Source organism: Zonotrichia leucophrys, chromosome 2, assembly GCF_028769735.1.
Source record: "Zonotrichia leucophrys gambelii isolate GWCS_2022_RI chromosome 2, RI_Zleu_2.0, whole genome shotgun sequence".
Lineage (NCBI taxonomy): Eukaryota > Metazoa > Chordata > Aves > Passeriformes > Passerellidae > Zonotrichia > Zonotrichia leucophrys.
The window spans coordinates 46403776-46511796 of NC_088171.1; the positions used below are offsets into that span (position 1 = coordinate 46403776).

The 108021-nt window shown below is 43.9% G+C and overlaps 4 protein-coding genes across 7 annotated transcripts; 3 read left to right on the forward strand and 1 right to left on the reverse strand.

Moving 5' to 3' along the window:
- The first annotated feature begins 9865 nt into the window (after positions 1 to 9865).
- Positions 9866 to 22927, forward strand: TGM4 (transglutaminase 4). The gene is made up of 14 exons (XM_064703364.1): positions 9866 to 10054; positions 13437 to 13616; positions 13751 to 13854; positions 14175 to 14304; positions 14927 to 15045; positions 16186 to 16293; positions 16846 to 17020; positions 17509 to 17647; positions 17915 to 18018; positions 19238 to 19489; positions 20141 to 20488; positions 21425 to 21594; positions 21947 to 22083; positions 22580 to 22927. The coding sequence occupies exons 1-14, from the start codon at positions 10039 to 10041 to the stop codon at positions 22719 to 22721; spliced, it is 2124 nt and encodes a 707-aa protein (XP_064559434.1). The 5' UTR covers positions 9866 to 10038; the 3' UTR covers positions 22722 to 22927.
- A 727-nt stretch (positions 22928 to 23654) lies between these two features.
- On the reverse strand, positions 23655 to 60518 carry ZDHHC3 (zinc finger DHHC-type palmitoyltransferase 3). Of its 4 annotated transcripts, none has more exons than XM_064704846.1 (7): positions 60221 to 60518; positions 45761 to 46090; positions 42928 to 43052; positions 39666 to 39762; positions 37687 to 37768; positions 35786 to 35916; positions 23655 to 27536 (listed from the first exon to the last, which is right to left on the reverse strand). In XM_064704846.1, the coding sequence occupies exons 2-7, from the start codon at positions 46064 to 46066 to the stop codon at positions 27303 to 27305; spliced, it is 975 nt and encodes a 324-aa protein (XP_064560916.1). In that variant the 5' UTR covers positions 46067 to 46090; positions 60221 to 60518; the 3' UTR covers positions 23655 to 27302. The 4 variants fall into 4 exon arrangements, with proteins under 4 accessions (XP_064560916.1, XP_064560914.1, XP_064560915.1 ...); XM_064704844.1 differs by lacking the exon at positions 60221 to 60518 and adding an exon at positions 57393 to 57509; XM_064704845.1 differs by lacking the exon at positions 60221 to 60518 and adding an exon at positions 57389 to 57466.
- EXOSC7 (exosome component 7) lies at positions 60508 to 81372 on the forward strand. The gene is made up of 8 exons (XM_064704848.1): positions 60508 to 60630; positions 61983 to 62084; positions 62757 to 62851; positions 67649 to 67811; positions 72305 to 72375; positions 76956 to 77079; positions 78006 to 78161; positions 80785 to 81372. Exons 1-8 carry the CDS (start codon positions 60574 to 60576, stop codon positions 80887 to 80889), a joined length of 873 nt encoding a protein of 290 aa, XP_064560918.1. The 5' UTR covers positions 60508 to 60573; the 3' UTR covers positions 80890 to 81372.
- An 8914-nt stretch (positions 81373 to 90286) lies between these two features.
- CLEC3B (C-type lectin domain family 3 member B) lies at positions 90287 to 98656 on the forward strand. Its single transcript, XM_064704849.1, has 3 exons — positions 90287 to 90690; positions 95289 to 95387; positions 96719 to 98656. Exons 1-3 carry the CDS (start codon positions 90576 to 90578, stop codon positions 97117 to 97119), a joined length of 615 nt encoding a protein of 204 aa, XP_064560919.1. The 5' UTR covers positions 90287 to 90575; the 3' UTR covers positions 97120 to 98656.
- The last annotated feature ends 9365 nt before the right edge of the window (positions 98657 to 108021 follow it).

Here is a 108021-nt window from a genome sequence, read left to right on the forward strand (position 1 = left end):
GGTAAGGAAAGATTGCCAAGCAGGGTTCATTTTATGGCAGAGTCCCACCCCTCTTGTGTACGCAAGAGTTTGGCCATGTCTGCCAGTGGGGCCAGGGCTGCAAGAAAAATTGTAATCAGTGTTTTTCAAAGCAGTGTACTTCTGGTAAACCATTCCTGTGGGATCATCCAAAATGTGGCTGAAGGTAATTACAAAAAAACAGAGGGGGATTTCCAATATAAAACTGTGTCCAAAGCTCAATGGCTGATTTTTTTTATTCTTAGGTATTTTAGACCCCCCCACACACACACACCCCCACCCCAAAATAAAGCAATGTGAGAATAACAAATGAGCTGTGTTTGACAAGTCAGTGGTTCAGATGTGGTGGACCTTGTAAGGTGGCTGAAGATCATGGCCAGCTCCAGGACCTTGGTTTACCAGGGTGGGAGGTGAGTTACCTTATGTGGGAAGTACAGCAGTGTGCATGCGTGAAGTTTTTGCTCAGTTGAGGTGAGGTATTATTAGAGAGAGTCTTGGGCACATGTTTCCAGTCAAATTCCGGCAAAATCTCACAGAAACACAATGCTGTATCTACAGCACTGGTGGATAAGAGCAAAGCCATGGATGTTGTCTGCCTGGGCTTGTGCAAAGCATTAGACACTGTCCTGCACAACATCCTTGTCTCTAAATTGGAGACATGGATTTGATCCCAGGCACACCTACAAGCTGGGCTGAGACATGACTGACAGCAGACTTGTGGCAAAGGACTTTAGGGTGGTGGCTGACCAGAAACTCAACATGAGCCAGCAGTGTGGGCTCGCAGCCCAGAAAGCCAAACAAATCCTGGGCTGCATCTAAAGGAGTGTTGCCAGCAGGTGGAGGGAGGTGATTCTGTCCCTCTGCTCTGCTCTCGTGAGACCCCACCTGTCGTGCTGCATCCTGCTCTGGTGCCCCTGATGTAGGAGGAACATCCAACTGTTGGAGCAAGTCCAGGAGGCCACAAAATTGAGGAGACTGGAGCATCTGCCCGAGGAAGACAGGCTGATTAAGTTGGGGCTGTTCAGCCTGGAGAAGAGAAGGTTGTGTGGAGACCTCATAGCAACCTTCCAGCAACTGCAGGGGGCCTACAGGGGAGTCAGAGAGGTACTCTTCATCAGGAACTGCAGTGATAGAACAGGGAGTAATGGGGACAAACTGTAAGAAGGAAGATTAAGGTTGGATAAAAGGAAAGAAATCTTACTGGAAGAGGTTGCCCAGAGAAGCTGTGGATGCCCCATCCCTGGCACTATTCAAGGCCAGGTTGGATGGAGCTCTGAGCATCCTGGTCTAGTGGAAGGTGTCCCTGGTCCTGCAGGGTGTTTGGAGCTAGATTATCTTTAAAGTCCCTTTCAACACAAACCATTCCATGATTCTCTCACTTCCCAAGTGTTGGTTGTAATGAGTCTTTCCTGCACCTACCTCTCATTCCCAAACACAACACTTTGTTTTTCAGCATCTTATTCATCATCAGGCATGGCCATACCATGTCATACTTTTAAAGAGTAGAAGAAGCATGTGCATGGTTAACAGAAAGGCTCACAATGACGCTCAGGAAGATTCAAATAAGAATATTTGAATTAATGGTGGGAAGCAGAAACAGAAGAACAAGAAAAAATGTTGTATAAACAAGGTCCAGGAGTATTGTATTCTAAGGTAAACAGTCTCTCATATAACTTTACAAGGAACAAAGCCAAATAAAAATACAGTTTCAGTTGAACCATAAACCATAATTTGACTGATTAGATAAGGAAATATAGATAAAAACTTCTAAATGTCCCTGTTGTCATTGACAAGGAGTCACTGAAAGTTTGTACAGCATCTCAGTCACAGCATATATTGAAATCACTTGAAGGACAGTATGTTTGCATAGGTGATAATTATTTGAAGTAGATGCAATAAGTAAGTTTGGTAGCTTGTTCTGCCAAGTTTGTTATATTCAAAATTTTCAAGGAATTTGACTCAGTGCCCTCTGCTGACCCTTCAGAGACATTAAATTATCACATTGCAAGAATGTCCCACATGCACACATAATTACATGATCTTGCAAGCAGTGGGGTGTTTTTGAAGAAGGAAGTTCTGTGACACAACATGCCAGAAGAGTGGCTCTGACCTTGTCTGGCACAGGAAAAAACATGAAATTAGGAATAAATGGGTACTAATTCTGACGTGTTCAGGGTGCTCTTCTGCAGAAGAGCAGCAGCAAATCTTCATTTTGGGGATCTGAGAGGTGCAGAGGGAAGTTGCACAATATAGGCACTTATCTGCAGCAAGTGGTGTGGTGCCTGCAGCTCACTTGATCTTGGAGAAAAATCTGGGGTGAGCTCAGATCAGTAGTAAAAGCCTTTCCAGGAGAACCAGGACTTTGCCCATAAGAATCAAGTGTGTGGAGTGTTGTGCCCTGTGACTTTTTAATGGAAAGAATTGAAGAAGACAACATTCCCAAGAATATTGTCCTTCCTGAGGACAGAACAAAGTACTTTAGACTGTAAAATAACACCTTCTTCCTTTATGCTGTTGGGCTGTGTGTTTCAGCACCCTTTCTAAGTCAGGTCTCTTTCCAGGTATTGAATACCAAAAAAAGGTCAGCAACTTGCTTGTAAAATCTGAGATGGGGTCCTGGGCCATGGGCAGGGAGCAGGGAGAAGCCCTGTGGGTTGGGCAGGGGCAGCCAGTCCTAGTGGGGCTCTCAGAGTCCTAATGTAGTCAGTGGTTCTACCTGGAGGGTTTTATCCAGTGCTGGACCCCCAAATTCAGGAGGGGTGTAGGAAACTGATCTGGCTCAAGGATTCCAAGATGGCATGGGCCTAGGAGGAGAGACTGAGGGATGTGGGCTGGTTGGAGACAAGGAAGGCTCAGGCTGACCCAATTAGCCTTTGAAAGGAGTTCCAGAGGCAGCACAGAAATGGCCAGTACCAAACAAGGTAACGGACACAGGTTGTCTCTTAGGACTTTCAAGCTGGCCGTCAGGGGAAAAAATGTCACTAGGAGGTTAGTTGCCTATGCAGGCAGCTGGGTCTCTGCCCATGGAGGTTTTCAAGACTCAGCTAGACAGAACCTCAAGTGACTCAATCTAGTGTTGGTGACCATCCGGTCTGGGCAGACAGATGGATTTCCTGTGACCTAGGGGCCAATTTCATGATTACCACCATCTATAACTGGAAACTGGTTTGACCTTCTGCCTCCATGTTTAGTAGTTCCCATTAAATCCTGCTGTGCCACAGAAAGGAGGTTCCCCCTTGAGGCACCATGCAGACCTGGGCTGCCAGAGGCTTGTACTCTTGCAGTGTTAGTCATGGCTCCCAGGGCTGGGCAGGGCTGACCAGCTGCAGCTCCCCAGCGTGGGATGCCCAGAGGGATGACCGGGAAGCTGTGTTACTCCATCCCCTGGCTGTGTGCAGCACCACAGTGACCCATGGCCAGCAGCAGCACTTGGTACACACAGGAGACTGTTTGCCCTGGGAGCAGCCAACCAGCCAGCCAGCCAGCCATGCTATTCACTCTCCAACCAAGTTTTTTGGTTTCTGACTGTTTATTAACATTATTCATTGTTTCAATTTTCCCCTTGAGGTTTAAGGAAGGGTGTCTTTGAGTGGCGGTACTAATTGCCAAGATTTCCTAAGCAGCTCCCTTCATGCCCTTGAAGTCCTGAGGGATTGCTGGGTTAAAGCCTGAGGAACTCCTGGGTGGGGTCTCCCACTCCTATTTTGCTGAGGGGAGATGATGCACACCCTGCTTAGCCCCTGCACAGGTTTTGCAGAACACAGAGGCTCCACTGCACCCTGAGGGGATAAATCCATGGCAATGGAAATAAGCAAGAGGGAAGGGCTGCAAGGAGTGGTAGTAGGTGGGGTGCTATAGATGGTGCCACCACTTTTTGTACATTTTGAACCTGTTGCTCAGTTTTCCTCATTTTCCTCACTGTGAGCCTGTGAAAGGGGGCGCTGCCTGTGGGACTCGGGGCTGGGGCTCGGCCGTGTGAGCAGCTCGGGGCCTCCCTTGGCACAAGCAGAGCATCTCTGGTTTTGCAGCGAGAGGTGAGAGTTGGACAGCTCTGCTTGGCACTGGGACCTGCAGTGTGCAATGTCTGAACAGCAGCCAGGGCTTCGACCCTAACTGCTGTCAGTAAATTAAGGCAACACTTAGGGAGAAATGAGCAGTGCCCCCGGGAAGGATGAGTCATTACAAATATATTTTCTGATGCCAGTTGACTGTTTCCTCATCCAGATAGGAGGTGAGTTAAGTGACTTTTTCCCTTCAGGACACTCCAGTGTTAGGCAATCACAGGCATGATTCTGCTAGGAACCAGTGTTGCATGAATATGCTTCCTAGAAAACCCTGGTAGTCATGGAGAGGAGCATCATGAGCTGCTGTGAAGGACAATAGCCTGGATGCTGTGACAAGGGGTGGATGGGAATACTCTGGCTTGGTCGTTTTCCAGGGCAAATAGCCACAGATCCCTTGGCTCAGTCAGTCCTGCCATTCCTGGAGACTGCCACTTGATGGATGCATTCAGGGATGGGAGAAAACATTTGGACCTGCTGTGGTTTTCGTCTGCTCTGGTGCAGCACTGTGCAGGACCATCTCCTCCCTGCAAACTTTGGTCTAGGAAGTTTCTCCCCACCACGTGACAATTTCAGTTGCCATGCTGGCTTTTGGGAATGCAGCATGGCTCAGTGTGACCTGTAGTCTGCAGACCATGTACATCTTGATGTGTGTAGACACACACCCACACAGACAGGTGGGAGAAGCTGTTACACCTCCCCTGCAGAAAGAAATGTTACTCGAAGACACTGGCATGCAAGTTTCTGTTTTCTCACTTAAACATTTGCAACCTAACACATATCCTGTAGGTGGGAAGGTATTCTTTCAGTATTTTCCTTGTTCGCTGGAGCTGTTTTTAATACATGGATAAACTATTTTATCCCTGATTCAATATTTGCATTGTTAATTTCCTTGCCCTTACCATTTATTTTTTGCAGCCCTCTTTTGCTTTATTTTTCCTCGTACCTTTTCATATTGTTTGCTTTAGGTGTAGGCTGTGGGTATGTGTTCACACTGCAATCAGTCAGTGTGGTCATACATGCAAGCAAGTTCATGGGTCAGTGGCAGTAGGGTGGATACAGCCCTGGAATAACTACACCCACCCATTAGTTGGACCCTTTTCAAACACACACTGTAGGTTATGGGATGGCATGGTGAGGGCGGTCCTTCTCCCCATTTCAGGTCTCTGGATGGGATGAAGGTGTGAGGAGGGAGTTAGCAGGCTAGGGCCATTCAGACTGCAAAACAGACCATGGTGCTCAGCCAGGGGCTGAGAAGACCATAAGTTGCATGGAGAAAGTAAGCTAGAATAATGGAGAAGGTGAGCTGTCAATTGTCTCCTCTGAGGACGGGCCACAAGGGAAGCCAGCAAGCGTCAAAGCCAAAGGAGCTTCCTCTTCTTGCAGTGTGTCATTTGGATGAGGAACTCCTGCCTGCAGGAAGCAGCAGAGGCTAGCTGGCTCATCAGGTTCAAAAAGTGGGCAAATATTTTTAAAACATGACATGATGGAGATCTTTCCTTGTAATTTATTGCTCAAAATTATACAGTATTTTGCAGAGAAGCAGAAGTACCTTATGTTGAGTTGTTTTAGACTAATACATAATATCTCAGCACTGGAGCACGCATATTTCAGTGTTTCCAGTGCAACAGTTGTACTGGAACTGAGGGTCAAGAAGTCATAATACTGAAATTCCAGGTTCAGCCTTCACAGGTTGTTGCTCCATATATCTGGACTGATATTGCAATTTTGCCTTTTGCACCTTTGCCAGGAAAGGGATCTTAAAAAATATTTTAACATCGTAGAATTCTGGCTTGCTCTTAAAGCAGCTCTCTCTTTTGCCAGTGGTCTAAAACCTCCGGTTTTGGGCCCACAGAACGTCTCTTTCAGGGCAGGGAGAGTATTTTGCCTGAGTAGCTGTAAGTCTACGTTTGATATATGTGGAGGAATCCGTCTTTGCCTTCTTCAGGAGCAGAGCCCATGGGTGGTGCTGGGTTGGGCACAGGGTGATAACAGTTTTCATTCCTTCTGCAGGTAAATGCCCAAAGCCAGTCACCTATATCCCTAACTTAGGTCCAAAAATCCTCTTTCAGCATTCAGTTGGAAGGAAGGAGTAGGGCTTCCATGACTCTTGTGTGTCCCTTACAACTCAGGGTAGTCTATGACTTCACGATGCTGTGAAACAGTGGAATTTCCATAATAATTATACTGGCATCAATCACTTCTCTGGTATTTGCCTGTGAGAAACTCATTACCAGATACCTGGGGCCGGATGACCTGGAATCAGTTAAGATCTGGGCTTGGCCATCTTTCATCAACCCCTGACGTCCGAATGCCTACCACAAGCTGGCTCATGTTGGATTAGAAGTGAATCTGCCTGCTGGATACATGGGATGCCCTGTGGGCACAGACCACTGTCATGGTCCATGGTCAAAGTGTGTGAGTGAGAAGTGATCAAATCAATGCTCCTTTCAGAGTAACTGGCACGCCAGGATCATTGTGTGGATGTGATGTGTCTCAATACTAGGACATTCCTAAAGACTGAGGTACATCTTAATGAAATTGTGAGAGCAGGACCTACGTAGCACCTCAAATCCAGTTCCAATCACATGGACCAGATCCTCAGCTGTTCTTCTGTGCTTTTTTTGTCTTTGACACCCCCAAGATTTCTCATTACTTATCACTCCCTAGGCTGTGATTCAGGCAGGACTCAACACCTACTAGGTGGTGCACGTGGGAGCAGTCCTGCTGTGGTCAGTGGAGGACATCTCCTCACCATGGTGCCATCAGGACCCAGACAGGGGCTGTGTCCATGTGTTCCATGCCAGATGCACTGCTCACCCTCTGACACCTCAGAGCAACCCCGTGGGAAGGCTGAGATGATGAGTTCACCTTTTCAGACCGCCGAAAAGGAAGCCTTTTCATTTCTTATTTATTTTGAGTATTACTCTGACTAGACATAGAAAAAAAACCCGACAAAACAAAATCAACTTGAAGCCTCGGGTGTTTATAAAAAATGTGGCTCAGTAAATTGCTGTTATAAAGGGCAGCTTCTCATGGGGTTGCAAATGAATGAAAACATTAAGCTAAGGATTTGTCTTTCGTATTTGGCATCAATACCTGTGGTCATGCTCTGGAAGTTTGACTTGTTTTGTCATTTTTGATACACAAAATAAACAAAACCTGAGACAAAAGACAAGCTTGCAAATAGGGGAGCAGCCACTGGGGAATTTTATTTTATTTGTTTGCCAGCTAATTTTATTTCTTGTGCCAGCTAATAAGGTGACCTTGTAACAGACAGATGTAGATAAGGCTGACCGCCTCTGTTGTCTTATTTTGCAAGCTGGGAAGTAAGTTGCTGAAATTATTGGGAATAGGGAGATTGCCTGTGGGGAAAAAAAAAATCTTCTCCTACTGTTAATTAAAAGAGTATAGTTTTATGAGAAAGATTGAAGTGATTAATGGTTAAAACTGTTTGGGGGTAAAAAATTGAAATTAAAATGGGCTTTTTCATTGCTTCACCAAGAAGAAAAAAGCCATGGAGCTGAACCATAGCCAGCCACTCTGATCAGCAAAGACAGGAGGTTTACCTGTAAAAAGATAGAGATCATCTGCTGACAACGTGAAAAAACTTGAAACCACATCTTTTAAAAACATTCCTGTAGTTCAAGCTGAAATTCCTCTTCTCAGACCTTGCCAACAACTCCTGGAGAGTATTAGAGTTCAATGGCCTTTCCTGGCAGGGCAGGCTGGTACGAGCCAGGGGCGGGAGGTTGTGTTGGGAGCGTGGTACCATGCGCCAGGTTTAGTTTTGTTGAATTGAGATACTACCAGTGTGTAGAGAAAGATAATGGGAGTAGGCTAGATCAGCAGCTGCACAAAGCAAAAGGAGAACTGAAACCATGCCCCAATGGCCAAACCTCCCCCCCAAAAAAGGTCAGCCACCTTCCAAGATGGAGTAAGTTCAAAGGTGGCAGGGCAGGACCCACATCCATGTAATTTTTACAATCTTTCCTTGAACTCTGAGGTTTAAAGTGAGGGTCAGGACAAGCACACTGTTGTAATCAAAGTTTTGCAAAACTCCACAGGACTGGAAGAATGACTTCTGGTAAATACATGCCCTGCTTCACTTGCTCACCCTCCAGCACAAATATAGAACATGTTTTCAGAAGCAAAGTGTTACCAATATAAATCTGTTCCTGTTTACAAAAATCTGTAATTTTGCTGTAGGACTATTGTGTCATTTAAGATTTAAGATGCCTCCAACCAAGCATAGAATGATGTATAAAACAGGTTGAGACTGGATTAGGAAACTACTGTCAGTGACTTCAGCTGATGTGGATTACTCTTTCTGCAGTTAAGTAAAAACCAATAAGATATATCATAAATGTTCAGATTACACGCATTACTGGTTATGTTGTTGTACTGACATTCCGTGTATACTTCACTTCATCCCATACTGCTCCTAAACAAAAATGTCTTTCACCCCCTAGGAGGAAGGAAATGCAGAATAAAAAGGACACGGAAAGGTAAATCAGGGCTGCAGTGTTTTTGTCAATAGTGAAATACGCACTTGCCAGCGCATTGTCTGGTGCTGAATGCTGAGTGATGCTCCGTCTGCTGAGAACATTGGTGGTTCCAATGTTCTTGTTCATCTACAGATGTCCAGTGAGATTAGGGATGTGTGCTGAACCCTCAGTGCCCTGTGGTGCCCTAGTCATGCTCTCAAGCAAGGACACCCAACATACACCTGCCAGCAAGCAGCGACATGCTCGGAGGGTGGTATCTGCTAACTCAGCTCCACATTTGCACCAAGGGAAACTGTCCTCCCAAAAAGAAATACCTGCTTACCCAAACCAGCGGAGAAAAGTCGGTGCCTTTGAAGGCTTCCAAAGAGAGATCTTATTTAGGAAGAACCCACATTTAGACAGGGCAGCCTTGCAAATAGAATTCTACCTTGCTGAATCTTGGGCAACTCCCATTGAGGGGGGGCATCAGGAGGCTGAGGCTGCTCCCACAGCTGAGCCACCTCTAAGTTTCTGGGTGCCTGGGGACATTTGTGTCTCTTTCTGGACACTGTGCCCATGTCACTGGTGGCCTGTATACCACCAGCTCTCCTCTCTGTGGTGTAGGCTCATCTCTCCATTTTTGGTCGCCCTGAGGACCAGGGTGGCAGTGGGGCATGTGGGGTTCAACCATGTCCTGGCAGAGACCTTTGTCAGAGCTGCCAGCAAAGAGCAGCCAGCAAACAGCTCCTGTTCCATCACATTTCTTTCTCCTCCTGGACATAGCCTGATTCTCTTCTTTCCCACTCAGTGCTCCCACTGGGCTGTGTCCCTTGAGGTCCACCTCATCCTGTGGGGAGGGGGCCAGTGCTAGGATCCTTCAGCTTTTCAACCCAATGTAATGGGTTGAACCCAATGTGTAAATGCTGGATTTTAGCCCATGGCTCCAAGTATTTCTGTCCCAAATGTGATGACAGAAACCTCATTAACTTATAAGCATGTTAGACTGGTCCTAATGGGGAATTCTGTTCTCCTAAGGATTAAATGTTTGTGTGCCTCCTTGTAAAGTTAGCCCTGGAGTTGCAGTCCTGGTGACCTGGATATTAGGGCATAGGTGAATTCTTGTTACTCACCTAGCCCATGATTTTACTGTTTGTCAGTGAAGGGTCTGTCCACTTGTCATCTGATTATGCAAATTCACCTTCCATGTGAGTCGGGATTTAAGTTTCGCTGTTTTTCAGGGTCTGACTATGTGCAGAGGGAGTTGTAGTCTTTTTTTTTTTTTTCCACGGGAACTTCCTTTCTCGAAACACCACCCCTTGGCAGTGGACCTGCTGACACCTCAGAGCAACACACAGATAAAAAGGGCAGCCTGTCTTCCTTCTCCACACTCAGAAGCAAGTGGCAGAGACTGCTCAGGTGTTTGGAAGCTGCTGGCACTGCAAGCATCTCGGGTAGAAACTCTGACAAGAACCATGTTCAGCAACACTGGTGAGTTCTTAATGCTTGATGTATGTTAGGTGTGAAGTTTGGCAAGTCTCCTGCAGGGAGAATTGCAGCTCCAGAGGTTTTCAGCTCTCTGATTGCTATGGGTGACACCTTGAGGAAAGAAGTTTTGATGCCAACGCTGCTCACAGGGGATCAGTTTGCTCTAGCTGTGCAAATTCTGTTTTTGACAGATTGGTAAACTAACTGCAAGACACAGCTCATTTTTCATCACTGTTCTTCAACCTGTAGACATCTGGTTGTGTCAGTGATAAAGGAAAAGAAATGCAGCTCTTTTAAACGTGTTCAACATCAATGTTAAAATAATTTCTTTCTTTCAGGCTACTTTATCATGTAGATTATTGCTCTTTAGTGATGGCTGATAGCATCTGAAGGAAGTTTCAAAATAACCAAAGGGAGGATTTATTTGGGCTTGAGCTCTGTCCCATGGCTGTCCTGCCTGCCCTGTTGTCAGGAGTTCCTGCACCTGCCTAGAAAGGTGCCTGGGTCACTCCTGCAGCAGCTGCTGAACCAGCACCACTGCCCAGCCCAGCCCCAAAATGCCCAGAACCCCTGGGGTTTGGGATGCAGCTGAGCAGATGCCCATGTGGGCTGGGTGGAGCCCCAGCAGAGTTGGGAGCCAGGTCTCCATGGCTCTCAGGAGGGGAGGGATGTTTTAACACTGCTCTGAGTCCCTCAGTCTCAAACCTCTGTGCTCTGAGTGCGTATGAGTTGAAATTTTCCAAGAAGTCTTGGACTGCAGCATCTTTGGGATGTGATCTCACATCTCTGGGATGTGCATGAGTGTTTGCCTGGAGGCTGGGCAAAAATCAGGAGTAAGCGCAGGTATCCAAATTATGCTCTCTCTTGAGAAACTGCTATTTTCATCCCAATTCCCTTCTGTCATTCTGAGCAGCCCTTGTTCCCACTGAAGCCAGACATACTATAAGTACCCTGCTCCATGTTGATAGGTTTTTTTAAACCCCATCACCTACTCATCATAAGGGAAAGAAGGCCCCACATACTTACCAGTGACAAGGTACCCATCTTTGATCACTCTTCTCTTGAAGCTCTGAACATCTCTCCAGGCAGGCAGTGATGCAATGGGGCTTGTGGGTTAATGTAGAAAGGAGATTATAAAGGATAAATCATAGAAATAGGCAACAAAATACTGCCTTGTTTTTTTTTTTTCTATTAAGAAAAGAAAAGAAATCTGACAGGATTTGAGGTTTGGGCTTGCTTCTGTCCTGGCCCAGGAACGAGCACAAGCAGGACTGCCTCTCACAGCCTGAGCCTCTGTCCTGCATGTTCTAGGTATATTCAGCTCTTCTGTAAATCCTGAATTTCCGTGTTGGCACACAAAGGTGCCTGCAGGCAGCCAGACTCAGGGTGTGTGGGGGCCCAGCTCCATGCCCAGGGCAGGAAGCAGGGCAGGAAGACAAAAGCAGCAGGTGAGGGCTGCCCAGGGAAGGCAAGCTGTGGCCAAGCCCCCTGGGATGTGGTGATGGGTGCGCCACTGGCTCACTCTGAGGCATTCCTTGGCACAGGACACCGTGCCAGTCAGGTCACAGGGTATCGCAGGTGTGTTTGCACAGGAATAAACACTGCACAACTGACGGGCAGCTGAGTGGAGACAGGTCTTTGGCACAGTGCTCAGCACGGTCAGGCCGTGTTCTAGGGCAGCTGTTGTCAGTGATTCTTCCCTGTGCATCCTCAACAGCACTGCTGATGTCCAGAAATGGGGTGGATATGCAGTCCCTAAGTTAAGAAATGCTGTATAGATGGATTTCCTTGGGCCCTTTCCTACAGTTATCCTCTGTGTTCAACTCTCATGTCCCTTTGCATCCCTCTCCCAGGACCAAGGCTTTCTGGTGTCTTCTCAGCCCAGCGCCAGGGTTTTCCATAAAGAACAAGGTTGAGCAACTTTAATGTTTGGAGCTTTCTTAATGCTGAGGAAGATGCACTTCCTCTTTGTCCTCAAGAGGGTTAAGTAGCTACCTCCAGCTGAAATTTTTTGACACAAATGCACACACACCCCATTGCGCAAAATGTCAGCCCAAGGCTGGCTACTGGCATGCTGCAAGCAAACAAAAAAGCACTCAAATATGAAGCTGGTTAACAAAAGATGCTGGTCAATTTTAAGTCTATTTGTTGTGCCAATTATATCTGGTATGTAATGAAGATAAATATGGTATATATATTTACAAAGAAGAAATACACAGAGATATGGTGGGGATCCATGGGTGGTTGGTTCTGTTTACTCAGGGCTGCAGTCGCTGCACAGGTTGCAGTAAGAAGTGTGCTGCTGATTTCAGCCTGCCCTGGGACTAGTCCTGCATGTGGCATCTCTCACGCCACACTAGCTACCAGCAGATTCCAGCCTCTTCTGTGTTAGGGATGGTTCTTGTTGATAATAACATTGTTGCCAGGTACCATGCAAATCTGTCAAGACATTTGGTGAAATAATCTCTTCAACCATTATGCTTTTGACTTGCTAATATCAAAGTTACCGTAACCCGTTTTTGCCTCTCCCATGTCTTCATCTGAATCACTCATGAGAAGAGTGCTTATGAGGTATTGTTACTCCCTGCTGTTCACACAGAATTCATCCTTTGAGGATATTTGATGGGCAGGTACAAGACATAAACGCTCCTGAAGAAATACAGCTCAGCCACATTCCAGCATGCTCTGGCTTTTCTTGTCACAACTGGGCAGCCTGCCAAAGCCTGATGCAGTGACCCCCAAATCTCCATCATTGTTCAAAGCTGAGGGCTTTCTTTTTGCTCAGGTGTAGCACTAGGTTGTGCCTCTCGGAGTTCCACTCCTATGCTACAGCCCTGAACCACTGGGCACAGAGATGCTGAGGCTTTTCCTTGCCCTGATCCCATCCAGAGTTGCAGGAGAGGAGGCAGTCATTTTAAATATTGTGTCTTAAAAATCAGCTGCTGTGTTGGGAATGAATGGGAGCAAGGCATTTGCAAGGGATTCTTGCTGGGGAGTGAATATCTGCTGAAGCCAAATGGGAAAAGCAGCCCCCCTGAAGGGGAGCAGTGCTCTGTGGTGAGTGTTCTACAGCAACCCATCCAGATCAGGGACAAGTTCCTGCCTTGCCCTCTGACTGTCTGGCCCTGAGCTGCTGTAACATGGTTCTGCCTCCTCCTTCTCCCTCCATGTCTGCCCAGGGGGTCTGAGGTTCACCTCTGGGTAGTTTCTGTAAATTGTTTAAATTTTTTTTTAATATTTGATTTGATTTTATATTGTATTTTGCTAGATCTCTTGTTACTCTAGATATTTTGATGACTCACCGAGCTGCATTAAGAAAAAGAAAACTGTTTTTACTGAGAAAATCACCAACTCTTCTTTCTCCTTTCTCCTGATGTTTTTCCAGAGAGCAGTCTGAAGGTCACTGGGGTTGACTTTCTGAAGAGCCAGAACACGCGGCAGCACCACACGGATGGGTACAACATCCAGAGCCTGGTGGTGCGGCGCGGGCAGCCCTTCCAGGTGCAGGTCAGCCTCAGCAGGGAGCTCAGGGCTGCCGACAAGCTGACCCTGCGCTTTGGCATCGGTAAGCAGGGTCCCTCTGCGGCCACCAGGCAAAGCCAGAGAGCCCCAGGAGCATCCAGCTGCCTCTTCCTGGCACTGCACAGGCATTGCAGACCTGTGCAACCCTCACACATATTGTCTTGGGTTTGTTTCCAGGTGAAAGTCCAATGAAAAACAGGGGGAGCCTGCTGTCGCTGAAACCAGAGAAGGAGAATTTCAATGGGTGGAAAATCTCCATGGTTGAGAGGAAAGGCAAAGAGGTAAAGCTTGTGGGCAAGGGGCCCAATGCCCAGTACCAAGCCCATCAGAAGCTACAGAGCAAAGCATCCTCATACCCCCATCCTGCTTTCCTTTAGTTCTGTGATTTTAGATGAGCAGCAGCCTTGTCCTGCTTATTTCATTGATCCCCCCATGCACAGGCAGGCTTTGCTCTATCCCATTGCCTTCCCCTCTTTCCCCACAGGGATCTGCATGGCCCCCAGCTTTGCCACTTGTGCCAGCTCTGTGGCACCATGTTTGTGCCGTGCATGTAGCCATGGTGGGGTGTCCCTCATGCTGTCTCTCCTTGTTGTCTCCTCAGTGCCTGCTGTCCGTCACCAGCGCGCCCAATGCCCCTGTGGGAATATACAACCTGCAAGTGAAGACTGGCAGTAACATTTACAAGCCTGAAAAAGGTGTTGTCTACCTTTTGTTCAATCCTTGGTGTGAAGGTGAGTGGTCTTGCAACTGGGAGTGATAATTACTCCTAGTAGGGATTGTCCCAGATGGAATTTTGCCTCATATTTTCCCTATTCTCTTTCTTACATACATTGCTTTTTCCCCATAAAACACTGTAAGCAGCATCCTCATGGAGACAGTGGGAAGCTGGGCAATAGCAACGAGCCAGCTCCTCATTGGATATTCTCCAGTGCTGGGACATCTATCTGTCACATCTGTTTGCACCTCTGTATCATCCCTCTCTGTTTCCCTGATTAACTGAGAGAATTGTGTTGGCTTAAGATCCAGAAAAAATAACCAGAATAATAAATTGTGTGGTTGGTGGGCATCAGTTCCCCAGTTCTCTCTGCTGCTTTCCTAGTACTCCACAGTGTTCACTAGTAAGATTTTTGCAATAATAGAAGAGTGGTCACATAGCAATGGACCTACAGGGGGAAATTAAAGATTAGTCTTATTGGAAATCCTTTCATGATAGGAGCAAAAAAATGGGGATGCTGTATGGTCTTCTGTTGGCGTGAATGTTGCAGATCCTTGGTTATCCCAGTTTAGCTTTCCATGGAAGATTTCATACAGGGTGTGCAAACCACCTGACATCTGAGGGATTTTTTTCTGCAGATGATGTTGTCTACATGTCCGATGATGCAGAGAAGGAGGAATACGTTCTCAACGACACTGGCACCATCTATGTTGGGTCTGCATACAGCATCTACGACAGGCCCTGGAATTTCGGGCAGGTAAAACACAGCTGTCGTGTCAGCCCTATTGTCCTTCTTCATCCCTTCAGCATGGAGCCCATGAATAGCTCAAAGTGCTGGAATGACCCTGCCAGCTTCACTGGGAGGGCTCACCTGCTTAGAATAACCTGTGTGCCTATGTGTGTTCCCCACCCACAGCTGGAGAGTGGGGTTAAGTGGCACATTTATAATCAGATGATCCAACTCCCCTGGTAAAGGATGTGGAAACTGGGAACAGGATATTTCTGACTGAAAAAATTCCCATAAGGGAATTCCTGCTCTCATGCAACTGTAGGTGCTGTTAGTCAGCTAATGAGACATGGAGAGGGCTGATGGGGAAAAAAAAATCTGATTTACCTGTTGCATCATAGTCGGGAATAAAGAGGGTAAAATTACTGGCAGACATTATCACCTTTCAAGTGGTGCCTTCACTGACAACTGTGTGCTATCCAGACAGAAATCTCCAGCAAAAACCATTCAAACCTGGGGTTTTTTCTGTTTTGTTTTGTTTTGTTTTATAAATCCACAATTTTTGCAGGCTATCTGCAGAGTATGTATCTGCAGGGCATACAAAGCCCAAAGGTGCTCACACTGATGCCTTTACACTAAAGGGGCCAAAGGGCATCATCTGCAGGGCTGTTCCTATCCTAATATTTATCCTGCTGTTAAGCAATGAGAATTGATATTGATTCTGACAAGCTGCATTGGATCATATGTTTGACATCTTTGTGAACTGGACCTCAGGGAGCTTTATCAGCAATTGCTAATTATGAATCTTTGTTGTAATAATTAGCATTTACGTACCTTTCTTTTTTCCGAGGTTCATTTTGTGCCTATGTCAATAGACTAAATATCAGTAGAGATCTTAAAATTTCATTACTCTTGTGAGTAATTTGCAGAGTTGCAGGGAGTTGACGTTGGTGACTTTTGTGCACAGGAGTAAAGATTGCTGGGTCAGGTTCCAACTGTGTTTGCAAGACACTCGAGACAGCCTTTTGTCTTTCAAGGCTGGGTTTCATTTTAGCCCTTGTTTGGAGAGAACAACTTTGGGAAGGCCCACAGCCTTGGAAATTCAATATAACAAGCAAATTCTGTTTTAGAGCAGCATATAAAAATATCTCTGTTTTCTCCCCAAAACAGTTTGAGGAATTTGTCTTGGATGCCTGCATGTATCTGCTGGACAAAAGCAAGCTCAGCCTGGATCAGAGAAGGGATCCTGCACATGTGTCCAGAGCCATGTCTGCTTTGGTAAGCCTCTCTCAGTGAAGTGCTTTGCCCCTTCATATCTTCCCTTGTCCTTACTTGCTCTTCTTTCCCTGGGACCATGAATACCATTTCAGGAGGCATCTGAAAGGGATTCCTTTGGGAAACTGCAAGCAAAGAGACATAGGCGCTTTAGGGTGGAGGGAAAAGGCAAACAAAAATATAGCATGTTCCCATCTCCAAAGCTTGCAGCTGCCCCAGTGGTTGTCCTTCCTCATCAGCTGTGTTGGTGGGGCCAACACAAGGGTTGTGTTTTGGGTGGGTAGCCACTCTCTGTGCTGGGACCATTTTGGAGCCCTGTGGCCTAAGACACAGGATGCAGAGTTAATCTTTACTGCCCTGAGCAGAGCTGCCACCTCCCTCTAGATATCCAGGTGGAGTTTCTAACCAGGGGAGCCCCCAGCCAGGACCAGCAGCCTTGAGGGGTCCCACATGCCTGTGGAGCACCAGGGAAGCCACAGGGCAGGCAGAGACTGTGGAGTTTAAGCCTCATTCAGCCTCATCCCTTAATTTTTCTGCGTGTGTGTGTGGCCACAGGTTAATGCCAACGATGACAGCGGAGTCCTGCTGGGGAACTGGTCAGGGAACTACGTCAGTGGAACATCCCCTATGGATTGGATTGGGAGTGTGTCAATTTTGCAGAAGTACTACAAAACCAAGAAGCCGGTGCGTTATGGCCAGTGCTGGGTCTTTGCAGGAGTCCTCAACACAGGTGAGCAGTGAACATGGCCTGCCTCCCTTCTCTGACACCCCAATTACTGTGCTAGTAAGCCAAATCACTGTGCCTGTGAGCCACAGAGGTGCCAGGGTCTGTCTGTAAGGAGAGGCTGAGGGAGCCAGGACTGCTCAGACAGAAGAGAAGCCTTTGGGGGTGTGATCCTTGTGTGTAAATACCTGACAGGAAGGAGTGGGGCACAGACAGGCCCTTCTCATTGACACCCAACGTGGTGATAGGCACAGCCTGAAACATGGGAGGTTCTGTCTGAACCTGAGAAAACAGCTTTTGTCACTGTGAGGGTGACCAAGCACTGGCACAGAGAGGTTGTGGAATCTACATCCTTGGAGATGTTCAAAAGCCATCTGGATAGAGTCCTGAGCACCTGCTCTAGAGGAGCCTGGGTGGGCAGAGGGGTCAGGTGAGTGGATGCCTGCCAGGCTGAGGGATTTTGTGACCCTGTGTTTTGTCTGTCTGTGCTGCAGTCATGCGTTGCCTGGGGGTGCCATGCCGCTGTGTGAGCACCTTCGACTCGGCCCACGACACGGAGGAGAACCTGAGGGTTGATGTTTACCTGAACGAAAAAGGAGAAAAGCTGAACTCGTTGTCCTTCGACTCTGTCTGGTACTGCCAAGTGGGGCTAACAATTCCTATGCCCTGTGCTGCCTTGCAGTGCCCCATTTCCCAGCCCCAGCAATTCCTTTGAGAATTTCACTACTGCTTGGGGTTTGCTGCCCAGGAGGGAGAGAGAGAGAGAGAAAGCCAGGGGTTTCACAGGGTTACCTGCAAGTACCCATTAAATCTGCCCTTACTAAAGGATTAAGGGAGGAGACCGTGACTCTTCAGGCTGTAACAACTCACTCCTCCTCTTTCCAACCCAAATGTACTCAGGAACTTCCATGTGTGGAATGATGCCTGGATGAAGAGAACAGACATACCAGATGGGTTTAGTGGCTGGCAGGCAATTGATTCAACCCCTCAGGAGCAAAGTCAAGGTAAGATTTGCCTAGAAAGGCTCTTCTGCAACTCCTGGGGGAGACAGGGACATTTTGTGTGTAAAACATGCTTCCCAGTCAGCAAACCAGGTACTCCCCACACACAGCTCATGCACCAGGGCAGTGACACTGTGAAACAGTGCTCCTGCCCCCTCAGCCCAGGATGGAAGGAGCAGCATTTCTTGGCAGGCACAAAACCAACCATGTGGGAATGTGAATTTTGTTTCAGGGGTTAGAGGACATCTAAATCATTAATGTCATGAGCCTTTTCATTGGTAGATGAGAGGAGTGACCACCGAAACTCCCTGCACAGGTTCAGGGAATTTGAAGGTGGGAAAAACCCAAAAGGATAATCCTCAGGGAAGTGCAAAAAGTGGAATATTGCCTAGAGATCAAACACAGGTGTCTGGATGCAGCTGACTTAATAATCTCATACTGAAATTGGCTAAGGAAGAAACTTTCTAACACAATTTCGAAGTATTAGCTTCAAATTCATTATTACAGCACACTGAAATACCTGGAGGGTATTTCCTCTGATTGGGTGTATCATGAAATTTTACAACAAGGTATTTATTCCATTATGACCGTACATATTCATTAGAGTGAACTTTATGGCTAGTACATAAACATTGCTTCTTCTAGAACAAATTTGCTTGCATCTGCCTCTTACTGGAAGGCCTTTTATGGTCCTGGGGAGTTATCTGAAGGGGTCCCTGGTGGTCGTACTCACCAAGTACCCCCAGCGTTACAGATGACCTTCCTGGAACTTCTCTTAGGGCACGTGCTGTTGTTTCTTGTCACATAACATTTACACAAAAGCCACCATATTCATCATTATCTGTTTATGCACTGGTTCCAGCTATGTTTAGCATCCTGTGGGCCTACTTTTACACTATTTTATCTACTTTAAAACACATTGCTCGTGTTTGGTCAAGGCATTGTTATGTTCCGTTCCTTTTATCAAACTTAGCTCTGGCTTTCTAACCTTAAAATTATCTAAGTGAGGGGAAACATTCAAAAGCTCCTACCAGACCTTGGTCATCTATAAAAAATTCCTAAGCAGCTCTGGGATAAATGAGAGAGTTTGGAGTTCATTACTGAGTTGGAGGGCTGTTTACTGCTAAGCATCAACTGCCATGGCCACAGATTCTTGGTGGAGCAAAAACTGGAGCCACAGCAGGTGTTTGTGAAGGCAGCTGGTATCGAATGCCCTTTGCAGGTCGTTTCCAGTGTGGGCCCTGCCCGGTGAAGGCTGTGCGGGAAGGAGATGTGTACCTGCCCTACGACGCCAAGTTCGTGTACGCGGAGGTGAACGCTGACAGGGTCTACTGGGTGGTCAAGAAGGTGAACGGCAAGGATAAATACTTCAAGGTCGGCACGGAGACCCAAGCCATCGGCAAGAACATCAGCACAAAAGCCGTGGGGCAGAACAGGCGGGTAGACATCACCAAGGAGTACAAGTACCCCGAAGGTAACTCTCCCCATCCTCTGACACAGTGCCAAAGAGGAGACCCCCAGCTTGCAGGTCACCCCACAGCAGGTTTCCAGGAGAAAACTGCAGGAGCAGTTGCAGTGGCAAACTCGGCCTAAAGCCTGGAGACTCTCGGGAAGTAGCACTGCTCCCAGGCATCCTCATACCCGCAGTGACACCTATAGGCTGTTCCTCAGGGACACAAGCAAGTTTCCAGACAGTGAAAGAAATGGGCTGAGTGATGGACCTTGTGTCACACTGGCCTTGGCTTTATTTTTCATTTCTTCATTTTGTCTTTACATTCCCCCAAACCATTTTGGAAAACAGAAATCCCACATGTCCTTCTCACAGTTCTCAAGATCCAGCCATGTTGTCCTAGATTGTTAAAACCTTCTCAGTGAGGAGGGCAAAACTATCAGGCTGAAATATTTAAGAGTATCCATCCTCTAAATTGTCTCTTCCGGGAAATTCTTCCAGGCCAGAATGCTGCAGCTAGATTTGGTGGTAGCATAGACCAAGAAATTGTCCTAAGCAGAGGCTGGAGGTGCTCTGACATCCTCTCTGCTTATCAGTAAAAGCATAAATAAAGGGAAGATAGCTCTGGGTGAGGAGACTGAGATACAGCTGTCACCCATATTTCTCTTCATCCAGGCTCCAAACAGGAAAGGATGTCCATGCAAAGAGCTTACAGCTTCCTACGCCCTTCGGGGTTGATGCCTCGTTCAGGCTACGCTTCGACTGTGCAGGGAATAGGTGCCAACACCGAGCCTTTGGTCCCGAAGGAGCCAGTCACCAAGACTGGGCTCCACCTGGAGATAACCAATACAGAACCTTTGCATCCTGGCAATCCCCTGGAAATGGCCATCACAGTGAAGATCTCTGCTCCTGGGAACTGGACCGTTGACCTTATTGGCTCCTGCCAGCTGCAGTACTATACTGGAGACGTTCAGGCCAATCTTGGAACTGTCAAGGAGATCATCACTCTTGAAGGCCCATCTGGTAAGCACAGAAAGCTTGCTGTGTTCTGTAGTCTAATTCACTGTGGCAGTCTGGGGTTTGTACTGGCTCCACTCTAGACCAGTGTAGGCCCTGTACTCTGTGAAGAGCAGAAACTGCCTGCCTAGAACCTACCTCCCTCTTCACTGCATTTGAAGTCTCAGTTACAGACTGGGATCCCTCTGTAGCAGGGACCAAAATATGAAGACCCTGCTGCAGCTTCAAGGAAGTGATTGGGAGTACATCAGTGTGGGCAGACAGAGGTTTTCATGGCATGAGCGAGGTGTGCTGAAGCATCTCCCTCCTGTCCTCACTGTCTAAACATCAAAGATGTCACCACAGGCTTTGTGTGCATCCATGTGGATCATATCCTTCACAGGATTTAGATGGCTGGAAGTTTCAGCCTTTTTTAGTTGTTCTGTTTGCCACTGTAATTTGGGTGGTGGTGATGCTGGTGAATGTTATTTTCTGAATTCTTTGCCCAAGCAAATTCCCACTTCACGACTGCCTGCCTGGCTGATCCCTGGAGCTGTTGGCTGCTGTGCTGTGCACATCTTTGAGTAACCTGGGTTGTATTTTTGATCCCAAGCCATGTAACTGAAATTACCTAAACAAGAGATTAACGAGTGATAAATAATTAACAATCCTTGCTGATTCCTAGCATGAATCACTCTCAAAAAAAAAAAATCTTTGCTGTTGATGAGCACTGAGTGTTTTCACTCATATGCTGTTGCTGTCAGCAGGGCAGGACACAAAGGTAGCTCCTTCCATGGGCTGCATGTGCCAGGTGCCACCCCCTCAGCCAGGGCTTCCCCCTGCAGGGACTGAAGGGAAAGCAGGAAGGTCTCAGCAAATACGGCTCATGCCACATCCTGCCGACTTTGCCACCCAATTCCTGGGCATGGGATGAAACACCAAGCTGTGTTTTCTTTCCTGCAGAGATGCAGATCCCCCTGAAAATAGCACCCGATGCATACATGAAGACACTGTCCTCCGTGGAAGATGAAGTGCTCATCCTTGTCACTGCCATTGCCGAGGTCAAGGAAACCAACGACAAACTCACCAAGGAGACCTCAATGAGATTCCAGTATCCTCCCATCACTGTCCAGGTGAGGCAGCTGCCAGCTGGGCTCTGGGAGGACAAGGGTTAAAGCTCTGCTCACTGCAGCACCACAGTGGTGCTAGCATTCCCGGGGGATCTCCCAGACAGCTGCCTCCTAGGATGTTCAGTTCTTGGCATCTTATTTGGCTATTCAGCATTCATTTGAAGGTTGAAAGCAGTCATGAAATCAAAGTTTTATTACTGCCCCATCTAACACAGTGCTTCGGGTGGGTGGAAAGGATATGAAGGGGTTGTCCCCTACCATGCTGGTGGTGAGCAAACCTGCAGCAGCTCTGGCATCTTTATTACCCCTCTAATCCCAAGTCTTTGGATTGTTTCTCTCTTTCCTCCTCTGCCAGATGCCAGAAACAGCCACTCTGTACAATGACTTCAACTGTGCATTCATCTTCAAGAACAAGCTGAATGTGACCCTGGAGAACTGCAAGCTGCTGGTGGAGGGCTTGGGCATATTTAAGATGACAACATTTGAGCTGGGGTAAGGAGATAAGCCAATGAAATTACCATGGCAGGACTCTGTTTGTTTTGTTTATTTTATTTTTTTTTAAATATCCTTGAAGAAGCAGTTAGGGGATTTGCAGTAAGAGGGACCTTTGCCAGCTGTGTTTGAAACTGCACCACATTTGGCCAGAAAGACCCACACAGCAGTTGACAGGCTCAGGGCAGATGGGCATGGCAGGGACTCCCCACATGATCCTGCTGTGCTGCCCAACATGTGTGAGCACAGCTGCTTCATTCAGAGCTGAATTTGGTGTTTCAGCAGTACAGGGAACTCCAGGAAAGGTCCCCAGGATCACTGGGACCACCAGGCATTACCACCATGCCAGGCCCCACTTGCTGCAAATTGGTCATGGGGGAAGGGGTATACTCACCCTAAACACATGCAGTGACTATTTCTTTAAGACAAATTATTCAAAAGTGGCAAAAAACCCGAATTAATGCTGAGACTATTTTGGTTGTTCCTTTGTCCTCAGGGACATAATGCCTGGCAGGATCATGAAGTCTGAAATAGTATGCACTCCGACAAGACTAGGAGAGAAGAAAATTGTAGCCAAGCTGATCTCCAACCAGATCAAAGGCATCTCTACAGAGAAGGGCATCTTCATCACTGAGTAGGATCAGTGCCTTGGCAGCGTGCAAATGTTGGCCTTGCTAAATGCATCTCATCACTGGGCACTTCTTGCCTTCTTGATTGCTTCACAGTTCTAAAGTAAAGAGCAAAAATGCCATAAAAGCTAAGGGAATTAAACTGCCTTAAGGGCACAGCTGCATTGATTGCAGTTAATTGTGTGATTCAATAAAGATGGTGAAAATTGACTGTGTGATTTGGTTTGGTGATGTTGTCACATTGGGATGGCTCTGGACCCATTGGGATGTTCCCATCTTCGACCAGGGATTGGAGCTTGTGTTGGTACCAGCTTCAGCCAGAGATGGGTGTGAGCTTGGGAGGGGCAGCAGTGCTGTGGTCCCACACAGAAGGACACACAGGGACCTCACTGCACCAAGGGCTGCTGTGCAGCTCAAGGAACATTTCAGGCAAATCCCTCCAGGGTAATTCCCTCTCCTTCCAGCTGACCATCTGGGGAATGTACCAGCACGTGCCTTTCCTTGACTTTAGAGCTCAGAAAGAGCAAACCCAGCACAGTCTCCCCAAACACCATTTTTTATAAATCTTCCTATCCCATTGCTTTTGGGGTTTTCAGGCATTTTTGGAAGAGGTGCCATCTCCAGCAGCATTCATTATTAGTGCTTCCCTAGAAATGCACAACCTCTATTCTTCCCCTTCCACCCTGAATGCTGCTGGACCACAGGAAGAACCTCAATGGCAGTGTACACCAGGAGCTCTTTCAGCCATAGTCACAATGGAGAAGACAACAGCTGTGCACAGCTGGAGCCCACCACTGCACACTCCAGCACCTCCTGAGCCCACCTTTAGCAAGGGATCTCCCTGTCCCACAGCATGGCCAGCAGCAGAGTGGCACTGGGTTTGCCAGCACTTCCACAAGTAAAGAGGAAATCAGGTCACACAGTAGTACAGGGAGTAATTTATGTGTTTATTTAAAAGGCAAATGCTCAAGCATTAAGGCAGTGGAGCAGAAAAAAGAAACGGTGACTACATCTGGTTATGTGCCAGCCTGTAAAAAGGGAAGAGGAAAAAAAAGGACATAAAAAGGCCAAAAGGTTTTAACCACTCTTCTGCGTTTCAAAGATCTGGGGAACTCCCGGACGAGCACGCAGGAGGCTGCCAGGCCACAGGAGGGGGCCAAGGCTGCCCTGACCCCTGCTGCCCTTCTGCCCACAGTGTTGTGTCACTCCACAGCAGCACAGGGTCCCCAAAAGGCCACCTCCCGTGGTGGCTCAGTGGCAGGGAGTGGCAGCTCCTCTCCAGAGCCAGAGCGGGTGCAGGGTCCATGCACATCCCATCCGCAGAGCAGGGAGGAGCAGGCAGTGCTTGGCAGATGAAGTATTAGCTCTTTAAAAAGTACAGCAGTGACCAAAGGCACAAAAGGAGTTACAAACAGCAAAAAATGCATTTTTTCACGAGACGTAAATTCCCTATTTGCATAGAAAACCTGTTGTGGAAGACACCAGGTGAGAAGTATGAGAACACTTTCCACATATGCCACGGCTCTGTCCATCACATATTAACACCTCGCACCAGAGCAGTGATGGGATCTTCAGCAGACCATGTCCCACTGAGCAGTGCAGGGGGAGCACCCTCCCTAGCCCCATAAATTTAGGGCACTACAAGCAGGCTCTCCAGGATGTCTTTCCTGGGAGTCAGCCAGGACCACAGCAGCATGGTGTGAACATGAAGGCATGCCCTAACAAAGGGCAAGAAGAGTACAGAGGGAAGGAAGGGAAGGTAAACAGTGAGCTTAGCTTCAATCTCATGTAAATCACGTTTGATCTCAAGCTACCAGTCAATCCTTAAAGAAGAAGGTTTATATACAAAAGCTGTTGATAAAAGAGATTTTTCCAACTTGTGAAGACTTGTGATTTCTGACAGCTGTCATACTACACTGAGACAGAAAGGAGATACACCAACGGGTACTAGGACTTTGGGAGAGGCCAAGGGAGACTGACAGCCAAGAAACACCAGAACTGATTTCCTGGGCATAGGAAGTCACCCTGCCCTGTCTTGAGGGCACCACAGCTGGAGCTGGCTGTCCATGCTCTGTGTAAGGCCCAGGGACACATCCCTGTTTCATTCAGACTGTAACTGGAGGAGAGGAGATGACTGCTCTGGCTCTTACCCTCCTCTTCACACTACTTTTCTGTTTTCCCTATTAAAAAAAAAAAACAAACCCAGAAATGCCAGCACCTGAGGAATAGGAGAGCTGGGAAACAGAACAAATGACAAATGTTCTCATGATGAAGAGAACCAGGTTTGAGAGTGGAGGAGAAATTTGGCTGCCTCCATCCATGCCTACCCAAAGCCATGTCCCAGAGTAGGGTCTCTGTCCTGAGAAGCACCCCTGGAACGCAGCACATGGGTTCTCTCCCAAGCTGACATCCCCATATGCCTGCCTCAAGGTGATTTTCAGCCGTGGGTTAGTTCCTCCCTGTAGCACCATTCCCACTGCAGACACAGCACCAGAGGCAGGGGAGTTACCTGGATGCAGAAGTGGAGCAGCAGGGCAAAATTAGAAAACATGACCTGAAAAGGGCACTGTTACTCTTCCTCTTTCAACATGCCCATTCCTGCCTAAGGAAATCCCTACAGGCCCGTGTATGTCCCTGACATCCCGCTCCTGTGGGATGCTGACAGGGAGGAACATAGGTTAGAGCAGAGGAGGAGCCCCTTCCCTCAGCACCCTGCTGCACAGGACAGACATCCAAGGCCTCATGACTAAATGACATGAGAGGAAATCTCATTTCCCCTCAAATGGGGGTGTTTCCCTTTAACCCAAAGGTTATAATGTATGTAATTCCTAATGATGTTGTCTAGATCTGGTTTTCACTGACAAAGAGACATCCAGAGGGAACAGGGAATGGGACAACTATTCAGAAATACCTCCTGGATTTTGGTGAAGCTGTGCTCTTAACAGCCAAGGCACTCTATTTGTTCCCACTACTTTGCCAGATAAAAGGACTGCTGTGGCAGAGGACAAGTCCAGGAGATAATCTCATCCCACCACAGTAGCCCTGAATGTCACACAATCAATGCACACAAAGATGCTTTCTGAGGGGTTAAAAATAAACATTAAAAAAATCTTGCACAAATTCCATTTGATATTACTCCTATAAATAATAAAAACTTCCTATAGGTCTTCCACAGTACCATGCTTTCATCCCAAAAACGCCTTTCTCTTCCATTTGAGAGGAAGCAGTTATCTTTGGTACAGGTTAAGGGGAGGGGGAGACAAAAGCAAGCATGTTCTGTGGGGGGAAACCAGTAGCATATTTCTAGTCCCCTGCAAATTCAATGACAATTAATCTAAGGGATATGACAGAAGAGGAAGAAAAACACAAATGAAGAACAGTCTAAATTAAAACTAGCCTGACATCTGGAGGATGCCAAGTGCTTGCAGTGCATCTGAATGCAGCAGCTGGCAACATCTCTGCAGGACTTTGCTGCAACCACTGCCTCCTGCAGTGGTGCCCTCTTTGAGTGATGGGTGTTCCTTCTACAGGGTCACCAGCATTCCCCAGGGATTGGCTGCAAAATCAGTGAGAGGAAACCTGGAGCAATGGCACGTACAATGTTAGACCCAGTTAGATTAGGAGGCTGTATTAAATTCTCCACCAACTCTAGCTACCAAGGAAAGACAAACATCTAAATTAGACAAGTCAGACAGAGAGAGGTAGTACCTCCATCACAGGGTGCTCACATCACCCTCTTTCGCTGCAAAAAGAGCCCTGGGACCTGGCTTTGACTGCTTCCCTGCTCCCTGGGCTGCAGAGCTCGGCCAAGCAGCTCCCACTCCACACATCTTACATGCCAAGGAACCACAGCCCCAGGGAAAAGCTTCCCCCCAGCAGGACCAGCAGCTCAGCATCCCAGCCAACACTTGCTCCTTCTTGGCTGCACTGGCCATGGGTTGATGCTCCCACCAGCACCATCACAAGCCCACCACCACCTCTGACAAGCACCACCAGTCCTGGGCACTCTCACACGCACAGAAGGTAAAAATTAACCGCTGGAGATATTTCAGAGCCCAAAGAAATCACACCCAGGGTGAGCTCATCCATAGCCCTGCATCCCACCTCTGCTAAGACCAGTGCATTAGCAACACTCATAACCCACAAGCAGGAGCCAAGGGATGGCATGGGCTAAAGAGGATGCATTTTCCAGAAAACCTTCAGAGCTTGCTAATCTTGCCATCACACATTTAGTCTTCCAAAGGGCTGTAAGAACAAAAGATTAGCCAGACTCCCTAGGATGGCACATTTCTGGGAACTGGAGCCAATCTATCTGACAATTACAAACTGTCCTTAAATGCCATGTAAGAAAAGACCAATAAAGCAGCTGACACAGGTCTGAAAGGAGCTTATGAACCCCATCTCTTATGAAGCTCTCTCTGGAGATTTGCATTGCTTCTGCTAGTGCTGTCGTGTCTGTTCCAGACCAATACTCCTGAATTTTTTAATGCACCAGAAAGTATGTTAACAAACAACCCTTAAATCTCCAGCACAAGCAATTATTTTTTAAAAAGAACACCTGAAAGTTTCTCCCGGAGAAGGATGTTTTGCTTATTCACGCAACATTTGGATGGCAACATCTTGAGCCAGAAACTGCTCAATTTCTTCTTGGGTCATTATTTCAGATGCAGGAGCTGCTTCAGCAGGCACTGGGCTCTCGCAGTTCAGGTTTGAGAAAGGGTTGAACCAACCCAGGGAGAAGGCACCTCCAAACGCCAGCTTCATTCCTTCCCAGCCGCTGATCTTCTCCCACGTTGGCTTTTGGTTTTTGAGCCGCTCAATACCCTGCAAGAAGAGAAGAGTTTATGGTCATGTCATGCTCACAGCAGGTGTTTGAGCACCAAGCACTGTAGCACATGCAGAACTGCCTGCCTATAGCTAGGTTGATGCTATTCCAGTTTGAGTGAACTATGAAGACAGACACTCTGCATTACTGAGAGTTTCATCGCCACATTTAACAGCAAAACCCTCACACCAGATCTAATTCATGGGCAGTCTGAATCTTGCTGATGTATTTTGGAATCAGATGATTTTTAGGGTACAGGGATGACTTCTGAAAAGCCAGTCTTTTGGGAAACATGGACCTCTTCTCACACAGCTTTTCAAATCCTCCCAAGGAGTGACAAAATGCAGTTACAACTTAAGAGTTTCACCTTGTTTGGGCATTTTTTTGCAATAGTTCAGACATAGCCAAAATACTGCACCTTTTCCCAGCAATCAGGAATTTACCACTGCCACACCTAGGCTAGTCACTAGAAGTTCACTCTGTGCCAGTTAAGAGCAAATATTTAAGAACACAACTTCCATTTACCAAATTGTCAAAGACAAATCACAATGCAAGCCAGACAACCTGCTGGCAGTTGAGAAAATCTGTACAGCATATTGTGGAGGCTTCAAAATGGGACTGGAGCCTTGGTCAGTCAATATTCTGATTAATTCTCCCTCCAAGAATGTCACTTTTAGTAAAGCAAACATTTTGATTGCACTTAAAGAACAAATCCATCAAATTTGGGCAGGGACATGTTTTTCCCGATAGTCTTCTCCACATAGAAATAGGGAACTAAAATTTATTTTCTTAATGATTTTTTTAAGTCTATCACTGTGCGAAATAGGGCACGATTTTTTATGCCCATCTTCTGTATCAGGTAAGAGAGGAGTCAGATCTGCAGCTTCGTATGATCCACTCGTGATGATATACAAGTGACCACACAGAAAGTCTATTCTTAGAGAAGCAAGAATACTGGGATCCAAGTTTTGAGAAACTCAAGGGAAGGGAAAAAAAAGTGCAAATGGGGTTAAAACTGTAAGAAAGAACAGTTTTAGAAGAGCTGGAAGAACAGTATGCTTCTCACATTCTAATTCTACAGATTTTTCTTGACAACACACAAAACATTCAAAGCTTTGCAGCGAGGGGAAAGGACACACACAGCAGCTCAGCAGCACCACAGCTGCACCAGTTGCCAGCCTCGCAAATCAGACAGCAGCAACAGCAGCAGCTCAGTTTGCAGGAACACTGAGTCAGCAGAGCAGACCCAGGAGAAAGCACACCATAAACCAAAGCACTGCGTGCAAAGCTTTTATGAACTCCATTCCTTCATTCATGCCCCATTTCTGACGCTGACTGAGGAGAAATCCGGCAGTCAACGTGCAGAAAGGAACGACGCGATACCAAATCAGAATTCCTCAGGGATGTAATTTGGGAAAAAATCGGGCCCTGAAGGACTTTGAATGCTAAACACAGGCCTGTGGCACCTCACCCTGCTCCCAGGCTTGCAATGTACTATTCCAAGTGCTCCAGGGAGAATCCCCTGCAGCCTCTGGTGCCTTGGGATGGCACAATTTGTGTGCCACAACCAGGGCCTGACCTTACCTCCCTGCTGGGCAGGTGGAGAGGAGCAGAGTTTGCGCACAGCAGACCCTTGGCAAAGTGCTCTAGCACTACCATGAGCTCTTCCTGCAGGATACTGCATTTCCAGCACCCAGCGGCTGTGCAGGCAGGGGGCAGAAGCTCTGGCAGCCTAAAGCAGGAGAGCACCTTTGGCTGTGCGCTGCTCCTCAGCCAACTGCAGAGGTTTCCCGTGTGTTAGTAACAAACTGTCTGGAGCATGGCTGGAGCACTTACTGCGTGAGCATCTGGAGAGAAGGAAAACAAGTAGCACAGAGCAGGAGGAGAGACAGACATCAGGCATTTAAACCCTTCCCTGAGAGCACAAGCTTCAACCCTGCCCTCAGTCGTTTCTGTAATCCACTTCAATTCCTGCTGCCATCTAGACTGGGAATACAAATTTGGAACATTTCTGGGCAGCAACCCCTTATTCCCTTCCCCCAAAAAACACTGCTCACCTGCTCCTATCAGCATCTGCTAACCAAGGCAAGGTCAGGTTGAGGTTATGCTAATGCCAATTAGGGAGTAGTTCATCAGAACAGCCAGGGGCATACTTTCTCTCTCCCAGCCTGACCTCACTAATCCCTTCACAGCATGTATTCAAAATAAACAGAAGTTTTATAATTGTATCTTGATCTAATTTTGGCTGCTGGCCACATGGTCAGTAGGGCATGAGGTTATGCCTTAAAAAGAATCTAAGGGAGAGGGAAGGAATGCACAGTTGTTGAAGACATTTAACTACTATTTAATTAAACTTTTTAATAAGAAATATACTTACATAAATCTCTCACCATTATTTTACAAAGTGAGAATTTTGTGCATTGAATTAAACCAACATCTCTTTCTCTTTCCCATCATGCAGCTATTCCACTTAATAAAAAAAAAAAAAGCTTAGAAGGCATCATCTTTCTCCCTGTTTCAAATTACATAATTTTGAACCAACACTGAAAAGACATACACTGAGAAATATAAGATACTGGACATTCCTCTTTAAGTAAAAGGCACAACATTGCAAACATGGGGACAGTTAGACAAGTTGACCTGTGACCACTGTGATGCTGTAGAATAACACCCATTTCTTCAATTACTGCCCTTGGTATCTGCTCCTGCCCAGTGCCAGAGGAGGATGGTGGGCTGCATGGTCTGACCCAGAAGCAATCTGCAGGACAGCTCTTGAATGTTAGAAGAAATGCATTAACTTCTTTCAATGCACTTTTAAGATGTGAAAGGAAAGAGCAAACAAAAAAGACAAGCACTGAGACAAATTGATGGTTAAGGAGAAGACACAGGAAGCATTGCCATTAGAAAATCATGATTAAGGCAGAAATTCTCTTACAGCAGTTCCTTCACATACTTCTGCATGGAGCACTACTTAGTTTTTTTAAACAGAAGTACTCTGATTTTGTCCTTCAATTTCTCTTGGCCACACTAAAACAGAACCAGCACCTGAAATCATAGTCCTGACCAAGAAAATACTTTCCATCAGCAAACCAGTAAGTCTGCCTTTCTCATACTAATACTGCCTTACTTTTAGTACCATTCCAATTGCATCAAGCAAAGTCATACAGCACAAGAAAATCTTAAGGCCCAGGTTATCACCACACACAGGACAGGCACCAGTGGCATTTCTGCGATGGTGCCTCATTTAAAAGACAAAACACAGAGTTTGACTGAAAATCTAAGTACTACAGAATGCTGTTTAACAATCTGCATCAGGTTTGAAACAAGAAAAACTCAGTAGTTACATGTTTTTCCACAATGGTCAAAAGGCCAGAACAATGTAATTAATCTTCCTCTAGAACACATAGCTAATAAGGGTAATTAAAATAAGTCCAAACTGGAATGTAGAATTTGTAATCAAAAGAATTTTTGAAGCAGTGAACTACAGAGAGATGCATTCATTAGTTAATTGCCTAGGTGACTAAAGCCTCTCCCTTCAATATATTCTGATTTTGCATCAAGGCAGCTTTAGGGCCAGATTCTCTGCCAGTTCAAATTATCACCTGCACATGTCTCACTGGCTGGACTGACCACGGCCCAAGCCCCAGCTTAAGGATTAAGGGAGCGTTCTCTGAGAAACAGCATCACAAACCAGAGTTACAGCCTCTCCCAGCTGCTGAAATAAACCACTGATTAACAGATCAGTATATTACCAATTAACTCACTTTTCAACTTAGAAGTTGTACACATGTTAATTAAATTTTATATGCTTCTGCCTGCTTGCATACAGAAGTGAAAGTTCAGAAAACCATTACAGATTTTTCCCAAGATTTGGAACAAAGAAAGAAAGAAAGAACAGCAAACAAGTTTTTGGAAAAGTTTTATTGCATTTGTTTTCCATATGGAAGCATTAACAGATTGAAAAGATGCAGCATTCACATTACTTCCAAAATGAGACATCCATTAAATTTCTCCTTCCCTGATCTCCCTCCCTTCCCCCGTGGCTTTGAAGCAGTCTAAGCAGGTCAGTTTTCAAAAAATATTTTAAACCAAGGAAAGAAAAGATTCCTTGGAAGTCACAGATGCAGCTGATTTGTGTATTTCCTCTGTTTGCAATTCATTTAATGAGCCCATGGGAGTTGTGAATCAAAAATATAAATAAAATTCCTGCCTGAACACAAGATGTTGTAATTAACATTAACAGTTGGGATTATTAATGGTTTAATAACTCTACCCGTTTTTGGAATGCACTCTGTCCCTCCCACTTTTCATCACCACACAGTTCATAACAGCATGCATGCTCCTTACCATAAGTATTTCCCAATTTCAAACCCTTACACATATATGTGTGTGTGCTTACACACATCCACATGTATGCATAAACAGGAGAAAAGATTTACAAAGCTCTAAACCAGGGCAAAGCTAACAATATAGATCAACCACCCTGGAACATTTACACATCCCATCAATATTAGTCTTTATAGTAATCTGGGCATTCATGTCAGTTTTTCACGTTAACACTGTTTAGCAGGCATTGCTCTAACAAGTCATTTACCAAGACAAACACACATCAAAAAACATGATTCTGCTATTCTAAACACTTGAAAATTAGCTTTCTTTCTTTCCTGGAAGTGTAAGGCATGTAATAATCCAAAGAGTCTTCTAAATCTGCCACAGTTATCCTACAGGGGCAACAATTTCCTGCACACAAGGGAGGGAACAGATAAAATAATGCCAGAAAGATGGAATCAGTTCTGTGGCTGGAAGGAAAAAGGAGGGTGGAGTGAGAATTGGTTTGGCAACTTTGAAGTACTTTAACTGTTTGTGATCTCCAGGTCAACTGGCTCACTTGCTGTGCTGCCTTCTGGTCTTGCACCTTTTGGTACGTGAAGTATCTGCTTCCCTGTTCAAGTTCACTTATGAAAGAGCAATGTGCTCCTTCAGGAAGTCCAAAGGTGTCTGTGTAGGGCTGTTGGCACTCACAGGTCATCCACAGAGCTCATCACAGTCAGGAGACAGCATGAGAATTTACTCAGAAGAGGTGGGCCATAACAGAGAAGAGAGGATTCCCTTCACATTAGTTATGCCATACAGAAAGCAAAGAGAAACAAATGCCAGTAAAGTTAATTTGATAAAAAAGAAAGGAAAAAAAAGAAAAGAGAAAAAAAAAAAAAAGCAGCAGTTTCAGCCAGAGATATAGAATTATCTAAAATGGTGGAACACAGGGCTTTTTTTTTCCTCTGCAATTATCAGCCACTTAATAGACATAAAAAAGTTCATTTTGCTTTTTGTTTTAAACATTCATGGAAAATTTGTAACAGTAGTGCTGTAATATGTTTCTATTTTAGTGGAAATGCTGGTCAGGAATTCCTCAGACCACATATTGGTATGGGTCTGCTTTTCCTTGGTCTGGTGTTGCGAATGGGCTAAGCCATGCTATAGAGAACGGATGGCCAAATACTGCTTTCATGTTCATCCATTTTGTTTTTTTAGCCCATCTTCTCTCTTCCTTTTTCAACTGTTCTATTCCCTGAAAACAGAAATATGACATTTTCAGTCAAATACTCAGGTTTTGTAGCTCTGGATTCGGGGAAAGGTCTCCTCTCAGTTACCCCTCATCCGAGAGACAGAGTAAGAAAATACAAATGCATCTGTACTGCCTTTCCTTTTCTTCTCTCTGTTTTATATTAAAAAATACTAAAGCTAGAAACTGCTCCTTGGAAATAAAATTGCTTCCATTCTCTTCAGACCTACATACTTCAGAACCATTTTAAGATCTGCCATCCAATTGCCTCTGATGTCAATAAAAAAACCCCACCACTTAAAAGCAAACAAAAAGTATGTGCTTTAATGGCTGAATGCATTATGTGCTAACCAGATGGAAAAGTTTTAGAAGAAACCATTACAAGCTTGCAGATAAAACAAAAAAAAGGGCCCAAAAACCCCACAAACCCAAAGATAATCTCTGTAATGCTCTCAGATTCACCAAGCAAGTTCAGGAAGTGCCCATGGCTCAGTGTAGCTGAGTCTACCTGGTGCCTCTTCATGTGTCATTAGAATCACTGCTAAAACATGCATGGGCTGACAGCAGGGAGAGAGGGTTAAATAAGATACTGATTTGAAGAAATCATTGGCATTGTTTAGTAAAGGTTAGAGGCAGAACAAAAATAAGCCATCAAGCAATCAGCTGAAACATTCACTAGTTAAACATTAAAAAGAAAATTAAAACCCATATTGTGTCTGAAGCCCAGGAAATGAATTTGGTCTTTCAGGAAAGCCATTTACACTTGCTATAGAAGCCCAATAAGTTAGAGCAGTCACTGGACAGCATCACTCTCCCATGGGCAGCAGCAGCAGCTGGCAGATCACCCAGCTCCTTGACTCTGCATCGTCTGCAAGGCAAGGTTCCTCCTGACCTGCATGTGTCTGCCACGCTACGCAGTAATCACTGCCATCCATCTGTGTGCCTCAAATCACTGACGCTGGGAGCTCTGGTGACACAACATGGGCAGCTGCAGGAGCTGTGCTGATCCCTGGGAATGTCACCTCCAGAGACAAGAGCAAAATGCCAGGGTTCTGGGTCCCTTCAGGCAGAGAGGAACCATCCTGGCAGGACAGCATAGTCAAATTGAGGAATGAAATCTCCCAGTGACTGGAATAGAAAGGTGAAAAAAGGGCAACATACGGCCCTGTCTCTAAAATGCAAATTAGAACACTGCAAGAGAGCACACCAAGAGCACTTCACCTGGAAATATTCCTCTGCTCCAAACAGATTGCTTGCATACAGCTAGCTCAATGCTAGCAAACAAACAATGAGACATTCCATAGAGCAGAATCCTTACTGGTACATATTAAAAAAACACCCAAAAGTAAAAACCCACAACCCAATGGGGGAGACCATACTTCATTCCTTTATTTTAGAATGTGGCATTGTTCCTTTAACATCTACGAGTCCCCAGAACTGCACTGGAAGGGAAAATCTGGAGGCTTATCTGGGTGCCCAGCTGTAGGAAGCAGTTTCTAAAAATTCTTGACAGGTTCCAAAGATAGAGAAATTCAAACGATGATTTCACAGGCAGCATTGCTAATTCACACACTTACTGCTGAACACAAGCTCAGCAGGATCTGTCCCACTCTGTACTTCTTCCTGGGGCTCTCCCCATCAGAAAGCACAGTGAAGTCTTCCTCTGAACACACACAGGTGGAACATCAGCCTCTTGCAGAAGCCAAGCATTAAGGAAAGCACTGCAAACAAAGGCTCAGAACAATGGGCTTGTACAGCATATAATGCCAGTCACAGCTCTCTGACAGCAGCAAAAACATCTACTCCAGCTTCAACTGGCCATGGGCAAACAAGGGGAAAGAAACCTAAAGAAGGCAGGGGAGGAAAGAAGAGCTGCCCCTCTTTTAAGACTATCACTTCTCTCCAGCCACTCTGGTTAATTCAAATACCTGAGCATGCTTGGTGAAGAGTGCAAGTATTCACAAGTGTGGGAACACCCCCAGGAGTCACCAGCTCCATCTTTCCAGAAGTGGGCCAATACATGGATTTAGGACTGGAATATTACTATATAATCTTTACTATGCCATCTTCAAATCAGAGATGGCTTGGTGGATTTGCAGCAGACTGTATCCAGCAGTTTCCATGAGCCTACTCCACTCTCTTTTCTTTTTCCTTCTGGTTTCTGGCAGGAGTTTTTGAACTGCTGAACAGGTAGCTAAGGCTGGAAAATCTTCTAGCCTAAAAGGTGTGTGTGCGTGTGGGTGTGTGTGTGTGGGTGTGTGTGTTCCTCCCCCAGCTTCTCATCTTGGCTTTCCAGCCTTTCCAGCACATAAATCTGTGAACAGTGACAACCAGGACACACAGCTGAATTTCAGACAATACTGATGTAAAAGCACTTCATTAAAGGAGAAAGGTTCTGCAATCCACAGGGACAAACACTCTCTACAGAGTAACCCCAGCTACCTATGCCTACCTCATGGGAGCTATGGCAACACAGCACCCCAGCCAATACACAGGATACTGTGTCCCACAGGAACCCTCAGAGAGCACCATCCAGCACTGTGCTAGCTCAGCTTTATTACACTGGATCTCTCCTCAGAGGGTACATGGGTCTCCCTGTGCCATGAAGCAAAACCTTGTAGCCCTGTAGTCACTGTTTCTTCAAATGTGAGAGAGACAGGGCAAAGGAGAGAGTCAGACACCCACCGTTTCATCAGTGCAGATGGAGTGTACTTGGGTCCCAAACATAACTGAGGTGAAGATGAGAAATAGGAGAGCTTCAAAACACAAGAGGATGAGTAGAATCACTGTAGTTGGTGGAGAGAAGGAACTACATTCTGTGAAGACAAAACAATGGAGTTGGAAGGGTAGACACCAAGTAATGCAGCTGCTGCAAAACTCCCACTAAGCCACAAATTTCCCATACCCAAACTATCAATTAATTATATGAACAACATTCCCAGAAAGATGAACAGGGAAGCTCTGACATTCAACCATAAAATGATCACTCCCACAAATTTCAAAAAAAGTGAAAAAGCCCACCAAAACCCCTGCAACACTTCAAGATTGCGATTTTCTTTTCCACTTTGGTGTTTCCCCAGCACACCAACTAGGATGCCATTCTCCTCCATTTTGCATGGAGGTTCTCTCTTAAATCTTAGCCTTAACAGATTCTCCACAGTGATAAGTCCATTAAAAATCTCAAGTTGGCAGTCAGGACATGAGCATATGTAGCACCAACACAAAACCAGGGGTGCGCTTCCTTTCGTAACTGTTCTAAGCCATAACTAAAAGAAGGTCAGATTAAACCAAGTTCCTATTCTTCCTCATACTCAATAGTGCAATCTCAAGCAAGAGCTGAAAAAAGAAACCCAAGAAGGTAATTAGAAAGGAGGAGCAGAAGAAAGTAATGTTATAGGGCCAAAGTCATAGTTGAGTGCTGCAAAGTTACAGCTGAGTGCTGTAAGTGCCAGAACATCTCCACATTTTTCCAAAATCTAAGACTCTCACCAAAAGCTTGTATTTTTCTAATGAGATCTTAGGCTTAAACAGATAATCAGGAACTAACACAATCTGCACAAACACAAGGCAGCTGGAACAGCACATCCATCTCTCCTAACAGCTTTGTTCTGCCACCTAAACCTGGGACAGGTAGGAAAGTATTTTCCCCACAGGAACAGGCTCTGAGAAAGGACATAAGGGAAATCTCTTTTCATGTATCCTTCCTTTATTGCCCTGGCCACTGCAGTCAAATGCAGATGTTCTCAGTGACTGCTGGCAGCTGTTTTACAAAGTTCTGAAGTGCAGAACAACCTTTTCAAATTCAATTCACATGTGTATCCTCTGCAGTACTATGATCTAAAACCAGTCATGATATTGAGACTACTACTGAAATTCCAAGGGAAAAAACCCTCCTCCTTTTCCAAAAAAACTCACAGGCAGTACATACATGTGCAAACACATTCTTTGATACCTTGCTGTTCAACTCAGCATTACATTGAGGGTTTCCCATATCCATTTGTGGTTTTAGGAACCTACATAAACCAACTTTGTGAAAATGTACTCACTGACTACTTCAGAGTGAATGCTGAAGTTTTTGGTTTCACTTTTTTGAGCTGTCTGGGCTCTGGTTTTGGTTTGCAGGGTTTATGTTTTTCTGAGGAAAAGAATTGTTTGTTCTTGTAAGGGTGGATTTTTGGATAACAGCAGCATGTTTTCCTGGCAGTCTTGCAAGAATGATTCACAGTACCCTTTTAAAAAAAGCATACACATTCTTCTTATCTTTTGCTAGCATTCAGGAAATTAGTGCTGTGTTCATGTCAACAGTAGGTTATTGCACACATACCCCTTAGGTGTCTTTACATATCAGTTTTTTCCTAGGCACTATCAGGTGTAAGTTAAAAGAGGACTTTTCAGGACAGAGATTCCAGCAGCTCAAAAAGAATTATGAAGTCCCAGGAATGATCATTAAAAAGACCAAAAAAAAAAAAAATAGAGATAGCATAGCAGAATGCTGATAGCATTCTTCTGAAATAAGCCAACTGCATTCTAAGTTCCTATTCAAAGGATAATCTGTTATTTTAATAAGGTATTTTGTTTATACTCACTTGTCCAGTCTTCTTCAAAGCAGTACAAGAAGTGAAATCCCACCATGATTAGGGCATGCAGGGAAATCAGTGCTATATACATCTGAAAAATAAAGGATGTAATACAGGGACCAAGTGAGTTCAAAGACCAAAATGCCTTATCTTCCCAACACTTTATTTAAAAGCATAGTGCTAAGAGCTCAAAATAAGACCAAACCACAAAACAACTCCAAAAACTATCAAGCTCTCCCACCTCCCCTGAAAAAGCACTGTGAAGCTGGCAAATGCCACAATTACAGACTCCTTCTCTCCTTATGAACAGCTCTAAGCAATCGAGGCAGATGCTGAATCCAAGAGCAGCTGGATCCAAAACAACCCAGCCTCCTGTGTCCCAGAGTGGCCTTCCACACAGCTCACTGCCCCTACCTCACCTCAGCACTGCACAACTTTCAGAGAACAGTAACACTGATCAAGGCACCCTGTTGTCAAAGCCTACATCCTTGCTCTTGACAGCACTACAGTTTCCCAGAGAAACAACAGCCATTTTCTTTTAACCAGAAAACGCACTTTGTTTTCCAGTATGAGGTTCAGGAAAATTTTTTTTAAAAGTACTTTCTCTGAGGCAGACAGTGGCATAGAAAGTTTCTTTCAGGCTTTAATACTTCATACTTATTAATTTTTGGCTTAAACCAGGTCTTAGCTTTGTAATAAAAACTGTATGTAACAAAAAGTTAGAATAAAAGCTACATGCAATGTTACACCTAGACTACAATTTACTAAGACAGGGGTAAAAAAATTACTCTTCTGAACCTACAAATTCTGACAAAGATAAGCATACAGCAGAAGTGAGAAAGGTTTTGTAACAAGAAACACCTCTAGAAGCAGTAAAAGGCAATAGGGGAGAATTCTGGTTTTCCTTGCAAGTTGAGCATGCTGCTGTTCTTTCACTTGCTCATGTGTCAAATAGAATATCCAAGAATAAAACCAGCAACCCTTATTTTGTTTCTCTCAACAAGATTAAGTCTTAAATACAGTCTGCTAGAAAGTGGATATCAAGTTCTAATAGTAACTGAAATCCTTTTGAGAGGACTAGAACACCTAGCTCACTTCTCAAGGTTTAAAAAAAAACCCTGTTTGCTCATAGGAAAGAAATAGGATTCATTTTGTTCTGTAATTCACATCCTTGCAAACCCCACCATAGAACATTAGGCCTGTCATTTAACTGAAAATCTCCTCCTTTCTGCTTGGTAATATGAAAACATACTTCCTCAAACCTACAGATGTCTCAGAAGATTTATTAATAAAACAGAGCATCACTGAGACTCAGCCTTGTAATGTTCACACTACTCCCACGGGATATTTGCAGTTCACTTTGATGAAACACTTTTCAAACCTTCCAGAAATATCCACTGTTCAAGTTTTTACTCCTGTTTCCTTACTCATGATGCTACAGATATAGTACAAAAAGTCAAGCACCTCCGTGGTTTTCAAGTACAAAAATAAACCACTTGCAATTAAAAGGTGGAAAATTTTTATCCAAGGTGGTGCAGACTTCCCACTCCTTCTCTGAGATGTGGCAACAGCTCTTATTACATGATCCCACACAGATACTTGTACAACCATAATGTTTAGGAACCCTATATATGGCCTGGGATCCTACCAGCCAGTGTTTGATGTAAAAGGATAGCCCCTCCCTCAAAGAGCTCAGCACCACAATACACTACCCACATTACAAAATAGGTGCTGAACAACCACCAATACAAACCTCAAAAACCCCTGACAAATGCTTCCTGTGATGCCTCTTCCTGTTGCTGTGGATGGATGGTGGGGAGGGAGGTGTTTCCTAATTAGTGAAACAGAAGCCTGCAGCAGGTCCCCATAAAGCTCTTCCAAAAGACAAGGGAAGAGAACACCAGCCCTGGGAGCTGCTTCACAGACTCTGCACTACATTTCAGCACTTCCCACTGGACAACCTCAAGCATCACCTGCAAGATACTTACTGTAAACAGTACAAAGTACTTCTGGTTATTCTCTCCCACACAGTTATTGACCCACGGGCAGTGATGGTCCATTTTCCGAATGCACCTCTTGCAAACACTGAAAGAACACAGGTCTTCATTAACAGCACTTTTCATTCCAAGAACACAGGATTTTACAGGGGTTTGGGGGACAAAGAATTTCAGCTAAAGAACCAAAGGTGAAATCTGAACATAAAAGAATTTACTTGCCACTATATTTATATTTGTGGTTTGCTTACTTGACTAAGCCTGTTCAAAATGAATCATACAATACCAAACCACCATTGCAAAAATTAATGCCACACACCAATGGTTCTTTCCAAAATATGGTTTGAACAATACATTCAGACAGATGGAAAAACAAATCTGTGATTTTTTTTTTAGTTTTAATCTATTTGGCAAAAATGTCCACAGATTAAAACTAAACATAAATCACAAATATACAAAAGGTAGTAATGAATAAAGATACTTCTCGGAGTTGCTAACAACAGACTCAGGTTTATTTGCCCACATTTGCTGGTAGCAGGAACTTGCAATCAAATAAGGCATTAGGAAAGATTCTTGACATCAAGCAGAAAATAGCTGTGGCAATCAGTCAGGAAGATGGTACCACAATAGACATTCAAGGTGAAATTAGATGTTAAAGTACCTCACAAAACCAGACTAATGAAATCAAAATTCAAATTCTTGCCAATGTGCAAATTGTGGCTGGAAGTCAAATAATTAAAACATTATTACTTTATATATTACTCTGAACATCATTCTCTTGCTTAGTCAGTGACTGCTCCAACACACATAATAAAGGAAGTCTTTTTCTCTGCTGCTTTCTCATATGATAGGAGACGAAAGCCAGTCAGTCTCCTGATACCACATTGTACAAACAAGCACAGAAATCAAATATGAAAAAACACAAAACCCCAAAGCAAACAAACAATAGACCCAGAAAGGAAAGAGCCATTCCAGAACAATTCTGGCAGCAATTAAACAGAAAGGACTAAGTGCTCTGCTAATTTTATTTTTCTTCTTATAACAAAAAGCATCTTGACCTCAATATAAATAATAAACCTCAACATCCAAACTTAAGGGAAACGCAAAGAAAACATAAATATGTTCTTATCAGCATGTATGATAAATAATAGAAAATCTCTGTCAGAACAGCCTTTCACTCACTTTAATTGGTGGAAGGGGATAATCCCCAAGGATATGGGCTATGCCTGAAAAACAAATGAGTTGCTATAGGCTTGATCCTAAATGAAAGTCCAGGCAAGCACATCAGGAGCTCCTTCTCCTCAGGCAAACATGGGTACCATACTATCTGTCAGTCCCATGTCCAGTGGGAAACAAGAAAAAGCCACCTTTTGCCAGAGCAAGCAGCTTAAAATTATTTGGAGCTACGTGGAGTCTAAAATCAGCAGGCACAGTAAAAGCAATTTATCTGCCAGCTAATGTACTTTGTAAGACAAATATCTCTCATTGTGATTAAAAAAAAGGAAGGGGTAAGGTGAGGAAGATGGTGAAGGAGGAGGATGCCTCCCTGTGTGCAGGTGTGCACACACTTCCCTTGGGCTCTGGGAGAGGGGAGTACCCAAGCAACCCTCCAAGTGCTCCTACTTCCCCAGAGGGACACCTGAAGCAGCCACGGCACAGATGTGAAAGAGGCACGAGAGGAGACTGGGAGGGGAGTTTTATTCCATGTACACATACCAAAAACAGTTGGATGACAGGCAGAACAGGAAGCTAGCTGGTGGAAAAGGAAACACAGAAACCACAACTAAACACTACAGGGAGCAGGGATTGCCCATAGTCAGACACTTCCCCCATTCAACCACCCGGGTTCCAAATGCTGGCAGGACGAGTTTAGTGGGCACAGGGGACTCACTAAATAGCACATCCATCAAAAACACCCTGGTCCCTCTGGCATACAGCTAGCAGGATCTCCTGCTGATGCATACGCTCAACCTTGGTGTCTTAAAGTCTAATAAATCTCCTAGGCCACAAAAAAAGGTTGTCTGACTGAAGATTCTCAATAGCATCAGTGGTGAGTGGATCACCTTCCCAAATCTTAATGTCTAAAACCTTATCTTAAAGGACAGAAAAAAGGACCACAGTGACAAGGTTTTGTCTTTATCCAGAGTCCTTTTCATTTACCTACACTGTGAGTCATCATCAAGACAGCATTTTAGATGTGAAGTTTCATTCATAATTGAAAAGCTGTCAGAGGGGATTTTACAGTAGCATTAATAAGTGATTGGCATGACCACATTGCTCCTGCTGAACAACCGACTCCCGATTTTCATTAAAATTTAAAAAATAAGGAAAACCAACAAAAAATAAAAGCATCTGCAAACTGAAGCTCTGAAAACAAATATGAAAAAAGTAAACAGCAGGACAAGTTTGCTCAGCTCATTAGCACGTATTTCCCTCCCCACAAGACCACTGCATGAATCAGCACTAGCCCAGGTGTGAGCTCTCTCTGTGTATGTATTGGTTTTTGAGTAGGTAAGGAAGTGACACCAGTGCAAACTTATTAACTACTTACTGGAAAGCAGGTTCGCTTGCTTTAAAAGCAGAAGAGAATTTTAGGAAGTAGTTATTTTTTTGCTCACTGCCTTTAGTACTAAAAAGCTCACTACCAGTTACTGTCTTCCAGGAAGTTTATCCTACCAGAAAAAGAAAGGACATGACAGATCAGTAGGCATACTGATCTATCACACAGCACAAAAACAAAGTCACAGCACTCAATGGAAATGTGGAAGTCTGAACTCTTAAAAATACATATACAATTACCTGCACTTCATTTTTAACTTAAATATCACTTCTAAATAGAATACATAGTTTGACAAATGGGTTTGTGAATAAAAACAAAAATGGAAAAGACACTGACCCTTTGGGAGACGCTTTATGGATTTCTATGCATTTTGGTATAGAATGTCTCTTTTCAAGTCATGTTTACATGAAAATTTATGGAACGTCAGTTAGAAGTCTGGAACCAAGGCAGCACTCAAAAATTGCAAGTGTTTCTCACTTTGCACAAAGTAGCCCTGGCCTCCTATACGTGAAAATTTGTCAGAAAAGGTATGAGATTTCTTGTGAGAAGCTTAAATGTGTCTGGTGCTATTGGCAACAGATTTTGCATGCCAATCCCTCAAGTGACCCACTCCAGTGTCAGACTGCAATAACAAGGTACACTGGTGAATAATTCTTGAGGTGTTGATGAGACAGCCCTCCTCAGAACAGACTTTACCTGCAGTGATGTGCTCTGTCGGGTTTGATGCTACAACACTTTGGGCACTTGTAAACCACCTGTCCTGGCTTTAGCTGTAAACTCTCGATGAACTCTTTTGTGGCATTACCTTTGGGTACAGCACCCTGCAGGAAAAGAAAACAAACCAGGAGATTAACTTGTGCACTTTATGGCTGCTAAGAACAACAGGATGACTTAAAACTAAGGGAGGGGCAGAAAGAAAAAGAAATAAAAGTTTCCCTAAGATCAACAGAACAGAGTTTTAAGAACAGCAAGAAGATTCAGAAAAGAAATTTAAATGCGGTCTTAAAATATGGAACCACATACTTACATATAATTTTGGTGGGACTTTTGTTGTTTTTTTTTTTAAACATCAATTAAATTCCACTTAAGCAATTAGTCTTTTGTAGTCCTACAGTAACCTTAAAATATTTAAGAATCCTCATCCCTCTTTTCACATCAACAAATTTATCATGTCAGTGTTTCCTAACACACAGAAAACTGCAGATGTTTTATGCCAGTAGAAGCAGCTTCTTCTGAAGTATTATTGTGTACATTAAGAGTTGCTGGTAAATAACTCATGTATTTATAGTTATGCTTTTATTGTGTATTTGCTATTTAAATTGGGGGTTAACATTCAAACAGTGAACACTACGAATTGTCACACCTGAATAAGACCAGATAAAAAATTCTTAGCTGTGCAATTTCCAATTCAAAGTATATCTTTAAATACATAACATATTGCTGCTACAGGAGCCCAAGTTCATGAGTTTACAGTTTTTATAGGGACAAAAACTTGCTCACAAAAAAACCCCCAAAAAACCAACAAAACAACAAACAAACCAAAGAAACTCCCCCTGCTAAAAAAAAAGAGCACCATGAAAGATGGTGTATGAAAACACTGCTACACACTGGCACAATTTACTTCTGTGAATTTAAGGGTTTTTAAATTGAAATCAAAAATTGAAAGGAGACTCTTCTGATGGAAGAGTCTCCTTTCAATACATCTATACAACCTCCTAACAGCAATAAACAGGAGTGATACATGAGTGAGAGAACTGCACATTAAACCAGTAGTAGGAGACTTTGTAAAACAATCTTTGGGGGCTTTTCCCCACAAAAACTCCCCAACAAGCCTAATTTAAAAATTACCAAAACCAATTTCCACAAAATTGCTGCAACTCATGTTCTCTCTCTTCAGTATGCAGCACAGCTCAAACTTTAGGAATGTTTTTAGCAAGGATCCACTGGAAGAAGTTTTTAGAAGGAACCACTGAAATGCAGGACACCCGCTCTCAATTGTGAAGAACTGAGTTGTTAATTTATTTATAATAAGAATTCTTCTTGTTTGCCTCAGCAGTGCTTTTTGTTTCATTCTCATCCTACATATGCCCCTGGTTCCCCATGTCCTGGAAGCTTCCTTAATCCCGGACTCACTGCCAGATGTTAGTGCACCCCTTCTCTTGATCTTCCTTACTGCATTTTATTTAGCTGAATTCCTCATTATAAAAATGAAACAAAATCCCACTGGCTCTCCATCCACATACACAAATCCCACCTCACACAAGGAATTAACATATCTTTTCCCAATTACTCTCAAAAGAAATTGTATCTGCTTCTCCAACACTGCTCCAACTAGCCCATTTCAAAATACACTTTTGTTTCACAAGAGCTGCTGCTAACTCTGCAAAATAATTCCAGCCACCCGAAGGTCCCTAAGCACAAAAATCACACAACATACAATAATTAACAGCCACCCCTAGGATACAAACTATCTAACAAACTGCTGCAACCCTCCATTCCCAAGTCCAGTGATCAGAAGTTTCAGAGGCTGAAGTACTGCTTACACTTCTGCCCAGCAGCAGTAGCATGCAATTCAACAGCCTTTACCACAAATTGTGAGAATACCCCAAATCAAACCATTTCTGCAGTGCTGGGGCTTCTGGAAGAGCTACAGTATAAGAAACAACAATTGTACTGAAGTCTCAACATCACCTAACAAGGTTTCAAGGGGGCAGTAACATTTGGAAGGGACAGAGTTATCAGAGGCACACCACCACTCCCAACAGCAGCAAGAACATTTGTGAGGAAGGAGAAGTCTATGCTGGTCTTTCCTTCCACTAACTAGTGGAGATGGGGTTTTGAACTGAGTCTACTGTCCAGAGGTTATTAAGGAAAATAAACCGTCACAGGCCATTCAGAATTAGCATCATGGTGCTAAACTTTACCTTGTCACAAACTGAAAGATGAGAGAGCAGCAGATCTCATCTCTCAAAGCAATGTCCTAAGGATACATACAAAGAGATCTCACAACTCTGACGCTCCCCAACTTGCCTAAGAACTGCCATCTCATGCTCAGACCATACTTATTTCAGCATTGTCCAATACACTCAACAAAATCAGTAGAATGAGAGATGGTAACACAGCTTTTCAAAACAACACATATTCTGGTCTATTCTGCTGAAGCAATACTTGCCAAGGCAGACAACCAAAACCAGCTTTTCCAGCTTTCCTGTTTGTCAAGACACAACAAGCCACAAACACGAGATCTGCCACTGGGGAGAAAACAGCATCGGAGGGAAACTCTCTTTCCCAGTGCAGAAAGAGGAGCTGCTCACACACCAGGAATCTAATGCTGGGTCCTCGACTTTGCATCCGACTTGAGTGGGACGAAAAATTAGCATACCACATCAGCAGCCTCACTCAGCAGGCTGACACACAAAAGTTATTTAAATCTGCCACTCACTCAGCAACTGAGTTACCCAACATCTAGCAGACAAGAAAAACACCGCCTGTTTCTTTCCGAGACACACGGAGAGAGGTGGATACTTACTGGATCTGTCAGCATAGCACGAAAATGTGAAGCCAAAGCGAGGAAAGCCAAGGTGTTGAACAGTGTGCCATTGATGACACTATAAACATAATCTCTCGATGGAACTAGCATGACAAGAAGGACTACAAAGTCGGCATAGAACACCAGCATCCAGGTAACGACAGCACATGCAATACCACAGCCATCTCGAATAAACCACATTGTTCCCAGGGAAGCGCGGCTAGGAGGTGGAACACACTTTTCTGGCTGGAGGTATTCAGGTGTCCTTTCAATATCTCTGAAGCGGTGGACTGGAGTAATCATCATAGGCTATTATGTCCATACTTGCATCTGAAAGAGAGTCAGAAACAGTGCTCACTGCTCTGCCAGACATCCAGACCTCTGTTCACATAACGGCACGGTCATCGCATGGGAAAATTGCAGAAAGTGAGATGAAAGAGCAAAAAAGGTAAATAAACCAAACATAAAATAATGGATTGGGAAACCACACTCTTGCGCTTATCGGAACACTCCTTACTCAGAAGACTCTAAGTGCTTTTAAGGAGTGCTTAATTACACACTAGGTCTACCTGTGCGCCACCTCCACCTCCCTAAGTGGAAGGCAGCAGGCATTTTAATGAAGAAAAAGTCACCAGGTAGGAGCCAACAGGAGTGGCCACAACAGGAACTGAAGCAAGAACTCAGCACTGTCACGTGAGGGGAGAAAAGTCCTGTCACAGCTGGCAGGGTCCCCTTTTTTCTGTTTCATATCTGGGGAAGGGAAGGGTCTTTCCTACACATACTGGGAAACTTAGCAAGTGGGAGAGGCTTCCTTCCTCCTTATCCACTGACTCCCAGCTTTGGGGTAAAAGTGCAAAAACAAACAGCAGTACAGTCAGATATGCATGAACTCATTAAGAAGCAACCCAGGCAATATCTTGACAGGAACTTCTGGTCTTGGCTGGAGGATGTTATTTCCCAACAACAGCTCTTTCCCACTCTCACCTCCTCCTCTGGCCTTACATCCCTTGGAAGTCTTCTGCTTTGCCATGCCTCTCCCACCACCTTTGCTCCATCCTTCAATGGCATTTGTTTTGCTTCCCATTTTCCAGCCAACTGCACTCTACTGTAGCAAGAGGACCAACACTGACATTGCCCTGTCCTCTCCTCTCCAGCTCTGCAGACACCTTGTCTATCCAGAGAGTAAGAGCCATCTCGGAACCAGGAACAGTAACGCTCCAGGTTTGCGCCAGGATTGTGTTTCAGGGCAACTCCCACCAAATGTAGGCATTAGAGAAAACAGAGAGGGTACTTTTAAGTCTTTGGCCAGGCATCAATCCATCTGCACTCACTCCATCCACCACTCAATGCTGGAGCACACCTGGAGTGCTACACTTTGAAAGCAGCTCTTTACACACCCAGCAACCTCTTCCGAACATACTTCTACTCAGAGTATTTGCTCAGTGCTTTAAATGCTTCACAACACTACACCCTCTAAAGATCCACCTTCTACAAAAATGGCTGCAATCATTCTACTACCAAACACACTGAATTGCAGATCCCTGATGGAAGGTATCAGCTTCCTGCTATTTCAAAATGTAAGGCTTATTCTCATGGATTTGCAAAACAACAATGCTCACTATGCCATTTAAATTCAGAGAAAATGTTCACCACTAATTATTTTTTCAGCCAAGAAAGTTCACCCTAAAGCTATTTTTGTCATTAATTGCTTAAAAATGGATATATTTCACATAAAACATAGTGAGAGATCTGCAGAAATCCCTAGGACTTCAAACCTTTCTCCAAATCTTATGGCTAAATTCTGCCAAGTATAAGAAGAAAGCTCTACTCTCCCTAACACCAACCTAAATGGAGATGTTGCTTCCCCTGTCTCAACAGGGAAGGAGGTGATAGTTTACTTTTCAGCTGTACCAAATTCATAAGAGGACAATTATTCTTTCAGAGCCAAAGAATAAGGTTATTAATTAGCAGGATGATTAATTACATCCAAGCACAGAGCTTTGTGCACCTGACTGCGAGTGACACAAAGAGAGGTACTGGAACTGCTGTGGCCACAGTGAGAAGCAAAAGCCAGGAGCACAAACCTCCTAGGTGCACAGAAGCAGATGAACTAGACAATTTATAATATTTGTTGCTAGCACAACTCATATAAATAAAGTAGGAGAATTAGGTATTTTCTCATTTTTCCACTTGGAACATTTAGTATGCTGCCAAGGAAGTTTAAGGTGGTTTATGAATCTGAAGAAAGTCACGTGAATTAATGTTAAAGCATATCAGTCTTGTATTTATACACACATCCCACAGAACAGAAATATCAAGATGAAAATGTCCTTGTGAGGAATGTCATTTACTTTGACAAGAAAAAAGCCCACAACAAAAAACCCACTCCTCATTCACAAAATTCACAAAACGTGTTGTAATTACTCTGTATTTTAACCACAGCTATAATTCAGCCTTGTGATTTCTGATATTTAGGAAAACAAGCTATGTAATTTTTGTAAGTAGTGATTACCCAAACAATATGGCAGTCTAAGTTCAGATAAATCTATACCTACTAGTACCTGCATACCTTTTCTCCCGTTTTTCACAACTGCTGTAAGGACAACTATGTATTCAAACATTCACACAGACTTAACAAGTACTTCAAAGACTTAGTTCTTCCACTCTCTCAAGGAAACAGGTTAACCTTCACTGTGTTGTTTAATAATCTTATTAAAATTGCTATGCTTGCTTGCCAGCTCAAAATAAAACTGACATAATTAAAGACTCACACCTGACAACAGCGTTCAGTTGACAAGAACACCACGTTACACTAAAAAGTAAGAAAGAAAACTGTAACTTAGGTGTTCAACTTCCAATCAAAAGTTTAGACTTGACACATCAGGTGCAGTAACAAGCTGGGACAGCCCTGAACACAGACTCAGGATTTTTGCCTAGACTTTTTCCTCCCCTAAGGTTTTGCATCCCAAAGCGAAGGAATCAAACAGTCACAGGAAAAGCAAACTCCTATTTAAGAAAGGAATCCCTTTGACAAGTCACCTTAAGGTCAGAATGAGCAAAGACTGACTGAAAGCTGAACAAATACACAGTGATTAAGCTGTGGGTTTAGTCCTGAATAGCACACTTCAGCAGTGAAATAAAAATTAATCTCTCTTGCAAGTGCAGGAAGTAGTTTCACTCCAATAAAAGTTCTACAGCTCTCTCTCAGATACATTATTAAGCTAAACTGGGAAAAAAAATTAAGAAAAATCTATTGCTGTGTAACTGTCTAAGGAGAAACTGGAAGGAGCCTTGAGGCCCCCTCAGTCTGAAAGTCTGGAGACTCAATTCTGCAGGGAGTTAAGAGGACAGAGCACAGGCCCCTGACTGTGACTGGAGGAAAATTTTGTTATTTAGTGTACTCTGCCATTTAATGCTCGCTTCAGAAGCCTCATTAGACAACAAAATTAATCAGTACATAAACACCATAGACTGTTTTGAGAAATACATATGTGTTTTAGTGTTCATTATCTTAAGAGTCAAGCTATAGGAGCTTAAAGTCTCAGCTTCTCTCCTGCATGACCCAGTTAGTGAGGGTTTTTTTAATTCCTTGCTCTTATATATACAAACATCTGTTTTGGTTTATGCTATCCAGTTTGGTATTTTCAGATAAATAATACAACAACCAAAAAAAAAAAAAAGGTTGTAGCAGGGTGGAAGCAGTAACTTGCACTAACTGGTTTGCCCTTCAATCATGCTGCATATGAACTTAATTTATAATACAGATGGAATCTGTCAGCTCCTCCTGCTTTGGAGCAAACAATATGTAAACAATGTAGGCATAGGGCTTAAGGATTTAATCTTGGTGTCAGGCTACAAGAGAGGCCACTAGGTAAATGTGAGATACGATGACAACACACACATCAATTCAGCTTAATTACATGACAGAGCAAAGACCTTTCCTTGGTTTTTTTTTTGTCTGGAAGGCATTTGGCAATACAGGAACAATCAAAAAACATGTAATACATAAGTCAGAAATGTAAACAAAAATGAAAATCTACTTCCCACAACAATGAACACTTAAAATATGCTACTACACCCTATATAAACTGTCTTTTTACCTGTCATAAGCCACGTAAAAAAAAAATCTGGTTTTTAATTGCCTGTGACAGCCAAAGAATTTGTTAAGAATGCACAAACAAATTATGTGGGCCTTCACCCAGTAAGTGCCTGAAAGCTACCTGAGGTTCTGATGTAAAACTTACAGCAAGCTTAAAACCACCATCATTGTGAAGCTGCTGATTTTCATGTAATTATTCATGTTAGTGAAGTCAAGCACATGGGTATGACTTGCAGAACTACAGCATTACTGTGTACATTGCAACCATTTCCTCTATTACAAGTCCATTAACACTGAACTCGGGGAAGAAGTTACATTTTCATTGTGTCATATGAACTACATGAATTTCAAGTTCTGCCAACTACATGAAAACAATACTGAGGGAAAAAAAAAAGAATAAAAAGAAGAGAGATCAGGGCAGATGGCAGACCTTTTATAGGTTTTCAGTTTGGTTTTTAATTTACTTTAAAGAAATACTTCCAAAGAGCTTTTATGACACACAGAGTACCTTGAGAACTGACAAATAATACTAAAGTTAATTTTTTATCATGAAAAGGAAGCAGACATACATAACTAGGCTTACTATATTCACGACAGCTAAGGCAAGCAATCTAGATCCACAGGACAGATGTCCTTTTAAACAAAATCAGTCAGCTCCAGACAGACAGAAACTGCAGAAGAATTAATTTTTAAGTTTATTTCATTTTTTCTGCACATAAAACTGAATAGATTAAAACACTGCATATTGAAATCTTCCTTTGCAAGAGACATAAGAGAAGGTGAGCTTACTAACTAAAAGGGTTTTTACCTATGCTTCTCCTGCCACACTTCCATGCAACCAAAATCTAACAAGCTTGTGAAAACTTGCCAAAGCACAGATAATACGAAAATATCAGAATTTATATGTATTTTCCTAATGGCTCCTGCAAGGCCTAAAAAGCTTTATCTGATCTGAAGGAGTGCAACAAAAGAGGCCAGCTATGCTGAGAATTTTTGGCAGTGTCCTGCAGATTCATCCAGATATCCATTGCCATGGCAGTTTCCAACCTCTGGTTTACAAAACCCTGGAGGGTCAACGGGACACATCCAACAGGTCTGTGAAAGGCAGCTAAAAAAAGCAAACCTATTATTAGCAGGCTCAAATTTGCTACAGAGAGCTGTACTTCCATTGGCTGATTTTCGGGACTCCACACATGGTTAAAAAAACCAAACAAACAACAAACACAACAAACCCCACCCCAACTGGGGCTGAAACCCCAAAGGGGCAGAAACCTCCTGCTGGGTTCCAATGGCAGAGGCAGCAGGGAAGGAAGGAGCGGGCACGGAAGTGAAGGCTGTGCTTACGGGACACCCGATGAGTCAGATGGAATTATCACAGGGCAAAGTCGGTGCTGCCAGCCTCCTCCAGGGGCAGGGAACAGCATTGTGCCTACCACAGACACTTCTTCACTTTTCACCAGGAAATTCAGGCTACTTTAAGGAGTACAGTTACAGCCTAAACATTACATTACCAGCTATGCATCTGCCTTTAGCAAAAGGCTCACAAACATCTCAAGAGTCTCCTGAATCCTTTGACCCCTGAAGTCAGGCAATTGCAACACTTTCAGTTCCCATACTCCAGAAAAATGGCGTAAAGAAACCTTTAAAAAATTACAAGGCTTAAAATATATTTATGTTTCCTGAGGGTAGAAGCACAGGCTTGGATTACCTCCCTTAAAAAGAGGAATAGAGAGCATGTAAAACCAGATGATAACCAATTTATAACATTTTTCTATACGTAAAGGGAGTAAATGGCTGCACTACAATGCTTTACAGTAATTGTTTACAAAAGTGTTTATAACATCAACTATTTTGATGCTATTTTCTATTTTTAATTTATTTCTTACTTCAAGGATGCCACACATGAACAAGACCTTAGTAAAAATGGCTCATGCTAAAATCATACTTTCATTATTTTTATTAGAAGCATCTTATTAGAGGGGAAGATTTAATTGAAGCCATGCCTTCCTGAAGAACACATTTGAATAGGAGAGCAAATACACAGAGGAAACTTCTCCCTAAGGAGAGAAAGGGGAAATTACATCAAAGATGCCTGTCATATCTAGAAGCTCCATCCTGAGGGTTTGGATCAGACTGCACCTCAAAAGAGATGCAGTCACATAAGGCACAAACCCCTAAGCCCTCCTCTAATTTACATCAGTGTAGACAAGAAGCAACTTCAACAGTGCCAGAGGAATTCCATTAGTAGAACTGAAAGGAAAATAAGGTCAAGTTTTCTGAATTACAAATACAGGGGTTTCCCTATCCTGATGCTTGTGGCATGTAGTCTCTCAGCGTGGATGGAACAGCTCCCTGGTTAATGTCTGTATCATTTCTGTTTAACCAATGGACATGTATTGTATAAATAAATTGTAATGCAATAAAGACCGACCTAAGAGTCTGAGTTATCTGGTGACTGCACCCACACCAAAAGGCCTGCCAGCTGCCAGCCTGAGCAAAGGAGAGCAAAGACAATGTAGTTACTGTCCAAGGTACAAACACTGAACCACTATGGATGAGTGACAAAATTGGGGCAACATGTAGAAACAGGGCACAAATCACAAAGGCATCAAGACTGAGGTCAGACTTGGATCTGACTTGGTCTGATCACAGTCAGTGATCTTACTAAGTCTTTCATCAGAGATAGAAGGTACTTTATAAAACTGTCATTAAGTAATGAACCATTACAAAATAACTGGTAAGTTTTTAACTACCAGAGCTGCAAGGGCAACAGAGATGTTCTGTTACTTCAATCTCACAGTTTCCCAATAAACCAAATACAACAAGCTACTTAACCCACGTCAAAAGAGAAATACTAATCCTGAACACACCATCCTTGTTGCATTGCCACCTATCTAAAGTTAAGCATTGGAAGGAAAGAGCAATCGTGCCGGAGAGACTGCACCAGGAAACAGAAAACAACAGATGGGAATGTCATGCTTTCCCACAGCACTGCAGTTATCCTGAATGCACAGCCTTATGAGAGACAGAACAGGAGAAGCTGTCCTGATCTTCTAGACAGCTTTGCAATTTACATGCTGACTCAGGACCTAAAACAGCAAGCCACTGGATTAGGGGAACGTAAATTCTCAATTTGTCCTTTATCAACATTTTTTTTTAACAAAGACAAAAAATAAAGGGAAAGGCTTATCTATAAAACTGGTATTATTTTCAGTTTCAATTTTAAAAACCACACAACTTTCCTGGCATAAGGAATATGTTTTGCAAAGCAAGACAGAGCTGCAGCTTTAAAGTTTTAATCATAATAAGAAGCTGGCAGAAACCCTCCAGTCTAAAAAAATATTTTAACTACTATCTTTCAAGTCAGAAAGAGCACTTTACTACCAGACATAGGTTTTCACTCAAGATGGTCTATCGCAGGATTTGGCTCTCACCTGCTTTTGCTACAGCCCCCTCTTCACAAGCATGAACAAGTCAGTCACTCTCTGATTTTATTCCCCTGCCTGTAGTTTATTATTCTGCTTTGCCACATATGGGTAAGTAAAGACGTAGGTACAAAGGCTGTAAGGCATTTAGATTTCAAATCTACATATTACACCTAAGCAGATCCCTAAGCCAATACCGAAAGTACACAGGGCATACATTAAAACAGCACATTAAAAACACAGGGACCAAACAATTATCACCTCTATCCTGAAAAGTTAAAATCACAACTAGAAGAAACATATGCTGCTACTTCAGAGAACTGGAAAAACCTGCAGGTTCAAAGTTGCTGTAGGTTAAAGCTTTTGAAACATAGCAAAGAACATCTGAGTTGGCAAACTAAGCATTTCTTGTTTTGCTAACTTTAGTGCTGGCAAGCAGCAGGGATCCTTGCTGCCATAAAAAATAGCTTCTGTGTGTAAACCTTAATTTTCTTTTGTAATACAAAGAAATAAATTAATATATGGTAGCTACCATATATAATATCTCCCTTATCTATTCTGTACTGTATTGGACATCTGTAATTCAAGTGGCCACTGCAAAGAACAAAGAATGCATATCACATTACCTACCTTTATCATCTGTTACAGTCCTCCCTGTAATCTATGATACGGTACTACTGCCTTCCCACTAAGCCTGCATATGTCTTTTTTTACCTTTTTTTTTTTCAAGAGCATAGTATTTTACACTACCTTTACTCAGACTGTTTCAGCTTCAGCCCACTTGTTTTAACTTCTGCATGCTGCCCCACACTTAAGATTGGTCACCCGTCAATTCTGCGTTATTGCAAAACTCACAGCTGAACATGACAAACACACCATCCACTACCAGCCCAGGAGCAGGAACAACAAAGGCATTGCATTTCCTCTCATTCAACATTCCTCTGTTGTCAAAGGATCTTAACAGTGAGTCCTCTGTGTCCTTTTCTACTTGCTGTTTTACTTGCTCCTGGAATAGCACTTCCCAACATTTTTCTAGCTGAATTCTGATGCTGTACCCTTCCCTCTCATTTCCTTACCTTTCCATATCTATCCTCCCTTTCTTTTTTCCCCCTCCTCTTGCACTTCTACCTCTTCTCCTGTAACAGCAGGGGTTCTGTATGGTCACCCTGGTGGTGCAAAGAGAAATATGGGGCTATAAGCCTAGACAAATCTCTCACTCAGTCTCCAGAAGCACTCCCAAGCAGCCCCCAGGCTGGGGGCACAGCCAGAAGCAAATGACAGGAGTTAACACACCAGTGCTCCCATGCAGTGAGCCAGCACCCAGCTGCACCTTGCCTCTAACACCTTGCACCTCACTAGCAGGGAACTGCTGCCATATGGGGAGGCCTTTGGCACCCACACCCTGCAAACAAGCTGGCTCGTGTTCCTGGACTCCCTCTCCAACGGACAATGTGTGAAGTGTTACTGGCAGACTTGCTGCACTGCAGCTCCAGGCAAGGGCTATCTTCTTTCCTTATTGCCTGCACAACCCAGGAAACACACAGCTTCAATTAGGAAAGCTTTAACTTCTCCTTTTCTCGAACACAACCCAAAGCTTCAGATCAGCTACATGCTCAGGTTAAATATGATGTTCCAGGTACAATCGGTCACATATAGTTTGCTTCAACCAGCTAAGAACAGGATGGGGGAAATAAAAACTGACAAGATGATATTCTGTTGTGTCATATTTTACATTATCTGCTGTTTTCTGTCAGGAAGGGGCTGTAGAAAAACTGTATTCCTGAATATTGCCCTAAGAAAAAGGTCATGTCTACACTGCAGAGGCATCAGAGAAAAGCATAAGCTCAGCCAACTAACATCTGCAGAGACTGGCTGAGCTACAGCCAGTCCATTTTCAGACTGACACCACTGTGGGTGCCCATCTAGTCTCCTCTACAGGAGAGATGCCCTGTTAGAGCTGTATGGGAAATGTCTGCACAGTGACTGGCTCCAAGTCTTTCTGAAATCATGCAACACACGGTTTAAACTGCATGGACTATGCAGCACTGCTAGCTCCTCTTCTGCTGGAGGTGCACAGCAATCCACCCATTGAAAAAAGTAAATTCCTATTAGGTAAGAAAAAGATTCACCAAAACTGAGCTACCACTGCCCAGGATACACACACACTGCTGAAGACTGTCAGCTGTTCCCCTTCTCTGACGCAAAGGAAACTGCCCAGAAAAAACACATAACTACTTGGGCACAGCAGACCTGCATCTGCTGAGGAATTCAGCTTCTTGCAACCTGCTCCCATTATCTGGATTAAATTACATTTGTGTACTTTTGTCTACAACCACACTAGCAGTTTCAAACTGAAATAGACACCCTTGTCTGTAACTACATCACTTTAAATGAAAATTAAAAGGAAGCAGAAACATACATGAGAATACCCAATAGATGTTATTGCTACAGGTCCTAAATGTCACAACAAATATTTTGGGGTTTAGGTACACCTGATATTTGCTCCTTCATAAACCTATAAACACACAAGAGTTTCTGGGCCGCATCTTGTAAGTCTCAATGAACATTCAGTCAGACACAACTTACTACCAGCAGCAGGTCCCTCTGGTGTGACACACACTATTGCATCAGTGAGGCAGCACCAAGAGCTACGCTGACAGAGTCGTGGCCTTTGAAGGAGCGCATCTTTATTGCACACATGGGGCTGCATTTTTAAAAGACGTAAGAGTGGCGTGGCTCCCTTTATGGTGACTCTTATCACTGAAATGCCTGTAATGCTACACAAAAGACTTATTTGTTGCTTTCATTAAGCAAAGGAAAATATGGTCCTCACTAATGCCTTGCTATGTACACCACAAGACACCCAATGCAGTCACTCACCGTAAGTCACCAGTCCCTCCCCTCTCTGTGATTCCACCGTATCAGAACAACCATCCAAATTTGGGCTCCTTTCCTACAGATCTGACATTCCACACACACCTTTGCTGTGCCAGGAGTCTGGCACACTGTGGCTCTCTCTCATGCTGAATAACACAGTTTAGCTTTTCTGAATCGGGATCAAAGGAAAGACATCTAAACGAACTTTGCTGTCCATCCCACATCCCTCAAGGGTTCACACCAAGTGGAGAGCCCATCAGGGACCAGATTGCTGCCCCGTCCTCCCCAAGGCCTCTTTTCTTGATTGTTTTCTTGAAGACTATTTTCTAATGAGCCATGGTGAGCTCTTGCTTCTTCTTAAAAATTTACCTTACAGAACAACTCCAGTAGCACTCAGAAGCTGCCGTTCTAAACCAGTCCGGATCGCTTGCTACAGCCGTAAAACTCACCATCCATTTCAACTAAACCCGCCACAGCACAGCCCAGCCCAGCGCCATGCTTTGGCCAGGGATCGCTGCCGATGCCGGGGGCGCACCTGGCCGATGGGGCCATGGGACAGCCACACGCCGGGTGACCAGGGCCACCTCGGAAGCGACACGGTCAGCTCCACTCGCTGGCCAGCTGCTCCCATCGCTGCAACGCATTAGCAAATTACAGGACCACTGCAATCCACCGACAGGTCACAGGACCCCGAAGAAATCGCTGGAGGCTCCGACTTTAAATTTCCTGTAGAGGGGACTCAACGCTGCTCCGAAAGGCCGCGGAGCAGACCTAAACCGCGTACTGAGCACGCTATCATTTAACGCGTTCAGCTTCCCAGTGTTTAAAGCCCAGCGCTGGAAGGCGGCGAGGTGAGAGCGGGAGCCCTCCGCCCGTTTCCCGACCGATGCCCACAGGTCCCGGGGACGCCGCTGCGGGACAGGAGCCGCCGCCCGGCCCTGGCCCGGGGGCCCCGCCGAGGGATGCGGAGCCCTGCGCGGCCCTTGGGCGGCCGCGCCACCCCGGGGCTCCCGCACGTACTGCCGAGGGGCCGCGCGGGCCGGGGACACCACAGGGACAGCGGCGGGGCCGGGAGGCAGCTGGTGCAGCGGCGGGATGGCGTCCACCGGCGGCCCGCTCCCGGCTCCCCGCTCTCTGCTCCCAGTTCCCGCTCCCGCCCCGCTCCGCCGGCGCACACACCTGCCCGCCCCCCAGCACCCCCCGCCCCGCGCTGTCAGTCGCACCCACCTACCCCAGTGGCCGCCGCCGCCGCCGCGGGTCCGGCGCGCCCCGCCGCCCCCGCGCCGGCAGCGGCACGGCACGGCACCGCACCCCCCCCCTTCCGCCGGCCGCCCGCCCGCCCCTTGCGCGGAGGTGGAGCGGCCGCCGGGAGGAACCAGGAAGTGAACGGCGGCGGCGGCGGGAGGCAGCGCGGCCCGGCCCTGCCCTTCCCCGCCCCGCCAAGGGCTCCCCGGCCCACGGACGACAGCGGCGGATGGGCCCGAGCAGCTGCGGACCGCCTGTGCCCACTGCGCGTTAACGGCCCGGGCGTGCGGGGCCCTGGGGGGAAATGCGGGTTTTGTGAGGAAAAACCCCACACTTTTTTGTTTTGGCATGGGAACGGATGGTTCTGCCTCAGCGGGCATCTCTGAGTCCCAGGCGGGTTCAGGGTAGTTTTGGTTTGCAGGTATCCAGAAACTGTTGGCACACAAGGAGGAGCCGTACAGTGCAGAGCAGTGAGGATGTTTGGGGGACTGGAGTTTCATTCTAGGAGGAAAAGCCGAGGGAGTTGGCCTGTTCAGTCTCGAGAAGAGACTACTGAGAGGGGACATCATTAATGTGTATAAATGTCTGAAAGGAGAGGGTGTGGGTGTGCCAAAGAGATGGAGCCGGGCTCCTCTCAGTGCCAAGCACTAGGGTGCGGGGCAGTGGGCAGAAACTGATGCACACAAAGTTTCACCTGAACATGAGGAAGAACTTCTTTACTGTGTGGGTGACACTGGAAGAAGTTGTACAAAGAGGTTGTAGAGTCTGCCTCACAGGAGATACTGAAAAACAATCCTGTGCCCTGTGCTCTAGGACAGCCCTGCTTGAGCAGGGAGGTTGGACCAGATGACCCACAGTGGTCCATTCCAACTGTACCCGTTCGGTGACTGTGATTCTGTGACAGAGTGCTCCACTGCTGGTGTCATGTTCAGAGCCAGAGCAAGGGCTGAGTTTCTCCCAGTTCTCACCTCAACTCAAGAGTTCTCCATTGCATTTTTTTGACTCCTCTGCCCAGCTGAGAGCAAGAGAAGATCAGCACACAGCTTTCATGGGTGCCTGGTGTTTAGTCAGTGTCAAACCATGACGTGGGCCAACACACATCATTCATTTACCACAATGAAGTTAAAAGATACTGCTTTTCCTTTGTTAAAAAAAACCCCAACATACAAACCCAAACAAACCCAAGAAACAAGTGGCATCCTTTTTTGTATGATAAGCTTCACTGCTGCCTTCTGGTGGAATTTGAATGTCCTCAGAAGTGCTCTTTAGGGCAAGAGGTTGCCTTCTGCCCAGCCTGAGGAAAAAACGAGCCAAACCTGGGCTCCTCCCACCTTTGAAAGACTGCTGTTTGCATATGAGCGAGATTTGCTAGCTTAGCCTCTGGACTGTGCAAGAATTTGACTAACATTAGGTAGACTCCAAGCTGGGGGGGGCAGAAGTGGCAAAAAAATTAACACATCACTCTTTCCTGGCAATTGTAACTGTTAGCTGCTGTGGGCTGAGCCATGGGAGTCAGGAACGAAGATGAGAGCCAGAATGTCATCTCCCTATGTTCTCAGTGGAAATCATAGGGTGCATCTGCATTAACACTGCTTCAGATCAAGAATTCACTCACATCATCACTGCTGATTGATAAGCAGCCTGCCAATGGGACCAGACCAAGCTAAAACTCCCCAAACCATCCATCTCTCTTGTTTGCTCCCACTGCATCATGCCACCTGCTCAAGTAGGCACAGACAGGAATGCTTTGTACAACAAGGAGTTGTGGAAAGCTGCATAAACTCTGGCAGTGTGCTGAGTAATCCTTGGGAGCCATGGATCATTTTTAGCCAAGCATCAGCATGAAGTCAAGATAGAATCTTTTAAAATACTCTGAAAATTATCACACAGGAGCTGTGCAAAAAAGCATGCAAACTTACATTAATGGCTGTTATGAAACTCTCAATTAAGGCTGTCAAAAAAACCCAACCCTTAATTATTGTTTTAATATATAGTGCGAGTTTTTAATCACATTTCCCACGCCACTTTCCCAGCAATATCTGGCACAGGACCAAGATGTGAAAAATGCATATTTTATGATTGGCTTTTTGCAACTATTAAAATTATTATTATATGTGTTGTGTTAGAAAGTAATGCTGTATTCTCTTAAGTAGTGTGTTAAATATAGTTTTAGGTTATAAGAAATGTTAAAATAGAAAAGATGCTATGTAGGCTACTTTTTTAAAGAAAGGACTTGCAGTGAGATAGCAGCCATAGGACACCTAAACCTTTCAGATAAAAAGAATTTACTGTCCTCTTATCAGAAGAAACAAACTTCTTCCCACCTCTGGGAAGGCGCTGTTAGGATTCAGAGGTTGAAGCTGATGGTGACCATACAGAATCCTGTCTTTGAATGGAATTTATGCATCATGTACGAGATGTATGAACATGCAACAGGCTGTTGCTTTTAAGGGTTAATCCTTTGTTAACGGGGATCCTTTTTCGGGCTTGTGTTGCCCAGAAAAGGTACCCGGACGTCCGTAACTCTTTGTTTCTATTGTCTCATATTGTCCTAATTCAAATCGCCCAAATTATTATTACTCTAATTGTATTACTACTTTTATAACCATTTTATTATAATTAAACTTTTAAAAACAAGTGATTGGCGTTTTTCACAATGAGAATCTCCTAAGGAAAGCATTTGGTTTCTTCCCTGCTCCCGCACCAGCCTTCCCCGCGCACCGCACCTCGCTTGGACCTTTCTGAGGTTAAAAACTCCGCAAGGAAAATGAGGAAACGCAGAGAACTATGACCATGCGATTAATTGCTGCGCACCTGGATGCTTCCACAGCCTCCTGGAGGAGCTTTTGGCAGAAAGCGGGAGATTTGTTTTTACCGCGAGGGTCAGCTGCTTGGACGGGACGCTTTCCGGGATGCGGGGTGCCCAGTGGGTACCGCGTCCAGAGCGGGACGTGAAAGGTTTCTGCGGCTTCCCGGCTGCACCTCGCGCTTGGCCACCAGGCAAGGGGAGCCCTCGCAGTGAGGCGGCGGTGCCGGCTGGGCGGGGGGAACACCAGCCCCGGGCAGCCGCAGCGTCCCCGCTATCGGCGCCGGCGGGCGGATGGAGGGCGGGCAGGAAGGCGGGCAGGAAGCGGGCACTGCGCAGGTGCGGCCGGGAGGCGGCGGGAATGGCGTCCGTGGTGCTGAGCGAGGCGGAGAAGCTTTACATCGTGCACGGCGTGCAGGTACCGGCGGCACGGAACGAGCTGGGCTGGGGAGGAGGGAGTAGAGAGGGAGGGAGGGAGCCCTCCACTGCTGAGTGTGGTGGCGAACCTCTGGAGTTATCACAGCACATCGAGCATCGGGACGGGAAGCAGGCTGAGAGCGGGACGTGGATTTGTTTTCAGAGAATCACATCATCTGCTGATTTGGAAGGAGGCCACGAGTTTCACGCACTCCTGGCCATGCACAGAGCACCCCTAGGGTCATACCACGTGCTTGAGAGCATTGTCCAAATGCTTCTTGAGCTCTGTCGAGCTTGGTGTTGTGACCACTTCCCATGGGAGCCTTTTCCAGTGCCCAGCCACCCTCTGGGTCAAAAACCTTTTCCCGATGTCCAACCTGTGCCTCCCCTGACACAAATCCAGGCCATTCCCTCGGGTCCTGTCACTGGCCGCCACAGAGAAGAGATCAGTGCCTGCCGCTCCTCTTCCTCTCACAAGGAAGCTGTAGAGTGCAGTGGGCTCTCCCCTCAGTCTCCTCCAGGCTGAACTGACCAAGTGACCTCAGCATCTCTTCAAACCACTTCCCCTCAAGGCCCTTCACCATCTTCATTGCCCTCCTTTAGATGATCTCTAAGAGATTAATATCCTTCTGTCCCCTCTTGCTTTTTTTTTTTTTTTTTGCTCCTCTTTCCTTGCTCTTCCCTGGCTCTTCTTCAGGTTATTGCCATTGCATAGAGTTTTAGCTTGTAATTTAGCAAAGGAACATGAGTGGACAAAGGAGGAAGAGTGAAGGGTGCTTAAGGAGAAGCCCCAAAGAGAAAAGAATTGTATTCCTACTGAAGTTTACTGAAAAACAACCTGGTTTTATGGGAACAATCTGTATAGTATCAGAGGATGTGTAATGCTTGTTTGTGGAGTACAAATGGATGAAAGCATTTGGAAGGCTGGTGCATTATTTTTGTCTGCTGGGGTCCTAATTACTGATGTAAAAGTACAGAACTTGCCTATGCCAGGATGGAGCTGGGTTGCGTTAGGTAAAGTACCAATTAAAGCCAAGGCCTTTACAGTTGTGAAATCTGAAACTTTCTTTTGGGAATTAGAGGGAGTTGGTGCAATTCATGTCAGCCTGCAGATTGCTTGTTACAAGCTCTACATAAATGAGATATAAATTAAAAAGTATAGTTGGTTCTTTTGTATTCCATGGTGAAACTACAAGCTGTTGCTTTTATATCCTTTTTACTGCTGCATTTGGTGTGGGAGAAGGAAAGTTTAAAGTCACAGTTTTTGGTTTGTGGTGGGAGTTTTTTGTTTGTTGTTTTGTTTTTACTTTTCATTACTGATTGCCTTAGCAATATATTGGTTGTCATACTTAGGAAGACCTCCGTGTAGACGGTCGAGGCTGTGAAGATTACAGATGTGCAGAAGTAGAAACAGATGTTGTATCAAACACAAGTGGATCTGCAAGAGTAAAGCTGGTAGGTAAATTTCTTAGGGATTGGGTACCTTGCTGATGAAATTGCTTGTTCCTGTGACTAGTTAATCTGATGCTATTTGTAGATAGGCTTGTGTGTGCAATAACATGTATGGGTATAGCAGTAACTGAAACGATGGGATATGGAAATAATGGCAGGATGTATAATCAGTTCAGGCTGGCTTGAGCTGGATTTACTGTAAAGGGCCTGGACAGCCTTCAGTCTGAACTAATCTAATATTTAATCTTGAAAACTGAAGTCACTGTTGTGCCTAGTTTCTGGGAGGGGCAAAAATTTGTATTCTTTTAAAATGAAGCAAAACTATTTCTGACGTGTTTACTGAAGAAGAAGATAAATGTACTGTGCACCATTATGAAAGTTCTGCAGAAAGAGCTGTTTACAGAGCCAAAATGACAGTAGTAGTCTTGGATATTAAGAGTCTTTTTAACCTAGAGATAGGTAACGTGTATGATAATTGTTTGAAGAATCTTCTTACACTTAATGTTGTCCTTCTAAAGCCTTTTGTTTTTTACAAAAAATGTTATTTTAAGTTCACTCTGATAGAACGATCCGATAACTGAAAGGTAGAAATGTCAGCTTACCATAGACATTTAAATTAAACAAATAGTTCTGTACTTATAATTCCAGTTGTGTGATGTGTTTCTATTTTAATAGGGAGAAACTGATATCTTGGTAGGCATAAAAGCTGAAATGGGGACACCGAAGTTGGAGAAACCAGATGAAGGTTACCTGGAATTTTTTGTTGACTGGTTAGTATACTAGAAAAGAATGAAATAGATCTAATATTTGGAATAAATGACTAATCAGGTCTTGCCATTCTTCAGAAGTTTATGCCTTCATTCCACCAACCTCCTCTAGGGGTTTGAGTATTAGAAACAATTATTTTACTGTTTCAGTAGCAGTGAATGTTGAGAAATTTTCTGGTCTTGCAAATCCAAAAGAAGCAAATCAGCAGGAGTTAAAGAATGAGAAAAGGTTAAATAAAACAATCCCAAATTGCATAGCATCACTGCTGCTGGAAAAGTGTAATGGTTCGAGTACACATGCTTGGAACCAGACTTCATGACTAAAATGTCTAGGATTGTTTTTACCATGATAAAACAGAGAAAATTTCTTTCAAAAAAAGTAAGTTGAAAGAAAAGAATTGACCATTACAGACTGTACTTTGACTGTACTTAAAGGTTTGCTTACTTTGTCCGTGAAAGCAGTGGAAAAAGTTTGAAGTGTGTTTAGTACAAAACTTTTTTTTTTTGAAAGAAAAACCCCTAGTGTAATAGGTACTGCAAAAATGAATTAGAAATTTTAGTTATATATTTATGAATGAATCCATCTTTTCATTAACTAAAAGGCTGTTTGTTTTTAATCAAATTTCTTGCATTTTGCTACAAATGGACTGTTGTTTATCCTTACAGTCTTGACAGTGTTTGAATTATGGAAGAAGCTAGAAGCAAACTGAGAACTCTTGTTTTCAGGTTGCTCTGAGATAGCACAGTGACATCTCAGTGTTAGTTTAAATTGTCTGCAGCCTGAGACTACAATAGCCATGTTTTTCAGACTTACCCAAAACTGTTCTTTATGATTTAAATTGCTTTGGGGACCTCTCATAAAAGCCTTGGCCACGTCAAGTTGGCCGCTTTGCATGTGACATCTCTTTTCATTTTTATTAAAAACAAAAAAATGTTGCTACTCTGACATTAAACCAATATACCATTGTCAAAGCCAAGGTATGAGTGCTACTAAGTGTATGTCTGATAATCTTTCTGACCTAATTGTCTGTATCTGCCTGAACATTGGTGTGTCACATTATGCAGCCTTATCTAAGACTGCCTGTGTACATCAGTATGTTCTAGTTAACTGTGGAAACTTATGCTTTAAAGGAAAGCACTCACCTGTGAATTGATAGTTTGTTTACAATTGCTGTTCAAAAAACATCAGATGGGAAGATGATCTTGAATGTGGTCCTGCTGTTAGAACTCATGTATGAAGTGTCTTAAATGGTGCATGTTTATTGTTTTGGAGCTTTTTTCTGGTTGTCTCTATATGAAGAAAGTCCACTGACAGCAGGGAGATTTCATTCCTAAAAAAAGTGGTCTGTGGACATATGGCAGCTCTGTGATACTTGTGTATGGAAACAGATATTAGAAAAACTTCAACTCATTAGATTAATGTTCAGTTGCATTTTCTGTTAATCTCTGCTTCATGGGCTGGGAGGGAGATGTGCATCAATCTTTGGGAGCTGCATTTAGTCAGTTCAGGAAATAAGTAATCTTTCTGTGATAGCAGGATCCAAGGGCCTGAACTTTAGAGTATTGTACTCACTTGTCACATACTTGTGGCACAGGGAAAGGTGCTCTTCAGCTTCCAGAAAGATGCAAAAAACAAAAGCTGAAGTGGAGGCAGCTTCCCTCTGTCAAGGGGAATGAGCTGCTGTCAGTACCCTGATGCTTTGCCAGACTGCCACTGGGTGGTAGTAACTGAGCAGAATTCCATACCCTGAATCTTCTGGTGAAGTTCCTGTGTGTTCTATTTGGCTTTTATATTGCTGAAGCTAATATTAAAAACTCAGACTGCAGTGATTGCTATCTTAAAATGCTCATTTCCTGAAACTTTCGTGGTTTCTTTTACTGATGAAAATAATCATTTGCTGGATCATGTGTATAATTCTCTGCTCCAAACTTCTGTTTGTCTTTATTCTGCCCTGAGTCCTTTACCTGAAATCTGAGGAGCACACTTAGTCCCATTTTGAGACAGACTTTAATGCAAATCTCTGGAGGGGATGATTTTAGGGACACTGGTTTGTGATCCTAGAAATTAATTACCATAAAACAAGTCTATGTCCTAATATGTGTGGTATTCTTACTGCCTTTCATCACTGGAGAAGACATTCATCCTGGCCCTTGATGCTGAAAGACTGCTGTGTCTGCTTGTATCACATTTGAGCTTTCTGGCTGATCTGATTTATCACTTTCAAACTGTAAGAAATAGAAACAAGAAGAAAAGCAGACATCTGAATTCCTTGAATGCATCAGATTTTGTTTGTGGAATTAGGGAAGCAAGGCATGTATTTGTCCAGATCTGACCATCTGTAGATTACAGTATATTAATGGCCTGAGCAGTAAGTGAGAAATGTGTAACTGTTGCAACAGAAAGATTTTGACTGGCAACAGGAGGAGTTTTGAAATTCAGTAGAGATCTGAATACAGTGATAGAAGCATCATTATGCTTTAAGAGGAATCTCTGATAGTTAGGCAATGTGTCACTGAAATGATTTTGGTAGTCTTGAAAGTTACATGCTGCTTTGGCATAGAAATTCTGTACCACTACAAAGTTCTTTCTGTTCTCCATAAGCAAAGTTTTTTGTCATTTTCTAGTCTGTTGAGACATCCTCTTTCCAAATTTTGCCCAGTGTAAGTTACTGCAGTAGTCTGTAGGCATTAGGTGGCAGTATTTGCCAAATAGTTACAATCATATCCTGCTAACCTTGCTTCTTTATTTCATTGTGATTGCAAGGAAATGAAGTGTTAAAACGATAATGGAAATAAGATGCAGTGAAATGTACAGTGATATTCCAATTGAATCTTAGGTTCTTTCTACTCATTGTCAAAGAAAACATTCAATCTTAATCAAAAATACAACATTTGATAAAACTTTGTGTTTAGAAATTATAGTGAGGCATAGATTGAAGTTTGCATAATTCTTGCAGCTTGCCATAGGGATCATAATGCTTTCATAACTATGGCTTAAACAGAATGATCGTGTTAACTTGCATAAAAGCTTCTTCCATGGATAAGTGCTTGTTTAATACAACCTGAAGACCTGAATCAGCACTGAGTTATACTTAAATCAGATCCTATCTCATAAAATTGGTGTCTAATAACCCTGAATAATATTGTGTGCCACACTTGCAGTGCTTATTCATGTGGCAAATATAGTTTAGAAGTGTAGATCAGTGCTTAATTGGCAGCAACATTTCTTTGTATTTTTAAGCATGTATAGTGCTATCTGTTTCTAGTAGCAACAAATAACTTCTGTAAAATCCAGTAGTTCTTCCTGACAAACAAAACTGTGTCTTGCAGAGTTTTCATCAACTCTGCAAAACAAGAAGTTGGGAGAGTTACTGTGAGGTAAGAATAATAGTAGATAATTATATGTAAGCTTATAGATTCTGCAGTATTATTGGCACGGCTCACTTGATGGTTTAAGTCACACCTTGATAATGTCAATCTTTAGTTGTTTGGGTTGGTTTTTTTTTTAAGGTGAAGGGTTAATTATCCAAGACCTAGTTTTCTGCTGTATTTTTGTATTCCTGGTGTTTTATATCATCATATAGACACAAAATGTACATGTCATGAGAAATTTGCCCTGTGACATGCCCTGTAGCAGTGCAGTGCCCCACCAGGAGAATATGGGGCATGGCCATTTCTGATTTTGAACAGACCAAAACTTCTTCTGTGTAACCAGTCCTTTGATGTGTTCTCCAATGAGAGATTAATTTGGTAGAGGTCTGACTGGTTTATTTTAAAACAAGATTTGCAATGCTGCTACAGGTCCACTGCTTGAGAATATTCTTGCCCTCTCTATAAACCAGAGGCTGGGTTTGGAATCTTTGCTCATTGTTTTGCTATATATGCATCTCTGGACATTTATGCTCTATTTGATTGTTCTTTGGAGGCAAGACATTTTTTGTTAGGTTTGGGGTGGGTTTTGTTTGGTTTGTTTAGTTTGGCTTTTGTTTGTTTGGGGTTTTTTTGTTTGTTGGTTTGGGGTTTTTTTGTTTGTTTGTTTTGGTGTTTTGTTTTTAGGTTTTTTTTTGTTTGCAGGCTTGTTTTTTTCTATTGTTAGAAGTTTTTAGCTGTGTAGCAGGCCCCAGCACCCAAGGGCTTTCTTGCATGACTGCTCATAAATAGTTTGTTATGTTGGAATAAAGGGAAGTGAAGACTACACGCTTTGTCAGATCACTTCAGGAAAAGATGTTTAGTTGCTGTTCTCCATAAGCTGCAGAGAGTAATGACATGCTTTCTTCTAGGGGCTTGATAGCAGACAGTACACCCAGTAAAGAAATTATCAATTAAGGTCAGGCAGTCATGTTACTTACAAGAAATTAGTATTCTACTTGTCATATCATCATATCTGGTCTCTTCTTAGCCAGTCTCTTAATAATTGAACACTCAACTCTCACTAGGCTGTCTTGGTAGCTGTTGTGAACTTAATACAGATGTCCCTTTTTTTTTTTTTAAGAGTAGAGGTGATAGAAGCTGGCAGTGCTTAAGAAATAATCTCTGAGAGAATTCACCAAATTTTACTTTAATTATAACTGGGGAACTGAAGATAGTAGTGGGATTTAGTTAGTATTTGTAACAAAATGTCAGTATATTATCTGCATCAAAACCTTCTCTTATGCAAAATGGAAATAATTCCTTTTCAGACAGGATGCTTATTCTTGTACAAATAAATCCTTAGATACTTTTAATGCTTTATATTTAAGAAATGTTCTTTGGGTATTTGCTGCTTCACAAGTGAAAGTATTCTTTTCTTTCTTTATCTAGTTCTTCAAATTCTCCTGAGTTGGAAGGCCGGGGAGGAGAAGAACTTGGCACAGATATAGCAAATACACTGTACAGAGTATTCAGCTGTGAGAACAGTGTAGACTTGAAATCCCTTTGTATTAATCCCAAAGAGCACTGCTGGGTTCTCTATGTGGATGTATTGGTAAGTACAGAAATGAAAACTAAGATTCAGCAAAATGTTTCTAAGGCAGAGACTGACTTAGCATAACCTTCTGTATTTCTTTGTTTAAAAAAAGCTTCTCATTATGTGATATAATGTATCACAGCGTGGATGGCACTTATCTATCTACTTATAGTAGTTAATCACTAATTCCAGCTTGCTCCTTTTCTGCTCTTCTTGGTAGTGGTGTTCTACTGCAGAACTAATAAAACATTGAATACGCTGAATGTGTCTCAGATAAAAATCAGTGATCTTATACTGACAAGGAAATTGCCACTAAAGGGTAAGCTTCTTTTCCAAGCTAGATGTAACAGCAAATATGTTGTTCAAATGAATGTAAAATATCGTGGATGTATGTTAGCCCTAACAGAACTGTCCATCTCTCTGGTTCTTTGTACTCTTATCACAACTAATTCACTAAAGTAAAATAGAAACTTTTTTGGCAAAAGCTAGGTTTTGCTGAGGTGCTTTTTGATGAAACTTGTATATGTGTATTAAACATAGAGGATAAACTGAATATTTGTTCCCATGACAATAATGGACACTGAATTTTATGCATACAAATCTGATGAATGCAGCAGCCCAATTTCCAAATATGTTGCATTTAAAGCACCCTGTCATGGGAATTTCAATAGAAGTCTGCAAGTCAGACTCTCCTGAACATTATTTCCAATTCCTGTTGGTCCAAAGTTGAGTTTCTGTTTATCAAATTCGGAAGTGAAAATATGTTAAGGGATATTACAGGAATCCATTAGGGTCTGTGAAATAATGTGCAAAATGTTAAGCTGTACAGCCAGAAAATTAAATACAGGGGTTTGTTGAACAATACAGGAACATTTAGACTAAGACCTAAATAAATGTGAAAATTAGTTCACTAGGTATTTAAAATGCAGCAGCATTAGCCTAATTAGAGTAGATATGGTACAACAGTCCAGCTACAAAATGATGGAATATGTACCTCTGCTGAGTGCTTTAACAGCCCAAGTCACTGGCTTATTGCAGCTTGGCAGGGTTTAATGGAGAATGAAGTGTTAGTTCTGAGAAATCACACTGGGGCCTTTAGTTACTAGGTAATTACAGGCAGAGGTACAGAATATTAAATGCAGTGCTTATTTAAGCAGCATGCTGCTAAATATTGCATAGGCACTGCATAAACAAAATTCTTCACTTCATAAAGCAGTCTGCTTCCCTGCTTCTGTGTGTATATATATATATATGTATATATATATACATACACACACACACTGTTCTGTATAGCTTTTGTTTGAGATATAGCTGGTCATTATCTGATTCTTCCTGGAAAGATTTGTTGATTGTCCACAGTTACAGAGAAAAACAGCCTCCCTGTTTTCATGCTACTGATTGTATCAGAATTATGAACATCAGGGCATCAAGGCATCACTGTCTTATGTAAGGAATTTTACATTTACCTCTTTTTACAGTGCCAATAAAAAATCTGTTGCAGGTTCATAATTATGACTCTAAACTTGATGAGTCTTTTTGATGTTATATTTATTCTGCAGGGATTTTGTGTGTGAGCCATTGAAGAGCAGTTGGTTCAGTTAGAACAAGATAGTGTTAATGTTTCTCTCTTTTCTGTTCTACCCCCACCTTTTTTTTCCTCTGTATTTTCACTTTTTGGACATATTTGTAATATTTCCTTTTCTAAACAGCAGACATGTGATAGTATGTGATCATATTACATGTGACAGTGTAGGTGCTTGACACCTACAGATTTTCCTGAAGCTGCTGTTGCTGAATCATTCCTATAGAATTCTACTTTTTATAGAGAGTGGTTTAAGGATGACACTTGGGCTGATAAAAGGAGCAACTGATATTATTTGTCATTTGAGGGAGACAGATTCTGAATATAAAATTAACGCTCATAGAGAGTCCTTTGGGTGATATTTTCCTTCAGAATTCCTGGAAATTCTTTACATTGGTGGTTGCATTGCATAGTTAAATTGGAGGGAAAATAAACCTCAAATCTGTCATAAAGCTGAAAATACTGGTACCTTGCAGTCAGGTGTGAAGGTGCTTGTCTGGAAGTCTCTCATTCCAGAAGAGACAAAGATCCACAAAAAATGTTATGAGCCTGGAAATACCCCATTCCTATGCAATTTAGCCATGTACAGTTTGATTGAAACACCTATATTGAGCTCCTCTGTGTAAACAAAATTTGACACATGCAGCCTCAAAAGAGGAAATAGTGTAATAGTGTGTTTTGCAGTCATGCAAAAGCTTCATCAATTAAAAACATCTCTCAAATATTTTCTGGTGGTCAGTGTACTTGAGAAATGCTATAATTCTGTACAATCAGAATGGAAAAAAATAACTTCAGCCATGCACACCACAAAGATGCAGGCACATGGACAAATTGAGATACATGTGTCAAAGGTGGAGAATATATACCTTGACCTTTCAGAGTATATGCATTCTTTTCTTAATATTGGAAGGTGTTCCACTTCCAAATAGTAGATTATCAACATGGAGTACCACAAAGGCCTGTTCTCACCCTCTCTATGTTTCCCTCAATTTCTTCCTATTCTAAGCAAGCCATTGGTGTCAGAAATAAGAAGCTTTTAGGCATTTTTAAGTAAGTTTTGATATATATGTATAGCCTTTTCCCCATAAATGGCCCCAGCAGCCTCCTGGGCTAAGCAAGGAGAATCAAAGTGTGCAATCTCTAATCATTCCCTATCCAGTCACAGTAGATTGTGTGTCAGGAGGACAGGGTGCATCAGTTTCTCTTGAAATTTTTGCAGTTCACTACTGAGCACCTTCCAGGATTTCCTCTTCTTTTCTATTTCCCCCTCCCCTGCCCCTAGTGTGATTAAAAAGAAGTTAGGAATCTACTTTTGGAGGAAAAGCTTCTCTGAATTAGGTTAGGTCAATAATGTGTTGTCTTTTCTTTCCCATAACTTTTTCACTTGCATATCAGTAAATTAAAAACAGAAAAGACCCCTTTGCTTCCCATAACTCACAGTTTTGTAGACTTTCTTAGTCCTAAAACTAATTAAATAAACGGGGGGGGGGAATGTCAGTACAAGGTGCTTGAGCTGAGAAAAGTGTTCATTGCTTTGTGGAGGAATTGTTGCACCGTGCTCTGTGCAGGCAGTGTTCCTTGCCTCTAGGAGCCACTGTAGTACAGAGAAGGCTTTAGAACAGCAGCCTGAACACCAGCCTAGCAACAGTGCAGGCACATCCCATTATTGTGTTTTAATAACACAGATATTGTGGGGCTTATTGTGTTAGCAAGTAAAATCCAATCACGACTGAAAGGGGCAAGTTAACCTCTCTGTATCCAGCAGCTGCTTGCAAAGAAATAATCTGATCACCTTTGTATTTAGCTTTCTATCCCAACTTTTTGTCATTCTTTTTACACTGTTCAGTCTGTCTTCATAAAAAGTAACTGTCTTTACAGCATATCTTGTTTATGATTTACTCCCTGTGCAGGAGTTTATCTCATCTTTAAATAAACTTTGAAGAACAATCAATGTAATCAGGATTGCAGAACATGTTTTGCTCTCATCATACAGCATAGATTGATGTCACAGAGAAGCATTGCTGAAGTAGATCCAAATGCCTGCTCTGTGTGTGTGTGTCCTCAGGAGATAGCACTGAAATGGCAGCTGGGAGCTGGGCTTGTCAGAGAAGTGACAGTAGGCTGTGGACAGACACATCTCTGACTGGCCTGGCAGTCTGCAGAAGGTGTTAGTGGTATGGGGAGCCCTCCCTTTTTACCTTGCATGCAGTGCTGCTTTTCCCTTTGCTGTTCTCCCAGTCTTCACGGGAAGAAGCTGAGCTAGGCTCCCTCCGTACACCTCACTTGTTGATAACACTCATTTGCAAGACTTTGACATCAGGCTCTCCTTGGATCAGTTTCAGCTGTGAGAGAAACCTGGCAATGACTCTTTCCCATAAAGAGAATAAATCATGATGTGCCTTCATAACTACCCCTTATATAACTTGCTTTCCATACCAGGTTCTCGGTGACAGTGTGTGTTTCTTCTGTGAAAGCAATTCTCCCAGTTGGTTTTGTCCATCTGATATTTTTTTAAAAAGGCTCCTCTTTGAAATGAAATATAGAAAATTGATTGGCTTAATTTAACACTGAAGAATTAATGTGATGAGTTTATAAAGGGTATTCTGGCCATAGTCTAGATCAGAACCTTAGCACAAGAAGATTAAGAACAGTGGTGGTTTCATTTCAGCTTCTATTATTAAATTTTATCATTAATTTTATTATGAAGTGCATTAACTCTTCTATTTTGCATGTATAATACAGTTAGCTGAAATCTTAATTTCCTATCTGTTTCTTTTCATAGATAGGCTTTAAAGACAACTTTGTTTTTTAAAAACCTGTTCTGGTAATTAATTTTCTTCCTTTCCAAGTAGGTTTAAATTAAATAAAGACTTCATTTAAAGACACTAGCCTGATTTTCTTTTAAAGAGATTCTCCTTTTCCTCCCCAGTTATTGGAATGTGGTGGGAACATCTTTGATGCAATCTCTATCGCAGTGAAGGCAGCTCTCTTTAACACAAGGTAAAGCACAGATCTTATTTCATGTGGGTAGAAGTGGCATGGGAAGTGGAAGAGAAACATTCTCTGTGAGCAAAACATTTTTCATGCTTAATTATTTAAATAAGTTCCCAAGACAGCCTGCATTCAGATACAAGACACTCATTTGCATGCAAGTACCATGAACTAATGTTATTTTAATTCAGTTTCTAATGATGAAGTGTCATATGGCATGTTATGCACAGTCATGTTCACAATATAACTTTTGTTGTAGCCAGATTCACAAAAGTAGTGTTGTCCATATGGTTTTGTTGCAGCATTTGGAGGCCTTGGTGTTGATGCCTTGTGGGTTTGAAATAAGAAGTATTTACTGATGTGTGATGCTCCTGAATAAGAAGCCCTCTATCAGTGTGACTGCTGATTTGTAATCAGCCCTGGTTTTCCACTTCTGATTTTGTTCTCATTAACTGTCAGCCTGCAGTTCTTTTTAAAACCAAGAGGAAAAAAGTGGTAGTGAGAGATTGTGGGGAGGGGAAAAGGATGTGTCTTTAAAAGAACTTTGTTCCATGCATTTTAATGCAAAGAATGGGAAAATAAAATATAGTAGAATGAACGATGCAAGTCTTCTCTGTGTGTTTTTAATAAGACTCACTACTGTCTTTTATGTTATTTTTATTTTCTTTATCTGCAGGTGAAAGGGAATACAGAGTTTTATAGCACCCATGAGAAAAACAACATAGTGAATAGCTTTGCTAGAAAACTTACATGGCAAAAATAGCTGGTAGAGGTTTGAAACCTTGACTCCTTCAAGCATAAATGTTTTAAAAGTGGCTCTCAAATTGTTCTTCAGCATTAACTAGAGATCTGCTAGTCACTAGTGTAATTCTGGCTTATTTATCAGGGAATCAAGTCACAGTACTAGATCTGGAAAAGTACATGCAAAAAGAAGAAAATAAGCTTTTGAAGAACAGGCAGTATATCAGGTTATAAACACTTCAAAAGGGATAAGGGGAGACTTATCCATCTGAGACTAGAAATTGTATGTGTTGCTGAGAAATTTCTCACGTTAATCAAATTCTCAGCAGTAACTTTTAACAGTAGATTGTTTTTATAACATTAAGAATTACTTTTAGAAATGTAATGTCTCACAAAGGAGCTGGCAGTACAGTAAAAAGAAGAAATGCTGTATTTCTGTGTGTGAGTTGCCAGGATGCAGAAGTCATACAGTTAAAACAATTACCACCATGTGAGTTGTTTTGCAGATCCACAGCTCATACTTTATTTACAAGATAACTAGGTTTTTTCTTACTTTAACCAGAATAAAGAGAGACAATCATATAAAAAGTAGCAAATTAAATAAGTGAATAAAAGAATGTAGACAGCATGATGGAGGGTGTAATTATTTTAATGTTTCTTACTTATTTTTATTCCTCTGACAACTGTGTCTTTTATATAATCTTTAAGCTAAGGGCAAACATCACTAGTCTTGTTGAAGTTGATTATCATTTCAAAATGTGATACAGTAAGACACTGCCCATTGATTTTTTACCTTTGAAAACCTATCTTGTTGATTTGAGCAGGGAATGCTAGTACAGCTCACCTCATACAAGCTCAGAAAGTCAAGAGGTGAAATTCAAAGTGAAAACCTGTTGTCCTCATTCTCTCCCTTTCCCTTTGTAGCTACTGGGCTTTGTTTGGATTGACACAAGGTTGTTTAAGAGTAGCTGCCTGTTCTCTATAAAGTATTATTCTCCAAACAACAAAAGATATCAGTTTGAAGATTGCTTCAGATTAAGTGTTCTGAACTGTGTTCTACATGTGTCCCCTCTTTGACTCTTCTTGCTTTTCCTACTTAGCTTACAACCAAGTTTTTGTTCTAAGTGTTTTCAGATCTTTGCCAGCCTTGACTAGAGCATTGGAACAAAGAGCAGGGAGCTCAAGCTGCTGTTGTTTCTTTGAAGCTACAAAATTTTAGATATTCAGATAGGCATTTGAAAACTTCAGCTTCAATTTAAAATCTTGCTCTAAGCATTTTTGTAATATCTGTGGACCCATCTTGCTTTAGAGCTAAGTAAATCAAACATCACAACTTAAGGAATTTTGCTCAAGACTTAGGGGATTTAAATCCTTTGAATGCCTGACCTGACTTGTTCTCTCCCCTTCAGGCATGGAACAATGACAATAGAACTGGTTTAGTGGGAATATTTAAAACAAAACTCCTCACAGTTTTGTATTGTTCATTGAGTTCTATAAACTACCATCAAGATCATGTGCACAAGATAGCAGATACCAGGCTTTCTTCTTACCCATGTCTCCCAGATGTTTGAGGATGGATTTATTAATGATGGAAGTAGACATTGCAAAATGTGCTGCTAGCTACTGTGTCAGGACATTAAACTTGGTCTTGTGGAATTTGCCTACTTGTAACCTGAGGCTGCAGAAAATAGGCAAGTTACAAAACCACCAAAGTTTATAACACAACAGCCTTGCAGACACTGAGGTTTTTGCTGCACAGCATGGTAGGGGCAGAACCAATGCCTGCTTGGAAGGGTGGGACTGGTTCTGCATTTGTGAATTCTGGATCTGCACACAAAGAAAAGAGCACTGTTTGTTACAGGACTGAGTCTTGCTGTACAGATCTCTGCCCTGATTAGTTGCAGGAATCAAAATAGAAAAATAAAAGTTGCAAAGTAATCATGTACAGCTATTTCTTAAGATACGTATTCACAAGCTAGGAGAATAAATCTACAGTGTTCTGGAGGAGCTTTATGCTACATTCACTTTGCATAGTTTTTCTGTCCATCTACCCCCTTTTTATGCAACTGTGATGCTTGTGTCTGATCTTTTTGCCTTTGCAGTATTTCTAATTTACACCTCTCTCATCTGTTCTTGGCCAAAAAAGCTCCTTGCAGGCATTTTTCTGATATTAATTCTGGCAACTTTTTCTTGCAGACAAACACTGCTCTGGTTTCAAAGCCATTTTATGTTGGAGTTAAAAATTGCTTAATCTCACAGATTTTCTTAAAATCTTGCTTTGTTTTTTAAACGCTACTCTGGCACGTACACCTCTTCCTTGGACTGTTGTCCAGTGTTGTCCATTGTCCTCTTTAGCTTGAGGGTTAGTCACTTTGTGACTTCATTCCATCAACTTCTAATGGAATATTTTAAACTTGAAAATAGGCTTTGATGCATTTGTAATGAGTTGAAACATTTGGAGTTTCATTTCTGGGAAAAGTGCACATCACAATTGTTCTGCTTACTCAAAGTCTTAGTTTTGGATTGGCTCAGGCCAGTGTGCTTGCAGGGAATTTGTTGTCACTGGAGCAGGGTTAGCTGTTTTGAAGTACTGGCCTCAGATAACTAAAATACTCTTCCAAGGATCAATAAAAATCACTTTGTGTTGGTGGGGGGAAATATTCGTTAAATAAGTCCATATCTCCTCTTTGAAAAGAAGAGATTTGTTACAGAGGACATAAAAGAATGTAACCTCCAAAGTCTAGTTATAAAACACAATGCTGCAAAAAGCACTAGCATAAAACTAGATTGTGGTTACTGAAGTTAGCTGTCTTGGGACATCTTGAAATACTTAGTTTTCAGGTGCAAATGTGTGAAAGAGAGAGTAGTGTGGGTGAGCTCTGTGTGTGTTTTACTGGCCAGTAATGCCAAGTCTCTCAGTCCTAAAAGTACTCCATTCTAGCAGGCACCTGGATAAATGAGGGTGTATAAGATGCTGACACTCTTGGCAGCTTGAGATACCATCTTCTACTAAATTATTTTAAATTACTTTATTCACTATGCTAAGGAAACTGCCTTAAATCATCCTGTACAACTTCCATTAGATGGCTATCACAAATACAGTGTATGTACGACTGATAAGGAGCCATAAAGAGCCTGTCTGGCTCATTTGTGAGAGAGCTCATCATTCACAGCTGAGAAGAAAGCATTTCCTGGATTTCTGCCTGGGTTTTCATCACTTCTTCATCCTGATACATTATATATTGCTTGTATACCTGTCCTTAGAACAGTAGAGTATCTTGTCAATCTTCTCATCTTGCTAGAGAAAGGATTTTACTAATGTCACCTTTTCACCCCAAATCTCTTTAGCTGGTGCTATTCTTTCCTGAACAGCTTTACTACTTGTATTTGCTACTCATGTCAACACTTTTGCCAAGCAATGCAACTGATGTAATGCTGACAACTTTACTGTTGTCTGCAAGGTTGGGAACCACAGAACAAAAGGATTAAGTCTTGGTGATTTGTCTCCTGTACATCTGTGACATTCTGGTGCATACAAAGAATTGTTCAGAACTGATTTGTGTAAGTTCCAAACTAATTGCTCCCCATGTAATAGTGTAAAGAACAGCTCAAATTTTAACTGTTTGAATGATGTTAATAAGATGATCTTATCCTAAATATCTTCCCACTTAGAGTGTTTTCTTTGTAGTCTCAGGGAGTGAGTTGTTAATCCTTTGATCACATTCTGTACTGTTCTGCTAAACATTTTGGCTCATTTAGAAGAACAGGGACTTCCTGGAGTTGTGACTGTGTAACAGCTGTATTTGTAGTGTGTTCTGGCAATGACTTTGCACCTTTTGTTTCCACAGAATACCCAAAGTGCGTGTTCTGGAGGATGAGGAAGGCACCAAAGAGATTGAGCTGTCTGATGACCCTTACGATTGTATTCGACTCAGCGTAGATGAGGTGCCCTGCATTGTCACACTAAGCAAAGTAAGCCTGACAAATTTCTGCCTAGAGACTCCAGTTCCTGTTAATTTCACCTGCCATTTATTTTCTTCCTTAGAGATAAAATTAGAGTTACAGAAATAGGCAGTGTCCTCTATGTATATGGTTTTTTGTCTTCGGCCTCCTAATTAAGAACTTTTACTGAATAATGGGATTTTTTGCACCTCTGAATTGTAGGTTTCTACTTGATGAATTCATAAAATGCATCTTCTTGCATGAAGAGGAGTTGTTTATTATTTTTCATAAGCTCCTTGCTTAAGATACAGAGCAGCAGATATCTCAGTATGTTAAAACAAGAGGCCACTGTGTTCATTTCTGCCTGGAGTTACATGCTGAGTATTTGTTGCTGAGGACAGAACTCCATTTTCATGGGTGCAATACCATCCCTTTCCATTCCAACAGGTTTTTGTCTTCCATATGTAGCACAGTTGATTTTATGGGTGCTGCATTTTCCATTGCAAGTGTTAGTGATTGGCTGAGGCACCCGAAAGTTTGGTTGGCATTTCTTTTAAGCAATTTGCATAAATAGTAGAGGGGCCATTGGTGAAGTGAGGGCTCACCTGAGTCTTGGGATGTGTAATTTTCAGGTAGAGGGGAGCAAAGTCTATACTTAGAGTTGCAGGAAAAGGTGAATATGGAGTTTCATACAGATAAAAGGATGGTAGAAAGGAAAACAGTATGAAATAGTGACATGTTTATCTCACCTCTGTTGTTTATGTATCCATAATTTGGGCTCAGAAGCTGTTTAAATCCTGTGCTTTTAAGTCAGTCTCTTACTATTTCCAAAGGCCACATGATTTTAGGATGGGAGGCTGTAGATAAGTAACAAAGCCACCATTCACAGTTTGATTTCTCAGTGGGGGAGCTTTGAGAACTGCAAACTAATGCATTGTTTTGTCACTAACTTGCAGATTGGATATAGGCACGTGGTGGATGCCACCCTTCAGGAAGAAGCTTGTTCTTTGGCAAGCCTGCTTATTTCAGTGACCAGTAAAGGCGCCATCACTTCTATGAAGAAGGTGGGGAAAGGCAGCCTGGATCCTGAGAGTATTTTTGAAATGATGGAGGTAAGGAATGTTGAGGAGTTGCCTGTCTTGGATTGATACTGGATGAACTGGAGCTTGGGTGTACTGAAAGCTTCAGTAAGGGCTTTTAGAGCAGAGATCTTGGTGCTTTGATTTGGTGCACAAGGGACTTTGTGAAGGTCACAGGCAGTTCCTTTGAAACAGATTCTAATGTGACTGGACACTGTCTAAACTTATAGATGCCTGAAATGTGTGGTACTCTTGATTTGTTTCAGGCAAGTACTTCACAGCTGTAAGACAGTAAAGCTCAAGCTGAGAAACTTTGAGAGTATTTTTAAAGAACATGTTCCCCTTTATTGTGTCTTTTAAAGACTGAAAGAGCAAAACTTGTAACTTGGTAAAGTCTCTATGAGAGTAGAGATGGTGTTTGGAATTGGTGGTGCATGGTGTTCTAGCACAACTCATTTGCTTTATGATAAATGTACTGTTCTCATTTTACTGTTGTTTTTCTTTGCTTCCTTATTGAGTTTACAATCTGTCCCTACTTCACAAAAATACTAGTATCTGGATATTGTCCACATTCATATAAGATCCATTTTAAACCCTTCTTCAGGCTCTTCTTAAATCTGTTCTCCAGTGTAAATTCTCATGCCTGAGTTTGGCCTTGAGCATGAGAGAAAAATGGATTTTGAACTTGAAAGTCAGAATGAAAATTATATAGTTCAAGCTGGCCCTGTTTCCTAGAGACATGGAGTGGATAATTTCTGCATGGCTCTAGTGAGGAATGCTGAAGTTGGAGCCAAGTTTGACAACAGTTGATCTCAAGAGGAAATTACTGAGTATATGGCACTTGACTGCATCACAGTGTCAATCCAGAGTGCTTGTCCTGGTGGTACCAGTGGGCTTCTTATTTGCATTCAAACATGCCTTTCATCCCCCTTACCTGGATAGAGAGGTGTTATCTCTAATTCCTCTGTAGGAGTGAGAGGTAAAGCTGATCACAAAAAAAACCCCACATTGTTTTCTGTAAGGTCAGAGATTATCTGTTTGGTCCTGCCTTAAACTCAGCATCCAAGAAAAACAAAAAGGCCTGGGAATGCCCAGTGGAGGAGCTGAGTAACCAATGTCTGACACCTCTATTCCTGAATGATTTGGGCTGCAGGTCAGAGGATGTTCAGTTTTTCCTCACTGGTAGAGAACAAACATGCTAGGACATACCTCTTAGGAAGGGAGTTTCATGGGAAAGTTTTGGGAAGCTGCCAAAAGCATAAGGCTTTTTTTTTCCTTTTTTTTTTTTTTTTTTTCTGCTGAGTTTATGATCAATCCACCAGAGAGGCAAGCAGGACTATGATGGGTTGGGTCAGTACAGTGTTGGGTCAATACCAAAGCTCTGCCCAGTTCCCACTCACTTTAACCTGGGGTGAGTGATGTTGTCCTACATTTGAGGAAGAGTTTATCAGCCCTCTTGACTCTGGACTGCTGCAGTGATCTTTGTCCCAGTGCAGAGCTGTGACAGTTCTTGCTTTTGTGCCTGCCCATTTATGTAGCATGACTCATGGTCTTTAGGATTGACTCATGGTCTTTAGGATTGACAGCTACCCTGATGCATCAAAGCTCTTCCCAAATTTCCTTTGGTACCATTGGCCATATTCTGACACCTGGCTCTTCAGTTAAAAATGTAGCTTATTTTCAGGTTTGTGCATGGTTTCAGTAATTGTCACCAGGAGGTGAAACAGAGTTTTGTGTCCGCTGTATGGCTGGCCTAGGCTTTGCTGCATAGATCAGGAGCCAATAAACTCATTTTAATATAGTCTGCCTTTGGCTCTCTAGGGGGCAGTGGGCTTTTTATTTCTGTTTGCAGTCAGTATTTCAGGTCATTTAGAGAGACCCTGGGAAAGCTCCAATGAGCACCACTGCCTTAAGATCTTTATTCCACCACTGCCCAATGTTTCCCTGCCCTGTAGCTTGCACAGTATACTTGGGCATGTGGGATGAGTAGAGGTCAGTGCTGGAGCTAATTCTGTTAGGTTTTCACTGCTGGAGTTTATTTCTGTAAAGAAAACATTGTGTTAACTCCTTTGAGGTCCATAGACAGGACAGAATTACACATCACATGAAGGCTCTGCCCACAGAGTGATTTGGTTAGTGTAGCCAGTGTGCATTTTGGGTTTCTCTGGCCACAGGACAGGGTGTTCAGCTGTCCTAAATTCACTCTGCTGATTCTGAACACATTCAGAAGAGTCTGCTGAACTTTCTGTTAGTGGCCTGCTTTGCTGGTCAGGTGTCTCTTGTCCTCTGGCAGCTAGAACATTGCTTCATGCTCTGTGTGCTGGCTAATTTTAATGTGTGCTTGTGCCTGATGAGAATTTAATTTGTGTTCCTGGGTGATCCAGCGATGCACAGACCTGGTATTAATGATTGTGGAATGCTTCTGTGATGAATGAGAGCTCTGGCTTTGTGTGTATGTTTTTCCAAAACTTAATCACGTTAAAATGAAACTTTCACCACCATGATTTTTCTAAATTAAAAGCATATTTTATGATACCAGCTGGTGTGTATGAATCATCAAAGGGAAAATATTTGTCAAAAGGAAGTGTTCCGTAAGAGTTGTCTTCCTGCAAATAAACATATGTCTCAGGTTTGTTTTGCTTTCTTTGCTTTGCAGACAGGACAAAGAGTAGGCAAGTCACTTCACATAGCCCTTCAGAAGATTCTGGATGAAGAAGAGAATTTGGGGACTTCACGACCAAAAGTTGGATTTCTAGGATGAGTTTTTATTAAATGTTCAAAACTGTTTTTAATTGATTTTGCAATCTTGTCTGTTTGTATATAAAGAAAAGGTCATTATTTTTTTTTTTGTTTCCAGCAGAGCCATCCTCCTGTCTAAGAGGCTTTCAAAATGTTACTAAGCATTAGTAGTAATAAAGAAAGCTACAGTTAAATGCAGATAAGCAAATTTGAGGTGCTTTCCATACGGGTAACTGCTGGCACCCAGGAAGTGCAGCAGCACCAGCAGCAGTTAATGCTGTTGCCTGGGAAGTGCTTCAGTTTATTTTCCAGAGTGACTGGTGTACTTTCCACTTAATTCTGTTTGCATGCGTTTCACTTCTGTAAACCAGCTGCTGTGCTCTAGAATGCATATGGGATTGTTTTCTGTGCATCATAAATGAGAGCAGCACTAGCTGTAAATTTTCCTTCAAATTACCTTACTATTCTTTGAATAAAATGTGGTTAGATTTTACTATAAATACAACACGGCCTCAAGTTCATAATTCATATTTTAAACCAAGATTTGTCTACAACTACCTCACAGGGGGAAGCAGGGGGGCAGGCACTGAACTATTCTCTGTGGTGACCAGTGACAGGACTTGAGGGAACAGCGTGAAGCTGTGTCAGAGGAGGTTTAGGTTGGAGATCAGGAAAAGATTCCTCACCCAGAGGGTGGCTGGGCACTGGAACAGGCTCTCCCAGGAAGTAGCACCAAGCCCGACAGAGTTCAGGAGGTGTTTGGACAATGCTCTCAGGCACATGGTGTGACTCTTGGTGTTCTGTACAGGAGTTGAGCTTGATGATCCCAGTGAGTTCCTTCCAACTCAGTATATGCTGTGATCTCCTTGCTCCCTAGCGCTCCACCTATTCCTTTTGCCAACAGCTGCAATAGTAACCCAGCCAAAACATCTCACTGTGGCTAAGGAAAAGGGACATGACCAAGGTAAATGGAAAACTAAGTTGGTCTTTAAGAGTTTAATAATTCAGCTGGAAAAGCATAGAGGCTGTCAGTCCTTTCACAAAGAAAAGCAGAGGATTACAGGTAAGGCATGGATACAAGTTGCATCACCAGGTGTTGAAAGCAGTGGATTACCTCCCTACATCAATTGTAGGGATTCCCTCCCTACATCAGTGTTGGGAATTTAGCTGCTAGAAAATGGAAAAGTACAAAACCATGGCTAATCCCAAGTCCTGCACCTGCACAGATAGCAGTGACCTTGGGCCTAGCTGTGGTATAATAACAAACAGTGAAAGAGACATGAGAAAGAGAGATGTAACCCCTAAGGAATGAAGATGAGTTAATGCTATAGTTTAACCAATAGATTGCTTGGCTTACAGAATATTCATAAGCTTATTATTTGCTGTATAAGTGTTTGATACTTTCTTTAATAAACTGGACCAGAAGGACCTGAGGGACCGGGACCGGACCGGACCCGAAGGGCCTGTGATGAACCAACTGGTGTCCTGGTCCCCTTCCTTCGACACATCAGTTTGGCCCAGCAAAGAGTAAGAGGTGTTTATTTGGCTTGATAGGAAGAGACAGCAGATGGAAAAAGTCAAAGGAAGAAGTTGATTTTTAAGAAGATGGTATTTCATCTGCAAGTGTTAAGGATTGTTTTGAACAAACTTTGTAGCAGAAATTGCTACAATAATCCAGGAGTTACTTAGCTCTTACTCAAGCAACATTTTCTGAATTTTCTCTTTTAATTTTATAATATCAGACTAAGAATATTCTCTTGACTGTAACATGTTTGGTGGGGAAAAGGGGAGGAAGGGTTTTGCTGAAGGAAAGCTGTAGATACAGGACAGAACCTATTACAGCTCAAACTAATACTCATGATAAAATTAAAATACATGGAGTGCTTAAGGTTCCCAAATCTCTTCAGTCCTTTTGCTGGAGCTCATACATGTAGTTATTCAAGGTGACTGCAACAGCACTGTGTATTTCTGGTATAACAAGAAGTGTAACAAGCCAATGGATTCTTAAAAAAAACATGCCCCAAAATTTGCCCAAGATTTGTGTTTCAAAGGGTTGGGATTTTTTCAGTCCCTTAAGTAATGGTTTAGGTAGATTGTAATGTTGCTACACAGTAGTAGAGCCAAGAAGTGACAATGAGTGCACATATTGTCTTTTATCACTTCAGCAGAGTTATTTTGTGTGAGGCAAACACTGACCTGATATCAGCTTTACAGTAGCTGTGATTCACTCATTGCCATGCAAAGCTGCTTGTAAAAACATAGAAAGAAAGAAAACTGAAGGGAGAAAAAACCTTTAAACTACCTTATACTTACCACAGGCAGGTTGTTTATCATTTATTATTTAATATTGCAGAACATGGTTAATGTAAATGAGACTGCAAGTCTTGAACCTCAGCCATTCTCTGAATGTTTTATTGCAGATTTGTGGTTGGAGACCAAAAAGTTGCCCTGAGTTACACTCAGGGTGAATTTTGTAATATGAATAGTGTATTTCTACACAGCTTTCCAGCTGAAGGATGTCCAAGCATTTTGCAAGTTACATCACTTAAAGATGCTTCTTGTCCCCTCTCCAGATCCTTTTAATTTTAAATATATTTTTATGAGAGCTGGAGGTGGTGGTGGGAAAAGAAACATCACTGTGTTTCAAGTGTGCGAACCGACGCCTCTGCAGAGGGGAGTACATGTGCACTCCCTCCCCAGTTCTTAATAAGGATAGCCAATATTTAGCCCTCTGAGATCCAGGCTGTGTGCTCAGGAGAGAGACTTGGTGCCAAGCACTTCCTCAGAGCAGCCCTGTAAATGAAGCTGGTGCCAGTGTCTGCAGTGCCTCCCCTACACATGTGTGTCCTCCCCCTGGTCTTCTGTAGCTGGGTGTGCAGGCACAGAGTGAACTGGGGGTCCCACGGGGTCCAGTTCCTTCTGGGTCACTGCTTCCCATCTGTCGGCATGGAAAAGCAGGGGTGAGGAGAGCGACCCCAGTTCAGACGGGGCCTGCTTCAACTGCTGAGATATAAATAATGAGCCCAGCCAAAAGTATTACAGAGCTGCTGGTTGGTCTCAGCTGCCCCCAGAGGTTTGCTGCTACCAGCTCGTGTCCCAAATGGGTAAACAAAGCTCTGACAGGGGTAAAAGGTCCTACAGCTCTCCCAGATGATACGGTATCTGCCAAGAAATCTGTGAGACTGTGGTTCTCAGGCATGCTAAGGGCCACTTTCTATTTTCTTAGCTCCCTTTAACCCCTCCCTTCTCTTCCAAACAAAAATAGCAGAATTTTAATAGAGATTTCAAGTCAGAATGCTCCTGTTCCCATCTGAGCTGGTGGAAAGTTCCATGTGTGGCTGTGCAGATACTGCCACGTTTTCATTGACTTGAGTCCAGTAGAACTAAGAGGAAACATCTGTGGAGTGGGATAGCTCTGTGTTTGTCCCAGAAATTAATTGCTTCTGCTGGGAGTGTCGAGAGGCTGAAGGCTGTGTACTAGAGATGAGGAGTCGACAAACTCCTGCTAGGCTTGTACTGATGTTACCTAGAAAGCACACACCTGCAATTTACCTGTTTCACAGGGACAGCATTCCCCTCGAAGCATAAGTGGGCTAGGCTGTAGGTCAGTGGACCCAAGCCCAGCAATTCTGTCAGCCTGTGTTTTACAGCTACTGTTCAACACTGTAATTGTGCAGTTTGGGGAGAGAGGGGAGCTCATTCTGCCCTGGGGAGGCAGTGGGGAGGAGATGGCTGTGCCACCTGCAGTCAGGCTTTAAAAGAAGCCTTCCTTCAGCACAGCCTGGTGTAAAGATAAATTGGTGAGAGCCAGAGCTTGCTCACAGCTCCTGTGAGTGTGCAAGTCTCGCTTCAAGGGATTTGGCACCTTGATTTGACACAGACAATAGGGTGTTTCTGCATTTATTTTGTAAGCAGCAGTTAACTGAGGCTTACCCACTTCTGCTAGGATTGCCTCCAGCTTTTCTTTTGAACTGCAGCAGATGCCTCTGCCCTCCTCAGCAGCAGGGTGTTCTCCAGCCCTGCTGTGACACTCGTTTACTTTGCCTGTGGTCAGTGGCTCCCAGAGAGTGGGAGAAGCAAAGCTGTGACTGGTGACACTGAGTGCTCCAGTCCTGACCCCGGAGCCTTGTTCTCCCTGCTCCTTTAACACGCTGGAGAAAAATTCAAGAGCAGGAGAGCAGGTCTGCAACTGGTACTGAATCTCTTCAGCCATCAGCCTCTCTGTGATTTTGATTTCTGACTGCTCCGCTTGCCTCCTAGTACGCTCCTGCCCCATTGCACTCCCTGCCCATGCAAGGCAGTTTTTCCTTCTAAGGCAAAATGTGGCTGCTTCTGATAGCTGTGCCTCACAGAGGCTTCTTTTCCTTTGTTCTTTTCCTTTTTCCTTCTTTTCCTTGCATCTGCATTTCTAGCTATTTTCTTGGAGCTGCATTTCTAGCTATCCAGGAACAAAGATGTTTTTGCTGTTGCTGCAAAACATCATTAGAATCTCAAACATGCTGCTAATGACTCCCTGGTGATGGTTTAAACCTCCATTTCATTGACTGGAACACTTTTTAATAAAGCTGTGGTTATCTCTCGAGCTCTGTGAACATCTCTGTTGCTATCCTGATCTCAGGATCTGGGTGAGATGAGCAGCACAGGCGTGGCTGAGTTTTCATGTCACAGCGCTTGTTGATGAGATTTGTTCTCCTTTATTTAGACAGAGATACCATCATAGCTGCTGAAACCCCTTGGCTTGTCCCTTCAGAGGGCTAAGAAGGATTCTCAGGCCCTTTCTGATTTCCTCCACCCAGCTGGCTGTGGCAGGGATCCCTGCCTTCCAGAGGAGCTCTCTCCCTGCCCCTTCTCTCTGTGTTTTGGCAGATGCTAAGTTTGCTTATTTCCACAACTGGAAACCTATGGGTTGGAAAGTCATGATTTAAGTCCTACCTCTCTTTCATCCCTCCAGTGAAAGACCAACTTCAAGACCATGGATTGCTTTCTTTCTGCTGTCTGATCATGCAAACTTTTCTATAAATTCAAAAAATTAAGGAATTCACAAAGCTGAAGTTGAAATTCTCACATAATCCACAATTCAGCATCCACAGCAATCTAATACTCAAAAGTGAGAACAACAGGAAATAAGTCTAAGCTGACAGACCAGCTGTCTACTTGCCAGTCTAAAAATACCATCAAGTTCAGTGGTGACCTCACTTGAACTGATGCTGTGACACGCAGTGGACCTAGACAGTTAGGAATTCCTCCAGAGTTTTGGTGATACATTTAGACACTTCACTACAGTTTTCCTTTGGCTGTTTGGACTTTGGGATCTGGCTGATGGGCAAACACAAAGCAGTGAGGACAGACAGATTACCTCTAGCCTACAGGAGCTACAGTCTCCAAACAAAAGGGACTGTGAGTCCTTTGGTGCAGCTCCTTTACGAGCAGAAGTATTTTAAACAGCTGATACTACTTGAACTCAAGTGCTCCACATTTTCATCTGGTTTGAAGCCCAAGGATCTCCTGTAGAATGGATCCTTCTGTCCTGTAGCCTTTGGTGTACGTGGGGTAGGGAAGTGAGCCGTGCTTGACATGGGATATGATGGGAAGGTTCCCTCCTTAGGCTCAGAGCCAGTTTCCTAAAGTTAATGCTGGGGATAACATTTTGGCAAAATCCTTGGTTTTCCCCATCATTGTCCTTACGAAAACCGCCCTTTCCTGAACTGTTACTGCATTTCTTCTCGATTGGTCTCCAAAACAATGATCCATAGATTTGGCTCTCTCCATTTTAACCTGTTCCCATGTTTTATGCTGGTGGAAATCAGGAACGATGCCAGTACGAGTTCAGGCAGCGGCTAATGAATATCAGAGATTTTCTTGTGCTAGCCCCACTTCCTCACACAGTGTTTGTTACTTTCCACTGCTGTTTCTCTCCTGTTCCTCTTTGACGGTACTGGGGTGCCACTGACACATGGATCCTACCTGTCAGAACCCAGGAAATTCCTCTGGCTGCCCTGGAGGGCTCGAGACCCTGCCCAGGGGGCTCAGAGGCCTTGGCATAGAGCCCAAGACCCCTGTGCCTTTGATTTAGCCCTTGGAAAAAAACAATTACCAACCTTATATGAAAAATTACAAGCCACAACAGTTTAAGTAGAATGATAGTGAATTTATCACAGGGTAAAAAAAAAGATTTTTGGGGGTTTTTAGAATGGGGGTTCAGGGGGCAAGATGGAAGAATCTGGGTGTGTCCTGTCCTTCTCCTTCTTCTTCTTGACCTCCATCTTCTGCTGTGATGGTGGCACTTTTAGATTGGTTTAGAGTAGAAGCTCTCTGTCTAACATAGGTGATAGGTGTTGGACAGTAATTGTAAATATTGTACACGTGGTTTTTAGTATAAAAAGATAACACCACCTCTGAGGTGGGTGGAGTGCCTCTGACTGTCTTGCTGAGCAGACGCTGGCTGGACAGGAGAAAGAATTTTATAGCTAAGATACAATAAATAACCTTGAGACTGAGAACTGAAGAGCTCTGACTCTTTCTTTGACCACCAGGCTGGGAAAAGAGACTTTCTAACGCATCTTGGGGTCACTCTCACCAGCTAGAGTCCCGAGACCTACCCTTGCAGAGTGGGTGCCACCACATCACAGAACATTCCAAGCTGGAAAGGACTCACAAGGATCATCAAGTCTGGCTTTAAGTGAATGGCCTGTACAGGGACTGACAACCCTGGCATTTTTAGCACCAGGCTCAAATGCACTGAGCTGATCTCAAGGGAGCAGAGGTGTGAATCCCAGTGTGCTGCCCCAGCCATGGACCAGGCCCCCGAGCTGCAGGGCCCCAAAAATAAAGATGCTTTTGGGCCTCCCCTTTGCACTCCTGCTGTCAGTGCTGGTGGGGCAGGCAGGAGCCTTCCCAGAGGAGAAGGAGCTTCAGGCAAGGAGCTGGCATCATTCAGCATTGGGGTGGCCTGCCTTTGAACTGGTGACTTAGCCCTGAAAGGCCAACTCTGGTAATTGCTGATCTTGATAATGACCGTGTGAATGCTGTTATCCAGTCCACCCTTGCACTTTCCAGCCATTGTGCAGTGGCGCTGCCTCATTTCTTGGCTTGGCCATACCTGCTCTTTTCCTTGGAGCCAAAGCAAAACAGCCTCTGATCTTGCTGCCCATTTCCTTGCCTAGCTGGGCACAAAATCACAGGTCTGCATTGCTGCCAGGAGCATCCAGCTTCCTTTCGTGGGTTTATTCCAACTACTGTTTTGCTAACTGAAGCCTTCCAAATTCAGCATCCCAGCCTACTTACTGGGCTTCCCAAAGCCACGTAAACTTTTCTGTCTGCTTCCCTGCGGCCCTGGAATGGTTTCCACAAGCACAGGTTCTTCTCACCTCTTTTTTTCATCTTAAACCAGTTACCTTACAATTAACAGGAGCTGCTCTCTCTCTAACCAGGAGTCTGGGCTTGAAACCAGGGATTGAAGTGCCTTTGCTGGGAAGTAAAATCTATAATTGCACAGATGTTAAAAGTCATGGACAAAACCTTGTTTTCTTGGCATAATTTTAGTATTTCCTGATGACTTCCAGTTCTATTAGTTCATCTAATAAAAAGGATTACCTTTACTCACTTCCCACATCTCTCTCACATAAGAAGTGTGAATCATCGGGATCTCAAAAGCAAAGGACCATTGAGAGCCCCATTATTTAACTGGAACCTCTGGCTTCAGCAGGAGCTTGGGCAGGGGATGGTTGTTCCCTCAAGTATCCTCATGCTGGATCCAATGCAGCAACACTTAAGCTTGCTCCCATTAGCTGGATGGGCCAGGGTTTATGAGCTTTTGTAATGTCAAGGATTTTTATTTTCAGTCTACACAGAACAGAATTGGGGCAAAGCCCCCTGTGGATAGTGTTACAGCTGGAGACAAGTGTTCTGAGTCTACTTGTTTTCCTTTTCCTCATTTTTCAAGAAAAACAGTGGTGGCATCCAGCACAGGACCTGCTGGATGGTGCAGGGAGGGGACTCCTTGGGTGCAGACCTGTTCTTCAGGGACTAATGCACAGCCACCCTGCCCTTCTGGTTTCAGATGGGCAACACTCCAGTTGGTCCCAGACTGGAAATCTGAGGTTAGGAATTGCTGTCAGACTCCACTCCACAGCAATCTGTTTCATGGGCAGCAGTAAAGGGAGCATTTTGGTTTTTTCTCCAGCTTGGCAGCACATTAATCAAAGCAAAGGCAGGCGAGCATATCTGTAGCCAAGGAAAACTGGGAGGTACTGAGTTACCTACCAACAGTACTTTTGAGTTTCAAGGAAAGGAAATGTGTGTGTATGTAGGTGTCTGGCATCTCTTGGGCTCCATCCATCCCATTTTGGGATAGTCGAGGCAGGAGAACAGTAAATCCCCAAAATATGTATTTTCCAGTTTAAATTTGAGTGAGGGTTGGTGCACATGATAAAGAGCAGTGAAAACCAAACTGTTCCTCCCATGCTTCAAAAGCTTGGACTGTTTAGGCAGGACATCAGGGCAGGATTTTTCTTATTCAGCAGAAATGTGAGGCAGGGTAACACAGTGATTGCCAAACTAACTCATTGGCAGCTCCTTTTCCAGGTCTGTTTATCTTGGACCTTTTATGCTCCTACAACTCTAGATGTTCACATTGTGCTGGGTGGCATCTTGCCTTAAATTATCAGAAAAGTTTTAAGGTTAATGGCCGATGACTGGAGCACTTTTTTCTCCAAAATGCCCATCTTTCCTCCCTCCACATGAATTTCTTCCACTTGTTCAAACTGCTGCTGTTCCTCCTGTGGGGAAGGACTTACCTGCTTGAGCTGCAGCTGCTGAACAACACACTACCCAAAAAACCAGGCAGTGATCTTGGTTTAGGCTGCAGAGCTGCTCAGCACAGCCCAGCTGGCCTGAGAAGTCAGGCTGGGAATGTGCAAAGGGGCCTGGAGGAGAATGGCTTTTCATGGAACATGTGCCCCGGTCCGAAGTCCCACAGGAGATCCCATGGCAAAGCAATGACAGCAAGATGACCCTACCAAAGCCACAGTAGGACTGCTTTTTAGAGGGATAAGAGCCACCCTACACTCTGAGCAAGGAACTGGGGTGCTCAGTCCCCCTACCTGCCCCCTCTGCCCTGTTGGTGCCTGGGCATCCCTTGGGGCGTCCCTGCTGAGGGGTGGGGGACAGGCCGGGGACAGGCGGGGACAGGCCGGGGACAGGAGGGGGACAGGCCGGGGACAGGCGGGGGACAGGACGGGGACAGGCGGGGACAGGCCGGGGACGGGAGGGGGACAGGCCGGGGACAGGCGGCCCCTCTCTGCTCCCTCGGCCACCCAAGCGCTGTTGGTGTTTCACACCTGGCCTCGCTGTTGCCATCGCTGACACATGAGATCAAACTCGTGGCGTTGTGCTAAAAGCCACAGGAAATCCTTCCAGCTACACTCCCAGCCTTTCCTCATGTTTAGCTTAGCAGACTATCGGTACATTCATCCCCCTTTTTTGTAGTTTTTTTGTTTTGTTTGTTGTTTCTTTTTAACAAAAACAAGCGGCGTGCTAAGAGCTGCGGCCCCTCAGGGAGGTGTTGAGCCTTGCCCGGAGCCGCCCGGGGCCGGGAGGCTGCGCTGGCCCGGGCTCAGCGGGAGCTCTCTGGGACAGCCGTTCCCGCCTCCCGCCGCTGTCCCGGCGGCTGTGTGAGGGCAGAGCCGCTGCAGCTCCGCTCGCACCGGCATGGCGCTCCGGGCAGCCTGCATCCTCCTCCTCCTCCTCTGCTTCCTCTCCCTCGCCCAGCTCTCCGAGCAGCAGAACGGCAAAGCCCGGCAGAAACCGGCGGCTTCCAAGAAAGGTAAGGGGCAGCGGCAGCTTCCTTGCGAGGGCTTGGGGGGGTGCAGTCAGCACACTCGTCTGGGCATTTAACAGTGCTTTAGTGAAACTTCATTAAAAAACTTCCTAAAACCTAGTAAAGCTTCTTTCTCTCCCCTTCCTCCGTGGGAATGATTGTGCAGGTCTTCTGTAAAATAGTGAGGGTATTGAGACGGTTCTGAAGGGTCCCCACCTTGAATAAATTTGTTGGGACAGCTTAGTCTGAATTTCAGAGGGAACGCGTTTTCTGTGTTCCCTCTAAGGTTCATCCCAAGCTTTTCCTCTGATAAACTCTCCCTTTCCATAACCCCCTCACCCTTTCTTATTCATTTTTCAGAAGCAAGTAAGTGGCAGATGACAGGCAATTTTGGAGGTGAGAGCAGGCAGAAAATAGCCAAGCCATTAAGCATCAGCAGGGTTCTTCATTTAAAACCGCTGGCCTCGGGTGTATTTCACACTGGGCACAAGCTCTGACTACTCAGGCTTGCACACACAAAAGTGCCTGGGTTTTCTATTCCCTAGTGGGTTTGTCTCTCCTTCCCTTCTCCTGTTTTCCTCCTGTCCCATCCTTGGCTCAGTGCACGTTAGGTACAGGAGAAGGCAGGTGAGGTGAGGAAGCAGCATGTGAGCTTTGCCTGCCTGCCTGATGTGTGCAGCCACAGCTGCCTGGGCTTGGACTGCTCCTTCATTTCCTACTTGGAAAGAAGTGGGGAGCAAGGAAGAAGCATCCCTGGAATTCACTTGGCCAGGCTGCTGTCTACACTCACCCAGTGGCTATTTTTGTCAGATTCCATCCTTGAGAAATTTCTGCCTTTTCTCCCATTAGATCTTTCTATGAATTCACAAACTTAGCTGCTTATTCCACATCTTATTCTGCAGGATGTGGAATAACAGAGAAAACAGTCTGACTGTTTTCTAGAGCAAAAAATACCCCCTTGGGCTCATATAGGGCACATGCATGCACTGCACTCACTGGAGGTACCAGGAGAGAGACATTTCTTAAAGAAATCCTATTTTTCTCTAGGTATCATTGCAACTGCTGTTTCTAATCAATTAGTGACAAAAAGGTAGGAGAAAAATCTCTTTTTTGACAGGAAAATTTGACTCTGATTTAAAAACTTTGGAGGGGGGTGTCCTGAAAATCAAGCCATTGGGACCAGGTGGTGGCAGGTGTTAGTGAATTTCTTTTCAAAGGAGAGGTCGTGTTTTCTGTGGAGGAAAGGGAAAAACCCAGCAACTTGGCATTTTTTGATCAGTCCCATCCAGCTCCATAGGGACTCAGCTGCCCTGCCTTTACTGGAAATTTCCAGTACTTCTTGGTTAATATTTTTCAGATTTTTATCAATGCCTGAGGGTAGGAGAAGAGGGAGAAAAGTGCTAAAAAACCCCCATGAAGCTCCTCTTCACCTCTGCATCCAAGCATACTTGCCCAGCCACCACAGGGGCCAGGATTCAGCCACTTCTGCTCTGAACAATGGCAGGATGGCCCCATCTCATCCTCATCCGGGCATCCAGTACCCCCATCCTCGTTCTATCCCTGCACTTTGCCTTGGTGGGTCAGGAATAGCAAAGCCACTGGAGGGTTGGTGGTTTTGGCTGGATTTATTTTTAATCTATGCAACCAAACCACAAGTGTTAGAAAAGAAAGCATTGGTTTAAGCCAAGCTTTTTATGTTGGCTTTTTAAAAAAAAAATTATTTTCTTTTTTTTTAAATTATTGCTTATGTTTGGATCTGCTTCAGAATGAAAAATGATGCTATTTCAACATGAAAAAGCCAAACCACAGCATTTAGAAAATGCTGAGACAGCACATTCACTTTGCCTGCTGCTGTGTTTTTGCCCCCCAAAGTACTCCCCAGTTCCTGTTCCAAATGCAGTAGCTCAGCAAACTCTCCCTGAGCCCCAGTGTCTTGGATACAGGTGGGATTTGTCCCTGTCTGGCAGCTCTGGGGGTCTCATCCAAAAGAATGCCCCAGGGAGGCTCTGGCATCCCTGCCTGGGCAGTGCTGGCACCCCATGGCTGGAGGGTGCAGACATCTGCCCTGGGGGGCTCCCCTTGGTCACAGGTGTGGTGGGGTGCTGGCATCACGGAAGGGAGCATCTTTGCATAGCTCTGACGTGTATTTCTAAGGTAACTGGAGACAGAAGTAAGAGTCTGGATGCTTAATTCAGTGGGTAGGGAGTAATTTGGGCTTCTCGCCTAATGCCACCTACTGCCCAAAATTTCAGTGTATTCTTGACTGGGTGCTCTTCCTGAAAATGCCTCTGAACATTTAGAGTGCTGTAAATCCAGTGTGGGTGTGTTCAATCTCCTCTTTGATCCAGGGACAGACTGCAGTATGGGACCTGACTGTTCCACCTCATATCTTTGAAGAAGTGCTTGGTGTCGGAAGAAATACTGGTGGCCAGAGAGCTTTGATGACAGACATTGTGAACCAGAGCAATACTCATTCCTCTGGGGGACAGAAAGCTGTTTGGATCTCCAGGCAAAGCTAAGAAACATGTATAAATATCCAAATTTCATACATGAGTAGTTAAGACATTAAAATTAAGTACAGAGGGATTTGTTTGTTATTCAACATATAATTAGAAGGGGTGGGAGTTCCCATTTGTAGCTTTAAATACATTCCTGGCCGGGGTTTCAAGCCAACAGACTATTTTGACCCACAGTTTTGTGAGTCTCCTTTTGATCTTGCCTCTGCCCACGCTTAATCCTGCTGCTCCTGGTCCTGCACAGGAACCCACTCCAGCTCCCACAGGATCATCAGTGTGCCAGCTTCCATCACAGAAAACCCAGACTGTAAACAGGCTTGATCCCAGGCTCCAGGAGGTGAGCCTTGAGGAAATGACAGCAATGAGACAAAAACCCATGGCAATAAAATAGACAACAATGCCTGTTGATGTAGCTGTGGTCCTCATTTTATAGCTGAAGGGTGACTCAGCCAGTCCTGGTTCTCTGTGAGATATCCCAGTGAATGCAGTGCTGCAGGAGCATCTTGTGGCCCAGGGTTTGGAAATGAGGTACTGAAAAGGGACAGGGCTCTTGGGTACTTATCAAAGACACGTGTCACCTCTCATGGCAGGGACCCTCAAGGTGGGAACCCACCAGCAAATCCAGATGGAGCTCCATAAAGAGATGCCCCAGTGTCCTGCCATGACCTTTGGATGTTACTTAAACCTTAGAACATTTGTTCTGCTGCAAGACGGGCTTGCATGGGGAAAAAAACCCCATGATTAATTAGCCATTTCCCACAAAGTGTTTTCATCAAAGGCAGCAAAATAATATCTAGTGCCTCAGTGTTAAATGAATCCATTAAAGTTAATTGAGCAATGAGTAAAGTAACGTTAATTGAGCAATGAGTAAAGTAAAGTTAATTGAGCAGTGAGTAATGCCCTCCTCCTGATGTGTCTGGTTTTCATGTTCATGGCACCATGTAATCTTGGGTTGGTGGTTTTGACCTGCACCCAGGCTGCTGCCCTACTTGCCTGCCTTGGTGTCTCAGCTCCTTGGCCCTCAAGGGAAGCTCTTCCTACTGCATTCATGGCAAACTGTCCCCTTTCCTTTCACCCCTGGAGAACCACTAGATGCTTTCAACATGAGAACTACTAGATGCACACAAGAGCCTCAATGTCCCATCTCCCACCACCTTCAAGGTGTAAATGGTCCTTTTGCTCCTATCTTCTGTTGCAGAAGCAGCACACCTAGCAAGATGTAGGCTTTAAGAGCCAGCTCTCCAGCCAAAGAGGTGTCTTCTCACAGCAGGAGAGCAGCTCTGGACACTGTTTGGGTACCTGCACTGGGGGTGATGAAGGTAGAGATGAGGCAGCTGTGGTGGTCCAAAGGATGGTGTGGTTGGTGGGCAGAGGCTGGTGCCTGGTGGTGCAGAGGCAGATCTAGTGCAGGTAGCACCTGCAGCCCTTCCAGTCCCGTCCTCCTGGTCAGCAAAGTGCTTTCCTACCAACCCACAGCAGACACGAGGTGGGTGCAGCCAGGAGTGCACACAGAGAACATCATGTGTTAGGGTATTTAAGGGAGGCCAGGAGGGTGTGCTGTGACTAGAGAGAGAGAGAGCATGCTTTTGAGGAACCTGAAAAAAAATAAATCCTGTTCATCATTAGCTTACAGTTGCCCACAAAACCTTTGTGTGTGTCAGGACTTCTGTTCAGGCCGGGGTGTCCTCCTGCATTTTGGGAGCTTGACTCCAATGCAGCACATCCCAAATGACTGCCCTACACAGGGGTAGAGAGACAAGCCTGCACGTTGCAGTGCTCGTGCATGTGACCCCTCCCCAGTACTGCCAGCCCAAAGGGTGACCCCTGCAGCTGGAAGGTGCATGAGGTCCACAGTCCCAAAACCTGAACCAGGAAAACAAGGTTGTAATTGATAGTGGAACCAGGCTGACAAGCAAACAGACACTCTGATGGATGTGCAAGGGGACACAGGTGCTGATTTTGTGGATTCCTTTTATTTATCCTTCTCTGAGGGCAAAGAAACATGGAGTTTTGATGATAGGAACAGATTTGTTTGCTTCCCCTGGGATATAACCAATATTTGTGCTCTTTCTTTGATTTCTCCAACAGATGGTGTGAGCCTCAAAATGATTGAAGACCTGAAGGCCATGATTGACAACATCTCTCAGGAGGTTGCTCTACTGAAGGAAAAGCAAGCACTCCAGACAGGTAAGGGGCTTGCTGAAGAACAGATGACTTTTACTTTGAGAGAGGAGTGGCAGCAATTGCTCCACATGTCTTGATGAGAGAGATGCCCAAGCATCATACAGCAACAAGCCCACCATGGGGAGAGAGTTTGGGGGATCAAAGCAGAGTGTGGGTCTCTGCAATTCCCCTGGGCTGCTGAACCTCCTTGGGCAGTCAATGACAGGAGCTGTGCAGTGTGGGACCCCCCTCTTCATGTGCCTCCCATCTGGATATTCCTATGATGTTAACCCAGATGTTCATTTTCCTTTATGAAGTGGAGGGATAGGATCTGGATTAGTCTGTGCTTTAACCAAATGCACCTTACTCTTTTACACTCCCAGTGAAATGACAACCTGGTCTCTTCTACATACCATGGTATTGCCCAGGGAAGTGCACTGCAGGGCAGTCCTGCTTCATTGAACTTACACAAAGGACAGTCCCAAAATGTCCATCTTCCAGATGTGCTCCATAGTTATTCTGTGCAAACTCCACTGGCATCAGTAGGAGTAGGATTTGCAAAACATGAAGCACAAATGAGATGAAAATGCAAATTAAGGAGATTTTTCTCCTTAAAAGAAAAGGAGCACAAGCAAAATCAAGGCTTTAGTTCCAAGCTCACATTCATTGAGAAGTAATTGGTTTGGATATTAATGTGTGGCTCTGATTAGGTATTGTTTGGCTACAGTACCCTAGTACCCTGCACTCTTAAGGTTTAGAGATTAAAGAAAAGCAAAATAAATTGATATCCTTAAAACCAAAATCAGAAGCAAGTAGAAATTTCCTCTGAAGACCTCAAGCTATGCAAGCGCAACGCTTCTGATCAAAGCTTATTAAAAAAGACTCTTTTTTTTTCATCTTGCGTAATTAAGGTGATTTAATTGGCATGCAAGCTTTTTCCCAAAACACTCCAACACCCGGCAGTGCCCATGACAAACCATATTTCCAACAAATTCATCACAGAAAGAGCAGCATTGGCTGGGGAAGAACAAGGCCAGGGGAAGGGGCGGGAGGACCATGTTGTGCCTCTGCTCCAGCACCAGCAGAGCCCAGAAGGGTGGCAGGGGCACCCTGAAAATCCATTTCACCCAGTGATTTGCAGAGGGGGAGGGCACGTCTCCATGACTGTGTCCCACCCTGAATGGGAGGAAAAGGGGCCCTAGGAATCCTGTGCTGCTAAGGGTCACTGTGCAACCTAAGAAATTAAGTTTGGAATTTGGCTGCTGCGTTTGCTGCTGCCGCCTCTTCCTGGGCACCATTTTTAAACCAAATTCTCCTTCTGTCTTTTTTATTCTGTTGGTGTGGTAACCTCTCAGTCTGCCTGAAAGGCACCAAAATTAATCTGAAATGCTTTCTGGCGTTTTCGGAGACCAAGACGTACCACGAGGCCAGCGAGAGCTGCATCTCCCAGGGCGGCACGCTGAGCGCCCCCCAGAGCGGCGAGGAGAACGACGCCCTCTACGAGTACATGCGCAGGAGCATCGGCCCCGAGGCCGAGCTCTGGCTGGGCCTCAACGACATGGCCACGGAGGGCAGGTGGGTCGACATGACGGGCAGCCCCATCCGCTACAAGAACTGGGAGACTGAAATCACCACCCAGCCCGACGGCGGCAAGCTGGAAAACTGCGCGGCTTTGTCGGGGACCGCCAACGGCAAGTGGTTCGACAAGAGGTGCCGAGAGCAGCTGCCCTACGTCTGCCAGTTCATGATCGTGTAGCAGCAGGGCCTCCCCCCTGCCCAGCAGCCCAGAGCCGCCCCGGGCAGTGGGATGATGGAGCTGTAGCTGTGTGTTCGCCTCCGTGTCCATCCGCACACCCTCATGCGCGTGTTCAGTAGAGTCACCCTTTGCAAAGAGCGTCGCCGCAGCTCGCTGCCGGGTCACAGAGCCCCAGAGTATTCCCTTTGGCCTCATCCAGCGCTGTTTGCAGCTGCACTACTCTTCCCAAGGCATGATTTATAGATATATATTTTTTTACACAGGGAATTTATTAGGACAGCTCAGTTGTTCCAGCAAAGAACCAGTGCAGCAGTCCAGCCTGGCATACAGCTGCCTCGGCTGCCCAGGGCTGTCACTCTGGAGTGTCCTTTCCCATTTTGCTGAGCTTTCTTGGGACACCAGAATAGGCAGTTTCTGCTTTCTTCACTTGTTTTGCTTCCCCTTAAGCCCTGGCAGCAATTTATGAGAGTTCCACGTTCCTCACAGTGTTCCAGTTCAGCCTTGTGAGGATCAAGGTCCTGTCTCAGCAAGCAGAGGGAGCTACTCCTGCTTTGCCTTGAGAGATGCAGTTGGGCTTATTTGGTAGGGTACCAGCTGCTCAACTAGTCAAATTACATGTATGAATGAATTAGCAAGTTACAGGCATGTTTGATCCTCTTCTCACCAGCCAGAAGCCAGTTCCACTGACTTCAATGGGAGAGTAAGACCCACTGCCAGGTCCTTTGAAAAAAAAATCCCATCAAAAGCTTTATTTGTGCAGCAGTATCAAGGGGAAAGCAGCAAAGATTGGAGAATAGTTAGCCAACAATATTACTAGAAATAGAAGATGTGTGTATTACATAAATAATACAAATGTAACACTCTTAGGGAGTATGTTACTATATAAAAATAACTATATATTGAAAACAAGCTCCAGGACAACTCACTCCAGCAGCTTCAGGAATGACCTGACCTGTTCATATGACGGGAATCCAGATGAACTAGTCCAGTCTTTGCTGGTTCTTGGCAAACATAAAGCAGCTGAGCACCGTTTGTGCCAATATAGTCATGCCCAGCTGAAGGTCTGACCTCAGTGATTTTTTACTGAGAAAAGGTTTAAGATAAAAAAAGCCAAAACAAAAAAAGCAAAAACAAACCCAAAGCAAAACAAAGCAGAAAAACTCCCCAGCAATGGTGGGAAAGAAGTGCAGGTCACCCTGGCAGCTTAACAGAGCTTTGCTGGCTGTTGGCTAAAAGGTATCAGTGATTCTTTTCAGCCCAGTGCTTGGCAATAACCCCTCCAGTTTGGGTCACAGGCCCTGCCCTTCCAGGTTGGAGGTGTCAAGACAGGATCCTGCCCATGGGAAAGGTATTCCAGTTTGCTGCTTTGTTTAAAAGCTGCATGGTGGTAGGTCTTCCAAGCCATCAAGTCTGAGCCAAGCTGGAATCACACACACACACACAAATGCAGAGTGCACGCTTCTGAGGTTGTCACTATTGCCAAACTCTCCGCTGTTCCAATGACTATAAAATAAAAATATCTCTATAGCTTGCTGAAGGAATGGAGTTGTGTCAATGTGATTGGATTGGCTTTCTTCTACTTGTCTTTCTCCTACTTGTCTTTCTCTTCAGAGCAGGTCCAGGGATATATCTGAAGGCTGGAGATAAAGGCAGAGGGGAAGAGCAGGAAGTGAGAGCCTCCCACCCTGTAATGCGCTTTATAGGATTCTCCCCCTCCTGCCCCGTTATCATCCCAGTCACATGTCATACGCAGGATACAGGCAGGGAATCGTTTTATAGGAAAATAGGATTTCCTTCCTTTCCTCCCTTGCTGCTGGGAAATTTCATTCTGAATTACAAGCTAACCCAGCAGGAAGATCCCTCCCTCAGCCCTGTTTGGCAGCACGAGTGGTGCTGGGGAAGATGGCACCTCAGCTCCCAGCATGGAGCCAGTCCTTCCCAGGCTGCCTCCCACCTCCTCCGCAATGATCAGTTCTCCATCCTCCTCCCTCTCCAGCATCCCATGTAGGAGAGAAGACCATCCATGTAGAAGACAGTGCCTCACACCAGTCTGTGGAGTTTCAAGTGCTGCAGGAGTGCATGTGAAGTTAGGTCTCTTTTGCACAGCCCTTCAGTGAGCTTTACTTTGGACCCTGCTCCTGATGTTTTCCAAGGCTCGCCTGTAGGTCATGATTACCCCCTACAAGCCAGCTTGTCTCAGTGTAAACCCTCTAGTTCCTTTGGCAGATGTTCCTTCCATGTTTTGAGATACACATGAAGGCAAAGCAGCAATGCTGGAAGCATTGCTGGCTTTAATCCTGACTGGTCATAAACCACAAGGTCTTAAAACACAAATGTGTGGTCAGAGAAATAAACTGAGGGCTTTTATGGAGAGAGGAACAATGTGAAAGCCCTGGACCCTGCAATGCTGAGCTTCAGGGAAGTTGTGGGTGCTGGAGCTGGACCATCTTGGTATGGAGCGTGAATCTGAAAAAGAGCCATGGAGATGGATGCCAAAGGATATTCCCAGAGAGGACATGAAGTCAATCTGCCAAATCTAGAAAATAACAAGTCGCTCTCAGCAGATTTCTTGCTCGTATCTCTCTTGCTCTGTATTTTCACAAAGCTAAACTCCTGCCAGCACCATTCCTCAAAGATGTTTTTCTCTTCTGAAGCTGGGAGGAGCACAAGGAAGTGTGGCTTTGCCCCTGCTGTACTTGTTGGATCTAGGATGACAAAACTGACCTTGTAGTTTCAGTGCCACATTTGTAAGTTTCCTGTTATTCTTACAATCTTCTTCTTACTGTACAATATGAACTACAAATTTTCTTTGAAAAACCAAAGAGGAGGAACTTCTAGAATATTCCTCATCCTTGCTTACCACAGCAATGTTATTTTCTGTGTCCAACCCTGTATTTTGTGGTCACAGGGAATGCCTGGATGGAGGGATTGAACAGAGGACAGCCACTGGCTGCCTCTGTAGGGAAACTGTCCTGAGCACATGTGGTCCCTCTGCTGGGGGCCAGAACAAGCATCACTTTCTGGATCTTCCAATAAATCCTTTGGCACTCAAGCCAGAGTGGAACATCTGCTGTCCATGAAGTGTGGTCCCAACCAAAGGCATGCAGACTAATGGAAAGAAACCTCAGCTCTTCCCCGAGGAAAAGGAAATGTGGAAGTGTTCATGTCTGAAACAATGTATTGTGATGCCTGCAATCCCTAATGAACCTCATGTTATTAAAAATAGAAGATGTTGTGTAAGACCTTGTGCCACTGGTGGCACTGCTTAGCTGCTTGTGGCTCTGTGATGCAGCAGAGGAAAGATGAAGCATGAAATGCACATCTATTTATATAAACAAAGGAGTTACTGGGTGAGCCTACAGAAGGAGTTCCCTCAGCACTACCCCATCTGCAGCTGACTTCAACAGAGTTGTGCTAGCCCACCCCACTGATGGCTCCCACCCCAATTCACCCTGGTCCAGAAGCTCAGAACCTGCTCCAGGTCTTTGCCTGAAGGTCCAGGAAAAGCCCAAATGGCTCAGAGTGAAATGGTTGGCCATAAAACAGGTAATGCCTTTCTGAAGTCTCTCAGCACAAGGGCCAGAACAGCACACAATTCACACACCTCAGCAACACACCTCAGCAGCCAGGTTGCTTTTGGCTTCAGTCAAAGGGCTGGGTAGGCAGGTGTGGGTAAGAATTTGGGGGCTGTGAGCCAAAAGCTTGTTTTGGGCCTTGAACATTTCTGTGGCACTGGGTAGTCCTAACAAGAGACCCAACCCCATTGCCCTGCTCCCTGTGCATGCCCACCCAGCCCAGGTGTTTCTCAGACCAGAGGTTCTCTCACATGAGGTGCACCCTCTCCCTGTCATCCTTTGCAAGGAACAGTCCCTCAGCACCTCTGCTCCTGCCTGGCACAGAGGGAACACACTTCCCACCTCTGTGGCTACAGAGTGAGACCTTTGGTGGAATGAACCTCAAAAGGGAAGGATCTCCTCTGCCACTGAACCACTGGGTCTTGTGATTCCTGTTGCCTTTACTGCTCACTCCTGCTCCTGTGCAAGCACTGAACTCCACTGCCAGTCTCTCTTTTGACAAATAAAATAAAAAGCTAAATTCAAGTCACATTTCTCCATCTCAGAAGACACCATAGACAGGGAAGAAGCACAGATCTGTGAGATTCAGCAAACAAAGCTAAACCAAAACACCCCAGGGAGCATAAATATAAACCTGCTAGGAGAGGTCACTAAACTAATGGAGAGCATAAAAATAAACTCCTTGGGGATAGATGATAGGATATCAAGCTGTGGTGTACAAAACAAAACAAAACAAAGATGGTTTATTGCTTTTATATATAGAAGCACTCAGAGGGAGTCCAAAGGTAGCAGCTGGGGACTGTTCCAAATACAGCTGAAAACAAATCACAACCATTTTAGCCTCATACCCAGCAGCCTCTCCACTCTGTGCTGTGCTGTGCAGACAGGTCAGTGTCTGCATCACCTCCCTGTGACTCCCCTGTCCTGCTGTGCTGGAGCCTGGGGCCATCCAAGCTGGCAGCAGCCACGAGGCACCCCAGGGCCTGCAGCATCCCTCCCGGAAGGAAAGAGAAACCCAGGATGCTGTGCTGCCAAGAGGTGAGGCCAGCTGCTGATCCCAGAACGTGGCTGCTCTGGTCTCAGCCCTTTTAGAAAGCTGGCCCTGAGCTTGAGACAGGGAACACAACACCTGAGCTGCTTGCCAGCCTGGCAATGGAGAGCAGCTCTCAAGAAGCTGTGTACTGTTCGGGAAGTACAGCAGCTCGTAAAAGAAAATGCAGGAGGGGAAATAAAAGCTACAACCCCTACTGCTTTGCAGAAATGCCCCATGGACAGCTTGGCTTCCCACTGCAGTGTCAGTAACTTCTATTTCTATCACACCCATTAACAAGGATCCCAAAAGTGAGGTCTCTGCCATTCAATGGTTTGCCCTGTTTCTGTGTTTCTCAGGACCAGTGAGGCCACATCTGGAGTGCCAGGTCTAATTTTGGGCTCTCCAGCACAGGAGGGACATGGACCTAGTGAAGTGAGTGCAGGGAAGTAGAAGGGATTTGGGGAACACTGTGTGAGCAGACAGCAAGAGCTGAGACTGCCCAGCCTGGAGGAGAGAAGGCTCAGGGGATCTCAAATGCCTGATGGAGAGGGTTGTGAAGACAGAGCCATGGGCACAAGCTGAAATACAAGAAATTTTGCTTAAAGAGAAGAGAATCCTTTTTGTCTATGAGGGCAGTCAGACCCTGGTGCAGGTTTCTGAGAGGGGCTGGGGAGCCTCAATCCTTGGAGACACTCAAAGCCTGACTGGACATGTGGCCCTGGCCACTGGGACCTTGCTCTGAGCAGGAGGGGCAATCTAGTGATCTCCAGAGGTCCCTTTCAACTTCTGTGCAAACACAGCCACTGAGCAAGGGATCCTACATAACTTATTCCTCTTCTGCAGTCACAGGAGAAAAACAGGGATTTCAGGAGCAGACAGCTGACCTCAGACACCTGATGGACAGGCTGTCATGTAAACGCCTTCCTACAGAACAGGGTTAGCAAGAAAGCCAATAAAATAATCCCTTGTGGGAAGTGATTTCTACACTGTAGTGCTGCCAGAGCTCTAGATACTAACTAGGTCTTGCTGCTCTGCCAAGTGTGATCAGCAGACAAGAGCTGAAACTTCACTTAGTTATTCAACCAGAAGGAAATTGGAAACAAACTCCATCAAATCACCAAAAGGAAAATGAAACCTATGTATTTTTTTCATATTAAATGTTCAATCCAAATGCTCAGTTCAGGAGTGCACAGATGAAGATGTGAATCAGATCAACCACAGTGAAAGATTTGCTTTACTGTTAGAGCAGAACAGTCCAAGGGCAGCTTGAATTTCATTTGGATTCATGTGCAATGTGGACATTGTCTGTCACTGGGAAGGCTTTGATCCAAAGCCCCTGAGTGTCAAGCCATGCTGACATGGGGGACCCAGATCCCAGGAGATGGGCAATGGCACAGGTCCCACCTGCAACACACCTTTATCAAGGTAGCTCTCACACTTTGTTCTACAATACTTCAGGGCAGAAAGCCAAGCCTCCAAGTGACCTTAAGCTAGTCAAATTTTGGGAAACCCTCCAGGAATTGCACTGATTAAACACGGTTAAACAATTGGTTCCATTGAAGAGTGAGGACTTGGAAGGAGCTGTGTGGGTGGGGTGCCGTGTACCTACAGCGAGTGACTGACAAGTTTTGTACCCAGCCTGGAAACTGAACTGCTTTCAGAAAAAGGAACAACAATTAGTGGGGTTTGTTCCTAAATTAAAATGTATGCACCAAAAAAGATCAAAAGAATGCAAACACAACAAGTACTTATAGTGTATCGCTGGAGAAAAGATGAACACTCCTGAAAGCATAGTACTAGGGAAAAACACACAGATAAAATATGGAGAGCTTGAAAACCGCCAGAAATCGTCATTAACTTCGCCTTCTTTTAAACATTCAGAGAAATTGTTTGCCAGCCTCTATGAGTAGCCTATTTTTAAGCCTGCTGAAACTACAGACGTGGGTAGTGTTCACAGCCAGATATAAAACCACCTCATGACTTTGATCAGGTGATAAATGTCCATTAAAAAAAGAGAAGAGACAGCCCCGAAGGCCACACTGCAGCGAGCAAAGCAAATATTCAGCCTTTGATTCATGTGCTAATGAGGGAGCTGGGGAGACCCTGGAGGTCTTGAGTCTCAGGAACTGCTGCATGGGATGAGGCAGAGCTCAGTAGTGAGATACAGCCTTGTGGTCGCCATCCTCTCACCTTCCCTGCAGGGCCAACAACACCACTCCTTTCCTGCTCTCCTTGCCCTTTCCCAATGCCCTGAACTCACACTCCTTGGGAATTAAAGTTGATAGTTCCAGAGACAGGGACTTGAAGTTGCATTAAATTTGTGTATTAAAAAAGCAAGAGACATTATGGCTGTAAAGCTCTGGACCTTAAAATAAGATATACCAGAATGAGGTGGAATCACTCCGAAAGGAAACATAAAGGAAAAATCTCTAACCTGAGAACAAGCACTAAGTTTCAGCTCAATGATAAAAATTAAAATTGATACCTGAGCCTTCAAGAGTGAAGGGATGCACTGTTCTCATCATCTTTTTCTCCTTCAAGGTAGCAGGAAGGGGAATGTCTCTCCTTTGGTTTGCTCCTCAAGGACAGAAAGCCACCGAGTCATGACCTAAAGGACAGTGTGAATGGCTGGAGATGTTTCTGCTACAGTCAGCGTTAGTGAAGCAAGCACAGATTTTGTAAAGCATCTTGGAGAAAGGTCACTGGTAGAGATATGATCCACTGCACCATTCATGGAGCTGGGTTGTTGTTCTGCACCCTTCCACCTAATTTGGTGTGTAATTAGGTGTTACTTATACAAGAGGTCATTCATGTCAAGAGAAGCAGTACTTTCCAGACTAATTTGAGTTTTTCCTACATATATTAATGCTTTCCCAAGTACCTCTCCAACTACTTGAGATGTCAACTACTTCAAGTACTGCCACTTCATTCAGCACTGAAGCAGCTTTGTGGCTGCTCTGTGGTGAAACCTGAGGACCTTGCAGTACCAAACTTCACACAGCAGCTTTGCTGTATTCCAGTCAGGTTCAGGTGAGGCTAGAGTAAGAAATATATTGTAGACAGAGGTTTATTAGTATTTCACCCCAACACTAAGAGAACACTCATCAAAAAAAATTGAGTTCTGGAGACCTCTGTCTTGAATTTTGTTGATTGGGAGCATGGGAAGAAAGGCAGACAAGACATGAAAATACAACAGTAGGAAAAGAAAGGAGGGTGATGCAAAAATCCATCTTTCAGTGGTGTTTGGAGATTTGTTGATGCATGGTTCAGCTTCTGGAGCTGAGCTGTCTTAGGTGCAGAAGTGCTCCTTTCCCAGCCATAACTTGGGCACAGATTCCCCACAGGCTGTATTGGGAAGCACTCTTACAGGAATTCATCAACTCTTTTCAGCTGAAGCTGTATTTTGTCCTTTAACCCAAATGGGTGACCATAAAAACCTGAGGAAAAGTGAGAGAGTTTGACCTGCAGAATTGACCAACCAAATGTATAAAATTTCAGAATACATAGGTATATGGCCAATCGCCCATTTTCCTGAGATGTTTGGCAAGCAAAAACATTGTCTTCTGATATATTAGACATGTACTTGAACCCATATGCCCTGTTGAGATGCTTTAATGTACTTAGAAATTTGTTTTTCAATAACCCAGAGAAGAGATATTAGAGAAAAAGATCTAATTACTTGCTGCTTCTTCTTTTTTTTTTTTTTTTTTTTTTAATTGCTCTGAAAGATCAACCTATAAAATGTTCACCAAACAGTCATACTAGAATATTTTATTAGACCTTTGGTTACTTTTTAGGGCTTGCCTCCTGTTAAATAAACTCTCATTGACTTAAAGAAACTAACTTGGGAAAACCTAAAATCTATTAACTGTTTATAAGCTTTTGAATGGGTAAAGCATTCAGCTGTGAAAGGAATTAACAAGTATCTAAACAGGTTTGATTTGGCAGAAAGTAGAACAGTTTTCATTTACTATGCAAATGTGAAATCTAAAAAGATTCAAGCTGTTGAGCTAGCCTCTTACTAAAATGATAACTTTTATACAAAAACATTTATCACTGCATTTTTCTTTAAAGCCCTCATTTCTGAGGATATCAGGGATGTTTTTCCAAGTAGCCTAACTGATAGTTTTTGCCTCAGGAGAAGCTGCCAGTGGGTGTCCAGGTCTTCAGAGTTGAAAGCTTTAGGCTGTCATGGCCCACAGTGCACGTGCAGAATTTAGTAGGAGCAAAACTCTACTTAGCAGCTTAAACTGTAGAGCAGTAGGGGTTTTCTTTCCCCATTGAAATTAACCCTGTATTGCAAAACAGCACCTCTGTGCATTTGTTCCTGGGTTACTTTTTCCAGAAGCCAGCAATTAAATTAAAGTATCATTCTGAGAGGAAAAACACATGACTAGTTTGCTTCTCCTTTATTTTAAAAAACCACACAGCACCTCTTAAATGAAAAGCATTTGCAATGATGAATTTAAAGCAGATACTAAAACAATATGGCTTAAGAGCCTGCAGTTCATACTCCTGAGACCAAGTGATGAATCTCATTTAAGGACAGGTTATCCCGTGCAGAAAACTAGATTTACAGATGTAATTAGCAGCTGCTTTGCTACCATTAATTTCATGTAGGAAGGGAGGTGTCCATATGGCTCTGTCTGCCATTTTTAGCCCTTAAGGTAAAGACCAGTACGGGATATTTTCCATATCATGCAAGTGGCAAAGGTGATTCTCACCTTCAGGCAAAACCATTCCCAAGGTTCCTGAGGAACACCCAAGCCTGTCCCCATTTAATTTAAGGAGGTGAAAGAGAAGTGCCACCTTACCTCTCCCCATATTTACCCAAACCAACCCACCAGAGGATGCAGACTCCAAAAGAAATGGCAACCAACAAGAGCAACCAACAACTGAAATGAAAATAAAATTTTAAATAAACAAAATAAATTTAATAAATTAAATATTAAAGGAAACTAAGTATTAAATAGATGCGATTGGAAATGAAAAATAAGTTTTATTTCAAAAATTAAAAAAAAATTAATAAATAAAAATGGGAGCACATACTTTACGTAAGCATTCAGCTGGTTCTAAACAATACTTTCTCAAATCAAATAATCTCCAGTTAGAAAAAATAAAATAGCTCTGTTGCAAAGATGACAGGATACTGCCAAAACATTTTATCTCGTTTTCTTCTGAGAAAGCACTTTTGAGAAAGTGAGGTCATTTTTTCTAGCTTCCTATCTTAAAAGAGTGCTGTGTGCTGAGCGAGTGCTGCTCTGTTGAGTATCTTTGACAGGATGCACCATGGCATCCTTCTTCAGCTGTGAGTGACTGCAGCACTTGTACCAGGACAAATGCACATATCTGTGTACAAAATGCACTCACAAATGGAGCAAGGAACAAAGCAGTTCCTGGGTCTTTGAAGATCCATCTTGCCCAGAAGCATAAAGCCTGGTTTGTGTACGGCAGTGTAGCAATTCCTTAAGACGAGAAATGGATCCAGCCCAAACCACAAAAACCACCTTTTATGTGTTAAGTGTTGCTAATTGAAACAATTTGCCACGCTTCATTTATGTAGAAGAAACTTCTGGCACGTTGTTTCAAAGTCCTTGTAAAAGGACTGTTCCTTCCTCCAGGCTGGATCAGTTCTCCATGCCACAATTCCTCAGTTTTAATGAAGATCACTAAGTTGGATGTAGAAAGATGTTTATACTCAAGAAATATATCCTCCACTTTGTTTTTGTTTTCAGCTTCAAAGTTTTTGGGGAGGCAGATTTGCTCCCACCTTTGTGTATATCAGAGTCTGGTGAAGATGTGCACATGGATGAGTGATATCTGATGTTTTGCTTTCTCCTTCCTCCCCCCAAAACATTCACAGACTTAAATATTTTCTCTGTCACACTCACAGGTACCCCAGCATAGTTTCTTCAGAGTAACATGATTTTGTCCCCCCCTAGGGTCAAGGAGTGGAAGTCTGTTTGTCTGGTGTTGACAATAAAAACTTTCTCATTTCCTACTGGTGCTCTACAAACTTTGCTGTAATGCAACAAAAGAGTAACTTGGGTTTTGGTCTATCTGGAAATGTAACTACACTATTCAGAAACAAGCTTAAAAATAAAGCAATTACTGAGTATTTTCATAGCTCAAGATTGTCCAAACCTTACAAATTCAAGCCCAAGAAGCAAGAGGTATCTTTTCAGCTTTGCTGGTTTGGGCAACAAAACCCTGAGCTTCTCTTTGCTCTTCAAAAGCAAATTACCTTTGGGCCAGGGGTTCTGCAGCTGCTATCTTCCCACTCACCTTTCAATT

Bases quoted from the DNA above. Each gene is read 5' to 3' on its own strand.
- CLEC3B (XM_064704849.1), top strand. From the start codon at position 90,576: ATGGCGCTCCGGGCAGCCTGCATCCTCCTCCTCCTCCTCTGCTTCCTC. The intron at 90,691-95,288 runs GTAAGGGGCAGC...TTTCTCCAACAG, and splicing joins ACCGGCGGCTTCCAAGAAAG to ATGGTGTGAGCCTCAAAATG. The intron at 95,388-96,718 runs GTAAGGGGCTTG...GTAACCTCTCAG, and splicing joins AAAGCAAGCACTCCAGACAG to TCTGCCTGAAAGGCACCAAA.
- ZDHHC3 (XM_064704846.1), bottom strand. From the start codon at position 46,066: ATGATGATTACTCCAGTCCACCGCTTCAGAGATATTGAAAGGACACCT. The intron at 43,053-45,760 runs GTAAGTATCCAC...CTTTTCCTGCAG, and splicing joins GTGCTATGCTGACAGATCCA to GGTGCTGTACCCAAAGGTAA. The intron at 35,917-37,686 runs GTGAGTATAAAC...TTGTCTTCACAG, and splicing joins CTTTGAAGAAGACTGGACAA to AATGTAGTTCCTTCTCTCCA.
- TGM4 (XM_064703364.1), top strand. The intron at 13,617-13,750 runs GTAAGCAGGGTC...GTTTGTTTCCAG, and splicing joins GACCCTGCGCTTTGGCATCG to GTGAAAGTCCAATGAAAAAC. The intron at 13,855-14,174 runs GTAAAGCTTGTG...TTGTCTCCTCAG, and splicing joins TTGAGAGGAAAGGCAAAGAG to TGCCTGCTGTCCGTCACCAG.
- EXOSC7 (XM_064704848.1), top strand. From the start codon at position 60,574: ATGGCGTCCGTGGTGCTGAGCGAGGCGGAGAAGCTTTACATCGTGCAC. The intron at 60,631-61,982 runs GTACCGGCGGCA...TGTCATACTTAG, and splicing joins ACATCGTGCACGGCGTGCAG to GAAGACCTCCGTGTAGACGG. The intron at 72,376-76,955 runs GTAAAGCACAGA...TTGTTTCCACAG, and splicing joins GCAGCTCTCTTTAACACAAG to AATACCCAAAGTGCGTGTTC.